Source organism: Haliotis cracherodii, unplaced genomic scaffold, assembly GCF_022045235.1.
Source record: "Haliotis cracherodii isolate W230 unplaced genomic scaffold, xgHalCrac1.p SCAF_4, whole genome shotgun sequence".
NCBI lineage: Eukaryota > Metazoa > Mollusca > Gastropoda > Lepetellida > Haliotidae > Haliotis > Haliotis cracherodii.
In genome coordinates, this window is record NW_027266297.1 from 6,243,262 (window position 1) to 6,387,440 (window position 144,179).

The following is a 144,179-nucleotide window of genomic DNA, read 5'->3' on the forward strand; positions in this document are numbered from 1 at the left end:
GTTAAACTGCGGCATTGTATCTCAGTGGGCAGGCACTATAAAATGGGCATTAATCCGGACTAGAACAAGCAGCCACACACACAAACTCTCTCTCTCTCTCTCTCTCTCTCTCTCTCTCTCTCTCTCTCTCTCTCTCTCTCTCTCTCTCACATATATTCTATGAAACCATTAATTACACTAACATTTCTATATTCTAATTTGTAATTGTTGTTTTTAATGCTGGATTTAGGTGCATACAGCTAGTTAGACTTGTCCATCTTTGTAACCTAAGTTGGTTTTGATCATTTAACATGTTTAAAATGCAGACATTCCACCTTCCTGTTCATGATGAAGAATAAATTATTTAGAATATAAACTTCATATCCTGCCTTGCAATGTTTGTGTTATTTACATCAGTTATGGTGAAATATCTGGTTATTTTCTCACACACACACACACACACACACACACACACACACACACACACACACACACACACACACACACACACATGCACGTCGCTATATAAGTGCAATAATCTTCGACGCGACGTTAAACTCCATTTCACCTCACCTGTTGTACTGACAGTATAAAGTGACTTGGTTAAAATTCACTATTCAATATTATTTTCAAATGTATTCTGTATTAAATAATATTGATATTTAGGTACTAACAAAAAAAATGAGTAATAACTGCTCTCTTTCTCTTTCTCTCTCTCAAAAGGTAAAATAGCTGTTAACATTATTCATATGCATGGATCACACAACATCTGTGATGACACAGGGTGTTCGCGAATATGGTAAGCATGTTCCGCTCCGGTAGCACCGCCACTCACAATTTGCATAATAAAGAAAAACATACTTGTTTGTTTCCTAACGCCGCACAGCAGTACTCCTTCATTACGACGACGGCCGGTAAATAATCGAGTCTGGAGAAGACAATTTAGTGATTGTCGACCAGTCAATCCAGCGACACGATACCGCGTTTACCGACTTCGTTGAAACTAAAAACGATAGTTTCTTCGATGTTGCAAATGTAGAATATCCCCGCTCCAGCATCCAAATATTCTCATCCTCATCAGCAAAAGCAACACGAACAGGCATATACGTGTTAAAATTTTATAAAATAGCAGCTCAGAAACATATCGTGTAATGACTTGTTCATATCCATAATACGCATGTAAGCCTCATAGTATGGATCGCGTTAGCTTAGGCTTCCTTTAGTTTATTAGCTTGCATATGTACCTAAAAGATTTAAAAACGCAGTTGGAACGTATTCTTTTACATATCGATTGTATAACATATACAAGTGAGTGAGTTTGGTTTTACGCCGCTTTTAGCAATATTCCAGCAATATCACGGCGGGGAGCACCTAAAATGGGCTTCACACATTGTACCCATGTTGGGAATCGAACTTCGGCGAGACGAGCAAACGCTTTAACCACTAGGCTACCCGACTGCCCCTAACATATACAAGGATACGCCACCAGTACATAGATCGACACTGCTGGCTCATGGGACTTGTTGACACTCTCAAAACAATTTAAAAAAGTCAGCAGTGGAAAGTCATGAGTTACTGTCGCATTAACTAACTACCAGTTTAAATATTCAACAAACACATAAATCACAGCAAAATGAAATTTTATCGAAATATCAGGATCGGATTTAAGATTAAAGATCTGGTTATTACTTACCGTTTTGATGAAACGTGAACATAGGATTAAAGATTAAATATTTATTTTATTACATACGATTAACAACAGCTTAACAACTGACTCAATATACATTACCCAACTTACATATATTTATACACAATCAAGTTAATGAAGGATATGAATTATAACGGTAAAATTGTCCGTCCAATACATGATTACACAATACCGTTAATTCTAGCGAAAGCGATTTTCTTCATTAAAGTTCATTCAAGTTTAACGTTAACAGTAATAATCCCGGTTAAACAAGTCCAAATTGTAAATAAACTCAAAATCTTATTTAAACAAGTCATTGCAAATACACTAAACTTCGTATCTTTAGAAACAGTTATTGTCTCTGCGTGTTTTAATGATACCGTGATGTTTAAGGTTGTGGTAGCTGGCTGTGTGGGGGATTTAGCAACACATTAACCTCATTATACATAATACATGACATTACGTGTGATTGTCTCGGAGAGGTTGCTGCAGTGTCAGCCACGATTGTACCGCTTCTGTGGCCGAAACAGCACAGAACCAACTTGTACGGTAGCCCTGAATTAATCTACTTCGTGAACCGCCTCAATTTAACGGCACACGTCAACGCCAGTTACGTAAGGCTCTATTTGCCCACGATGCGATGATGTTTACAGATACATAACGAGTTCAGAAATGCTTGCTCCTGAGAATACAAAATACCTGGGTGTACCGTATCAACCAGCCGCGTCTCCCACTCGCATATGTGCAAGGATGTTTCTTACATCTCCACAGGCAGTGTAATGGTTTTCTTGTTTACTGTTGAAAGTAATGTTTATCGATTTCCCACGAGCTAGTACTCTGATTGGAACGCGAAAAATCTCAGAGGGTTGTGTGTGTAGGTTGGTTGCCAGATCCCACCCCCTGTAGTCGAGAACTGTCAGTCATTACCTTCAGCCCGCCCTCTGCTGTCGGCGCTTTTGTACGCCCCGTCAAACACAGCTGCGCTCCGCCCTCGGGACACACCAACAAACGCCATGTGCTTGTCTTATCGCGCACGACGAGGGATTATCAGACCATAACACTACAGTCCAAGATCGCGATTATATCGGACTCTCCAATCAAATGTAATTCACTATGCGTGCCTCATAAGCGGCTTCGACGTTGCGCTCTGATGCTAAACTCACGTGTAAATTTATGCACGATCACGCCCGTTGCCAAGCCTTCGTATTGGTCGTTGTCGGCAGCGAGTAGCGATCAACTCCACCACGATCAGCTCAACTGCCATCCTTCAGTCAGTCGACTGCCGGCGTACAGAAAGACGCGAACTATATGCTATGGGGGTGTCTTCAGCGTTCTAGGAAGCAGTGGCCAATGCTGATGGATTTATACATGCTGTAACTGAGTATTCTTCACAAGCTTCTGAATCAGGAATCTTGTATTGCTCTCTCTGTGTCGGTATTCTGGTTTGGAGCTGTGTAAAGGAACCGAACGCTGTTGATGACAACGCGGGCTCTTCATTCACATTTAAGATAATTTCTGATTGTACTCGTGTATTGATACTGGAGTTTCTGGCTGTGACCGGCCTATGTCCGTCCTCTGTGCGATGGTGACACGGTGACGAGGGTAAGGAGTAACTCTACTATGGTATCCCTCTCAACGCAATCAGTCGGAATGGACGGCTTACTCAGGATTTTACTGTTATCATTCAACGTGTGGCTGTCAGTAGGTAAGTACCAAATGTAAACACTAGCCTAGAATACCAACATCATTACTGACCGACTGACATTGCGTTGATTAACAGGGATCTTGTTATTAGTACGACGTAGCGACAATGTGTTATAACCAGATTATAACTATTCTATAGGGAACTCAAGAACCGGGGTCGAGACATGTTTGATGGGAATCGTGGGGAATGGTTCGTCAGCCTTTGAAACTATTAAAGTCCGGAGACAGATCTGAGAGTCCTTTTTCTGGACCAGGAGACTAGAGTTGAGATTATTCTCCTATCCTGCTAATCTCAGTCCTCGCGGGACGTGTATTATAGCTCTGGCCGGCTTGATTCCTCCGTTCAATCAGGTCTCGCCACGGCTCGATGACTGTCCAAGGTTCCTGGTCGGTTCCAACGCTGCCGCCGTAAACTAAACGTGAGCAAATACCATTAGCAGTAGCACTACATGACCACACTACATGACACTCAGTCTCTGTGTGTGGTTCCCAGTCTCATCCGTCATGCACACTACAGTAATTCCTCCTGACCACTCCGGCTCTGTTCCCCAACCCTCAGAGACTTCGCTTCTCAATGCGCCTCTTTATTTCTAGCTCAAATTAACGCGGGAAATGAAAAATTAAGTAAGAATTTCCCTCCTCTAATTTGAACACAGGCCACAACGGGACTAACAAAAAGGATTAATAATAGGCTTGAAAAGACTGAAGAATATGGGTCTTAGTACACAGTGTTACACCGAAACTGGTAAGAGTGTAATGGGAGCTATTGGTTATTGATTCCGAGTCAATGACGGGTTACAGTATAAACCCCCGGTATTTCGACAGGCATGGTTCTTTATAACTGTTGCTTGGTTGGGTGACGAACATGATGTATAGGTATTCGATATCGTGGCTTTCTTGTAGCAAGCTGACGGGATCGACTCCCGGCTAGATTGATCTGTAGCCTTTTATTTGCCATCCTTCTAACTGCAGTCGAAAAGTAAATTCGTTTTTCTTTGTGTTTGATTCTGCTGACGGATCAGGGTTAAAGCAGACAACACCTTTGCGGTCGTTTATGTCAAATATGCCAGCTTTGTGACATTTGCCAAAGATGGAATCGCAATTGAATCGTATTGGTTAAATCCAGACAGTGTTTTGGTGTATTTTGATATTGTGATATGGTCGACAAACAAGACTCTTGATTTGAAAATGAAGTTTTGATATTTGATATTAATTGTTTAGTGGTCAGGCAGTCTGATACTTCTGTTCGTCGGGTAGGCGTGAAGTGTGCTTACCTGGCAGTGCGTTATTTAAACCAACTTCACCTCACCTAGGCATTGTGCATGTGACACTGTTCACATCCAATAAACTCCAGCGTTGTCACGATCGAGCTAAACTTACAACGGGTGGTATTACCTTTCTATCGGATTTGACACCCAGTCTATTCAGAGGTGTAAAGGACACTAGCCACGGGACAGGTGACCAGTGATTTGTGACAATACGTTTAGCAGCTGAACCTAGCGTGTCCCACCGCCGACCCTGCCCGTGAGGTCATGTTTACCAAACAGCCTCATGAGCCAGGCAGGGTCACCAATGATTCCTTCCTTTGTAGCCAGACAAGTCGTTTTCTCAGCAAACACTTCCAATTCACCCCTGTTTTTCATTTTCCTTTGTCTGCATTTCCGATAGGAACAAAACCCAATGTTGTCGATCTAAATGAAGCGGGAAACACAGTATTAACTGTCTGCGTGGACATTGCCTTGCTTGTCCCAAACCGTCAAGTTAGACAGAGGAAGAAGGCATTTCCATTGAAAGCTAATCCCCATACTGACAATTTGGCCGGTTGGGAAACACCGCGCGTTGAATGCTTACAATATGTTTGCTATTACTCAATGGCCAAACACTGCCACCATTCGAGTGTGTTTAATATGCAGCTAATTTCAAAGACTGGCAATTGTGGCGGAGTCTTAGAGGTGACAGTTGGCCAAGGCTAAGTATCTCACTGTCCTGTAAATTCACCTCCTAAATCAAGCTGGGAGAAATTCCCCCGCTAATTAAAAACTTAAATAGTGTGGCTCGGACTTGAATCAAGCCGCCGAGTTTGTAAAATACCCCATTGTGACGAGTGTTTAGGTTTATTAACGTCCAAATTCCACACCATTCTCGCTTGCCTATTAGGGAGCTATGTATTACGTCACACTCGGACTTCAAAGCGATGTTTACAACGTCAGTTGAAGTGTTGTTCCGAACAGCTGTAAACAGTTAAACAAATTTCAACATCTTACGTCATGGTCAGCGGGGTCCGGGAAGATTCAACGTGAAGAAACTATTGTTTATTATGCAATCGCTGATTAGAAAATCATTACAGATAATAATAATAATAATAATAATAATAATAATAATAATAATAATAAAATAATAATATACACTTGGCATTAACACAGTAAATGTACTTTCTGTTCTACCAACAGTATATTGAGTTATGGTGATTTTTAATCATACCGTCGTACCTATGAATACTTGTAGTGTTCAATCCCCATGAGTTTAAGAATCGTAGTGAAAAACTCATCTGATCAGGGTAATACTCGCCTGCCCCTTTACCCAATATGACAAATGTAAAAAGATTTGTCTTTGTTGGCGGAGAAGCGAGAGGGAGTCGTTACAACTCCGTTCTCCCACGTCTTGTCCGTTTGTCTGCTGTAATTGACTTTCAACACTACAATTTGTTTCATTGATATTTGACTAGAGATAGATGAAGCGCCTTGATAGGGGCATGATATATCGCCCCTAGGGGGACGGCGACTCCGCTAGCATATGTAGCTGGTCTGAACGGATTCTAATTTAGAGGCATTGTACGGGTCCGTTCTATAGGCGATGTGGCCTGTCAAATCGATCGATATCCTCAGTGGTCAACAGTTTTTCCTGCTACGCCGCTCTGCAGTTTACTGCAATTGATTCGGTAAAACCCAGCCGATATAACCGGCCATCACCACGGCAAATCGAGTTTTCCTGATGAGACGTAGAGAAAAGGTGTCAATTCGGTAGAGAACGCTCTGCCACATTGAACACCTGCCCAGTACCCTCGAACTGAGAATAATGTCGGAGAAAGATTATTAGAAAGGAGGACCATGTCCTTGTGGCATACAAGCTCCCTACACGGCAATAGGGGCCCCGCTCGGCTGCTGCTAATGTGCAGACTATCGATCTTCTGTTCACTCTGCTACACCTGAGCCTTTTTCAACTCCGCGCAGCGCGACAGCTTATTGTTAAACCTACAGATCTTTTTGAATCGGTTGTTGGGGAAATGTCATTTTTCACCGTTTGACCTTCTGTTTCTAAATAAATCGTGAATCATTTGTACATAAATACTTAAACCTGATGTTTAATAACAAGACTATGAATGTCTGTGGTCATAGATGTAACTGTGCACTTGTACCTTATATATTATTGACAAAGGATATTGAATCGTCGAAAAAAACAGGAAACTCTCTTCGAATGTTTTGACATTTATTAAAGGAGATGGGGTTTACAAATTATACCTATATGGAATATGTATGTAATATCTCCTCCGATGATAAAATCATGTGTTCATGAGAAACGTTTTCATAACATGCACGATCAGGGCAGGTAACACGTGGCACTCGAAGCTATTGAATTAATGCCATCGATAAAAATCCAAAATAATTTCATATCGCATTTCTTCTATGGAGGTAAGTTGTGAACAAATAGTTTCATTTCCCATTAAATATCGTAAATCATGTTACGCTTGTCAAACCTTGTGGTAATTCCTCAAAATAACACCACAAAAATAAATTTTATCTTTTTTTATTTCTGTGCTTTCTCTTTAGGAAAGATATAAACCTTGTCGCAGTCTGCATCCGTTTTAAATAATATTTCATTTTCCATCGTTATGATAATGTTCATAAATTATGAATTTCATGTTTTCTTGAAATATTTTATTCAAGAATTACGGCTTATATAAATGAAATTATCTTGCGAAGACGGATGTGCCGTGTGCAAATATTTGCCTAAGTAATATACAAAAACATCAAAATGTTTTTATCAATTAAGGAGATTTATTAGGTTTGTGTGAATCATTAGGGACCAAACATGCATTGCTTTCATATTTCTGAAAGCGTTGTTTAGTTCTGTAATGAACATTAATTTCTAAATTATTCACATATTAAGCGTGTTGTTTTGAAAAAAATTCGCAGCTATAATGCTGTGAATTTGCATTAACAAATAGTTTATCGAGCGACTTGATATTTGCATTGTTTTAATGATGAAATAATTCCCGTCGCAATGAAATATTGATTTTCCAAAACCCACACGCGAACAAGCATCTCCCCGACGTAAACACAGCGCAACCTCTCACAGATTTAACACTCCCACTCCGCTATGGGGCACAGTGGAGTTATAAAAGGGCGATAGCACTTGAAAAACAAATAACATTTTTTTGTATTTTAAATCTGTAGTGCGCTTGATATTCAGCAATTATGTATTACTGATGCATAGATTAGGCTGTAAATGGTTGCGTATCGTGTTTTTTTCGCTGGTTCGGTGTATAAGCCTCGCTTCGGTAAGCAGAGACCATCTCCTCATGATACCGTAACACGAAGCAATTGTTCCACGACGAGATGAACAGTGGCCTGTAATGGATCGTTCTCTCTTAATGTAGAATTAACAAAAGTAATGTTTTATTTTTGTTCTATAAAGAGAAATTAACTTACATCGTGGCGCTTAAGTCAATCTGAATCGAATTATGGACGTTCCACACAATAGCGTTTATAAATACAATGTTGTTTGTGCTAGTGTAAAAACTCGTAGTGGAAACGTGTTATCAGTTAAATATCTGAATTATTCAGTTATGAATCACAATGTCGTAATAATGTGAATAGTTACACGTAATAATAAGTATAACAATAACAGACGTGGTCATGTGTCTACAAAGGATGGTAAACTATGTCCGGTTGACCGTTGACCACACTGGTGGGGCGTGTTCCTACACATATAGATACTCGCTTTGTACACACACGAATAGAAAACTAGGTGTATTGTTAACACTCGATTATTTACAGACCGCCGTCATGTAGCTGGAATATTGCTGAGTGCGGCGTTAAACAACAAACCAAAACCAACCAACAAGTTGAAAGATAGGAACGTGTGCCTAACGCTACACTGTTACGAGATTCTTTAAATCTTGAACCATTACCGATTCTTCAAAAGACGAGTTATTACTGATAATATCCTTGCTAGTGGAGGGTTATTGAACTGGGTTATATGTCAAATGAAGTAAAATTGTCAGCAAGCAATGTATTAAGTCTCGCGCAATTGATTGGGAAATATTACAAATTTAGAATTATGTTGGTACGCCCGGCCAGCCTAGCTTTCAGATATTTGATTGATGTTAAAGGGATGTTACTTGTGCGTGTATCGGACCGGTTGGATTACTGGCACATACTCGTCAAACATCGGCTTGATCCTTTCAAGAATACTTGTATGCCGCGATGATATACGTTGTTTTATACCGCAGTCGGTTTAAATGATACTGACCACTCGATCCAACAAGTCGTCTCCTACGGCAGGATATAGTCTAGCATTTAATCCCAGAAATAAAGTCAACTTTTTTCAAAATATATATCTACAAAATAAAACCCAAATGGAGCCGAGAACAATGCTTAAATTCAGAATTGAAGCAACTTGATTTGCCAAATCATTCTAGAGTTGAGATTCCTTTTACATAATTGATCCCCTAGGGTCTGGGGGACGGGCTAGACAGGTTATACTATCCTGCGACCTACTCCCACCTTACCTGGCCCGGAGTCGTCGTTGTGATGATCTGTTTCTCTCACATTTCCACATATTTCACCTGTTTTAAGCTGTGAAGGCAGTTCAGTGATGGGGGAGTTTGTCACGTCGGCAATATTTCATCTATGTTGTGACTTTAGAAAGTAATGCATGTATGCATTCTAAAAACCTGACATCAAAGGACAGTAGAATTACTAGTCACGTATCACAGATTTGAACTTAAAACTAGTTTGAAAACAACACAAAGATCGGATTATTAAAACCCGACACGCTATGACATTCAGGCGGAAGAAACAAAGGAGCCCACCATACCACGTGCCATGGGGACATACAGAACCCCTGCTCCTGCATGGGACCCAGCACAAAATAATAAACAAATAATCCATAGTGGTAGATATAAAAATATTATATATGACGTGTTCTTACAATACCCTCTCAATAATGTCACAACACTTCAGCCCACATCGAGGACAGCCGAAAACAGAATACCATTTCCCAATCTACTGTTCTGTAATTCAGCGTTCTAGGTTATATAATATCATGTTAATATGCAGGGACGTACTGTTGAATAAAACAATTGTTGTATTCATATTGCGGTTTATTCCATTAGAAAATATTAGATTACGTGTGATCTTTTTTCCTATTGGGACATAACTAATGGTCTATTCGACTCAAACTCAAAGTAAATATTCACAACAATTGTTCATAATTCCTTTATTATTAGTTAGTTGAACATAGACCCATCTAAATCATATATTTCTCATATGTCATTCTAATAGTAATTGTTATCGAAGTCAATAGGCGTCTTGTTGTCATTTGTCAGTATTACATTCGTTGTATCTAGTACGTGATCAGTCTAATCTCTCTCACAATCCCCGAACCATATTATTTTACCCTTCCGCAGCCCCTAATGTAATGCTATAGCTCTAAATGAAGCAAGTCTAGATTTTCTACAATTTCTTAAACTCCCACCTCACTGGGACTCCTTTTCAATTTTAATATAGATTGTGCCTATCAAAATCATATAGTCTAGCCATTAGATGTGTGACTGGTACATGTAATAGTGTTAACAGAATATTGGTAGAGTTGTACAAGTATCTGAGGCAATAATTATTAGGTTAAATCATATTTTCTAGATTATAAAATGAGGATAGAATTACTATACACCCACGGACCTACCATTCAGTACAGCCTTGGAGCAAGGCTACAATATTGGCTGCATATGGAGTTCCAATTTATTTGCACATATTCAGCCCATCTGTGACAATGATCCTCTGTAGGTAATAATTACATGGCTAAGTCATTACATATAGTATTTCATAATTTACATTAGGTATGTACATATTTCTCTGCAGTGTTAAACGTATCAGAAACATGGGCATCCGACTGCCATCTCTCACAGCCACATGTGCAGAGCTAGATTAAAGTTTGTATAAACATAGTATAATCTACGGATATATATATATGTATGTATGTATGTATGTATGTATGTATGTATGTATGTATGTATGTATGTATGTATGTATGTATGTATGTAAAAAATCTACAGATATATATATATATATGTATGTATGTATGTATGTATGTATGTATGTATGTATGTATGTATGTAAAAAATCTACAGATATATATATATATATGTATGTATGTATGTATGTATGTATGTATGTATGTATGTATGTATGTATGTATGTATGTATGTATGTATGTATGTATGTAAAAATTAAATTGTCCAAACTGGGAAATGTACCATCAGTTCTTGTTTTATATTTATCTGTCGATCTATATGTTTTTTCATAATCAAAGAAATGAATCGTATGACACAAAGAGTGTATATTAATCATATTTCTTTTAATAAAATATATGCATCATTTTAGGAAGTATTACGTGAGTAAAACGATTAGAAAAAATCAACACTGGACAAGCTATTATTAACTATACCGAAATATCGTGGATAAATAATAAATTTGAGCCGAATCATTATCAATGCTTGTCAGTATAAATATTATTAATGCCATTGTTGCTCCAACATACAATTATACTCGACATGCATTATTTTGTTGGTGTTGAGGCATTTATCAAAACATTATATTTCTGTCAACGTTAAATTATCACGATTAATATAACAATCCAGTTTAAATATGCATTCATGCAATATTATCCTCGGTTGAAAACGACTACCGCACGAGGAGAGTTGGGCTTTGCCGAAATACTTCCCGTTTTTTCACAGTTCTGTGAAACTATTTAAATCTTAAAAAGCATGTTGAGTTTGGCGTCATCCGGCGACCTTGACAGATGTAATTTCACTGAGCGGGGAAAACGCATTTTTCTTCAATTCTCGCCACATCCACGAGAAAGTTCTCGCTGAGGTTGACGCACGCTTATGTAAAATGTATAGACGGTGGTTCAGTCACGAACCAGTTTTTCTATGGCTGAGCCTCTGTGGGCGATTATTGTAATATCTCACCATTTATTAACGTGAGAAGAATTTATAGGTTTTTTTTGTAAATATTTATATTGCGTTTGAAATGATTTGGATAACTAGATACATATCTTTAAATGAATACCCAATATCAGCTTGGATTCTTTATAACAATTAGTGTAAAGAAGGGGGTTATTACAATGAATATAGGGACGCTGGGATGGACAAGTGATATAGTGCAGTGCAGCGGAAGGCGGATGGATATGGCAGTAATCTGGTTGAAGGGACTGTGTAGTATTCCGCCCTCTAATGTCGCACTATGGGACTCAATACAAACTGGGACACGCATTAATCCATTCAGAAAGCGAGATGAGGGTGGAAGTCGTGATTTATTCATCAGACGCCCGATGTCATCCTAGTGACCAATTATTTCCCAGCTTCGCGTCCTCGTCTGCTCCGGCATGCTACAACATCCCCATCTTCATCACTAAACACCCGATGGTTGAAAATCCAACAACCGTTGCTTTATCGGTTTTAATATCTTTTGAGACTCGTGTTTTACTCGGCGTTTTATTCCCATGTGGTGGTTGAATGGATCGCTCTGGTACAATAGGACATTTGTGTGGGTATTACAAAGAGCATGTTTTCCATTTCGGTTTAATTAAACCCTTCTCTCATTCCGCTCAATGGCTCGTCGAGGGCCGGACTCTGATTGAAGGGTATTATGACGTATTAAAATATAAATATTGTTCACGTTATTTTGTAAAATAAATTAGAACATTAAGTGGTATATTTTTAAATAAATGCATATTTAATGTTTAGATAGTGGAGTGTAGAACGACCGGCGTTTGGCATGCTGTTCCTTCAACTTGATTTACCCGGAAATAACTCTTTCAACAAACCGGGATCATTTGAACTAGACAAATAAACACACAGATGTCTGAACCAAAGAACAGCACAGCGTAGATGCTATCTCAGAATAAACGTTGTTAATAAATGAGAATGTCAGTTTTATACAGGAGAGCCTTGTATTTCTTAACTGAAGGCTACAGACTGATAATTCTTTTGAAAAATGATATCTGAAACTAAGGTTCTACAGCTATGCGTTGTAGGCATATTTCAAATGTCACAGACGTACTGTTAGGGTGATTGTGGTTTGACTATTCTGGTACTATTCCGTTTTGAACTTCCTATCATTACGCTACTCCATATAGATTGATACATGTTTGTTTCAAGAATAATATAGTCTCGATTTAATGTTTGGTAAAATATTTCCAAGAACGCGAGTGGTTATATTACATGATCGCGTGAAGCGTTTGTGATTGTTTGTGAGCAGTTGTCAGGCAGTTAGTTCAAACATAGATCCTACAGTCAGTCTTACCTCGCCCAATAACCCACCCGCCCATCCGTCAAAGAAGCATGTGTGTTTGTTTGTTGACCTTTATCTTATACAGTCAAAACAAACACACTCTGTGGCCATTTCGAACTGATCTGAAAGAACCATTTTTGTTTGTTGTTGAGAATATATCTTGGTTTACACAGAATATCGCTCGCAGAACACCCATACAACAACACAACCACACGACTGGCCCACCCATGATTTGTTCCCATACCATCGTAGCCAGTGACCCGGCAACCCTACCCCACGCCATGACCACTGACTCCTCAACCCCACCCAACAAATGACCCGCCCCATGCCTTACCTCCCAAACATGCCAGTGACCCGGCAACGCTACCCCACGCCATGACCAATGACCCCTCAACCCCACCCAACAATTGACCCACCCCATGCCTTACCCCCCACACAAGCCAGTGACCCGGCAACCCTACCCCACGCCATGACTTGCCCAATTCATACCACTGATCATTCAACCCCACCCAACAAATGACCCGCCCCATGCCCTACCCCCCACACAAGCCAGTGAATCTACAACCCTACCCCACAAATGACCCACCCTTTAACTTACCCCACTTATGCCAGTGACCCTTCAACCCAACCCCACAAATGACCCACCCCATAACTTGCCCGCACACACACCAGTGACCCAACAACCCTGCCCCACAAATGCCCCACCCCATGTCTGGCCCCGGTCCCACTCAAACCAGTGACAACACTCGTGCAGCCGGCATCACCCGCACAACAATGACACATGTTCCTGTAGTTCGACAGAACATGTTCTTGTACCGCATGTAGCCGCGTTGCTTGGTTTCGAGGGGAACCTTCCATTAGACATTGACTTGTCTTTTTAAAGAATTTGGTGGGAAGATGTTTTTGCCCTCACCCCGGATCACGCGCTGAAACTTTCGCAGCTAGGAATCAATGTGTCTGCGTTCGCCAGCCTCCCTCTCTTACCCACAACTCCAGTCATTTGACAGCCAGATACGATTGGGTCGCGTTACTTTGAACACAAGATGCTTCGCACAGCCTGTTTCAACCCAATTTCTCGATTAAACTTTACCAGAAATATTTGTAACATGGAACAGGAATCTGCAATCATTAAAGATATAAGGCTTTTTGTAAAAAAGAAAAAGAAAATAGAATGCAATTGAATATCAATCAGTGTGATGCAACGGTTAACAATACAATCTCTTCCTTTGCCTTCGCTGCATAATTTGATCAATGCAGCTATACGTACGTATTGAGTCTTCTGTTAAGTGCAATGGAAAGTGTGAGGTTGGATGAGGGCCATATTTGGCCCATGAGATGCTACATAATTAAAGCACTGAGCAAAACTTATAGAATTTGTTTTGAAAGTTATCAGATATATTCAAATGAAAACAAGACTTTGTTTATTTCACTACATGTTCGGGACTTATGACACTTTTTTTACGCCTTTATTTCAAGTTAGAGGCCACAGGCCAATAGAACATAACATTACAGGAATACAATTCCTGATAATGTGACCTATACAATTTAATTGCATTAAATATGAATTTTGATAACTGTACAATAGTAGGTTTATGTTTAGAAGACACTAGATGCATAGGTGAGGACAAAGTGTGCAAAATAGGCTCATTTGAGGTTTTCATAAGGCGTTTTTCTGATATTTGATATAGAAATATAAAAGTTTCATAGAAAGGTAACATCACAGATATATGGTAAAATATTCTTCTAGGGACACAACCTTGGGAATATTTTAATTTGAAATGTTATAAGTTTGACTTTTATACACTCACCTTTTCGCGAACACCTAGTGTCATCACTATCAAAAACACATGCTGGTGATGTAGTCGGCACCGTTCAACCGACTCGGCTTTTAGATTTCTGTTGACTATTTTGTCGCTTTTTTCACTTATTTTAGCCATTTTGTTTTTGGACACCGTCCATTTTACATTTCCCTTGGTGCTAAAGGACCTTTATCCTACTTCGCCCTTTGTTCCAAAATGTTTAAGGATTTTTATGTTTGTTTATTAAAGTAAACAATCCATTTTAACTTTATTCATGGGAGTTTTTACACTGTTAAAACACAGACCTTTATGACATGTAATAAGTTAATTGAATATCCAGTTTAGAATAAATGGTTTGAAAATATTTACAATAATCGTTTAAACTGTAGTCCTTCCCTAACTCGATACAGAACCCTGTGCACGTCCGATGCACTCACACATCACTCGGTCGGATACTTGATTCAAGTTAAACCATATCTGGTTGTAGTTTAGCTTCGGACATGTTCCGGGTTATGGCTGGGAAATAAAAACAGGATTAGAACTAACTTTTGTTGTTGTTCGTTTGCTTGCACACCTTAGGAGGCCATGAACAGCAATTGAGATGGCTGCGTCCAAGGCTCGGCTTTGTTGACATATCGGGTAAATCCCCACAGTAATTAGCCGCCCTGCCATATGGATTTCAGGAAATATAATATTGCAGAAAATCCTGTTTAATCGTGTGTCTCAGCTTTGCATTGAGAAGGCGATGCGTTAGGGGGAGGCAGATGTGTTCGAGAGCGCTGAGGGTGGGGGAGACGGGATCTTCCTTTTGTCTTGCCCGGCTCAATGCAAGCCACAAAGGCTTGGCGTTAGCGCACGTGAGCTAGTATTCACGGAGGGTCTCGCGAGTGTGTGCAATCATCTCTAATCCTCAGTCGGTCACACTGGCCGGTTTTTGACGGATTTGCCATGAAATATTACCATGTCTTCAGCCCTCAAAGACAATCAAAGCCCCTTCGGTCTAGCAGGGGTTGTGAAGCTCCGTTGAGGAATTAACTTATTACTCTTTTATGCATGTTTCTGAAAATATTTGCCGAGCAGATTCCTTTCAATTAAACAATATCACCGCATGGGAATAACGAAGTGTTAATTAAATGAAAAATGTGTTTTAAATTTAGGAAAATTGCAAATAGGGAGACAAGGAAAGTCTGGATGTATTTCAGTAAGTTTACATGGTGAAATGGTGCTAACTGTTCAGCCTTGTGCTCAGAGCGATCCCTCCAGTAATGGTTGTGGACAGAGATGAACTGGTTCAGCTTGATGGAGCCCACGAGAGGCCCCTACTTTGATACTCCTTGATGGATTAGATTGGAGGACGTCATGGAAACACCAGACAAAGGCCCACATAAAAATCAAACACCATACCGTTGTTGTCATGCATATAATTTTATACATGTATATGTTTTCCATAAATACAGATATCCATAGACACGGATCCACGATTTAGAAAAATCCACACCAATCCACACCAAACCACACCAATCCACACCACACCAATCCACACCACACCACACCACACCACACCACACCACACCACACCAATCCACACCACACAACACCACACCACACCACACCACACCACACCAATCCACACCACACCACACCACACCAATCCACACCCCAGCCCACCACACCACACCACACCACACCACACCATTCCATACCACATCACACCACACCACACCACTGTTCTGGATCCCTATTGCATCTTCCCACTCAGACCTGTCTTCCCTCTAACAACCGTCCCGACTGACGCAGGAATGCCGCATCTTCTATTCTCATGTAAAGGATACAATTGTCCTCTTCACCGGTATCATTAATTCATCTTTTCCTAGTTATTGATGATAATCAATCTGCTGATCTCTAAAACCGCTATTTGACTTATCGTGTTTCATTTTGATTACTTATTGATTGGCGTACAACCTTTTTCCAACATGTCCAATACACGCACAACAGATTCGATACATATAGTTTGCAAGCGCCAGCCCCACTGACTGCGACTTAAAAGCGGAGTATGATCCCCATCCTGCTCTCCGACATGCCCACTGTGTGGACATAGCCTTCAGTGAAGCCTCCGCGGACTTTGTAAGTTGGAAATCAATAAGTAACATATTTTACAAGCATATCACTTACCATACAATAGCCCTATGTTCCCAGAACTATGATTTATTACCAGTTTAGACCGTTCATAGGATCTCCTAACTGGTAGCCGACTCTCTTGTATCCATCCATCTGTTACAGAAGAGCATGAAGAGGCTGCACCATTGCAAGCCACAGCTGGGCAGAATGGAATAGACTATTATTTCATGTATACACAGTATCATTCATTTTACAATTTCTGCTTAACTTGTTCTTGTAGAGTTGATGAATAGCTTAGCTTTGGTCATTGATTAACGATATGTCTGAGGCACGTGGCTTCATAATTAGAAGTACCCGAATCGGTATTCAGTCTCAAGCTTACTTTCAATACAATTTAGTATTTGATTTACAGCTTTCGGATAAATTTCGCTTTCTTGTTATTGCTGTAATCAATCATTGCGCATTTAACGAAAAGATCCCGGTTTCAGCCATAACTTTAAACAGTGTGTATTGTATGATACCCTGGAGGCCATTATTATTCCACGGGTACTTTTTTGCGGTTATTATTGGATTCATCAAGATTGAAATGTTATAGGTTCTCAAAGGCCGGTGTATTTGGGTCTCTGTTGGTAGCGATATCATTCATGTTATGATTGGATTAATACTGATCATGGAGGCGTTCTCATCGTTCTTCGTGTATTCAATGCTGACAGAACCATTCAATGTGCCTTTCTTCAGAGCTTCCTGCTTAATATGAGGTCATTCTAACCGTATTCAATATTATTGTGATATGAATGTAATTGCGTGACATCCTAAATTGAGACTGATGATGATAAATATCGGGTTATGCGTGGATGTTTTGCAAGAAGGATCTCCAGACGAGAGCAAGCCTGATTCTGGGTTTTTGTTCAACAATGTCACTTGAAACAAGATGCATGCCACTCAAGGGACGAGCCCGCATCGAAATTTGGGCATTCTCTATACCAATGTAATGTGAACAAATTCGACATTTTTCAAATCTAAACTAGAAGAGCCACAGATCCTAATAAGAGCATCCTTATTTTTTCGGTTACAGCGCACGGCAAAAGTCGCTGGCATGGCAAATTGATATTTGGTATTCTCCTGGCCCTTGAATTCTGAGGCAAAAACCCGCAATAACATTAATCCATTTTCCGTGTATTGTTGATGGCTACCACCTCCCCCCTCCCCACAATGCAAAGCACAGTGGGGAGTATGGCTTCGACCTGGGCTAAGATTGATGATGGCTTAGTACATTGCATTGTCCTAAGGCTTGGCTCTATTAGAAAGGTCGTCAGCGCACCGTCAGCCTTTACAATGGGTATCAACTTCTATGTCAAGGGAGCAACTTTATTCTGCGTCTTTGTGTGGCCAAGACTTTTTTCTGCTTGACAATTACGTGGCTCCCTAGCCGAGCAGAACGCTCTCTTGCAGCTATAGATTTTAATGAGGTTTTGCCTACACGATCGTTGCGATAATAGTTTCAATGGAGTCAAGAGTAGTTGTCACTGCAAACAAAATATTTAACCGGTAATGTTCCCGGGGGAGCTACTAAAGGATTTTAAATGTAATCAACGACTATAGATAGCCGCCCATTGGCCTCTCTGTCCAGTTTCATTTCTCACTGTTTGTCCAAGCCAAATGTGGTATTGACCGTACAGGAACGTGTCCTCCATCAGATATCGCCATCTCGACGTTTGTTCAGCAGCTGGTCTCCCGAAGGCACCGTTCTCACCTCGGGTTTATGGCGACAAGAGAACATCAGCGAGGGTAATCTTATGTCGGTGGTTCAGCGAAAGCAAATGCTGGTGGTCGAACACTGCGAACTTGCCCATGGGATCCTTGCAGAGTGATGATATTAAGATGGGGTCTACACGTATTCAAGTTTTGACAAACCGCTGACTTCAGGAATTGGACTTCGAGATAGTCTGTGCCTGGGTTTGCACCTCTGGGACAGAGACGTCAGATGTGACTGCCGTTGGGTCTTTGATATTCTGACAAAGAAGATCAGTTACTATTTAACTTTGATAAATTGCTTTTAACAAGTAATGAATCCCAGTGCGCTTGAGAAAAAATATCGAATCTTGGGCAATCGTGTGTACATCCTATTTGACACGTTGTGGATACAAAATTGGAGACACATTTTAGGGAAGATTTCAGAATATTCAGTTTCTTGTACAATACTATTGTCAATGCGCGTTTTCAGTTAGTGAAAGCGCCCAGATATTAGACACTGGAATCTGGTAACAATTGAGTAAAAAATTATATCTTATATTATATTATATCTATCTAAGCAAAGCATTGCGTGTGAAGTGGAGTGCGTGATCGTGTCCACGTGCGTGTGAAAAAATTTGACCCGAAATCAAAAAGATCTCGACTGAACTCACCGGACATATAACTGTTATCCCGGATAATTTCTGGACATGGTTCTAGTAATCAATACTTCATATCATCCCATACAAGCCGCCTTTAAGCTGAGCTATGACTATTATATACAGATCCAGCGGCAATACCACAGGAGATGATAATTATGTTCTAGTTAACTGCTTACAGAGTCTGTCTAATTCAGATAGATGACTGACATTTGATAGCAGTATTACAATCCCCCGGGGGAAAGCTATAGGTTTCAGAAGTGGGTAATCTATTTAGTGAGGGGATAGTTTGGAAATGACATTAACGGTCTGGAATTGACATTATATTTATTATTGAATGGAGACTGTTTAGATGAATTAACACGGTGGTGTGGATGTTGACATCGTTTATTTATGGAAATCCGTAAACAGGATTTGTTACAACCAGGAAATACAATACAATTAGTTCTTCCTGTATGAACATCAGTGTTAGGTCTCAAACTGAGGTTGTCAGGTTCGTCCAAAGATCAAACTGCCAGATTTCATGTAACTATAGGTTCATGCTTCATGCGTTTGCATGTAAAAATGTTTATCTAAACTTTAAATGAGTTTACACAGAAAATGTATAAAGAAACGAAAACGTATAAGAAACTATATTTTTACCCAAGACCAACACACCAAGTTTTTGAAAACGTGCTTTGTCCATATCCAGAAAAAAAGATTCAAGTTTTATAGAAAAATCGACAAACTTTTTATATAGGCTCTGGCCAATTTCAGACTGCTGAAAGGGCTGGTATGTGCCCGAAGTGCTTCAGAGTGGCACCGTCTAGACCTGAATGTTTGGTGCGTGGACCTCTTCGGATCCTGGAGATACAATCGCGTCCATTCAGGAATTGATTTCTGCTAGCACCCCGTCAGCTCCCCAGAACCTCTAGGCAGGATTCATTACCGGTCATAGCAAGACCTCTTGACGCGGCTCTGTTCGATTGCGAATAGAGAGTCACCTAGGTTCCATGAAAGAGCTATTCTCTCCCTAAATACAATAAAGTCACAATCAATCGAGGCTCGTCCAGCATAATATCTCGTCTTTCTCAAAATTAATTTACCAAGCAGAACTGTCTTGCCGGTAAATATGCCAGTCAGTGAAAGCTGGCGGCTCGCTTCAAAAGGTCTTCCGGTGTATTCTACCTGCGTTCTTTTTACTGATGCCCAAATTACGCTCTTTCTTTCCCCAGCTCCATTAATCCAAGCACGACCTTTCGCTCGCCAGGCAGAACTAATCGATAAAGACAACATCATAACGGCCTGATCATCGGCACATCGCCTTTAATTTGTGTTTAACAAGCTTGTAGAAGATTCAGCCTCTCCACGTTTGCCTGCTCGCTGTACTATTATAACCATCTCTACTGAGGCCATCCATCATCATGACACTAAGAAAAAGTCGTCAAGAATAACGAGAAATAAGTGGGGAAATTTCAACCTATTTCTCCTGCCGGAGCCCTAATCCTGGTTGTTGGCTCGTATAATGTGAAACGAATCTCCATCCTCTCAGTCAGCACTACACATGGCATGTTCCTTCTGCTTCTGAATCCTTCCCTCCCTTAATGATACCCTCTGCCCATCCTGCCCTCGGCGATTCATTTTCTTACATCTCAGGCCCTTCCTGTTCCAACTCTTCATCCACGATCCTCTCAGAGCCTAATTTAATCCCCAGTATACAGACATGTTCATATTGTATTGCGCTACCTTGCTCTCGTCGCCTAGCAATTTCGCTAACGAGTTGGGAAGAAACGTTTCAACAATTTGGAGTCAAGTGGTGTAAAAAGCCAATTTTGTCACTGTTCGCAACTTGGAATGAAATTGTTTAACGGTTCCTTCCATACCGCCCAGTCCACGTCCTCGTGCAATCAATACTGTTCAAATGGATACTGACCTCGTAATATGCGATTTTTTCGTAGTTTGATGAAATGTTCTACATGCGAATGGCCATAAAGACAGGTTGTGTTCGAGCAGGGAGTAATGGCTACTACCGGCGGTCGGGCACTTATGCTGGAAACATTGGTTCCAGCTCTTTTATCGACCACCATCCCTTTCTTTGCTTCCGCATCCCCGCGCGAGTTACAGGGTGTCGGACCCCCAGACAATCTGTACTGGACTAAAACACCAAATGAAATGGGAAGTGTGGCTTCTTAGTAGGCCATTACAAGGTAACAGAGAGTGTTGGAATGAAATTGCAGAACAGGCCACCAATATTTCACTTATTTCCTAACCTAGCACGACGGTCTAATTAACCGTCGTCGTGCAGGTTGATGTGGCCGGCACAGAGGGAGCCGTTGAGGAGATGACCCAGCTACAAGTGGTAGTTAGCCCGCTGTCTGTAATGAACCCCTCCATGTGATGGTTTTCCGGGCCATTGTAGGACCCTCTCCCTTCCCAGGCGATTCAGTCTTCCCGATGTCTGAATCTTTCCAGCGGCCCAGCTTCCGCCATCATGATGGCTTGTCTGAGACTTCTGCTTACACTGAGCTTCTTGAGAACCCCTTTAAAGCCAGACTGTGTTCAGTGCTGCTATGTCTACAGCGTCAACATTGCCACGCTATCAGGATAGTTGTAGCTGATCTTATGCTACAACATGCCATTCAGTTCGATGGCGAAGACTTCACAAACTTCCCTCTTATACCGATTGTGGTAAATAACAGTCCTTAAATGCCAGGAAGGAGATGCGGTTATTTAAATAAGCAGATGTCCATGGTGTATTTACGGACAATTAAGGAATGCTAAGGATTATCTTGTGTTCAAAGGTTGTAACATGTAACCCTTGTAACACCTTCAACCCAATGAAACATTCTAGAAACATGTTCAGAAAAATACATTCGACCCATTGAAACATGTAATAAACATGTTCAGAAAAAGAAATTTGTCCCATTGAATCGTGTAAGAAACCTGTTCAGCAAAAAAATATTCGACCCATTAAAACATTTTAGACAAATGTTCAGAAAAACATTTCGACCGCGTGAAACATTTAAAAAACATGAAGTAAGACGAGTTCTATGGATGACCAACTTCTTTATTACAATCAGGGCGACGTTTCGGTGTAGATCCTAACACCTCTATGAAGCAAGTGATAAAGGTGTTTGGATCTACACCGAAACGTCGCACTAATTGTAATAAAGAAGTTGTTCATCCATAGAACTCGTCTTATTCATCACACCAACTTCTAAATGCCACTGAAAGAAATTTAAGAAACATGTTCAGAAAAAACATTCGACCCATTGAAAGATTTAAGACAACTTATTTCGAAACACATTTAACAGATTGAGACTTATCAGAAACGTTTGACATAACGTACAGGATCTTTTGTAAGAAAGGTTTTGGAAACAGTTCTATCGAGAGAGCATGACATGCTTATTCTTTTCGCGAACACCAGGGACCCGTTCCACAAAGCGACTGCGGCGCTACGACGGTCGTAAGTCTATGTTAAAGTATGGGAGTTACGATCATCTTAGCGCTACGATCGCTTTGTGGAACAGGGTCTTGGTGTCATCACTTACTTTCAGTGATCCATTCATATAATTTTCATGTTGGTTTTTGCCTTTTATGCCCAGTGGAATCTATTTCGGGAAATAATCAAGACTAGTTATTCTGGCGTTGACGTTGTATCTAATGATAATAATTGCAAAACACGAATCAAATTTCAGAACTCAGATCATAAAGAAACAGATCGTTGAGACTTGTACAACCACAGGTACAGAAGAACATGATACATGTCAGTCTCAGTGGCAGAACCAAACGAAACGTGTAGAAAAACAAGCCAGAAAAGATCTTTGCCACACAGCTGCAAAAACACTGTCACGAGTTCAGTCCTTACATGACACCGTTTTTGGCATATTTTAAACTCCAAACACCGTCTATATATCCCCGTACACTGCCCCACGTAGGTTGGGGCTATCGCAGCTTACGACTCGGGTGCATTATTCAACATGACGTACATATTGCCCGTATACTCAGAACCATGTGTCTGTACTATTCGCGAGGTCTGTTATTCTCACTGACCGGATACAGAGGCGATAGACGTGTACCGTTTCAAAAGAAGCTGATCTGTGTTACAATCCATAAAACGTTGCAGGAACGTTGTAGATGTTCATTATACCCCAAATTACACCAGTAACTAATCTTACAAATAATATTATTTCATGAACTGATTGGTCTTTGTAAATGTAAAAGGTGTTTCTTGCATAGTGCAATGACCCTCTACTCGTCAGTATGGTGTGGTGTCATATCAACGAGAATCTCTTACTGATTATACAAAAAAGACAAAGCATCTGTGAAGACAAGAATTCTAAAAGTAAACTGAAAGAATGGACCCTTGGCACTCCAGATATGGTTACCAAAATTAAAATATGGATTGGTAGGCAATAATCACTCAATCGTTCACCTCCAATATTTTCCATGCCACTGCGTGTGTTCCAGTGTCTATATAACTGACCATCATTATCGATGAATCAATTGGGCGTTGTGTCGGTTCGAGTCATCTTCATCTTCAAGAATCATGATTAGTATTCTCCCCTAGTGTCAGTCCATCCCACCTCTGCCCCCATCCTGACACATGGACAGATGTATCTGTAGCTTGACCTACTGCAAGTGACGTCGTGACATCCCTTGAGACCTCGCTGACCATCAGACCGGACACTGAAGGCGTCAAAGCCCTAACACAATTCCACAAGATGTAACTGTCAGTATGATTTCATGTACGGAACGAAATTGAGTTAACGCCAGTCTTACGATTAATGATTTGTATGGATTATGGCTTCGACGCTTTGGTAATACTGTGGCGTCTTTTGCCCGATGTCTGAAGGGCCACCTGGCTGCATTGATTTTAGGGTCTATCTTGCCTCAAGCCATCACCCTTCCTGTCCAGATCTCCACACGACTGCTTCAGATGACCACTGCTAATGTCCACTTAAACAGAAGGCATGGCGCTAATAACAGTCTCGATATGACCATTACGGCCAGACAAGGCGACCAGTCCTTCACATTGCCAATTCTAGGCTTCTCTAAACCACTCAGCCATTTGCCTGCATCAAAGAGCGATTAGAGATCTTCCGACTAACATTAATTGCAGTAATATACCTTGTAATTACTATCGCTCTTGACGGCTTTATTGCAATCGATCAGAGGTTCATTTAAATCTCTCTTAAAGTATCGTTGCTTTCGTATATATCTTGTCATAACTACTTCCACAGTTGATGCAGATGCGATACATCAATTCAAAGAATAATGTACACCCTCTTAGATGACGTAAATGATTTGGGGATATTGGGGATGAATCCCGTTGATGTACGGAAGGCGATGGTTATTCCAACACATGACCAACGTTGCGGGTCTTTGATAAAATTGTATATATTGTCTATGAGGTATATTTCTTTCCAATATCATATTGAAATATGACTATATCTACTATTTGTGACAGGGTATCTAGTTTCGCGCGTTTGTTATCTCACTTTATGACTTTGTAATGAACATGGGAAATGTTCGCTGTACTAGTTGACATTTAGATTTAACATCGATCTGGTGTAAATCTGGCATTCTCTTCATTCTCTTTCCGCGCGGCGGAGAAGGGCTGCCCAGACACTAACACCAGGAAACATGATGGATTTGAATCACATTTAATCTGTGTTGCATATCTGCAAGGTCGTGATCACTGCGTAGTTCTATAAATAGATAGTGAATGATGGATTGTCTATGTGCCAACAACGTGAGGGGAGGGGGAGGAGGGTAGCTGGTGGGGACCACCCCAGCTTCGATTAATCTAATTGGATTCCACTGTACATAACGCTTCAGTAGTTTCGCCACGATTGCCCAGTAGATGCCTGTTTTGTTTCTGCCCACCCAGCGTTACCTTCCCGCATGGCCTCGACGTTCCTAGTGTCGTGTCTACACGATACATGCACTGCTACAGCTACGTAACAGTCTCCACCTTAACAAACCTGGTATAAATAGTAACTATTATGTTCCTTTCAAATAAAGCCTCTCTTAAATATAAATGGTTCAACAGAAGCACTGAGGTCACCGGTTCTCTTCGGTCGATAGTAACCTAGATAGCTCGGCCTTCTAAATCTTGCAGGAATGCCTACAATCTTTCCAATGGTCTTTTGTGTGCTCATCTAGCGCTCTGGAAAAAGGGGGTTGTGTCTTGTAGCAAAATACTTGCTGGCCTCTGAAGGTTAGGCTGGATTAAACAAGAGGAGAGTGTTTCAAAGTATATCGTATCCGTAGTGCTGGTAAATTATGGTCGCTCAGGCGAGAGAAGTGTATGTTCCGTTCTGCTGGTCGGAAGTAGAGCACTGGCTTTGATGGTGTCTTTGTTTTAGTGATACTTCAAAGTATCTGGATATAACACCGCAGCGCGGAGGCAAGGGACGCCAGTCGTTTCTATCGGTTGTTTTCCCTTGTTCAGTGAGTAGAGGACTGTGTACATGAGTGATGAGGATATACCGTGGGGAGATACTGTAAATAAACGTTCGGGGACGATACACTGGTGGGGTGCGAGAGAGGCAGGTTGGAGCGTTCATTGGGGTCGGGGGGGGAGAGAGAGAGGAAGAAACGTGATTTACGCAGGGTTTGAGGTAAGGAAGTGAAGTGTGGGAGGGTAGGTATGATTGATAGGGTATGAAGAGGGGTTGCGGAATGGGATATGAGTTGGATGGTTGTTTTTTTTAGAGTGGGCACTGGGAGGAAAGGACCGGGGGGGGGGGGGGGGGGGGGTGTAGAAAGGACGATGACTACGCTTTGGCGATGGTCGAGGGGAGGTGAACTGATTGGGGGTTAGTACTGAGGATTGGTTAGAGGGTGGAGATGGGTGTGCATGGTGGAGATGGGGGTTGGGTTCGGGGTGGGTAGACTGACAAGAGACTGTCTACAGTGGGAGCAAGTTATTGAGTATGTAAACGGGACAGATATCCGAATATATCAGAAAAAATTGTTTTTTATTTAACATATATTCCATTTCTTTGCAAAATATTATCAATCAAATTAGTAGACAGACGATAAGACGATATTAACTAATCAGTGATTCCTTCTACCGATTTCAGATAACACATGATAAGGCTTGTACATGTACATCTACCGTAAACCTCGTGTATTCGACATCAGAGTAAAAGCATTCTCGGTTAATCTTAATGTATCCTAAATTCCATTTAACTCTGACCAGCTTGTGGAAACAAGTGTATAGAAACCTCGCACCAAATCCATGCGTTCTTGTGAAGTAAGCTCCGTCCGCCATTTCCCTCCCAGCCCAACCACGACCCACTAAGAGAACTATCGACAAGGGGCGGATTTATGCAGTATTAAACCCGGTTCTTGGAAGAGATGCCGTCGGCTATAATCTTTGCGTTACTGGAACTCGAACTATGGCAGAAGATGACAGGAGTATAGATTATCCCTCATGTACCTATATCTTAGAACAAGCCTCTCCACTGTCCTCCTTGCTTGCCTCTGTTGTAAGCTATTGTGTCTATATTGATCCAACGCCTTTACGCAATGAAATCGAATTTCTCTACTCTTTAGGACATTGTTTTCAAGTTTAGACCTGATACCCAAGGCTTGGGTTATATTCATGCCTGCCTTGTTACATTTTCTTGTTTTAGCCATAGACCTAAAGTAGACCCAAAAGCCCAGCAAGTTGCGCACGGTACGAGCGCTGTGTGTTTTACCTAGGATCCAATCGATAGAGGCCACAATAATCACATCAAAGGCAGCCAAAGAAAGGCCGTTGTCGTTGCGCTCCAAGTACCACCAATATGGCGGATGTTGCCAGCCATCAACTGGAGATTTTTAAACAGTTAAACATTATCAGACCTCGGTGATTATTGATGTTGTGTGTCGTGGTAGGTGTTCGAGTCTAGGCAGGGTTGAGTGGCCTCGCCCAACTCTCAACCTATAGATAATTTACGCGGCTGAAACATGTGTGTTTACATCGAAAGCCTTGGTGACGAGCCAGTTGCTATGGTTACCAGATTGTAGGGGCATATCGACGAAGTTGTCTCTGCGCTCTTACAGGCATATTTGATGAATTTATGACATGGTGTTTACGTGTTGGGTTAACCATACCAATGATGTTCAGTGAATCTGACCTACAGCATTGGAGCTATATATCAACGTTTCAATGTCTACCTTCATTCTATAACAGAAACCTGATCAGTCAGGAATTCGAAATACGATGTTATAGTTAAATGAAATACATGATAGATAAAATGTTTCTCATGAGACATTTATGGAGTTTATTGACGTTTTTGCGATGAATGTAATATGAGCCCGGTAACTCGCTGTTCCCGATTTGCTTGTTTGGAATGGAAGAGAAAAGAATTGATCAGACTCGGCTGTTGCAAAACATATTTCTATCATATTCTTGATGTGTGGGGTCGGAAGTTTAAGGGCCGTTGTTCATATTATTGTGATTAGCAAGCTGTTGTCTAATAATGTTTATGCATTATGATTTGTGATACAGTTGATAGACGTGACCATATGTAATTGCATACGTTGTATTCTCCCCAGGGAGCTGAGTATAAAATCCATTGCCCACTGATCCAATGATCCGGCTAAAAATTGTGTATTGTTTCAGCATGCCTGTATGTGGTGGGGAAATATAGCGCAATATGAATTACCTATTATTATTATTATAAGTATTATTATTATTGTTGTTTTTATTAAAGTTGATTCATAACGGTATTACTGTACCATCGGTTTTTTCAAACCCTTCTAGTATGTTTGCATTAAATGTATAACTCCCTTGACCTCTCGTTATTGAATTACGTGAAAGAAAAGATCGCGAAAGCCAAATCATAGACTGTGTTATCATCTATTAAAAAACGAATGTCTAATTATACGCTATAGAAAAACCTCTGTGATGTGAACACGAAAGCTAGCAGAGAGCCATTTTGTCCTCTAAAGGCCATTCTGTCACATAAATGAATCCACCGTTGCATAATCAGGATCCTTAAGGCACTTTTTAGATTCAAAGAATAGCCACTTTTTTCTCGTTAATGTATTTTGTAACGCGTTTACCTTATAGTTGACAACACAAAGCCCCCCAGACCCGAATGTAATCAGAGTGGCGCTCTGGCAGTTGGGATGCCACACGTCGAAGAAGGGTCCAGCCTAGAATTAAGGCAATTTGCATTTCGTTACAAATTCCCATAATTTGTCCAACGCCAGTCTCCACAATTGTCAAATATGAAATTGACAATGGTATTGTCTTGCGACGTGCTCATTGTATTTCGTAGAGGGCGCGTGGTGTTAACCCTCCACCCCAGCTGGTTCCCTCTCCGAGCCCCCGGGCTGACGCGGATCGCCCTAGAGGCCTCATTTAGACATGCTACGAAGAATCCTAAATTTCCATTAATTAAATGATCAAATGCCGAGGTTTCTTTCAAATGAGAATCTCTGTCCGACCCAGGGGCAGGAAAGCTGTCTGTAGGGGGTAAGAAGTGTTGGGTGGTTCTTAAGAATCAGACTTGTCAGTAGAACGTTGTCAGTGGCGGCAGAAGAGTGGTGGTGACGGATGAAGGCTGCAAAACTAGACGATGGCTCACAATCCGTGTCTGGTCATCTGGTCATCTGTCATCGGCTACCGCTCCACGTGTTGTGGTCAGTCTGGCTTGCCCCGTCGATGGCATACAATGTGTGTAACTCCGTCTTTTGTGTGTCAAAGGCTGACACAGCCTTGTGGTACAGAATTTGTACATTTTTTGGGATTTCGGAATTCGCGTTCAGTAATAGTGCCCTTCTGTATAGCATATGTAACAAGATATCCTAGTCATAGTGATGTCATACCTTTATTTTTAGAACACCCGATCATCTATCAAAGTTTATGTGGAAATGTATTCTTTTATAAAGGGAAACTATGTTTTAAGAAGGGGAAACTATGCTTTAATAAGGGGAAACTATGCTTTAATAAGGGGAAACTATGCTTTAATAAGGGGAAACTATGCTTTAATAAGGGGAAACTATGCTTTAATAAGGGGAAACTATGCTTTAATAAGAGGAAAGGTATCGCATCACACCCTGTCATGTTAATTCCAGTAATGTACCTTGGTTTGGAGTCGGATTATTGTGTTATTGTGTTTAAATTGTGTTAATACAAATGTGTTATTGCACGTTATCATAGTGTGTAATATTGTGTCATTCCAATATGTGTGAATTATGCCATAATATTGAGTATAATGTTGTATAATATTGTGGCAGATGCTGGTCTCAGCTATTGGGTGCATTGTCACGTAATACCGTTGTTTTTCACTTGTCACTCGTGTAGCTTCGTGTATCGCTTGTAATACCATTGCTTGTATATTTTGTCATACCATTGCATTCTTGGACATTTCATAATTTCTGTTTCAATACTGTTTTTTACTATTGCGAGTGACAATGGTGCATGGTTTGGTTTGTTTGTTGTTTAACGCCGCAATTAGCAAAATTCCAACTATATGTCTGTAAAAAATCGAGTCTGGACCAGACGATCCAGCGATTGATATCACGAGTTGCGATCTACACGATGACATGCATCAATCAAGTCAGCGAGCCTGACCACCAGATCCCGTCAGTCGCCTCTTACAAGCAAGGGCAATTCTAACGGGTTTGTGACATACAATTGCATTGTGAATAACATCGTTTCATACCAGGATGCACCACAGTATATGAAGCTGTGCTCAGTACTGCGTATAATACCGCGTCACACCTTATTGTATGATAACACGTTACACAAGTGAGTGTCAATTTGCACTGCACAGTGATGTTTATTAAACCCTGCTGAAAGTTCACCGATGACATTTCAAACACCACGACAACCTCAGAACACACAACGTAAATGCACCACCCCGTCAGCGTGAAGAGATTATCACATGCCTCAACAAGAACATTGAATGTCATTTTGGCGAATGGTGTTATTCCAATAATTGTCTTTTTATATTTTGCGGCAAGTCTGCTAGGACGTAACCCCCCCCTCCCCACCCCCACCCTCACGCTATCCTCACGGGAATTATTAACCACTTATCTGCCCCTGTCGGAAACTGATACCCATAATGCAGCTGTACTCTCTACAGTCGACCATCAAAGAATCGCCGGAGTATAATTACTTTATTACGTGAAACCTTTGTATTTATTTACCAGCGTTTTGATTGATTGCTGAGCTTGTGTTGCTTAATCTGAATCAGCTCTCCTTTTTCCTACCATATTCGGTGGAAATACCAGGGGTCACATACCGTTATCCATTTTCAGTAATCACTGCCATTTCAATACCCCTCTCTCCCCACAATGATAACGGCTGCATAATACGGTAGATCCACATTAAAGATTAATCGGTAATTTGAGGCCATGGAGCCATTATTCTCCACCTAACTGAAATGAATGTGACTCTGTTTTCATATAGGCTCGCTGTCACGGACGGCAGGTGCCTGCCCTTGTGCTGTGGTGTTTTAGGAAATTGTGTCACTATTAACCTAACAATCATACTTAAGGAATGATGAATGGTTCTAGTCGTGAGAAGCTCATTCTCTTGCCAGCTGATAGTCTGTTTAATATCAGTGGAAACTAGGTCTGGGTTAGCTGGTCGAGGGTGTTGTGTTGGCATATGTAGGTCTAGGTTAGGTCTTGGTACCTTTGTGTCGGTACATTTAGGTCTAGGTTACCTAGGAGAGGTGGTTGTGTCGGTTAGCTAGGAGAGGTGGTTGTGTCGGTTAGCTAGGAGAGGTGGTTGTGTCGGTACATGTAGATCTAGGTTAGCTAGGAGAGGTCGTTGTGTCGGTATATGTAGAACTAGGTTAGCTGTTTCAGATGGTTGTGTCCTAGGTTAGCTAGGAGAGGCGGTTGTGTCGGTACATGTAGATCTAGGTTAGCTGTTTCAGATGATTGTGTCCGTACATGTAGATCTAGGTTAGCTAGGAGAGGTGGTTGTGTCGGTACATGTAGATCTAGGTTATCTAGGAGAGGTGGTTGTTTCGGTACATGTAGATCAAGGTTAGCTAGGAGAGGTGGTTTTGTTGGTACATGTAGATCTACGTTAGCTGTTTGAGATGGTTGTGTCGGTACATGTAGATCTACGTTAGCTGTTTGAGAATGTTGTGTCGGCATATGTAGGTCTAGGTTACCTAGGAGAGGTGGTTGTGTCGGCATATGTAGATCTAGGTTACCTAGGAGAGGTGGTTGTGTCGGCATATGTAGATCTAGGTTACCTAGGAGAGGTGGTTGTGTCGGTACATGTAGATCTAGGTTACCTAGGAGAGGTGGTTGTGTCGGTACATGTAGATCTACGTTAGCTGTTTGAGAATGTTGTGTCGGCATATGTAGGTCTAGGTTACCTAGGAGAGGTGGTTGTGTCGGCATATGTAGATCTAGGTTACCTAGGAGAGGTGGTTGTGTCGGCATATGTAGATCTAGGTTACCTAGGAGAGATGGTTGTGTCGGTACATGTAGATCTAGGTTAGCTAGGAGAGGTGGTTGTGTCGGTACATGTAGATCTAGGTTAGCTGTTTGAGATGGTTGTGTCAGTACATGTAGATCTAGGTTAGCTGTTTGAGATGGTTGTGTCGGTACATGTAGATCTAGGTTAGCTAGGAGTGGTGGTTGTGTCAGTACATGTAGATCAAGGTTAGCTAGGAGAGGTGGTTGTGTCGGTACATGTAGATCTAGGTTAGCTGTTTGAGATGGTTGTGTCAGTACATGTAGATCTAGGTTAGCTGTTTGAGATGGTTGTGTCGGTACATGTAGATCTAGGTTAGCTGTTTGAGATGGTTGTGTCGGTACATGTAGATCTAGGTTAGCTAGGAGTGGTGGTTGTGTCAGTACATGTAGATCTAGGTTAGCTAGGAGAGGTGGTTGTGTCAGTACATGTAGATCTAGGTTAGCTAGGAGAGGTGGTTGTGTCGGTACATGTAGATCTAGGTTAGCTAGGAGAGGTGGTTGTGTCGGTACATGTAGATCTAGGTTAGCTGTTTGAGATGGTTGTGTCAGTACATGTAGATCTAGGTTAGCTGTTTGAGATGGTTGTGTCGGTACATGTAGATCTAGGTTAGCTGTTTGAGATGGTTGTGTCAGTACATGTAGATCTAGGTTAGCTGTTTGAGATGGTTGTGTCGGTACATGTAGATCAAGGTTAGCTAGGAGTGGTGGTTGTGTCAGTACATGTAGATCAAGGTTAGCTAGGAGTGGTGGTTGTGTCAGTACATGTAGATCAAGGTTAGCTAGGAGAGGTGGTTGTGTCGGTACATGTAGATCTAGGTTAGCTGTTTGAGATGGTTGTGTCGGTACATGTAGATCTAGGTTAGCTGTTTGAGATGGTTGTGTCAGTACATGTAGATCTAGGTTAGCTGTTTGAGATGGTTGTGTCGGTACATGTAGATCTAGGTTAGCTGTTTGAGATGGTTGTGTCGGTACATGTAGATCTAGGTTAGCTAGGAGTGGTGGTTGTGTCAGTACATGTAGATCTAGGTTAGCTAGGAGTGGTGGTTGTGTCAGTACATGTAGATCTAGGTTAGCTAGGAGAGGTGGTTGTGTCAGTACATGTAGATCTAGGTTAGCTAGGAGAGGTGGTTGTGTCAGTACATGTAGATCTAGGTTAGCTAGGAGTGGTGGTTTTGTCAGTACATGTAGATCTAGGTTAGCTAGGAGAGGTGGTTGTGTCAGTACATGTAGATCTAGGTTAGCTGTTTGAGATGGTTGTGTCAGTACATGTAGATCTAGGTTAGCTAGGAGTGGTGGTTTTGTCAGTACATGTAGATCTAGGTTACCTAGGAGAGGTGGTTGTGTCAGTTAGCTAGGAGAGGTGGTTGTGTCGGTACATGTAGATCTAGGTTAGCTGTTTGAGATGGTTGTGTCAGTACATGTAGATCTAGGTTAGCTAGGAGTGGTGGTTTTGTCAGTACATGTAGATCTAGGTTACCTAGGAGAGGTGGTTGTGTCAGTACATGTAGATCTAGGTTAGCTAGGAGTGGTGGTTTTGTCAGTACATGTAGATCTAGGTTAGCTAGGAGAGGTGGTTGTGTCAGTACATGTAGATCAAGGTTAGCTAGGAGTGGTGGTTTTGTCAGTACATGTAGATCTAGGTTAGCTGTTTGAGGTGGTTTTGTCAGTACATGTAGATCTAGGTTAGCTGTTTGAGGTGGTTGTGTCGGTACATGTAGATCTAGGTTAGCTAGGAGAGGTGGTTTTGTCGGTACATGTAGATCTAGGTTACCTAGGAGAGGTGGTTGTGTTGGTACACGTAGATCTAGGTTAGCTGTTTGAGATTCCTCTCGCTGAAAGTCAAAAGGGGTTTTCCCGACTAAGACCAAGTCTACATATTGATTCTTCAGCTGACACAATATTCTTTGATGACTAATATTCAGAATTTACAATCGGTAGTCCGAATTTAAAGCCTTTGGTGCCAATTTGAAAATTATGTTTCATGATATTCCACAATAATCCATGTCTTTGAAAACCAATTTCGCGAACCACTTAAAACACTTAGATGGCACGAATACTTTGAGAGGGTCAAACAAACACCGCCTTATCATTGCTCTCTGCTCAGACACGTGCCTGCTGTTACGGTATTGCTTGTTCCTGCGTAACACTTGTACCCCGAGTTTCTGGTCTGCTGAGTGTATCGCTCCATCACACGCCGGCTGTGTTTTCATCTCACCCTCCCCTGTGTCTCCCCTGTTCGATCTCCCCCCTGTGTTCTTATCCCCCAGCTACAGAAGTCCCCGTGTCTCCGAGACGCGACACCAAGACCAGCCTTACGGAACGCGCTCGAAAACGACAGGATCAGCTTGCCTGGCGTTTCCTTCTTTCGTTTCGGCATTGTTGAGAATCCTTTAAATAAAATCGTCGTTTGGTACAAAGAATTTGCAGTGGAATGAATCATCTCTTCCATTGGATTTGATGTGAAAAATCTCACGTGCGTGTCGCGCGCTCTTTGTCTTGTCGCGAGCAGCTCAGAGGAGTGACATCAATTTGTGATAATCACGGTCCAATTTCCGCGAGTTGGAATTCAAGAGGCTTGATACGATAGACCAGCCGGAAAATAAAGCCTCAATTTTTGGCCAGAGGTATAAGAGCGACGAACCCGCGGACTTCTAGCAGCTGATTCCAAGACAGCATGTGTCAAAGACAATCCAGGAATACAGCACCAAGGGCTTGTCCCGATCACGTCTGACAGTAATACGTCGGGTATGATGTCAGCTGAGTGAGTCGACCTTGTGTAAATATGGCCGACTAGGTTTAACAGAGTTAACGTGGCAATCGGGAGGACTAAGAGTGGTGACAATGTTTAAAGTCTTGTTTTACAGCTGGGATGAGAATTACAAGTGTTGCAGGACTCAGTCTCGATTCATCCGATAACAGGATTACTTGGAGTATTCTTGAGATAGGACATATCCTAATTCTTAGAAATGAATATATGCCACTTCGTTGGAGACACATGATTAGTTTTTCCAGGTCATTATTTCACTCTTATGAATATTTATAGTTGGTCCTGGTAGGCTTTCCAGCTAATTTGTCGCCTACTTAACACCTCCTTATAAATGACAAGATTACCCCAGCTAGCCATTCATCAGTGACAGTGGAGAAAAGCCAGCTTGACTCATTAAATGATGCCCTGATCCGGGTAGCCATTGTTTCCATGTCACGTGACATCGTGGTCAACCGGAAGTCTGCCTGCCCCAAGTCAAACCACTGTTTCCGCTGTACGGTAGAGTCGACGGCAGCTCGGGACTCGGGCACGTGCGGCAGACAAATAGTACACAAAGGATTTGACACAGGAAATCTGTTTTACGAACATGGATTATAACTGGCAAAATATTGTCTTTTGGCAAATCATGAATACTGATTGACTTTAACAAATTTGGTCCTGTTTGTCCGGGAACCAATTACTGACATCTTAAAAAATCAATAAGGAATAACAAGACGATGTTTTTATTTCAAAAATATTTTCAGATTTAGCTTGACTTGGTGATTGTAACATGTATTATACATGAATAGATTTTGAATTTAGCACGTCTTGTTTGACAGGCTCTATTTACATACATCTTCAAATAAAGAAAAAGTACCAGAATAACAAATCGAGGATTTTGTTCAAAATTCAAGGTTGACGGGGTGTTTGTAACAAGTAATTGTATGGATACTAATTGACTTTAACTTCGTGATTGTCCGGGAACCAATTACTGACATCTTGTAAAAACAATACGTAGGAGAAAAAGAAAAAAGGAAGAAATTATTTAAAAACATTCAGAATATGAAGTTGATGAGTGTCACATATACGTGGTATGAGTGGTTGATATAAAGGCATTTTCACATCTTGGCGCCAGGCAACAAACGTACTTTTTTATGCAAATTGTGTGAGTGGTGGTCAGGACATACTTATTCTATTCGCGAACACCTGGTGTCATTATCGATTTTCAGTGAGCCATTCATATTATTTTCACCGCTGTTTTGCCTTTAACGCCCAATGTAATGCACTTCGGCCTATAATCGAGGCTGGTTACTCTCAGGCTTTGACGTTTTATATTTCCGATCTGCACCTGTGGGCGGTTAATAAGTAATCCCCTTCCTATGTTTGTTAAAGCTAACCTTGTTGTGGCCCCTGTACATATGGATGATTGATTGGGGAGGCCAACGCTGATTGCCCGTGAGTGTATGTGCACATCCTAACGTGGATCTAATCAGTTCGCAGCGGACCAGCAGGTGCAGGCTCCACACAGCGACGTCTGCTAACCTACCTCCTATTCTCTGACATAAAGCCATACTCCTCGGCACTGCTGTTCAATTATTCCATTATAGACTTCTATTCAGCGTATTTTCGTGTTATAGTCTCATACAAGTTGTTCTCACCAATTGGGTATGCATGTAAATGCTACATGGTCTATCGATCTGGCGCACGGCACAGGTCTCAGGTTGTGCTTCGATTGGCAAATTGCTGGATTGTTGTTGGAATTATTGCTGAAAACTAAAGAAAGCCAATATGCGATACACAATTATAATGTGTCTAACGGTTCTGTTCCATTTTATTGTAGCCGTTTAACCGATATCGGTTACAGTTTCTAGGACCAACATCGGCTGGATATTACAAGAGTAATCAATTTTGCTATTCATTGCAATATATCAAATTATTCCGTCTGGGGTCTCAGTGTGTACATGCATTCTTGAAATAAACATGCAATGGGTTATGTCTATTATTATATCACAAACATTGACTGATATAAAATTCAAACTGAATCTTTCACAGCGGGCATGAACTATTTTTCTATATTTTTCAATCTCAATGATTCAGAGCCTTGGATGATGACGTCACGACAAGGTGCGCGCTCTCTGCACGTGCCATAATTGATGTCGCTTTTAGAGCTGAGATTAAGACGAGATTCTTCAATGAAAATCAATGAATCCTGGCTATAGAACTGCCGCATTTCCAGAGCTCGTTTTCAGAGGCTCCAGAGGATATAGGTCGGGGATCTGCATGACAATAAAAACAGAGGCAAATAACAACAGAGACCCACAATCACGTACACCAATGTCCACATATTCATTATTCTACAATGAAGAATGGACTAAGAAATCTGACAAGGCCTAATTAGGGTCGTTGGCAACAAATCTGAAATCCCCTAGGGCTAGCTGATTATCGAGTGATGCTGGAGTAGGGGTTTGGATTGACGAGCAGGATCGATTTGAAAGCTTTGTGTCCATAGTCCCATCTGACACTGCTGCGCTTCTGCAACACCAGGAGGCTTTGCCCATCCTGCCCACCATGCCCATCTTGCCCCATCCGCTTCTTTATCTACTGTCAGTTCTCAATACACGTCAAACCTGTTTGATTAATTCATTGCCCTTAGTAAATGTTTCACGGGGTCTATGCCCTCGCTAACAATAGGACATGTATCCAATCAGCCAAATGTACCTACATCCCTGATGGAGGAGCTTCAGGAGCATCTTAGTTCCACATCTCTATTCTGCTTCACGGGCGATGTAGTCATGAAGCAGTCCTAGCTGTAAACACCGCTAGTGGGGGTGTAGTCACTGGGTCTACATCTCGTCTGTAATGGGCATTTTTATGATCATCCAATATCTCCGTCTATAGGGTCAGTGATGAAGAAGAGGAATCGTTTGATGTAAGGGGGTCAGTGGGAGAATATCTTCACACTCCATGGGTCTGATGTTTCAACAATCCAATCTGGCTGTGATGGTATGGGTTTAGCTTAAGGTCACATTATCAACGTCGCTCACGGAGCCAAGAACATGTCTTATTGGGATGAAGTGGCGAAGTTTAAAACTCCAAGCCATCACGGCTATAGACTATATAGTCTATGGAATCTTTTATTCCACAGTACATTTCTCTCCTCTAAACTTAAAACAAATAATTGCCTGATGTGGAGTAGCGCTGGCTAAACTTGCTTTAGTATATATATCTAGATTGGTTTTGTTTTTATAAAATATATACATATTCCACAGTCATGGGGTAGGACTATCACGGCTACTGCAATATATTTAACTGCATGAGAAGGCTATTTCTTCAATAACATTTGATTGTATTATGGATTTTATTCTGTTTATCATATGTAATTTAAGATTGTTGCATGTAACAACATAACATTTAATAAGTTTCGACATAAGAATATATATGTTACAACGTAAAATTTAATATGTAATAACATAAGATTATACATGTAACAACAAAATATCTAATATGTAACAACATACGATTATATACATAACAACATAAGATTGAATATGTAACACCCTGAGGTTGTTTATAGGTGGTGTTCTGTAACAACATAAACTATGATGTGATATGTAACAATGTACGCTGGTGATCTGTAGCAACATAAGAATGTCATATGTAACAGCTTAAGATGAGGATATATAACAACATAGAAGTGATATATAACAACATAAGATGGGGATATGTAACAACATAAGATGGAGATTTGTAACAAGATAAGATGGGGATATGTAACAACATAAGATGGGGATATGTAACAACATAAGATGGGGACATGTAACAACATAAGATGGGGATATGTAACAACATAAGATGGGGATATGTAACAACATAAGATGGGGATATGTAACAACATAAGATGGGGACATGTAACAACATAAGATGGGGATATGTAACAACATAAGATGGGGATATGTAACAACATAAGATGGGGATATGTAACAACATAAGATGAGGATATGTAACAACATAAGATGGGGATATGTAACAACATAAGATGGGATATGGAACAACATAAGATGGGGATATGTAACAACATAAGATGGGATATGGAACAACATAAGATGGGGATATGTAACAACATAAGATGGGATATGGAACAACATAAGATGGGGATATGTAACAACATAAGATGGTATATGTAACAACATAAGATGGGGATATGTAACAACATAAGATGGGATATGGAACAACATAAGATGGGGATATGTAACAACATAAGATGGAATATGTAACAACATAAGATGGGATATGTAACAACATAAGATGGGGATATGTAACAACATAAGATGGGGATATGTAACAACATAAGACAGGGATATGTAACAACATAAGATGGGATATGTAACAACATAAGACAGGGATATGTAACAACGTAAGATGGGGATATGTAACAACATAAGATGTGATATGTAACAGGATAGGATGGGGATATGTAACAGCATACATGTAATAGGTAGGAAGATAAGATAACATGTAACAACATGAGATGATATGTAACAACATAAGATGACATGTTACAACATAAGATGACATGTTACAACATAAGAGGTGACATGTAACAGCATAAGATGTGACATGTAACAACATAAGATATGCTCTGTAACAACAATAATATGATATGTAACAACATAAGATAGCATGTAACAACAAAAGATGTGACCTGTAACAGCATGAGATGTAATCTGTAACAGCATAAGATGTGATCTGTAACAGCATTAAATGTGATCTGTAACAGCATAAGATAATATCTGTAACAGCATAAAGTGTGATCTGTAACAGCATAAGATGTGATCTGTAACAACATAAGATGTGATCTGTAACAGCATAAGATGTTATCTGTAACAGCATAAAATGTGATCTGTAACAGCATAATATGTGATCTGTAACAACATAAGATGTGATCTGTAACAGCACAGGATTAACACAGCATTATTCCCACACATGGGACTCAGTGCTGCGCCATGTGTTCGCTGGCTTCCCTCCACACGTTACATTGTGACGTCACTCTCATTTCCACGTCTCTGCGGGATGTCGTACACACTTAGTGATGAAGGATAGGTTTAATTAACATTGATGGTAGACTGGACAAATGAAGAGATTAAGAAACAGATGAAGCGAAGGATTAGTTGTCTGTTTACGTTTTCCCTGAAAACACAACAGCGTTTATTCAGATCACGTTTGTAGGATAAACTTAATAATCATGAAAATATACAGTGATAAAGATAACCCTCCCCATCGCAATACCATTATCATTGTTTGTGTAAACTCTTTTAGGGTTCGTGCCCCTCGGAGAGTTGATCTCTCAAAGCAATTATCAAAGTGTCATGTGGTGTTAGCGAGTTGGTTAGGAAATTAACCTTCTCTCATCGTTAACAAAATGGACTTTTATATCCTGAAATGTTCATCATATTAATATTGTTGCCAGCTTTGCTGGTTAATGTGATCGTGCACGTTTGCAGAGATTCGGTATTACAAAGCCGAATAAATACTTGGTTCGTGTTCGATGTGCTTGGTTGTACAGCATACTGGGACAAGACCTTGATAATTGAGATCGTGCATGTCTAAATACATGATTTATTCACCAACATCAATGGATGACTGATTCGCGTTGCGCTTTTAACAGGCTACTGGTGGCTGTGTGGAGAAGAAATTAAGATTGGCGTAAAAGATGTGGACTCAGGTTTGGAAAGTAAAATTATTATTTTTTAATGTCGGATACCTTGCTCTCAAACTTTTATCTCTGGCAAATGAAACTTCAACATTATGGAGTCACGAAAAAACAAACTTTTATAGGCCTACCTTTCTATCCACCATAGAAGATGTCGGTGGTTACTCTACCCAGAACGTTTTTTGTGACTACCCTACTCTCTACCCCAGAACGTTTTTGTTAACTTCCCTACTCTCTAACCCAGAAGGTTTTGTTATAACTATCCTACTCTCTTCCCCAGAACGTTTTTGTGACTTCCTCACTCTCAACCCCAGAACATTTTGGGACTTCCCTAATCTGTAACCCAGAACGTTTTTTTTGTGACTACCCTACTCTCTACCCCAGAACACTGCTGTGACTACACTTCATCCAAGAATACAAATTCTCCTATCCTACTCTCTACGCCAGAACATATCTGTATCTATAACGACACATTTGCACATAATTGTAGTGCCTACGGAAACATGAATCACACTCTACACATACTCGGCGTGCTGTTTCCGAATGGCAAGGCCTGACGACACTGTGTTTTCATGCATGACGGAACATAACAGCGAATGTTTCTGACAGCCTGTCAGAACCAATCTTGACATTAATGGTCGCTGCGACTTGCAAAGGGATGTCCCAGGCATCAGTAACGTCATAGTGTGTGACGGCTTGCTGTCGCTGCCGTCCCGTCAACTGCAGGTGGGGCCCCCTGTCACGACCATAGTGTCGTAACGGTGTTGTGACAACTCTGTGACGTCCTTGTCAACGCCATAGTGCACATCGCCGCTGCCTCCCCGACCGGTGCTTCTGACAGGGCCGGGACAGCCCATGGTCCCCGATATCTCACGGCACCGTACCCCCCGGGACACTCCCCCAGAAACATCCCAGACTGTTCATGACATGCTTTTCTGATTTTTAATTACATTTTCTGATCTCTTCAGGGTTTCCCCAGGCCTGCGGGGCACTCTGTCGAACCCATTAAACGCAGCAACAATGGACAACGTTCGCCTAAATTTAATTGTTTAACGAAATGACATCTTACTGCTCGAAACACTCGGTGCATTGGGTGTGAGGCCAATAATGAAGTCTATGGGTTTGAACCCCCAGGTTGAAAGTGCAGATTTGATAACAGCCTGCCCACTAGTGGTGCCAGTTGTAGACGATAGGAACCCTTCGCGGCACAAAACCCGGCCAGACACAGCATCGCGGGGGGGCTCTAACTTAATCACCTTTTCCCTGGAAATAGCGCTGCTCCAGATAATTAAAATCTGATGCTTAATTTGAACGCAGTAAGAAACATTCCTCATCAATTCCCTAATTTGTACAACTCTCATTTACTGCATTACTTGCTGCAGAATCCGTACTATTAAATGACGTCACAGCGTCATTAAATGACGTCATAATCTATTCAGATAGCAGCTTGACTCTAATGTCGTACACGATTCCTCTATCACCTCGCGTCGGGGTGCTAATTGTTACAAATTAATATTTTTAACGCATATGTGTCCCGACTTTGTATTGAACCACTTCAAAGAGGTTCAATAATTTTATCAATTTTCACTTGATGATGAGATAGCCGCGCACTCGTTGATTCTGTCGTTTATCGGAAATGAACTCGGAATAATTAATTATCCAATTGCAGAATTCCAGTTATATGTCCTCCTACATTGTTTATAGTTATGCATTGATGTGGGCCATCTCATTCAGAATCATTAATTACCGCAGCCACACGGCGCATCTCTTCTCGGGCACAAACCAACAGATACATTAAGCGCTCGTTCCCAGTGCGTTCACATACCTGGGAAGCCATTTGAGGAAATTCCACAATTACCAAAGTGAATTGGAACGCCGCCTGACGAAGGTCTGCTTTGATGCTAAGAAGGGCTGCACGCAACTAGCGCCCAGTGGCATGCCGGGAGATTCCGGTGGGAGGGAATTGCGTGACACGGACAACTGGTTACACCATACAATTAGTACATGCTTCATAAAGATGCCCTTCTTATCAAATCAGTGACTGGACAGTTTGATTCAGTTCAATCTGTACCGTCTAGTTAGACGAAGGTCTCGCAACAAGTGTTAGCGCTGTTGCTGCTGCAGGCGCAGAGGGTTGCCCGGGGCAATGAGTATCATCACGGGAGACAGATTCGGCGCTGCGGTGGCTGGGCTGCGAATTGCCAATATACCAGCAGGGACGTAGTGTCTATCCCTCTCGCCATCATCATCGACAGTCTCGTGACACCACTGCCACTCAAACGACGGCGTGAGAACTGAGGTTTCATCATTGCTTGAAAGTTACTCGTCCAGAAAAATCCGTTTTGACATGTAATATTTTCATCTGATGCTTAATCCACGCTCCAATTCTAATGTATTTGCTTAGGTAAGGCTATATTTGTTGACTTTATCTGGCAACAGTAAGCGATGTCCATGTTTGTTCAGTGACGAAGAGCTGCTTGATGGAGGGATACGGGAGATAAATGGTGTATTAACTGTCAGCCTGTCAGTCGTGTTGGCTTTGCCTATTGAAGGAGAAGGGAGACCTTCACAGTGGTAATTCGGTGATGAAATACGCCATCGACTTCTGTTTGCTTCCCCGTGCGTGTAATAGCTGCTCAAACTGTGCAGGGTCGCCCCATCTCATCTACAACTACGGATTCGATGATATTGTCATTTAATGACACCGAGATAAATATCTTTCAATTATTGCATAGTGTGCTAGATACTCGTTATCGACGGCATGTCAGCGTACCGTACACAGACCACTGAAAGCGTTCACAGTGGAGTTGTGGCTTGTGTCTGTAGGGACGTCTGGTCTATATACCCTTTAAATCTATGTCCTCACTACCGAGAGACTCCTTTCAATCTTTGTAAGTGTGATGTCAGCCTATCGTAAACAACACTGAAAGGTACCTCATAGATTCCATCAGTTGATAATCTTGCCCCCTATGCCCTTGAAACCTATACCACCCTCACCACTTATCTTGTGTACAGTGTAACCTCGTTAGTCCGGACCGTAGTCATCGTAAAATCGTTCGCATTAACGAATCAGGTATAAGTCATACATGTGTATGTTTTTAAGGCTTGTCATAAGTGATCGTTCGAGGGGTTTCCGGATTAGCAGGGTCCGGTCAGACGAGGTTTCGCTGTATTTGGCACGTGGTGTCACGTGTTCCTGTATACAACGCATAGGTCACAAATCGGTTAAAGTTAAGCATCGTTGGTCGCAGAGGTACCCGGTAGGATGAAATGGTGACCGTTGCCCTTCTAGCGCCTCGTAGGCAACTTGGGTAATTTTATACTCCCCAGGGAGCTGAGAATGAAATCGAGGACACACTGATGCATTGACCGGGTTAATAATATCTTTACCATACACAAGTTCAAGATTAGTTGCTATAAGAATACTGTACTATAATCTCTATAATTATAGAACAACCGAACACGGCACTATTGGTATTTGTAAATGTCAAGTTTATGATAGAACAGAATACTATGTGGAGTCGACGATCTGTGTTAATTGCCTCCTTATGGCTTGACGGGAAATTGTACTCTATGACCCCGATAGAAGATACTGCACTTCACGTGAGCCACGGCGTGTGAATGTACACACACGGGAATGGCAACGTCAGGCCGCCATGTTGCGCGGCGAATTGAACTTGACATTTGAACCGGAAGTGTTTTCGAAGGTCGTTTTCTGTACGTTATTGTTTTAAAACATGTGCCTGTATGTTATTTTAAGCCAGCTGACGCAATATGCCATTTATGTGTAGACGGAATCTTTATTTTGTTCTGGATTCTGTTTTATTTTGGCTAGCTGTTATTTACGTTCTTGAGAATCTACATTCACGTGAAGAAGCAATCAAATGATAACACCCATCCCAGCAGCGTTAACGTCAAATATATAATTGAACACTGTAATAGCTTAAGATAATCACCAACACCGGAACGTCATCTGCCGCACACATGCAAAATGTCCTTTCTAACGCCCAGGGTCAGTGGGTATTCGCTTGTCTAACCGATGACCCGAGTTCGATGTCGGGGTTTGTGCGGAGCTAAGAATGGCCTTGCCTGCCCTAGTGAATTTTACTTAAAGCAGCGAAAAACCCCACTCACATACGTGATTATAACTGTCAATGAAATAGATTATAGGTCCCGCTTGAATACAAATTTACATGTTTGCCTGTTTGTGTCTTGACACGGACAACATTGTATTGGAACGTTTTTGTTTATAAGACAAACATGATACTATTGACATAAGACTAGACTAACATCTAGTCTCTGAAATGAACATAATTTACAGAAAAAAAAGTTGTTAAATTATTGTTATAAAATATAATAAAAAGGAGCTTAGAGACTTTCCTGATACTACAGTAATCTAGACTTGCCAGACTTGCATGGACTGTATTGGATATATTTGATTCAGGGTCTGTATGACAGACCAACATGAGTCATGAAACCTGGTTACATGGTCGCGTGACTTCTTTATTACATGAAGTGAGTGAGTAAGTAAGGTTTTACGCCGCTTTGAGCAATATTCCAGCAATATCACGGCCGGGGTTACCAGAAATGGGCTTCACACATTGTTCCCATATGGGGAATCAAACCCGGATTTTTGGCGTGACGAGCGAACACTTTAACCACGAGGCTACCCCATCGGCCCTTATAACAGGAAGTGGAGGGATCGGGCGTTCAGAATAACGTCATTTCTAGCAGATTACGTTTTTGATGAATTGAAATACCAAGGCATTTTCTCTAATCATCAAGTCCATATCGCGATTATCGGTTTCCCGTTTGAATTTCATTTACATAATAAGTGTCGTGTAGCTGTCTGAATTTTCTCGTAGAAAGAGCTTCATCGATGATCCCCAGTAATATGCTCTGCATAATTCCACAACAGAGTGGTCTTCGGAGTTAGGGCATGTTGTTTTTGTCCTATGATGCAACGCGTGTTTGTGGGTTGTCGACCACCTCTTTTTGACAACGCCCCAACACACACACGACCAAGTTGGGAACAATAGCCATATTCTTGAGTGATTAATTTCAGGCAAATTTAGCAACCCAAAGTCGATTATGGCCGGCCGCGAGTTTGAACTTGCCAAGATTTTCATTAACTCTCGCACAAAGACGAAAATATTAATGGTTTTGTCAAAAATGCCTCTCATTAAGCGATATATTTATTAGCAAATTCTGACCGCCATGGTTAAAAATAATTGCTTGGCTTTTAGCGAATTTCTTCTGATAACAAAAACACCAGCGCAGCGCTGAGAACCCCAAGTAATAGCCAATAGACTGGCTAGATGAAAGTGAGTTATGCCAAAGTTAATTAAGCCAAATCGTAGAGATGGTGGATACTATAATATCTGTATCTGCGATAGGTTACTGTCGGCCTTGCACATTATTTGATGAGAATCTGATCATGGACATCAGTTATGATGACTCACATGACCAGTGCTGTGACATGTCCTGGACGTGATTCTGGTCTGGTTCTGCCCTTCAGTGGATTAAGCCTTCTGTATGATCTGTATCCGGTGTCACCATCAACTTGTTACCATTGTCTAGCGGACACGGAGGCCCTTTACCGTCCACTACCGCCATGGATGTTTGGAATCTGATAAATGACAATCTGAAATATGAGGAACGGCAAACAGATGAGCCTTGTCATTAATCTTCGGTCGATCGTATGTTTCATCTGAACGGCTCGCGCCGAGCCGTATAGGCAATGAAACGGACTCTCGTTTGTTCAATGTGTGTGACGTGATTGACGGACAATGGGCAAACTATGTTATGATAGTTTTGATTAGTTGTGACGGAGCAATAACTACATTCATTTAGTCCGGAATGTCTGTAAATTCGACATGATCGTGTTGGGATATCAAAATACAGCTTATTATTGACACACACACACATGTTCACGAAACATCCATCAACAGCTTTGTAAACACGGACACAGAGATTCAACCGAAACCTATACCACAGGAAATGGCTTTCTGATTTAATCACAAGCACTTACGTCCACGCTGACAATCACGGTGAACGTTCGATACGGGGACTGACGTTGTCTTTAAAACAGATAGCACAGGCTCGCTCCGGCGGCATGGACGTTGTCTGCGGTTGTAGATTAATACTACCGTCATGCCTGTATGTAATTACCACTCAAAACGCTGTCAGATTACGCCAACAGGATTACATACATGTTCTACCCAAGACCTCCCAATTCATCACATCTTATCTCTCATGTTCCACACACTCCCGGGCGCACTGTAATTTATCAGTCTTGCAAATTTAATTCAGATAAGATAATATTTTGATAGTGGAATAGCGTTGCCAGGGATGCTTGTGGTAGTGGTTGCACGCACGCAACGAAACGCGGGGCAGGATCTGTGTCTATCCCAGAACACTGATTGATAGCCACATTGCGTTTAGCCTATATAAGATCCCTGTTTGCGATACGTCGCCGTCACGAGGTCACAGTATCAAGTATTGAATACCTCCCATCCCGTCGCCATTATTCTTTTGTGAAACATATAATTTAATTTTCAGATTGATAATTTATCGCGAGTTCAGATATTGATAGACATGTTGCGTTTAACCTGTATAAATTTCCGCTTGGGATATGTTCCGCCATGAGGTCAAAGTATAGAGTACTTGATACAACCCGATCTGCCGCCATTCTACCTTTATGTAAAATGTAATTCATATTTCAGGATGAATGAATTCTTTATTGGCATACTGATATGAAAAAAAATATTTAAAAGATTCATGTTTCCATTTCACATCCCCGAATATCTGTGATGGGTATTTACCATGTTGATTGTAATCATTATGAAATGTTTTGAACATTTGTAGATTTTATCTTTCACTAATTCAAACTATAATTCCACGTGCTTTTCGATCGTGTGCGACTTAAATGTCCACCATGGGGGGTTTTTTTTTAATATAATTAAAGCAGCAATGCTATCAAAACCTTTTATTATTATTTTTTCTGCTCGTCTCGGTGGTCCTGACATGGGGATTGACATGTATCATGTATATGTCTCAAAAATATGTTTCTTTATGATCTGTGAGCTTATATTTGGTTTCGTATCTTCCAGTATTAAAACATATACGTAAACCATAGAACAATCAGTCCTATTATCTGCCGAAACATATTCCATGTGGCGTTAAAGCCAAAGCAGTGATGAGAAGTATTGAAACTTCACTGGAAGTCAGCGGCGACACTGCGAACACACACATTTCCATCTGTGTACATGTGTCTTGAATGTGTGATCGACGTGGACATAACTAGCTACATGTCTAACACTTGTGTTGTCAATTTCAGCCTTCCACTGTACGTTCCCACCGGAGTGGCGTGGCACCTGGTACCAGAGTGGCGTGGCTCAAGGCAAGCTGCAGATCACCAAACACAGCATCTCACAACGAGGCCATTGCGTCAATAGCGTCGGCAATAAGTATCTACTTTTGGATAAGTAAGTAAAAGCTCACTAATAGATTCTCTCCTCAAGCTCTGTTTTCATCGTTATGGGAATCTCTTATACAGGCCATGCAACTCCCAAGAAAACTTAGCGTTATGGAAATTTCCCATACAAATCAAGAAATACAAATATCGGAACCTACCACTTTGTCAAGTCTAGATTTCGTGTCAGTTTCGGGTATTCTTTGTGCTCCTTTCTGTTATTTATTAAAACATAACAAAAAATGTTAACGTGATTATATTTCAGAGGACACATTGTTAGTCTATCTTAAAGTCTATCTTTTTTCCGGACATCTTCGATCGTTCCTGGATAGTTTTGAAACGGATCACTGGATTGTCGGATAAGTCGAATCCGGGTATATGACTTCAGGGGAATTAAAATCATTTCGTTTCCGAACAATCTACACTGTATGGCAGTGTCTTATCATAGATAACCAAACCGCCCAGTTAAACGAGGGTCCGGTATATGTAGTAGGAAGACAAAACCGTCAAGTTTTAACACGGATTTATTGTTTCTATGAAAACCAAACCGCTCAATTTAACGAGGGTCAAGTGTAAGAAGTAGGAAGACATGACATCCAGTTTAACGGGTGTCCAGTTTACCGGATGGAAGACCGAGTCGTCCAGTAATGCGAGGGTCTAGTTTACATAGAAGGACGAACAATTCGACCAAATGTAAAGAGGACGAAATGTTTAAGAAAGGGAGGTTCGGTCGTCCAGTTTAATGAGGGTCAAGAGTATGCGATCGGAGACGTTACATGACACGGGGCTTTCTGTGTCTGCGTGATACCGACTCGCATGTTAAAAACACAGACGTGTCAATGCGTCCTGGCGTCCCAATTCGGTGTTCTAATCTTAATAAGGTCATCTAGATTAGGGGGACATGTGATATGGTTCCTTTCAATGCATTGAAAGGCCCTTCAACATATTTCAACCAGCAGATTGGTATTTTCTCAGAAGCGTGTAAGATTTGTCATGTTTGTGTTTAAGCGGGTTAGTCGGTGCCGGCCTTCATCAGGTCTTCGTTACAAGGCGTTGAAAAATTGCAATTAATTTTATCTCTGAAAAATGTGTTTAATTAAATCCCCCTCAGTCAAGTGTGGTGTTCCTTGCCAGTGGGATTAAATAGTCCCAAGCGGTCTTACTCATTACCCTTTCTAAAGTGCGTTGGTTAGCACCCAAGTCGTTGGCACCAACTGCTAATACACCGTAATGGACAGTGAGTGTGTGTGCTCCGGTAATGACTTAACACTGATAACATTGACATGGGCCCAGGCCATTCCTCTACTCACCAAGAGGGGAGATGTCAAAACGTCATAACCAAAAAATTCACACAGTAAGAAAATTAATAGGATTAATCAAAAATGCAATAAAAGTGATATTTTAAAAAATGATATTTTACAAGAATATTGCTATGAAAATCGATATAAAAATTACATTTGAGATTTTGATACGACCCCTAAGATGTGGCTCCTTGCAAGGACGCACATCCCCGTCTTAAAATTAAAGATTGGTAATTTAACGTTAATTATGCACCTGGGGCCTGGCATTCGGCGTTGGCCGACTGGGGACCTTGTCGTCTGAGTTTCGGCGCCTCTGCACAAAGGATCTTCCTTCCTGACAATAACAGCAAGATGTTTTATTGTGGTTGGTGCACGGAGGGACCTTCATCATCTCAGCTCTATTTTCTGCATGGCTACTACACTCTTGTACAGAATTCCGACACAAAGATTTATAATTGTTGTCAGGCAGTAGAGGAAGACCTGACTCCAGGAATCTCGCCAGATATGCACAATGGTCTCTCCAAACCCGGATCTGTGAACAACCCAACATGCAATGAACGAGAAATTGGCCGAATTCCATTGTTTTTGTCGTATAAATTGCTATCTCTGTATCTTGAAGTCAGCTTGACGAGAACTAAGGGATGACGGTTTCCATTAATCAGAAGATAAGTTAAGGTCATGAGGTTGAGGTCAAGGTCAACGTGGTGCGTACGTTCATCACCCCGACAGAGTTCACCTTCAGCTACCCTATAACTGTCATCATGCTATAGTAACATGGTTCAGCGACAGACGTTAATTCTTAGTCCGCATCGGTGTTAAGTTATTTAGATAATTTATACACATACAAATACACACCCACCACCACCACGACCACCACACCAAACAACAAGAAACACACACACACAAACATCACACACAAACACACCCAGACACCACCACACCCATCCACATCACTCCACACCACTCCACACCACTCCACACCATCAACCCCATCACCCCCCCCCCCCCCCCCCCCCCCCTTCTCTCCTCTCCATACACACATTCACACACAGACACCACCACACCACGCCACACCACACCGCACCACATCACACAAGACCAGACAATCACACGGATACCACACACACACACCCCACACACACACACACACACACACACACACACACACACACACACACACACACACACACACACACACACACACACACACACACACACGTACTCGCTGATCACAGGGTCTAATGATTTCTCAATTAGATAATTCCTCTACATCTCCGCATATGATCGTATCTCCGAAGATTGCAATATCATCAGCAATGCTCGCTGTTGCCAATCAGGACAAATATTGAACAAAATATCTCCTGTCACCATGATGGCCGTGAGTCAGCCAGGTGCTTGGATGAATAATTAAACTAATAATCACACAGTCACGCATGCTGAGTTTCATTATATGTATCAATGTCTCTTTTGTTTCATATCATCTCCTACGCTGTTTACCGACACAGAATGACAAATCATTTCAGAAGCCACAATTGGCTATGCAGAGTTGCGCCCCTTAGACATGCCAGAACCCTATGATCATGGGTGCAATGGATCCTGTTCGCTTTGGTTATGTTACTAGGTTTGTCAGCATCACGTCTCATGGGTTTGACCGAAGTGGTATACATCTTAGTCCTGTATTACTTCGGGCTTTCCTCCCACATTAGCTGACACGTTGTGATATAACTGACATACTGTTGAAAGCGGCGTTAAACCAAACTCAATCACTGTACAGTACCGATAGCGTGGCCCTAATGCGCTGCAGGTCTCTGTGCAGAGACCACTCTTACACATAGTCATGGGGGTACGGTTGACCCAGTCGTGTAAAAATCGCTGTGTAGATTTGCGTCCCTTACTCGTACCAGGATCTGCTGAATGTATTCCGATTTTCTAGAATTATGAAACTTTGGTTCAGTATCAAAATCGTGCATTTCGGTAAAGTGATTAACAACATCGATGGACACAGTCTCAATCATCCCAAATATAGTGACACGCTATGAAATATTTTAGATACTGTTCTAAGCGGCATAAAACACAATTCACGCGTTTATAGTCTGTCGTCAGCCTTTAACAACAGACAGTTTCCGGTTTATCTTCATAACCCCATACGATGCTTCTTAATGGATGCGAACAATGATATCAGGTTTTTTTTAAACTGCTCTAATCATATTCTGTATTAGCCTGTTAGAAGTGCGGGCATACGACTCCTACATTATTTTGTCCCCTAACAATGTCGTGTTTCTTCTTAAGAGAAAACCATCTCAGATTGCCGGCTTTATGTTGTCACGAGCACACAATAGAAATAACAGTAAATTCTCCATCCATTTTTTTTATGTTTCATTATCCCATTTCGCCCAGCATGATAATATTTGGTCTCCGATATGGCACATTAGCATCATATAAAGACGAATCTGGGTCATAAATTTGCTATTTGCAAAAAAATATCGCTTTTGTTTTAATGATTTTCAGATGTCGTTTATTTAATCAATATCGACTGCGAAGCCTCATCACTATAACCAGGGCTAAAGAACGAACCAGGTCGTTTTGTCAAAAAGAGTATTAGCCGACTGCGTGTCAATCCATACACTTTCAGCCACGAGCACTAGGCATAAACTTGTATTTATATCGCGATATAACCTGATACATACGATGGAAAAGTTGCAGTGTAGATAACAAGTGTTCATGCCCAATTCGTACACATTATCTTCAAAAAACAGTGATTGAACTCTAGAAATGTTCCCAAATCATGACATAATTAATATTAGTAAGATAAAACTGGTTCTTTTATTAATATCCTGATAACAACAGGGCGACGATTATGAGAGGTAGCATGAGAGGTTCATTCGATTATAATCACATGATATTACTATGCTTCATGGTACATACGACGCTAATCATAAGTTATTCCTGTGATGTTCTTAGCAATCGATAAATGACCTAATTTTGTGCGTGCGTTAATAACTATAATCATAATAATACGTTATCTGCACTGTCTTTCTTGAACATGCCCACATCAATATCAGGACAGAAATTATCACTGACTTTGTTGCCTTACCGTGCGTGACGTCCGTGTTAACTATCTTCCTCATTAACGGAACAAACACAACAACCCTGTTTACCTACGAGATGTAATATTGATATCGAAAGAGGTGATAATTCCAGTAATGGCAACTTCTGTCAACAATCTTGCTCTGGTGCTATTTGCAGCCAGGGTTGAACAAGATTGTTTGACGGACGTATGGTTGTAACGTATTGTTCGGTTGTGATGTCACAGCGCGATGCACAATGCCCATTGAGCCCCAGGCTCTCATTATTTCTGTTTGTTCAATGTTGGTGTTTGTTAAATGTTTGTACATTACATGATTGCGTCGTTTTATTGATGTGGCTGTTTACAAGGTTTATTCTGAGGAATCTCACGCTATATTTGATTTTCCATTGATGATGGTCACTCTGACCTTTGGAGGGATTCACCCGCCGCTGTTGATTCAAGAGTTGCATTATCGTATTTTTACCCAAATTGGCTTGTCGCAACATGTTAATTTCAATTAACTTTACATCCCTCCTATTTGTTTATTTATTTTTTAAAAAGAAGTTGAAATTCTTGTTAACGTCACCCCCGGTAAACGTGAAACCTTGTAAATCCGGACGGGATTTTCCAAGTAAAATTGTCCGGAATAAAAAATGTCCAGATTAACAGATGTCCTGATTTTCGAGTAATAGGTCCACAATATTGTCCCTTTCATAACAGAAACACTTTTTTTTCAATGGCAAAATATCAAAAGGACGGTTGCTAGATATGCTTGACCGAATAAAGGGATTTCGCTGTATATTCATTCCGTCAGTACACACCGAGGTAAATCATGGAAACCTCTGACTTAATCAATGTTCTGGAAGTGTAAAGTAAGGTCACCTTAACCAACACTGGTTCCTGATATGTATAAGCAAATAACTATTCTAGAAGTACCGAGTTAACATGTGGGGTCTACTGTTCCAATGTAAATAATAGACCTCAGAGTACATGCAAAGATTGTAGGGCAGGTTGCTTATAGGTGCGTAAAATGCATTCAACCGAAAAGCAATTGGAAGCAGTCACACTAACATGGCTGGCAACAGGATGTCGGGAGAGGACTCAGTCGCACTCATTTGGCTAGCAACATGCTGGTACACTGACAAACACGGGCATGGCATCCAATACAAGCACACACTACATGCTGACGTCAGCAACAATTACAGGCATATAATGTATACTAGCGTCGGCATTCAATACAGATATGCAGTATGTGTTAATATCGGCATTCAATACAAGTATATAATACATGATAATATCGACATCCGACACCCGCGAAGATCCGGGGTAGAATAGGTATACAATGAATGATAATATCGGCATTCAATACAGGTATACAATGAATGATAATATCGGCATTCAATACAGGTATACAATGAATGATAATATCGGCATTCAATACAGGTATACAATGCATGATAATATCGGCATTCAATACAGGTATACAATGCATGATAATATCGGCATTCAATACAGGTATACAAAGCATGATAATATCGGCATTCAATACAGGTATACAATGCATGATAATATCGGCATTCAATACAGGTATACAATGCATGATAATATCGGCATTCAATACAGGTATACAATGCATGATAATATCGGCATTCAATACAGGTATACAATGCATGATAATATCGGCATTCAATACAGGTATACAATGCATGATAATATCGGCATTCAATACAGGTATACAATGCATGATAATATCGGCATTCAATACAGGTATACAATGCATGATAATATCGGCATTCAATACAGGTATACAATGCATGATACTCTCCGCATCCAATAACAAGGACGACCAATACCACAGAAAATGACAACTTGAGGATTAAAAACACCCTACAACAACGTCCATCCGCAATTCCTAAAATACCTCTACTCCTTTTACTTCCGAGAGTGTTTACAACCGTTATACTCAGGACAGGTGTCACAATACCAACATCGGTGCCCGTCTTCCCTGGCCCTAATGACGTGTATCCACCAGCAAACAAACCGTCTTCCTACCATGGTTCCTGGACCCCCGGCGTTCGTGGCCTCAAAGGGCCCTCCAATTACGGACCAGCGTATTTTGTCATGCATAATTTATATCCTCCATTATGTTGTTTAGCGAGTCCACGGACTAAATCGAACGGCAAAGCCATCCCTGTAAGTATTTCTTGAATAATTGAGAATGATCGTATGGCGGATTGGGAGTTTGTCCACGGTGCCCTGGAAGAATACATCATTGTCTCTGGGGACGGAGGTGATAAGTAGCCAAGACACCAGACAATTAGTAAAACATTAGCTACCATTAGGCCCGTTCCTTGGTTGGACAATAGAGGAAACTGATACGATTTTGTCACACTTTTACAAGCTAAATGACTCTCCTTCAGCTGGGAACGTTCTGGAAATTCTGGAAATATATCAGTTATTGGTATGACCTTTGAAGCAACTAGTTCCTGTAATGTGGAATATGCATATTGTATTAATCATGTTAAAAATGTCGAGATTAAATTCAAATGCCCTGCCACTGATTTGATCGTCAAGATGAACATGTGCGAGCTGCGATCATTTTGATTTGTTCCATTGAAAATATTTGATTCGGAAATTTAACATTTCATCAAAGTTTCAGGACCAAATTATCTTGGATAAAAAACAAAACATGCAGATTGGATATTTGTGATTATTATTTTTTGTCCTGGTTGTCGAAGAGAAGTTGCTTTAGGCTACGGCTTTCGAAGTACAAAAAGCGTAACATTTTTTTCTCAAGTTTTCAAAACAGCAAGTTTGATTCTATTTGATTTAAATCCCAAACAATAAATCTATTTCGACGGTTACGTGTGTTCATGAAAGTTTAAAGCAATGACAACGTCAAAGCTGACATGGCGTTTTGATTCAAATCCGAGGTGTTTATTTGTCGGTTCATCTTGTCTTAACTCGCTGTCACACAGGCCCACAATAGAAAGATGCATTATCCCCACTAAACATATTGATCTTATTGTCCCTTTTGAAGATATTTGTAGGCGTGTAACAATGACAAAGAAAGACATTGCCTTCCCCTGTTTTTAGACCTGCAAATTTAAACGTCAATATTCCCGTACAGCCTGCTATTTGATCAAACATGGCGGCCAGTGAAAGCATCTCGCGATATTTCCACTTGATATATGATCAGCTGGAAAAACGATGTTTGGGAAGGAAATTGCCAATGGACTTCTTTTAATAGGTTGCTTTTTTTGGTCTTTTAAAAATGAAACGCCGAGAGTCAAGATTGAAAATGAAGTCCATTTATCACCTTTGTGACCCTTCGAATGGTTTGATGTGTAGCTCAATAAATGCTATATGGCATTTGATGTGGCGTATGTTGACACAACTAGACATATATTAATAGGGTACAGATCGACGAATATATAGAGCAGGTCGTGCGTTAACCCTTTCACTGGATGCGCAAGCTGACCTACACGCCTAGACATACGGGCCTTCACACTAGATGACCCAGGGTGCATTGCGGTTAAAAGGAAGCCCGTATTTCCGCTACTTCAAACGTGATTTGGCTTGTGATATTTTCCTATGCTTCAGTAGTAGAATGGCTGGCTCCATAAACAGTAGGAGCGAATGATAAGCAGTATTTCATCATAAATACACACCTTAAGTGGCTATACAGTTTGATTTATTCTTACATAGCATGAGTTGTGATGCTTTGAATTCATATTTGAAATAATAAAATATATTTCTATGAAATACTGAAAAGCATAATTGGATTATTTAGTTGTAACCTTATTCAGTTTTCATGTCGCCTTGTTGGTATGACGGTAACCATGGAAAAATATATTCTCAACTATTTTAGGTTTCAAAATCTCAGATTTCTGGAGAGCTATGAAGAGAATTAACTTTATGGCGATCGTTGTAAATTCTGCTGTGTCACCTTACCAAAATGATCATGACGAATGCAGGAAGCTGTAGCATTAGCGAGCCTAGATGTCGCATTCCTTTCGTCATGCTGTCTTTTGTAATCTTGAACAAAGATGAATAGTGTGTCATTAAATGCCTTTGTTTGTACTGCATCAGACCAACACTTAGCTATAAAAAAATTTAAATAATTGTTGTTGTTTTTAACAATAATTTCATAATTCAGAGAACGTTGAGGCTCTTCTCCCGGTTCACATTTGCCGTAATCCATATGTGACATGTCGTAAAATGTGAATTAATGCCCTTCTTGTTTGGTATATCACGTTGTATCTCTGATGATTTACTATGATACTCAGCTGTGCTGCTTCATGATGGCGACAGAATAACTGAGACTATGTCGTTAAGTATATCCCGATATACGGCGCTTCGAACCTGCGCAGTGAACATAAACCATACTAGCAGACATATTGGATCGTGTGGATTCCAGCTTGCTGCATTACATTACATAAAAGGCTTGAATATCTATTATAGACATTATTGTTATTGAGACAAAGTGACCCAGGATCATGTTCCAAAGCCATCGTAGCGCTAAGACGATTGTAACTCCAATACTTTAAACATAATGACGGTGTCTTATGACAGTAGTGGCGCTACGATTGCTTCGTGAAGCTGGCCCTAAGAGTGCCTGGTGCGCGGAGTTGTGTCCCTTAGCTATGTCAGGATCGTGGTTTGGATCCCACATTCGACCTTGATATGAGATTTGGTTTGTCAGCACGTGCTCGTGGTGTTCACCAAAGTGGTACATGTCCTCCTACATTAATACACTTATAAGCCTTAAAACCACACCCATTCACCTGTATTGATATACGCACTGGTAGTCATCAAGCTCTCATTCCTGCCGCTGCTTTACCCCCAAAATGGAACTTATCTTTCCGTGCTATTTTTAGCGGTGGTTTTCTACTGAGTGATAGAACATTGGTGTCCTGAGCAAAAAGTAGTTCTATTGTGACGGTCATGTGTTACTTAAGATCTTCCAGCCTGTGTGTCTCGCTCGATGCCTTCCTCAATCTGGATGCCGAGTTATTTTCCTGACGATGTAAACAGAAAAGTAAACGCTGTGCGACAATTGCGGTCGCGCGGCACTTGGTGCACCTTCAGCTTTAAGATTAGGCAGTGATGTAGAATATTAAATTTCCTGGGGTGTAAAATAATTAATTGCAAATAATTTGATTGACTCGAAAATTTGTAACGCATGATAAAACAGCACATTTCGCCACTTTAAATCGTACATCGAAAGGGGGTATGTTTTAACACTGTATTTTTTCTCTTTTTCAGATCCAAGTCGTGTTTCGTCTGTCTTGTGTTCACACCTCAACATGACAATCTTCTGCAGTTTAAAGAAAGTGAGTTGTTTGTTTGTTTTGTATTTCGCAACTTGTTTACCGTTGCTCACCACTCCTCGCTTCTAAGACACACAGGAGGTATCTTTTATCACTGGAACTGACGTTTTAAAACACGGAAAATTACCTTAAATGATTCGTCACAAAGCATCTGCGTCACAGATTTCATGATATTAAGTTACAGCATTATATTTCTCATATAGAAAATAATATCTCTTATATAACGCGGCAATGATTAAGACATGGCATACGAACCTTATGATGGTGTATGCGTATCATTCTAGCATGAATTTGGAAATAACTCGATTCTGATTGGTCAATCTCAGGTGGTTAAAACACAATAACCCCCCTCTGATTGAAACAGCGTGACGTGAAGCACAGCAGATACAGGTTGTGAATGACGTAATACCTACTCTGTGAGCGCGGGAGTCGTGAAGGAGGCCATTTTTCTTGTCACGCTTATCGTTTGAAACCTAAACCTGATACTTCGTGTGTGCGACGATACGTTGGCGAGGTCGTTGTCGGTGCAGTCGTGATAGGGTAAATGTCTCTGTCACACGAGAAATGTTTTGTCATTTAGAATTTTGGACTTGCGAATTTGTTCCCTAACAGCTTCTTTGAGTGTGTTTGAAGAATGATGTACTTATTTCATCGCACGTTTCAACTCACAGGATGGGATGTGTATGTATGAGAATGGGTTGGCATTGGGTCGGTCGTGTGTGGTGGGGTGAGGTGGGGGGGGGGGGGGGGGGCGCATGATCTCCATGGTGGCATGCAATTTACTATCGAAATCTCCACTCAATAATAAGATCACAATGTTTTTGAAGGGGTCTAGGTGGCCGTTAAAAGGGGTGAAGGAGGTTGTTTGAAGGGGTAGATTTGGATGTGGGCTTTCGATGGTAAGAGGGATCTCTTGGCTGTAAATATCACACATGGATCCTGTCTCGACACCCGCTTAAACTCAACATTTTCACATAATGTCGGGCGGTAGGGTGGCCTAGTGTTAAAGCGTTCCCTCGTCACATCGCAGACCCGGGTTCGATTCCCACATGGGTACAATAAGTGAAGCCCATTTCTGGTGACCCCCGCCGAGATATTGATGGAATATTGCTAAAGGCGACTCGAAACCATACTCACTCACTCGCGTAATGTCCTAACAACTTATTTTACATGAATTCTACGATTATGGCAGCGGCAGCGGTCAAACTACCCAGTTAGTCATCAGACTAACGTATTATCTTAGACACTCGGTCGACCAATATCATTATTTATTTGTACATATTGTGACGAGATTAAATAAGTAAAGCGGCAAAGCGGGATAACTCATCTGTGCAGAAAGAGTATACACTGACGGGCAAAAGAAAGTATGCACTTAAAGATTGGATTTGACCAAAAATTACTGGGCTGGAAACTGTCGCCGAAACACTCCAAACGTAAGATCCTAAACCACAGCCATGATACCGTATCATCACCACTGAATAACCATTTCTAGTTTGTTTATTTCTTTGTTTTATTTGTTTATTTTAGCCACCATCGTTTTCCTGGAATTTTACGTTTTCGATTACACGAACCTTGTTAGGCTCACATCATGTTTCACATAGGCCAAATGAAATGTTAAACTGAACGAGACATATTTTCTTCTGGTAAAATAAAGTGCAGTTTATGTCTGAAATATGAACAGCTTTGCGATCATATCAATGGCGAGCCATTAAACCTCAAGACAAGACATGTACGAAAACCGATCCTAACTCTCTACTCAATACATTTTTATAAGTTATATGACGCAGCGCTGAGATATCACCAGTCTGTCTTCAGCGATCAGGTATCTCAGAGATCAGCTACTCTATGGTAACAATAGACTTGCACAAGTCTCTAAGGTAATAATTATGAGTTTAAATCATCAGTTCTAGATTATGTAATTAACAAGAACAAATATCCCTACAAGAGACTAGAGTTCTTAGACTGTCCAAATATCTAGACTTGCCTTTTAGGAGGAAAACACGACTACACTTACTGGTCATTTCTATCAATTTAGCCTTGGATCAAGGCTATGGAAACAACAGCAGGGCGAGTAGATGGATCATATAGAGATGTTCGCTGTTCAGTCACAAGGCTTTAGATCGCAGTGGAACTACTCAATAAGCTTTCGAAAGAAGTGGCATTTATAAATCATTAACATACACTATTAGATGGTCTATATGAGGGGTTGCCTCAATACTCACAAGTTAATTATTCAGTCATGCGTGTTCAACAGTTCGGCAGATAATTATGAAACAATGTGAGTAGACGTTTAATGTTCTTCCAGTTCTATAAATTATATATAGATTTTGTTTTCCGTGATAACAGAACTTCTTTCAATGTCGATGATACCTTAAACTGAAGTTTAATACTTCAGAACACAATTATTAGTTCGTGAAGTTATGAATTTATCATTAAGGTTTCATTTTATCACATATTGTTCAATAAATAATTTTAAAATTACATTTTATTTTAAAGTAAGACACTGTATACAAGGTCGCCATGTCGTTTAGTGAATCCTGTTGCTTGACACAGGCTAGTTGTGAGCCACTGTGGTACCATCTGAGAAGACCGCCTCCGTGGTCTAATGGTTAGAGCGTCCGCCCGGGAGAGCGGAAGGTCCGGGGTTCGATCACTAGCCGCGTCATACCAAAAGACGTTAAAAGATGGTACTTGTTGTTACCCTGTCTGGCGCTCGGCATTAAGGGGCTAAAACAAGGACTGGTCGGCTCGGAGTCAGTTACTGTGTCTGATTGGAGTATTCATGTTAAACTGCGGCATGGTATCTCAGTGTGCTAGCACTATAAATCGGCATCAGTCCGGACTAGTACAAACAGCCACACACACATACACGTGCATGCACGTCGCAATATAAGTGCAAAAATCTTGGACGCGACGTTAAACCCTATTTCACCTCACCTCACCATCTGAGACGAATGAAAGTTAGCGCCCCCCGTTTTAACCCTAAATGGTAGTGGTCTTGGAAATATGGCGACTTTTATCGCCTTGAGGTTCATGGTAGCTATGTGCATTAAAGGGAGAAAATCTACACGCGGGCCCTTGGTATACAACATGCCACCGGCACGGGGGGGTAACATCTTGAAATTATATCTTCAACGCTCATCGGAAAAATCGATCGAATTAAGCTTTTTTGCACAGGTCGTTTTTCTACAGACGGAGGTAAATTTGATTCGATTTTGGAAGAGAGTCTTAGAAAGTCGCTGCATTGACTGGCTGTGGCTGAGCTTGGTTAGGCCAGCACAATATAGGAGAGAAGGTCGTGTCGCGGTCTTTACGCTCATATCATGCAAGGCTTGTCTGGTGACGTTACGGAAATAGGAGCATCCTATTGAATGTGTGTGTTGCTGGTACGCCAGCCGCTTTCTCTAGTATTGAACTGTAAAAGACTTGGCTACAAGATGCTAGGTTTCAAAGAGTTATGGACAAATGGGTTTCCCCCATAAAAGGAATCACCACAATAGAAATTTGAACTTTGGCCTCAATTAGAACTAAATATAGTGGTCTATTTACATCGGGAGCAGTGCCGGAGGTGGGGGGGTATCTTGACGACAGTTGGTTTTCGATTGACGAAGTCATTTGGGTCGAAACACGCCCCTCGACAGAAGGTGGTTACGACTTAATGCCAGTGAAATCAATGAAAGACACTATAATGAAGACCATTAGTCATTTTGAACAGCACCTGGCCCATCGTCCCAAACCTGTTATTGGCAGACTTTGATTTGTGGAACACCAACGCTGTTGTTTATAAGTTCGTTTTTAGATCATCAGTTTGGAATAATTACGAGAAATATGATACTTGAACAAACCGATAAATGACAAGTGTTTAATGACTGTTATTGTTTTTCATGCTTCCAACCCACCTGTTGCTTGTGTTCATGTAAAGGTAATGCAGAGACCTTAGTCTATGGATAACGGTATGCATGTGGGACCTATCACGACATCCAATCCATGCCCCACGTGTTGTTTGGCCTTGGGTTGTTTTTACAGCTAGGAACCTCCTCTGTTTTCAGGGTAATTCCCGTGATAGAAGCTACCGACTAAATATGTAGAGAGGAGTAAGACATTTAACATTTAACAAAAAATATTACACCGGTTTGCGGCAGGGATTCGGGAAACATAATTCGGAGTTGGTTTCTTATCTGCCAGATCTCGCGAGATATCTATACAGCGACTTCCGGTACCACATCTGCTGTGTGCCGCTAGGGGGGCGTTCCATCTTACATCACGAGGAGTCATTATAACGGGTTTGAGGGGCGTCCGTTATATATACACGTAATTGTGTGCTCGAATCTGTCATTATAAACGATTTATGGTCCAATCTAAGGATAATGAGCGATCTGATGATTTTATGTTAGTTTCAGGCCTGAAGGAATATGTAGTGATGGTGAAAGGGCTGAAACCACGAGCCCTTATATCAGTCGGAGATGGTGGGGTGGGGGGGGGGGGGGGGGGGGGGGGGGGGGGGCATCTGTCGCAAACCATCATAGAGGTTTCTTCTCTTTTTGTGTACATCGAAATGTATAGTCCAGATTAACACTTAGTCTTTGAATCATTTCTTTATACCAATTGAAGTTTTTTTGCAAAATACCCTTTCCTCTTCTGCGGTGGAATCAAGGAAACTAGACTTGGTTTAGTTTGATCTAGACTTGACTAGGCTCTCAGTAAAAAATATATATATTACACGGTCATGGCGCTATGTATAGTCAGTCCCTGAAAGTTACATTACGGCTTATCACACACACACACACACACACACACACACGCACGCACGCACGCACGCACGCACGCACGCACGCACGCACGCACACTCACACACGCATTCAAATTTATACACCACACACTCACATTACGGCTTATCACACACACACACGCACGCACGCACGCACGCACATACACACTCACACACGCATTCAAATTTATACACCACACACTCACAAACACATCAAACACACGCATTCAAATTTATACACCACACACACTCACACACACATCAAACACACAGACACACACAAACACACACTCAAACACATGAACCACACACTCACACACGCATTCAAATTTATACACCACACACACTCACACACACATCAAACACACAGACACACACTCAAACACATGAACCACACACACACACGCATTCAAATTTATACTCCACACACACTCACACACACATCAAACACACATAAACACAGACACACACGCGTTGCTTTGGGCCTCTGTTTCCTAATGGCGATACTTCCTCGCTGGCAGACAGACGCAATGAGGAAAAGTATTGCAGGAACACGGAGTTGATAAAACAGCGCGACGGAGACCAGGAATCATGAGAAATGAGCACAAATGGCTGAAATATCTCACTTGCTCCAAGATTTATTGGCAAATATGTTAAAGACGAACACACAAATTGCCTATTTCTGTGGCGGTGGGGCTCGTGGATCCACCTAACATATGTTTACATGTTATATAACGTAACCTGTGCCATGTGGCCTCAAAGCAATGGGTAGTTAGGTGTCAGTGGTATTATAAATACTTTGGGAATCCAGTAGAATTTCAAAATGTTGTCATGAATAATTCAGATTGCTTTTGTAAATAGTCAACATAGGTTTTTGAATATTCCAGCAAGTGTTTCAGGATTTGGGTAACACGTTATCGTTCTGACAAGGGATATTATAGACGTGATTGATGATGACACGATAAACTGGTAGAAGTGCATACAGGATGCTTTTAATGGGGGAGGGGGTGGGCACTATATTTATTTTACCATCGATACCATTTACCATCAGCGTTTTATTAATTGTATGCCCCATTCCTTGGACCAGCATACAGCCCCACCCTAGTCTGTCTCACAGTCCCTGGGTGCCGTACAGCCCCACCCTAGTCTGTCTCACAGTCCCTCACAGTCCCTGGGTGCCGTACAGCCCCACCCTTCTCTGTCTCACAGTCCCTGGGTGTCGTACAGCCCCACCATCGTCTGTCTCACAGTCCCTGGGTGCCGTACAGCCCCACCCTAGTCTGTCTCACAGTCCCTGGGTGCCGTACAGCCCCACCCTAGTCTGTCTCACAGTCCCTGGGTGCCGTACAGCCCCACCCTAGTCTGTCTCACAGTCCCTGGGTGCCGTACAGCCCCACCCTACTCTGTCTTACAGTCCCTGGGTGCCGTACAGCCCAACCCTAGTCTGTCTCACAGTCCCTGGGTGCCGTACAGCCCCACCCTAGTCTGTCTCACAGTCCCTGGGTGCCGTACAGCCCAACCCTAGTCTGTCGCACAGTCCCTGGGTGCCGTACAGCCCCACCCTAGTATGGCTAGTATAGTCCCTGAGTGCCTTTGTACAAAACAATCTCAGCACTGCGACTGTCGTAAGGCTGTGTTAAGGTATGAGAGTTACGATCTCCTTAGTTGATTGGTAGGTTTGTTGTTTAACGCCGCACTCAGCAATATTCCAGCTTTGTGGCGGCTGTCTGTAAAAAATCGAGTCTGGACCAGACAATCCAGTAAGTGATATCATGAGCATCGATCCACTCAATTGGGATCGATGACATGCATCGACCAAGTCAGCGAGCCTGACCACCCGATCCCGTTAGTCGCCTTTTACGGCAAGCATGGGTTGCTGAAGAGCTATTCTACCCCGGCTCGTCACGGGTCTGATCACCTTAGTGCTGAGACCACTTTGTATAACGGCATCCTGAGCCATACAGCCCTACCCTAGTCTGTCTTACAGTCCCTCAGCCATTATATATTCCCTTCCACCCAGTCCTTGCCGTGATGCTACAGCCCTAAATGAAGCAAGTCTAGATTTCCACAGATTCAGATTCTGAAATTCCATTTCAATTTAAATGTAGTTGCTTTGTTTCTAATAATAATGATAATAAAAATAATATACAGCTTCCTAAAACGAGACAAGGATGTGGGACATAATCTTAATGTCAGTGTTGATTATGTTGATGGTTCTGTACTGCTGGACGGTACAGAAATGAGTGTCAACCAAGCGAAGTGCAATATCAAGTCGGCCCAGCCTCAAGGAGAGGCTATCTGAACGACCAATGCATCGAGTTTATGTGCAGTGTGTTGCAGAGTACTTCGCATGGATGAAGTCATCTGGCCCGAAATGTGAAACTGAAGGTTTTCTGTTTGCTGCTCGGGACCAGTCACTTCCCACTCGAAACCGTCAATGTGTGATTCTGCATCAAAATGTAAATATGAAATGCAGATTATGCAATGAATTTAAAGAGACTGCCCAACACATTGTCAGTGGATGCCCAGCTTTGGCACTAACACAGTATCTTAAACGACATGATGGTGTAGCTCGATCATTTTATTACCGTCTTCGCCATGCTTGTGGTTTTGACTCAGATGTCCACCCATGGTACGACCCGGAACATGTAGACCCGGAGTCATGGAAACTGATAAATACAATTTCTTTTGGATTATGCCCATTTACAGCCTCAGATGTATCCAGGCCAACAAACCTGATCTTGTCCTTTTTGATAAATAAAAAAAAAACATTTATATCATTGAATTTTCTGTCCCCTTAGACAGTAATGTGATTGACAAGATAGAGGAAAAACATAGCAAATATACGGACCTCACTTTCGAAATGTCACGCTTGCATCCCAAGTACCAAGTTGTCCGACTCCCCATTGTTCCCGGTCCTTGTCCTTAGGTTTGGTACCTTCCAATCTGTTGACTGACATTGGGAGAGTACCCGTGTTTGCTACCAGGAATACAGCCCTTCTGACAATCTGGGTAATGCAGAAGGCTGTAGTGTTGGGGAGTCTTCACATTCTCCGAAAAGTTCTGGATGGGTTTGACTAGGCAGCGCTTCCTGGGAGAAGTCCCATTCGCTGTCTGGGCTGCGTGTAGAGGGGGCAAGGGCCCTCAGCTGATGATGAGCCTAACCAGTCTGACTATGCCAGGATCACCCAAACCCTCTTTGCTGCATTTTTTATTTTATTCTGTAAATAATAATAATTCAATACTTTAGCTAGACAGTAGTTTGAAAACAAAGGAAAAGATCTGGATTAAGTATAAATCTAAAACGTCAATATTAGAGAATAATCAATCTCAAATATTTGAATTGAGTAGCACCCTGAAAGTAGGTGGATTTTTTAATGTAAATGGTAAAAATCGATATTGCTTTCATTCAAACATAATGAGATTATGTCCACTTATTTTACATATATCATATTATAAATATATCATAACGCAAATACAATTTAAGCAAACTTCATAGAGATTAAGCATGTTAAACTTGCACTTCTTTGAAACAGACAGTAACGCCTTTATAAGCGAACGCGCTGCTTGTCCCAATGATAACCATGCAGCCGTTAAGATTAACGTTATAGGAGCGCCAAGATGCATTATGTATCGTTGTGTTTTCATGATGTACGTGCAATAAGCGAAAGTGAGAGGTGGCTAGACGTTGTCAGGCCCACTTCTCCACATTATTGTTAAGGTCATGTTACATATTGGAGTAATAAGTCAATAACGAGCGATAAACACATAAGCGCCGTCACCGTCTGAGACCTCACAATGGCCGCTCTTACTTCACAGAGGGACGAACGCACCAGGAGCCCTTAGAGAATCGACCTTCACACATTAAATTTAAATTTTTAGGCTTGTGTGAAAAATGTCTTCATGTATTCAGATGAAGTGTGAAGAAATGGTTGAATAATTGACTGCTTTTGTCATATTATGGCTATATATCAGCTGTGTGGAGAAGTTCGTTACACAAAGCACCAGAGCGTCACGTTCGGTGATACGGACTCCTTGAACCATCCATAACAAAGAAGGCTCCGTATGGTTTAATACATCTGTGCGTTATACATGATATTGTTACGATGAATAATAGATGAATGAAAACAAGTTGTATTTGTTTCATCTGCATTATACGGAAAGTATACATGGAGAATAAAATAAAACAATAAAGATTTTGTTTTCTTTCATTATTTCGTCGTCATCTTCCCCCACGTCAGGCCAGATATGATATGTGTGGATCAAAAGAACATGTATTGTTTTTTAACGAATATTTAAAAATGATGCAGTCCAGCCTATAATTAATAGACAAAAGTTCAAATTAATAAGTTATCATAAAGTTTCATGTTTGAATTTTGGTACATCAATAATTAGATATTTTATTGCAAGAAATAACAAATAATACATTAGACAGATATTTTATTATATTTATTGAAATATTAAACTCCCATAGGTACTTGAAACAATATGCTCATTCCTGAGATTCACCCAGATACGTGATAACAAGTCATTATGCAAACGAATCTATGCTAATGCACTCTTTTTCAATATTCATAATGATAAACGGTAAAAGAATACTGACGTTTGATGCCGTATAACGGTGTGTGGGTCTCTGGTTTGATCACCTCAAGCAGATACCTTGCCATGTATTATTAATAACAATCTTGTAGTCCCTAAAGCTCAACGTGAATATCATGTACTGCAATATAGATATGTCAACATGCATGGTAAATGTTAATGGTTTGGTTGCATGAATAGTTGATATGATCAAAATAGTTAAAGTGTTTCATATTTCGGGAGGAAATGTTAACGTGTTTTGTATTATTCATACCGACAGTTATGTGAGAGCGAGGACGAAGATGTTAGTTGGAGTGCCGCGTATGACTGATAAGTAGTATTTTCTCATTAAGGGCCCTATGAGGGGCTAAACTTTCCCGAACGTGGGTTGTTGTCATTATTTATTTATCGATATAGTTGTTATTGATTAATTTGATACCTCTGGTACATGGTGTAAACATGACAGAATTTGACAGTATTGTTAATAATAAAATGATTGGTAACAATACTCTAATATGCTCATTATCGTATTTTTCTATTAAAACCGTTAGGTTGATTGAAAAGCTTTTTAACAATCGTACAGAATGAAGTTTGTTTGCACTTCAGTTCGGCCTAAAAATATATAAATATATAATGACTAACACCTCCCCCAACTCTCTCTCTCTCTCTCTCTCTCTCTCTCTCTCTCTCTCTCTCTCTCTCTCTCTCTCTCTCTCTCTCTTTCGAAACCCGACCATCGTATTCTGGAACGCCAAAGGGGCGCAACTCCGCACAACAAATTGGAGATACAATTAACAACGTGAAACAACAAATAAACATACAAAACACACACACACACACACACACACACACACACACACACACACACACACACACACACACACACACTCCAGCCTCACCCTTCATGCAACTATTTATTTTGGCAACGCATCATTATATCAAGGGAGTGCAACTCTTGATTCGTAGCAGCTAAATTAGCACTTTTTTCAAAGCCGGTCGGATTTCAAATTTGAGTCTGTGGGGATAACAAAATCCCCCTTTATTTAGGGTTGTAGTAAACACGCGGGCGTACTGACAATGAGAAACATGAAAATGAACCCCTGCTCTAATATGCTCCCCGCCATTGTCGAGTCTTATTGTCAGGCTCCGAGCAGAATCACTCAGTATCGCTGTACTTTGATACCCACTTTCTCTGGTAATAAATATTCTTTAAACACAAGAGACTCTCATCAGTTATATCTGAATGACAAAGGAAAGGGAATAAGAGATCAATTATTTACGTGAGCTGGCGAATGAGCTCCAACGTTTTGTCGCAAGCTCTTAAGCGCTCGACTTTGAATCTGATGTGAACCCGATACTGCATAGCCCTATCAGAGGGAACGCGGAGTTGTAATGCCCCGATCTTAGCGTCATTTCATACACATTTTACACAGGCAGTTTTTACATGAAGGATTATAACGCCAGATTGTATTGGAGGATTATAGTGCCATATTGTATTGAATAACCCCCACAACGAGACTCTCGCTAGCTGAATCATTTCACACAGTGATGATCGCGCATGTTGTCCCTCTTCAGTGATGTAGCTAAAAGGTCGGGAATATTTCTTTTCACACAGCATAAATAATAGTGGTATGTGAAAAGCTCTTATACTGTATTGTCTTACCGCTAATGTGTCATGTGGGAATCGACATAAAATAGGTCCAATAATCCTTGGTGTAGAGGGGATTTGTGAGCATGTATCTATGTCAACAAGTTAGAACTATTACAGATATATCACCGGGCATGTCATTTGCAACATTACAGATATATCACCGGGCATGTAGTCGGCAATATTACAGATATATCACTGGGCATGTAGTCAGCAATATTACAGATAAATCACCGGGCATGTAATCAGCAATATTATAGATATATTACTGGGCATGTAGTCAGCAATATTACAGGTATTTCATTGGGCATGTAGTCAGCAATACTACAGGTATTTCACTCGGCATGTAGTCAGCAATATTACAGATATATCACTCGACATGTAGTCAGCAATATTACAGGTATTTAATTGGGCATGTCGTCAGCAATATTACAGATATATCACTGGGCATGTAGTCAGCAATATTACAGATAAATCACCGGGCATGTAATCAGCAATATTATAGATATATCACTGGGCATGTAGTCATCAATATTACAGGTATTTCATTGGGCATGTAGTAAGCAATACTACAGGTATTTCACTCGGCATGTAGTCAGTAATATTACAGATATATCACTCGGCATGTAGTCAGCAATATAATAGGTATTTCACTGGGCATGTCGTCAGCAATATTACAGATATATCACCGGGCATGTAGTCAGCAATATTACAGATATGTCACCGGGCATGTAGTCAGCAATATTACAGATATATCACCGGGCATGTAGTCAGCAATATTACAGATATTTCACTGGGCATGTAGTCATCAATATTACAGGTATTTCACTGGGCATGTAGTCAGTAATATTACAGACATATCACTCGACATGTAGTCAGCAATATTGCAGGTATTTAATTGGGCATGTCGTCAGCAGTATTACAGATAAATAATCGGGCATGCCTGTAGTCAGCAATATTACATATAACCTATTACATTACAGTATCACAGTAGCATGCAGTCAGCAAGATTACAGCAATGTTCATATGTGCTAACTATCCCCTGCCAATGGGGTTTCATGCCTCACATTAGAGACTCCAGCTTCCCGGCTGCAGATCTCCACAGCCATCATGCCTCTTGCTGATCGGGAGGTTCACAACCCACAACCCCACTCCTACCAGTTTTTCCATGACAGGAATAAATTTCAATAATGCATATTCTGAACGCAACTGGTAGAGAATCGCACATATTATACGCCAGTTGTCTGTTACTGAACACGTATGGTAAATACCCTCAAATACAGAGCATTGACACATGAACTCCAGCAGAAAAACCTCTATGGAAATTGAATTTCAATCGTAAAGAAATTTACAGCGATAATTCTTTAGCATTGATCTTTTTCAGTCGTTGATAGAAAACCTGCATGACACGCATCGGCGTATGATAATTATTTAATGGCGTCTCTCACATGAAAGGGCCGAAATCTGTGATGTTTCTTCATCCTATGTAAAGTGATGGATGTAAAGCGAGAAATCTTTGCCTCCGGGGCCAACAATCACATTAGGGGTTTCCAACAAACAATCCACTGCTTGTGGTCGTGACAATAACTGTAGATACAGCGACACCGGAGATGCAATAAGCACATCAATTGTCTACCCGGGGAGGGGCCTTTCTCCCACTGCTAACCATCGGTAATCTATTTGACTTCATACGACAGGGCTCCGTGCTAACACCTCTTTCTCATGTCTCGTCACAACCGCAGTGTGCGGAGTTCTTGTAGGACTGGCGTTTTGCCTGATGTAATGAAACATTTGTTGCCGTTTTAGTCGTGTTTTGGTCGGGAAAAACTTGACGCTTGTTCCTGTACATGACAGCATTGCATTGCAGTGTTTTAGATAATAATTCATTTTGTATTTAAAGAAATATTTGGTGTAAATTATCTGTCTTGTATTATGAATGTAGGATTCGTGACTGCAGATATGTCTAATATACGTATTCATATATTTTGTCAGTACAATGACATACGTTTTGTACGACTGAACTTTTTTCTTGCATTGGGACTGGTCATGTGTGGGTAGGGGGTTGGGGATGAGGGTGGGGTGGATAATGGTCTTTAACTGTATCATCATCGTTTGCGGGCACACTCCCCATTTTAAGTAACATTTTTTCTTTTCGTCCCGAGCCCCACACATCAATTCACGGCACCCACCCACATCCACACCCACATCCACACCAACACCCACACCCCTACCCACATCCCCACACCCACACCCTTACCGACATCCACACCCACATCCACACCCACACCCCTACCCACACCCCCACACCCACCCACACCCCCACACCCACCCACACCCCCAGTACTAAATGACCAGACTCTAAATCAGTCTGTATGGGGGTGGTTGGATAGCCTAGTGGTTATTGTATCATTAAAAAATTGTAAAAAGCCGCAGTCTGCAATAGTCGGGTTACATCCCCTCATACTGTAAAGAAGTCTGGACAACCAAACCAGTGATTGATAGTATGAGCAACGTCCCACAGTGGACACAATCAGCTAAGTCCCGGAGCCAGATAGACCTCCTGATCGTCTATAGTCGCCGTCACCAGTCTGCCCTTCTCGAGCCAATTGGAAACCGGACCACCACAGATTAGAGTGTTCGAAGTGTTTAATGTGTGCTTTTGATCTTGCAGGTTACTGTACCAGAGACGACAAGCTCCCCAACGTCTGCGGCCGAATCACCGGGGACGACATTCTTCACACCATCGTAAAAGGTGAGTCACTTGTAGAGAACAGGGCATTTACATGGTAGAGAGTGGGGTCAATGTAAGCAAACACGTGTAATATGCCATAACGTTTGTTTATATTGTCTCCCCTACCTAAAGGTCGAGCGCAAGACGGAGTTACGCGTTGTGAGAATATATAAGCAGTATTTCATCTCTCCGAGACCGGCTGCAACTCTCATGTGTTTGAAAACACGCTTTGGATTACCTTCTTGGTCTAAGATGTGTTTCTTTTATATCAACTCGGGGTCTGTGGGCTTCCACAAACACGGACTTGTGCGTTGCCGCTCGGCTCCCTATTATCGTCGTATTTACATTATGACGAGAAGCAGACAGCCAGATTCTCATCTATTGTGCTGCCGTATCATGTAGTTCTGGCTGAGAACACGACTCGTTGTGGTTGTATTACACCCGTTCTGTCAGACATGACATTGTCTCTTGACCTCACCTTAGGAGAAGGAGGAGGAGCGGCGTGAATTCCGATAGACGCGGCGGAGCCCTGATACACGGGCTAAGGAGCAAGGGTGTTCTTTGATAGCGACCACTTGCAATTCACGGGATGTCTCTCGATGAGGCGAGGGTAGATAGCGAGTATTCTAACCCATTTATCCAGTCATTGTTCTGCGGAGCCCTCCCAGCATCTAAAGGCGTGGTACCAGGATTTGGCAACATCGATCACTTTTTACGCTTACCTCACTCGAGACAGTGTTGGGAGAATAGCTTACCATACGCTCCTCGCAGCGACGGCGGCATCAGTGCAAGGAGGACAAATGTTATGCCCATCTGGGACTCCACACAGTGCTTTCATGGTCCCAGATGCTCCAAGTCACCCTTTTTATCTTCTGTTCCAAGGAAACATAATTGCAATTGTATGACCTATTTAGAAGAAAAAGCTATTTACTTGTACATCACCGCAGCACAAATTACCTTAAAGTTTATGGTGATTTATTCAACAGACGTAGGAAACATCTATATTGTATATTATATGACTTAATATCTCGTTTAGCGTGCGTTTCTACTTAAGTGATCAAATATAGGTTTGTATATGAATTTCTGAGGTGACCAAAATGCGTGTTGGTCCAATTTCGTAGTCATTGGACATTACATTGCACCGTTTATTCAGATAGATATAGGCTTCATGAAATGCAGAAAAAATAAAAGGGAAAACTATTTATGAATCCTTGTTGATTCATTGGTCTGACAAGTAAAGTCATGTGTCACCCATCCATGAGGAGAGGTCATTGTTTTTGTGCAGTGTATCATTTCATAGACAATTGGTGTATAGAAAACAGTCCATCAATTCGTCAAGGAAATAATGCTTCTCCTTATGTTAATGGTATAACTGTTTCATCCGCGGTTTAGTAGCCTGGTGGTTAAAGCGTTCGCTCGTCACGCCGAAGATCCGGGTTCGATTCCCCACATGGGTATAATGTGTCACGAAAGCCCATTGGTGTCCCCCGACGTCAAATTGCTTGAATATTGCTAACAGCGGCGTAAAACTATACTCACTCTCTCGTGTTTCACCCAGCGCTCACTTTTATGTGACGTTTTAGAGAGATACATGGCTTTATAGTGGCATGATGATTAAGGAGGCACAGTGGACAATGCTATTACGTGCTTTAATGTGTATTGTTACGGGACATAACGACCCAGTGGTTCGGGGCGACTGAATTCGCTGTACAGTTTTACGTCCCTTGACATGCCAGGATGCCGTGATCGTGGTTCGAATCCCAGATGTGTCCTGGTTATATGGACATAGTGGCCCAGCGTCCAAGACGACAGAATTCGCTATGGGTTACGTCCCTTGACATACCAGGATACTATGATCGTGGATCGTATCCCAGATTTGCGCTGATTATTATCTTTGGTATGTCAGTATCATTCCCGTGCTCATGGGTCTCGCCAAAGAGATAAACATCTGAACCTTTCATGATTATTAATTTCACGTTAAGCTCACGCGACTGAAATTCTGTTGAAAGGGGGTAAGGTTAACCAAACTCACATAATATGTCGTAAGAGGCGACTAACAGAATCTGGTGGTCAGACTCGCCGACTTGGTATCCCAATTGCGTAGATCGATGCTCATGATATCAATCACTGAATTGGTTGGTCCAGACTCGATTATTTACAGACCGCCGTCATAAAGCTGGAATATTGCTGAGTGCGGCGTTAAACAACACACAAACAAACAATATGATATATATCGTTTAACCAAAATATTAACCTTTTTGAAAATACCCTTTCTTTTATTACAGTACCGAGCGTCCCCGTGGCCTGCCCCTTCCAGGGTCCGTACTCCTTCTCCTACAACAACCAAACCAACAGGGACTGTGACAGCCCTTCTTCCGAAATCCAAGAATGTGCGGATAGTTCAAAGTTCATCTTCAAGTATAAACGGTGCCAGCATACCCCGGAAACCCGCGATCAAGGTATGTGAAAGCTTACCATCCAGACCGACCGAAAGGTCATATTACGCGAACACAGAGTTAAAGCAGTGGTTTTAAAAGTATAGTACACACGCATGATCACGCTTGAGTCTAATCACGTTGACCTTTCGCGGCCAGCGCGACTAGGCCATTTTATTTAAAGTACTACGGCACCCCACCGGGAGAAATGGTTGTACTGGATGAAACTCGCTAGAGAAACCAAGATAAAACGATTTTCCCCATTATTCGCTTCTTAGTAAACTTTAATGGACTCAATACTATTGGCGTGGGAACAGACCTAGGATGTATGGGCGACATTTATCGTGGTTGCCAGCACCTAATAAGGCTCACGTCGAGCCTGGCGACGCTTAATCGCAGTCTTATAGTCCGCTTTTAGGGGGTAGTAGCGCCAATCTAGCTCAACCATGCATAAATAAAGGTTACACATCGCTTTGATGCAACCTGGCTTATACAGAAAATACACATTCTCAACCAGGTTCAATATTGACAAAATAAATTCGTATTTGTGGGCATTAGTGGAGGACGTATCTCGGAATAAAAATATATGATCTGGTATATAACACAAACACTTGTCCTCTTGACTTTTGAGGTTTTAGATAAAACAAATTCTTCAAAGGAAGCTCTTGTATAAACCTTTCAGAAAGGAAAAGCCATTAATGCATCCAAGGTAAAATACATCACATGACCTTCGTTTAGTTAACTTATCTGGTAAATGAATGTTATTTAAATTAATTCCTTCTGTGAGCAGCACTAAAACCTGCAAATAACGTACTTACTCCAAAACACGTATGTCCTAGTGCAAAAGTACTGTTAGACTAACATTTAGTCTCTGAAATCTTACATTACACAATATCCTTCTTGACGCTAAAAATTAAAAAAATTCCCTATGCTGATTTCAGATAGAGCTAGCTTGAGCTGGCTAGACTTGCTTTTGTATGCATTTCTTGATTATTACTTTTTCATAAAATAAATATATTCCACGGTCATGGTGCAGGACGAAAGCACTGTCAGTTTGCAGTGTTGCGTCCCTTAGCCTAGCCAGGATTCACTGATCATGATGTCGAATCTGATATTCGCCCTAATTGTTATCCTCGTTCTTTCAGCACCTTGGCTGTGCTAGTGTCATCCGATAAAGTTTTTAATTTTAGTTTTGTTCAAAATGAAACTGTCATGTCGCAGTTGCTTACAATAACGCCCAAAACGGGGGCAATTCTTACCCATTCATTCATCCACGCTTATTGTTCCATCATTTTTTTTAAAGATAGAAAAGATGGAAATTCAAATTAAAAACACAATTAGTGCAATACGCACAAAAAAATGTGTTTCCAGATTGGTGAATAAGACAACACATATCAACTAGTTCCTATCACAAAATACGCTTTTTTCAGACACAAAAAAACATACATTATGTTTTATTAGTCAGAATTACTCACATTCCACGGCAAAAAGTCGAGTCCTTAAACACACTGCAATATGTTTCCCAGTGATAACAGAGCATCGCTCGGCGACCTGGCACCATTTGGCATCAGTATCACAATAAGGCGCGCTGTGTATTCTCATGCAATAGAATTCTTAAATGCCAGCTCAATATATCACAGATGCCCAATATCGTGGCAATTGTTGCTTTTGAAATACCTGACAAGCTTTGTAATGGCCACTGCTTTAAATCTTCCACACTGTCAAAAATCCAATAATCGTTTATGAGGGAGGCTAGTTTATGGAGTGACTCACAATAGACTTAATGATGAGAAATATATTTGATAAGAATATTCTGTTTAATCAGTTTATTAATTTTGAAATACTATCCGAAAAGGCAGTTCTATTTCAGTTGATATTATCGCGTTTATAAAAGAGAATGTATTGATTTCAAGTAAGCAAAGTACAATATATCATTTTACTGTAGCAGCAAGTCTAAATGTCTGCATAATGGGTTTTTGATCGGTTGGTTGGTTGGTTGTTTCACGCCGCACTCAGCAATATTCGAGCTATATGACAGCGGTCTGTAAATAATCGAGTCTGAACCAGACATTCCAGTGATTGATATCTTGAGCATCGATCCACGCACTAGGGATCGATGACATGCATCAACCAAGTCAGCGAGCCTGACCACCCGTTAGTCGTCTCTTATGGCAAGCATGGGTTGCTGAAGACCTATCCTACCCCTGATCTTCACGGGTCTGGTGTATATGATGTTAGGGTCATTCATGACTTAATTTCCACCAATGGTTATCAATTTAAGATGAGTTCTTAGGCGGGGTATCATTGTTATTTGTTTGTTGTTTAACGCCGCACTCCCGCTATATCCCGCTAGTCGCCTCTTACGATAAGCATAGTCGCCTTTTACGGCAAGCATGGGTTGCTGAAGACCAGCTCTCACCCGTATCTTCACGGCGCGCGGTGTATTGGTTTTCTAATACAACTATTAGGAAATTAAGATTTGTCGTAAAGCCGTTACCAAATGATGATATAAACATGCTTGGTGTTTCAGATATGCAGTTCCAATGCCTAGCGACATGGTTCAACGGCGATTTCTTTCTGTATGGAATGTTTACTGGTTCTGGCTTAACGGAACATACACAGATGTACCGTTGCTTCGTACGTATTCTTCCGAAGAATTCCTCTCCACAAATTAGAAATACTTCCTGTAATTGGTGGGGCGATCTTCTCCCGTGCAGCACGTGCTCGGCATGATTTGTGTCGGCTGCTCGCCCCCGAGCAGACGACACCCCTTCTGGTTCTCCTGTCGAACGTTTGTTGGTAGTGCAGACATCGTTCTGAAGTTTATCTCAAGAGTGTTAAGAAACATTCCATTACTTTGTGGCCGTGCCTAATGATATAAGAGATTTACATTCCATATGTAAAGTTTACCTTGCCTGGTGACGGGATCTGGCCGCGAGCGGCCGCCATTCCAACTGGGAGCTATACCGACTTATCCAGTTAGAAGGTCTTTGATAGTTGTGTAATGCCTTCATCCAATTTCCCTTTCAATTAGCACCACTTGCAGTCCCCAGATTCGCCCTGTGCGGAGGGAAAGAGTGCAGCATCGCCAAGAGTCGTTACTGTATTACTTTTACCAGTCAGTTTTACTCGTTCATTCAGAAAATGAGACATGTTCCACAACTGCGTCGGTTGTTGATTGGGGACGAAAAAAACGCACTCCTTAATTCCGCGTTGCTCGACCACCGACCTCGTACTGTCGAGCTCATCGATTGCCTCTGCCTGGCTTTGAGAAGTTATCCTGAGGAGATCGCCCGCCAACTCAATTGTATTCATATCCCGTTTAGATCGTGTCCATTGTATATACTTCCTTCATCCGACTGGCCCGAGTTTGCGGTAGAACCAGAGCTAGGTTTATATAGGTGCGGATCTAAAAACAAACCTTGCGCGGGTCCTCTAGCTTCCCCCGAACTCTACGTCAGATAACATCTCCCGCTCATAATGTCATCAAACTCATGCTTACACGAAAAACATATCTTGAAATTCCTATTGGAGGTTTTGCTGAAGGAGCGGAGATGTATATGAGCCGTATCATACTTGTAACAGGAATTCGGGCACGATCCCCTTCTGTGCAGTTGCAGAAGTTCTTGTCTTCATTGGATCTAAAAAAGAAGTTGTCTTTGTTGTCATGGTGACCCGGGATACCATGTACTTCCACATTTGCTCATGGCTGCCTCGAGCGTTGTAAAAATATTAGGGTTAAATATCACAAAGTCATGAATAATTGTACTGAATGAATGTTTGCTGGAAAAAGTCAACAAGAAGAAGTATTTGACAACCAAATAAACAAATCATTAAGTGAACGAAAGAAAGCTATTGTCATCTACTATAATTCATTATTTTCATATAGTTGCACATATAGACGTGAAAGAAAACAGTTTATAAAACTAGTTGTTTTCGTGTTTAATGTTGATTTTTAATAAACGATTTTCGTAGATTCACTGACAATGTTATCTTACGTGATGTTTCTACATCTCTGCTTCAGATGTACAGTTTCTATGGGTCCCAGGGTCAGATGGCGATGTCGGCTGACCCCACGTGTCAAGGAATACAGAGCCCCAGGACGGGATACCTCACCATGTCTCTGTCCCGTGAGTATCCACCCCCATCCCCATCCCCATCCCCATCCCCACCCCCATTCCCACCCCCAACCCCCTACCACCACCAACAACATCCAACCACAGGAAGAAAAGCGATGATTTATTTCCCCCAAATACAATATATACAAGCTTTGAAAATAACATCTAAGGCTTGTATATGTTGAAAATCGCAGTCTAAACAATGTGTATGTTGTATATATCTAAGTCTATAGGAAGAGTATACAAAGGATATTTATCTTGGTACATCAGCACCTTTCGTCCTGTGCAAGAGACCAAACCTTTACATTTCAGTTGGGGGTTAAAACAAGACGCCAAAGCGTTTTCTTCAGCATTTACCGGAAAACGTTATGTGTTTAAGAACCTCTTCCTCCAGAAATTCAAATGGTCGGTCCCACATCTGCACTTGTATATCACAGGAATAAATAACACATATATCCACACATATATATATTACTCGAAAGAAGTTAAGGCCCACTCGATTCTTTCAAATAACTGTAAGTAATCTGTCATGGTAGATGTCATGTCATGGCAAGGCTGATTACCTATAGTAATATGAGTGAGTGAGTGAGTGAGTATGGTTTTAAGCCGCTTTTAGCAATATTGCAGCAATATCACGGCGGGGGACACCAGAAATTGGCTTCACACAGTATACCCATGTCGGGAATCGAACCCGGGTCTTCGTAGTGACGAGCGAACGCTTTAACCACTAGGCTACCCGACCGCCCCTATAGTAATATGAAAGGATCGGTAGGGGGGGGGGGGGGGGGGGGGGGGGGGGGGGGGGGGGCTTCACTTCTTTTAAGTTTGTTTGTTTTGTTTGTTTGGTGTTTAACGCCGCGCTAGCTATATTCCAGCTATATGAAGGCGGTCTGTAAATAATCGAGGCTGAACCAGACAATCCAGTGATTGACATCATGAGCATCGATACGAAGACGTGCATCAACCAAGTCAGCGAGTCTGACCACCCGATCCCGTTAGTCGCCTCTTACGACAAGCATAGACGCATTTTACGGCAAGCGTGGGTTGCTGAAGATCTATTCTACCCCGGATTTTCACGGGTCTCTTTTAAGTAGTATATCTGCGAGTACTGTCCCTCACGACCCCATCATCTTGTGATATGACTGAAACACTGCCAAAGACGTGAATTGTTTTTACTCACTCACTCACTCACCCATCCATTCTGTCTCAGGGGCTGTGAAATGGACACCACCTTCATGTTCCTTCAACGAGTTTCTGTCGGTGTCCCGAGAATGGCGAGATATTGCCGGCAAATTCCGGTTTGTGTTGGACGAGGATATTGAGCAGTTCCGCATCTTCAACGTTGGTGGACGAAGAGGTGACCGGTCGGCGCTGATGTCGGTGAGGTGCATGGGGATCGTGGAGGAAATACCCGACATCAGCGACAACACGGCGACGTGGCCGAGTCAGACATACAGCAAGGACTTTATTACCTACACAACAAATGATTCATGGTATGTATTCATTCTTCTTTTTCAACACAAACATTATGTAACCTGTCAACAATTTTTGGAATCCTAAGAAAATTTATGTTTTTGTTCTTACGGGAAATGGTTTTGGGTTCCATGGAGCGAAACAATATTTTCTCAGATTGCCGGAGCTACCATTTCCTTCCAAAGATAGAACATAGAAAATTAGGAGGCGGCTGTTGTTTCCTATATAAACAATGAGTTTGTGTAGCTGTGATCATTAGCGATGGGTAGCCGAGTGGTAACGGCGTTCGTTCGACCCGACGAAGACACACGTGTTCTATTCCCTGTGTACAATAAGCAAAGCCTTTACTGGTTCCCATGAGATTGTCAAATGCAGCTGAAAGCGGCGTAAACTGATACTCACTCTCGCTAATGTCCGTAACTATCATATATTCTGGGCATTAATAATAAAGGGACAGAAATGTGTCCTTTAAACCTATGATCGTGGGTTCGAATCCCCGATATTGTTTCTTGGTGCACAGCACCATACCCGTGCACGGTTTCACCGAAGTTGTAAACGTCTGAACCCTGCATCACTTAGGGTTTACCTCTCACGGTAAGCTGACACGCCGTGATGTAACTGGAATACGGTTCAACGCGGCATTAAACCCAACTCACTCACTCATTAATGATAAATTCATCTTATTCATTGTTGCCAATTGCAAACCAACTTACATTTTATTTGATCTTTAAACATGTTCACCATAATGTTAAAATGATATATCGTCTAAATAAGCACCAGCTGATATTTGTTTTACTGGAAAGTCAGCCATCAAATCTATAAATGCATTTTGTAATACACTGGATGAAGAATCTTTCCGTGACTCGATGCTTTGTTTTATCTGGGTATTTAAGTGTTGTGCTTCTGTGTCGAGGGTCTACTTAAATACTATGAAACAATATTATTCCAAACAAAAGACACTGCACCTTCGACGAAAGGTAAAATGTCAGGAACCCTTTTAACTACGTAAGTACACGTAGCGGAAGTCTTCTCAGCATAACGTGGAGCAGCACCAATGCTGCTTCCTGTAATCCTTCCTTGACTTTACCACAGCTGCTGCCCTTCGCGAAACATTCGTCATAGTTACTTAGAATAGCAAACCCTAATTGTCTGCGAGGACAATTCTATAATTGATCCTTCCTTTGAATGAAGTCACCACTAATATTTTCCTTGACTAATCCTGGCTCCAAGTGCCTGATGCTTGCACCTCTTGCCTTGTGTAGATGCTGCTTGGTTTCAATTGGGCAGAGTGAGGGAGACCGATTGCTTTGGTAGTTGCCAGTCAATACGAGACAGCAGTGCCGGCTAGGTATTGATACAAGCTAGAATGGTGGGCCTAGTGAACAAATGTGTCTTGGCTTTGACCTGTTTCAATCACTTGAAGCTCAATGGTTAAATATTAAGTAGTGTAACGTAGCTATGTCCATCTTCAAGTAGACGGCCTTCAACATGGGGTCGTACCAGGCGGCTTGGCTATCAGCGTCTTAGCCTTCGCTCTGACCAAAAAACTACTTAATTTACTTTATAGTGCTTGGAAGCGTTGCTGACCCAAGTGGGTTAAATTATTTAGTTGTTTTCACGCCAGTTTTCTTCAAGACCAGACGGGTGAAGAATAGAAAGAACTCTGCAAGTGTCCCAGAGTCTAAGAGTGGATCGGGAAAGGATGTTGGTGACAAAGTGACGAGGAATTATTCCTCCTTTGCCCCTGGAGCCTACTGTCTGGAGTCGCATTAGGCTCCACGGGGCCTTGAAGCCATCAGGGATGTAACAAGTCTGATGCGAGACAGATGGGAACTGAAATTATGGTCACCACCATCACATACTTTGACATCGTGTACAACCTGTTTGACTCTCATCCCAACCCTAATTTTTGTTTCTTGTTAAAAAAAGCACCCTGAAATATTCCAGCTGTATGATAACGGACTGGATCAGACAATCCTATTGATAAGGATCTACGATGTTTGATAATGAAGTCGCTATTGAAACTGCAACTCGAGAATTTAAAATTACATTATCTGTTTCATTTGGATTGTGGAGTTGTTCACACCACGTACGTACGATAGCCGTGCACGACAGGTTACGCACTTTACAGTACTCACATCCCGTGTTCAGATGCGTAGTAACACACATCCTCTAATATAACCGTGTTCACCGACGCACGCTACCAACATCTACGATAGCCGTGTTCACTTACGTACGCAACACGCATCCTCTGCGATACTCGTTCACCAATGTTCGACACAATCCGTTGATAGTCGGCACATTACACTTGACCCTTTAAGCAGGGATTTTTTATGAATATGAAAAGGTTGTATCGCTTTTATTTTAATATACCGAACCAATTAAAACTCGGTTTTCAAGGCGAGTTGATCAGTTTTTTCTAGCCTAACTGTATGCACGGCAGAGTGTAAAACGGACAGTTAAACTACCAATGCTCCCTTTGCTGACTGAATCGATACTGACTGGGAACACATCATTGTCAAGTCCCTCTCTTACACATTAGTATAATCATCACATATATGTGCTTATGCTGGAGGGTGTATCATTACGTAGGTGTTATAACAGCATTACCATCCTATACTCCCCCATTTAGGGGGCATGCTTCCTGTTTTTGAGGTGACCAAATTTCTCAGTTCCTTTATCCAAGACGTTTCGGTGTCAATGTACCTAACCGGAGGATATCTCCCTTCACTACGACATACTTCAGAAGGCACCGAGCAACCAATGAAGCTTGGCATATAGCCAGAAGGTGGTCCATAGCTTGCAGTTTCAATAACATTTACTTAAGGATTTTGTAAAAATCAATACCAATAAAAACCACACCGGCTGTGTATCTTTTTCCCTTCCTTGGGGCTTCAGCGTGGCTCAGTGGTGCCCATTGCGGGCACCATAGGTTTGGGGCCATTTGATTTTCAATCTCATCACGTCTGGCTTTTTTCTCGTGTTTCAGTGTGTCCAAGTACCAGTGTTTGAGGTTGAGGAAGAGGGGACCGGCCGTGGTGGAGCTGATGCTTGGTGAGTGGTCAATTACATTACGTCAGTGTATATACCAGCGTCTGAGACGCTTCCACTGGTGATGGTACACGGTTACATGCATTATGAACGCTGATCAATTTGCAATGTTTAAACTGCTGCGAAAAGTTTCCCAAAACTTTTTAAGATAAGTATTACTTGATACTGTACAGCGGTTTGAGATGGAGAGTTTCTGTGACACGTAGGGGGTACTCTAACTTTGTGTAACGTAGACACTGACGTGACGTCAAATGAAATCGTATTACGTCCTGATAATTATTGAATTCCAAGTTGACCATCTGTAACAGAAGTATTTAAATGGTTTTCTTTTAGGTTTACTGGAGAACTAGTGTGAATGGAAGGAAGCTTGTAATATGGATTGTTGAGGTAATTTTGTTTAGTTACATTATTAATCGGTTTTAGGTACGCCTGTGAACGACCAGGAACGTGCGTGTAACGAATGGAGCTTCGACAACGTCCACAAATACGTCATACTTCGTAAGTATAGAATTCAGTGACATCCTGTTATGATAAACGCATGTTTTTTATTGTAAATACGTTGTGCTACTGAAGTGTTAAATGAAACCATAAAAGGAGATGTATGCATGTTTCTGAATGCACATGTGTCATGCTGGTTATGTGTGAAGTGAATCTCTATGGCAATAAATGCATGCTTCTGATTGTGAAGTGCGTCACGAGTCCCAGTGGTGAGAGATGCATGATTGCGATAGCAAATACAACGCAACTCCTATTTCGTATAGTTATAGATGCACGTAGCATGTACGTGTAATAAGACCATACAGTGACAGACATTTCAGCCTTGCCTTGTGAGCAATCGAGAATGGTAACTTGAAACAACAGAGATCCATGCATCTGATAGACCAATGTGTGTGAGATGTATCTGAAACATGCATGCTCTATCGTAGTCGTCGTGATGTTTCCGACTCCGCTGACAGATCGCCCCAGTTGCTGCCGGCGATATGCCTCGACCATCCAGCCTTGATTACCATATGATACCCAGCTCGTTTCTAAGATGTTTCTCCGTGACGTTCATGTCGATGCTGGCTACAATTAAACCACTGTTATGTCAGATTAAATCTGCTCTGACATTACAGCACGTGTTTTAAATATCGACAATAGGGTTATCAAGGGTTTTCCTGGTTCATTTATATTAGTATCACTTATCCCAAAACGTGCCTTTCATGAGTCGTTAGTTTGTGCCTGGACACCGGAACTGGCGGCCATGTTGCCGAGAGAAGCCACGCAGACTGCAAAGGCAGGTCGAAACAAAAGCTCCATTCAGCTGCCCCCTTGATGAATTTGACATGTGTGTTCAAAAAGGAAACGGTTTTTCTCCAACTTGTGTGGTTCCAGAGGCAAAATCTAGCTTTGTACAAGCTGATCAATACTGCATCTCGTCCACCAGAGCGCCAATGAGAGGACTATTGTTCCTTCGCACGTGCGATGCGTGCCCGTTTGCGCTAATCCCTTCAACGTTTTTCAGATTTCTCTCTGCGATAGCCTAAGTCTTCCCCACTGTAAAACAAGTCGCGATCTCGCCCTGATGTAATCATTGTATCAAATATTGATCAGTCCGTGATTAAAGGTAGGGCGCTAGACTGAAGTAGTGACTGTCTTTATAGCGGGTCACCGTGTGCACACTTCGTTGATTGAAACACGGAGCTGGATGCTGGAGTAGCGGGCTAAAGTAATTGTTTCTAGCGCTAATTAGTCGTCAAGCCATTGCATTACAACACGGTTGAACGGAGGGGAATGTGGGCACCTCCACATTTAGGCCAGCACTTAGAAACGATATTTCCATCAGTTCTGAAACGGCGAGGGAACAAATCTGTTTCTAATCATTAGGCCCATTTCATTTGGAATACGAGTTTGCAAAACATGCTTTCAACATACTCAAATAATTGAAACTGTGCGACGCCTTTCTCTCTGTGTTCGTTGGAGTGTAAGGAGAGAGTATGGTCTTGCCAAGTCTGTTTTGTGTCCGGTGCGGTGATCGAAAAAAGGACAGAGTCCACATATTTTTATTTTGGCTTTAGGAAAGCACGCGCCCTTCGTGGAAAATCGGCGTTAATCAATGACCAAAACCTTTCAGCTCTGTTTTGGCAAGGGTTGTTTATCATCGAACCCCGACGAGAATTAATGTTCTCGCTATCAACCATTGGTTTGGAAAACACTTAGCTATGTTCTGGCAGAGCTAGTGTAGCATATTGCCCTGACGACGTGAATTGATGCCCTCGCTATCAACCGCTGGTTTGGGTACCCTCGCTATCAGACATTGGTTTGGAAAACTCATAGCTGTAAGCTCCTCGTACCTCGTGGACAGGAATCAGTGTTCACCTTGGTGTGTCATTTAAGGTAACCTACGCCTACGTCGTTAATGCGTATGACCCAGTGACTGTCCTAACCCTGCAATGTGTGTAGATTGATATATGTGTAACTGCTCTTGCTCTCCACAGCCATGGAATCTCGAGTGGTGCCATGCCCACTTCCTGGAAGCTATTCGTACGTGGACAAAATGTCCGACTGTCGAGGAGAGATCGAGATAGGATGTTCGGAACCGACAATAATGGCCATCAAAGCTTCCTGCCCTTCTGGACACCACACGGGTGAGTTTAGTGATAAATATAACATAAGAAACTGACCATTTAATAGTTAAAGGTGGGTGGGAGTGGGGGGATTTGAAAGGAAAAGAATATTTATTTTCTCGGTCACTACTTAAAAAAAAACGATAGTCATAAGAAATCTCTGCTGAAGTCACTGTCTATTGTACGATTCTGACCACACCAATAAGCATGTGTTTATAAATTACTAAATAATGTCGTCAGCAGGTGTTTTTGCGAAAAGATGAGCATATCCTGCTCCACCGGTGGAGCCCGTCACAAACACATGCAAGGGCAAGTCCATTGTACACCTAAAAAAAGACAAAATTGCCCAGGACATCACTGATGCGTCAAATTTGGAATTGTCTCGCACATACCACAAGACGTTTGGAAAGCATTATCGAATGTGATGACGCTCTTTGAAATCTTTGAAATCATACTCGAATGTGCCTTCAATGTTGTGAAATGTAGACACCAAAGACATACATTTGTTATCCCCGAGAGGATAAACCTAACATTTCGAGCGAAACATTTTTTAAGTAAAACCTCAGGCGAAATTATTTTTCAACTATTTTCTGAAATAAATCATGTGTTTCCTATGTAAATTGCTCGAGTCTAAAAAATGAGAAAAAAATGAAGGAAAGGTCCATCCAATGCAAACACCGTATGGTCATCAGTTTGCTATGATAATGTGATGTATTAGAAGCAGAAGTTTGACTTCCTCCACGTGAAAATAAATCACAAAATGCATCAATTATAAAACCATAATTTCAGCCGGTAGAGCGTTATGTTTGTATATTGCGGTAATGAAGAGGCCCTGGTAGACAATCTGGGCTCACTGGTAGGGCATGTTAGTGCAAAATAGTGATTTGTTATATTGAAGGCATCTGCTAGAATTAGATTTAGCCGAAAACAATTACTCCACCTTTCATGTTAAGTCCTCGACGGTCATTACAAACATTAGTGCAAACGCACAATTTTACCATGTTTTACAGAAAAAACAAATAGCGTGTTTCATAAACGATGATTAGTCGTTTTCATCGTCTGTTAGTTGTAATTGATTTTGGGGTTTTTCATTTTCAAAACGGTTGTCTTGTTTTATGATGTATGGAATCACTGTTGGGTATTTCTTCACTTCCAAATGGTTGTTGAAAGGTTATGAAGTCACGACTGAGGAAAGAAAGTCCCAATCCCATTGGATACCCCGGTGCTCTGGCATTGATGCAATACTGCAGTGGAAACAATTTGTCAGAAACACAACTTTATTTGTAAACAAATTGCTTAGCATGAACCATTTCAACGAAAGATTTTTGCTAATTCCCTGGGAATTAATTAACTTGACATATTCAGCGCTGAATTCGCCACACTGGGATTACTCAGACCTGTTTTAGTTAACAAGAACTATGTTTTAGAGTGAGGCTAATTTCCTCCAGATTAACTGTCATGTACCGTTATGTTCGCTATTGGTCGACAAGGCCGCGTTGCCACCATAACAGGCTATTTAGCAATCAACATAAGAAACTCCACAACTCAATTTCTCGTATTTTGCGGAAGATCTGAAACGAAGATCAATCAAAACTCACACTTTTTCCCGAAAATTTTCATTGTGTCACAATGGAATTCAATTGGACTTTATTTCTATGTTTGAAATGTTTTTTCATGGTGTGGTTGTCACCATCAATTGAGTGGAAGCTGTACAAATATTTTCATAGGAGATTTTTTTGTAGGAGTGAAATCACTTTGGACACGGCAGTTTGCGTGACATTTCTGCATTTTGCATGTATTTATAAAGCATCTCTCAATTATACATTTATGAACGCGTCTTGCTTTGCAGAATGAATTCTTAAATATTGTATACTGTCAGTTTGGAGACAGAAATGCGATTGCTGGTGGAAATTGACACAGTTTTTAAGCAAATTTGCATAACCTTTTCAATTTTTTTCTTTGAAGCCGACAGGTATACCAATTATACTGTTCTCAGCATAGTTCATTTATTATTATTATTATTATTATTATTATTATTATTATTATTTCAGTGGAGCTCTTCCAGTGCAACCAGAACTGGACGGAGCATCCGACTGGTGCCCAGTACATCATTACAAGCAAGCCGGGCGACACCATCCAAAAGGTGTCCGACTGTCTGGTGGGTAGTTGTCACGGGTTCTCCTCCTTGTTTGTTGGTCCCACCTCGATCATTTTACCATTTCGTTAATGACAAATGACACAAACTGCCTTTTCAGCAAAGGCCCACCCGGCTTCGTGTCAAGGGGATAAGGGAGATAACTCACCAACATGCATACCACTAGATATTACATCATTACGATTCCACTGAAGTAGAAAGAAATTATTCCAAATGACCGATGAACTGCACTTGCATGTGATCAACACGCTTGCACTTAAACCAAGACTGACCAAAAGCTGAACAAGAAGGTCGATTCCCTTCCAAATGCATAGATGGAAGAAACAGACACCATTTGGTTGTTGTTATGCGATAAAAAGCAGCCACCGTTTAATACTTTGGTTGCTTGATTTATAATATGTATGTTGATAGAGAGTGACAACAAACAATCTTGTATCCACATCCTCATATATACACACGTTCAACCTAATTCTCCATAGCTGGGTTTATTGCTGCGTGAAAGACTTTAATTATACGCTAATGTCTTCGAGGAAGATGCCTTGAAATATGACTGTAGATTTATGAGCTCTTAATGCCTAACATTGATAGATTCTTCCAGCATGGAGACGCTTGGGTGTGTGGAAGGGCACTGCTAGGAACAGACAGTGGCAATGATGTATTGCATCTGTATCATGGTGAAATAATACTGTCTTTGGCCAAATGTTTATCATGGTAGTTTAGATAAGGGGCCGTCAGTTTGATAATGGGGGTTGGGTGGAGATATTCCGGGTTGTTTTTAAAACAAATCATCTGTTCCCAAAAATGCTAGAAACATATACGAGGGCTCTTTTAGGCCATTGAATCTGCATACTTCAGGATGAGGTGCAAAACATTGATAAATCATTGTGAAAGTTGTCACATTTGTTCAAAGAAATTACATTAAGGTTTTTTTTTCATTTTTCATTTCAACACGTGCATGTTATGCACCAAAACAACACTTGATGTATAATTCAAGTTACAATTTGCCAAAAAGCAAGATTTAACGTATTTTCAAGAAGTTTTTTTATATATTGGAACATTAGCAAGTATTTTATCCAAACTGATTTTCCTAAGAGATTTAGATAAGGACAGTACAAAATTATATCAAACAAAGATAATTAGGTCACGGGCTGGCTCGTTGTTATATTTGTTCTTGTAGTTGAAACAATTTGCCTTTGCCACTCGTTTCAGCCATATTTAAACGTGAATTTGAATACAAATTTATACCATATTTTCAGTTGACATTTTCGTTTGGGCCAAAATGTTTGGTTATGTAAATCAGGACGATTTACGTTGGACTGGCAGCGTCCAGATGAACGGTAGTGGTGTGCTACATCGAAGAACACGTGTTGTACAGGTGTGCTTGTCTTGTCTGCAGGTGTACAAGGAGAGCATAGACGGGTTCGAGCTGGTTGCGGAGGAGGAGTGTGGAGGGGGTAATCTTCGAATGATGAAGAAGCCAATCGGCGTCATCATACAACCTTCCCGACGTGAGTTATAGCATCTATTTAACAATGGCCTGTCACTTCCTCCCTTGTAATACCTTCCTTATTACCCTTAAACTAATACCGTGAATACCTTTCCTATATAACCTGGTATACCTTTCCCAAATCATTGGAATACCTTCTCAAAATATTCCAGGGTTTGCTTTCCAAATACGTTTAATTGTATTCTAATATGGATATACCGTTACAGTATCCTTGGAATATCTGCTCCGAATATAGTTGTCATATAGTCCCCAACTACCATTGGAATTACTTCCCTAAATGATATGGACTGCAATCTGCAAATTCCATTGGGATACCTTCCCAAATATCCTTAAACTAATGACGTATATATCTTCCATAAATACACTTGTATTTTTTTACCAAATACATTAGAATACCGTTTGAAATTATTTCCCAATGCCCTTGTGGTTGTATTCGAATATGACCTGGACATACCAAACCAAAGTAGCCTTGTTATACCTGCTCCGAATACAATCGTCCCCTAATACCCTTAGACCGCCTTCCCCAAATAGATCCACAAATACCATTGGGATACCTTCTGGAATACCCTTGGACAACATTTCCTAAATTCCCATGGAATTCTTATAAATCTTAGGAATAGCTTTTACCAATCCCCTGGGAATACATTCCCCGAAAAGCCTTGTTCTACAGTCATTCAATAAGGTTTGATTCGATCTCTGAATCCTCTCCCTTGGAATACCTATCCCCTAAACTTTGAACTACAATCATTAAATACCCCTTGGATACCTTCTCAAATACCCTCGGACGATTTGGCCTGCATTTTAACATCATGGTCCAGATGGATTTTATTCATCAAATAATATGCATCCAACATATTTACTCTTACGTTTTCGGGATAACAGTCTATTACGGCAGTTGCTGTTATATTTGAATCCTTCTTCAACACATTGTTGTTATAAATACCATTTCAATTGAGAACCTATAAAACACGCTCTATCGTTCATATTTCAAGTAGGTCACCATGACCCGCTTTTATTGATTTTCATTCTCTCCACTCTACCTGAGTCATAAAATTTGACAAATTCAACTTATGTAATCTAAATTTAGACTGCACTACGCGTTCTGTGGAAGTCCACGGATTTCGGTGAGTTTGTTTGCAATTCGACCTGTTCGCAGTTAGGGCCGGCAGTTGGTTTGCATTACAAGTAATTTCTCGTTTTAGCTCATGGTTGAAGTTTGAAATCGCCCTTGAAACAGGATTCCAAAGATACTGAAATTCAGAAAGCACAAGGATCAATTTATATTTCAATTAATTTGCATTAACAATGCTTGGGAGCAGATCTCGTGTATCGCTGGAATGAAAGTGTAGGCCATTAAGATATTCCAGGAAGTGTGTGCGTTCGTGATTGTACAACTCTATCTCAGCTTCTATCAAGCATTAGCAGTTTATAAGTTCGAGATCTTCTGACAATAAAGCTGTTTATGTCGATGTTTTAAGAACCTTTATTAAAATTTCTTTCCCCCTTGTGGATCCGGATTGTTATAGGTCCGTCGTGTTCTCTTGCTTGTCGTGTCATCATCGTTCTCCATGTTACTCAATGTCAATCACAGGCTAGTCAGGCAGCCTATATACAGGCTGATATAGCAGGAATATTGCTGATGTGTCATAAAACAACAAACATAACTGAGATTAGCGTGATTATAATTGAGATATGATAATGTCAATGGAATTCATTTTTGGGCCTTTAGGTTTTGTTTGTTTGTTGTTTAACGCCACACTCAGCAAAATTCCAGCTGTATGACGGCGGTCTGTAAATAATCGAGTCTGGACAAGACAATCCAGTGGTTGACGTCATGAACATCGATGCACGCAATTGGGATACGATAACATGTATTAACCAAGTCAGCTAGCTTGACCACCCGATCATGTTAGTCGCCTCTTAGGACAAGCATAGTCGCCTCTTACTGCAAGTATTGGTGGCTGAAGATCCAGGCTAGTCGTCAGAGGTGACTATGCTTGTCATAAGATAGTCACACTACGATAGCGCAAGTCCAGGAACAGCCAAACCAAGGGTTGTTCGTGTGAGCAATCAGAATTAGGAACTATACATTCTAGTAGGACACTGAGACCAACCTATCCACTTTTGATTCCCATGAGAATAAGGTTTGAAGAAACGTCCTTAAACAGATCGGAGTTTTCTGTCTTTCTAATAACGTCGATGTTATCATTTTTCAGAAGCCTGTAAAACTCCCGATCGGAGGGTACAGCCCCAGCCGAGTACGAACCCCCATACCAGGGCGGAGGGGGAGGGACACACTCATGACGTGAGGGGGGGTCGAGACAACCGAGGATATAGTGACAATAACCATAATACTATCCCCCAGCTGGATAAGAAAGACATCACAATCATAAACACAGGCACAAGGCGGACCTGTTCACTGTGTGTAACTCTACTCTGTGTGCTTGTGACACTGTTGTCATCGCTAAGGTGACATGACCGTCAAGGACCATGACATCATGACATCATGACATTGTGCTCAAGAGGCCCTCCAAGGTCCCTACTCGGGGCACTTGCTGGGTGATCGTTGTCAGAAATCTGTTTCAACATTCCTATCGAGCGAACAGATATGTGATATTATCCGTTTTGTATTCATGTCATAAAGATTATACTGAATCGGGCACTGGCAATCCCACAACGAAAGAAGTGATTCCACATCTGGACGTTGCTCAAGGCGTAGCGCGACCTTCTAGGATAGAGGCGTGCTTTTGTAAAAGGGTACAAACACTGTCCTGTTGGAATCACAAGAAAATAGACACAAGTTCAGTCTGAAGCAACTACCCAAATGCTTTATGATGTGTGTGAGAAAGAAGTCTGCATTGGATTTCAGTGAGCAAACATTCATTATGGCTAACGTCATAAACAAACGTCTTAAATAAACGTCATAACCAGTACGATAGTACAGATGAGCGTTTCTACAAGAATGAAAGTTGCTGTGTTGGGCGATCGCCATATTGGCTATACATAATTATGTTTAAGAGGAACTTATGTGCAGACGTGTATCATATTATTACCCAGACAATAACTAGCCCAGGGGACTACCGAGCCAATCTTGGTGCGCATGCGCCGGGTGTAAATGACGTCACGTGTTTCCGCTTCTCATTCACCCAGCACGCACATTCGGTTAGAGGAAGCTGTTATTACAAATGGCAAGTTGGTGTTGAGTATTTCTTTGTTACAGCTGTCTCTTCACGCAGAAGGATTCGTTTCGGCACGCTGCTACAATGACTGCATACTATTCTGAGAGAATCGGACATATCCCCAGACGATCCAAGTGCTCTTTCATCATCATCATCATCATCACCATCATCCTAATCATCATCATCACCATCATCTTTATCATGACGTCATTTTAAGATGCCAATTTCATTATGACGGCTATATGCGAGTTGAGATATGATATCGATACTGTTTGGTGTTTGTGATGCAGAGGAATAGTATATAGATCTGGACAACACGGCTGTTCGCAGTGTACGTGTTTCCAAAGACGTTGTTAATGGTTGAATATTTATTTGTTATAGTTACATGTGTTTTTTTCAAAAGAGTATTCACGGTGACTGGATACCACAAACACTTACTATGTATATGAATGACTAACGAGACACGGTGTTTTGAATGAATGGATATCAACTATTTTGCTATGTATACACTCTGCCAAATTAGGAACATACAATCATACAATCATTTGTTTCCTGCGCCATGGCGCTATTTTCTTGTATATCACTCCGCGACAGAGCCTATTATGGTGTAGAGCTGTGATTAGTCACTTCCTACAATCGTCCGAGATGCGCATGTTTCACCCGGGCTCCAAATGGATCCCATCTGGATCCACCTCGGCTCCACTCCCGGGCGATAACGACACTGTGTACGTGCCTTCCCCATTTCATCAGCTATAAATCGTGTGTCCGTGCGTCCGACCTTCACCTTGAACAACGGGGTCTGACCTTGGTCAGACAATTCAGTTTTTCTTCGATGTCATGTCCAACAAAAGGGCACAGGGTTTCCTGCTTTTACCAAAGCAAATTTCATTAATCTCCATCGTGGCCATGTTTATTTGGTGGATAATCATTGATTTTGTCATGTTTATTGTTAATATTGAACACATGTTTATATGACGTAATATTCAGTGATTTAGTAATTAACTTGTTTGCTATGGAATTGGTTATTTCAATTATTTATCCTGCAGTGTATGTGATCAATATACAATCTTGCAAGATGAAAATAATATTACACCACCCACAATGAAATTGATATATTTGCTTGTAATTCTGTCTATTTTACGGCCAATATATTGCAAACAATTCTACTTAATATTACTTATTTACATTAAAAGAACTTTTAGAAATTGTTAAATTCTTTAAAATGAAGAATATACTTGTTGCGAACGTTTAAATACGTATCCGTTTCTGCCACATTCAAAATTATTCAACACATTCATCAACAGTGTTAAGACTAAACTATTTTTGTTTTTGTTAAACCCGTATCGGGTCACACTTGATTAATGTCGGCCTGTCGGTTCTCTACCTGGATGCTCTCCCTTTGTTGAAGGTCACCCAGTGTAGGGGCAGACAACTCTGGTGTAGGTGTTTGGTTCTGTGGCCCTTGTCTGTCGGTTGTGCTTTGCTGGTTCGAACCTGGCAGTGTATACACACACGTGATTTGATGCTGTACGTATCGATAATGTACACAGAGTTTTTAATCTGCTGTAAGATACTGGATCAGTTTTGTAAAATCATGGACGAAATTATGTACAGTGGATGTATAAAGTATATCTCGCAATAAAATATGTATAAAATATGACTTATCGTTGCTTTTATATATGTACATTATCTATGTAAAATATATCTTACAGTTATTATATATTTTTTCAATTCTAAACAGATAAAACAATTACATTTAGAAAGTAGGACATTGTCTCTTCTGAAATGCTAGTTTATCATGTAATATAATGATAACAGTGTTATCTCTGCAGCCAACCTATCCGATCAATTTGGTATCACGATCAGATTAGATTCCGAACGAGATCACCAGGCAGGAACTAAATTTAACCTCCAAACATCGATTCAATGTCTGCTTTTTTCAATAAACTATTGACGAAGGATGCCAATAAGTTTACATATGGATTTTCCGATGTGTGGCGCATTATGTCGACAAACATGACTGCCATAACATTTGGCACTATGTGACACTTTATTCAAATGGGGTTTCTAAAGTTACTTCTGAACATTATTTTAAGTATGACATCATAGATAAAGACATTTACCCTCGTGTGTTTACGTGTCGTAAATATCAAATATTAGGAATAGAAAATATATATCTCCAATTTTTTATTTATGCAATTTTTATTCCTGGTATATGACATTCATGATACGGAAACACACTCAACTAATAACCTCTATATACCTGAACCTCGTTATGCTGGACGTTACCGTTCCTAGTAAAATCGTCCGGAAAAACACCTTAATTACCAACTAACGAAGTAGTAACATTCTGTACAAGTTCTTAACAGTGGGGGCGGTCGGATAGCCTAGCGTTCGCTCGTCACGCCGAAGACCCGGGTTCGATTCCCGACATGGGTACAATGTGTGAAGCCCATTACTGGTGTCCCCCGCCGTGATATTGCTGGAATATTGCTAAAAGCGGCGTAAAACCATACTCACTCACTCACTCTTAACAGTGATTGTCCATAAAGGCGGGGGTCCACATTAACGGGGTCAAAACTAAGAGTAATATGTGTATATTTGGGAAGTCGTCTTGTCTATCGACACCAAGCGAAAGTTGAATGTTTGTATTAGCCATCCGGAAAAGGGAAGATTCCGTATTAACGGGGTCCAGACTAACAGAGGTTCTTGTTTAATCATGGTTGGTCGTGTTCTTTCTGATAACTAATCCCGGGGAAGAAAGTTTAATATTCAAATTTTATCATCAATTTTGCATGCTAAGTAAGGAAATATTATCTACGACATAAACTGTGCCTGTAATTTGAAGATAAAACGTCCATGGCACTCCCCGAGGCGACATTCTGATGTTGGCGGACTTGGCTGTACATCTTGTACCGCGATAAAAAGTAATCGATAACCGGCTATGCCATCCACTGTTACAGCAGGTGCCGTATGTTAGGCGATGAGGCAGTTCACATCGAGGTATTGAGCGTTCCGAAAAGTGGTCGACTTCAACATTTGTTTTATGCAGCATGGTGCATTGTCTTCTGTGTAGTGTGTTGAGTATAATAGCGTTACTGCAGCCGTTCTGGCCCTGCCTGCAATTCCCCTCCTAGATCTACAGCGTGTAATTCGGTTCCAGGTGTTTGGATGTGAGAATGAAAACTTACTTCAAAAGGACGTGGTCAAAGGAGTCGCCACCCGCAGTGTTGCTCCCCTTAGATGTCAGGATCCGCTGATGACTGCTCTGAATCCCAGGTCCGCTGTCTGTCAGCATCCTCAATGGATTTCCCAGAGATGTAATAGTCCTGCATCACTTCAGCTAGACTAACGCTTAGTCTTTGATATTTTATAAATTTGATAGAAACAAACAACTTCATGTGAGTTGAATGAGCCCCGTGAGAACCTGTGTAAAATATAGACTTGCTTCATTTAGGGGTATAGCGAAAGAGTGAGGGATTTGCTGAAGGGGACATAATAAGGTTAGGGGAGTGTGAGATAGACTACGCTTCAGACTGTCCTTGTCCGTTTGATGGGTGGACTAGGGGGAAGAGTGTTCGCTCGTGACGCCACAAGTGGTGATCGATTAGTGTGTGGATTGCCAGTTTGTGTGTTCCTTATTGTGATATTGTACAAAAACACCAAACACACGCACGCGATTAGCGTATACAAACAATATGGATTTTGTATCGTCTTTGAGGAGTGACTCGGGGTGGTTCCGTTGTCTAAACTGGTGTAACACGTCTGTATGCATGCAGAATATTGGATGTGGAAACAGCCTATGATGACAGGTACATGGATGGAGTTAAGAAATCACCCCATATAAATGAGGTCCCATCCTCAGTTGTATAGGGCATTGTATCTCCATCTCGCTGTGCGGAGTTGCGTTCCTTTGGCGTCCCAGAATCCGATGGTCGTGTTTCAGTCCAGATGTGTACTGATTATGTTCCTTGGTATATATGTCAGAGAGAGAGAGACAGAGAGAGAGAGAGAGAGAGAGAGAGAGAGAGAGAGAGAGAGAGAGAGAGAGAGAGAGAGAGAGAGAGAGAGAGATTAATCAACTCAGACACAGCCTTGTATGCTAATTCCTATCCCTTAAATGTGTGTCAACTTGTACATGTCCGGACTGAGCCGGTTCTATAGTGCTAGCCCACTGAGATACCATGCCAGTTTGACATGAATACCCAACCCAGACACAGCATACTGACTCCGAGCCGACTCATCCTTGTCTTATCCCCTTAATTTCGAGCGCTAGGCAGGGTAACAACAAGCATCATTTTTTAACTTTCTTTTACCCATCCGCTCCCTGGGCAGACACTAAACTACTGATGCGGCCCGCCAATTTCAAAGATAAATAAACGCTTCGGTGCCTTCTCACAAGAATATTTTTGGGAATAGATATCTAATTTTGAACTTTTGAGTCGGGTGAACGTACCGACATTGATGTTCAGCACATCTGCTTTAGACTGGGAAGCATCACGTTCCAGTTCCCCGTAGCGTACAAACATTAAAGAATGTATTAAAAACAAACAAATATTGATTTTAAAAACGAATTAACCTCCTGGGTAGAATGTTTTAGAGAACTGTCAATAAGGCCATGAGAACTTCAAAACATCCTCTTCATGCTATAATGTTTTAGAATTACAAAAAAGGCTTTTAAATGTTCGTCGTATAGCAGTAATACATTCAATCTAAAAGTCTGCACTCAAAATATCCTCGGCTCCTCGATCTTAATTCTAGACAGCTCCTACCCTTGTACTCAGCTGAACCCTCGTATGGATGCCTTACTGATAAGCCTAGATGTTGTGTAAGGTATATTCCCAGTGCCATTTAAGTAAATAGCCTGTTTGCTCAACAGCTGATGACTGGGTAAATAATGAAACGAATAGCATAGACTGCACAATGTGGATATATTTGCTCAGTATTCTTCAATACTGTCCGTGTGCGACCTTTTAACATTGCTATTAACAACTAGGTTTAAATGGGCCGAGGCGGTTTTCTCGATAGATTGCGATTGCGGAAGTAATTTTCCAAATGAATAGAATTAAACAGCGCCAAGTACCAGAACACTGACTCTCATTAGCCGCAGATAGAATGTCGTATACATTTCAGCTTTACGGTACTTAATTATAACATTGTTTTTTAGGAGAGTATCTTGGATTGGGTAGCATCATGTCGGAAATGGACTGATGGCGAAACCCATTCAGGTTGCCGTCACACGTTGATTTCCACATGGCTATGATTTGTTAAATCTATTCTTGTTTTAATTAAGGTGTAAAATCTAACCCTCACTTACTCCACGCTCACTTCGGATAATCTACACGCCTGGTCGCTTGCATCCATTAACACATGCCTTCCTCCTGAACATGTCACGTGTTTCGTCAAGGGAGATAATTAGCATAATCTGCTGGCACGACAATAAGATGGCGTCACGCTTGTTCCCGCTTTGTCAGTGTGCTGTATTAAACAGAACTTTTAACACCCTCATTACTCGAGGGACGGGCATTTATGCGTGCTAAATCTGTGAATGATTCCCCGCAATATGTCGAAGGGCTATTTCCTAAGCACCAGAAAGGAACAAAGGGAGTGATTCATAGAATTACAACAACTGCTCTTTCCTACTTCAATAAACTCAATCCATTATCTGTAGGACTAATCAAGCTGTATCGTCACCTAGCCATGAAACTAGCTCGGCCGTAACGCGGAGAATCCCGGTCTCTTTAGCAAGCCCCCCATCAATCCCCCCCCCCCCCCCCCCCCCTCCACCTCCTCAAGCACTGCTCAGTTGAACGCCCCAATCTCCACTCAACATCAAACAGGGCAGTTGGATGTAATATTACAGGGTATGGCTGCTAATTGTCGTGCTCAGTTGTGTGACGGTGAGATTTTCTGCCTGATTGTTATCTTAACCGTTGAACCTTCACGTGTGTGATGAACTGCGCAACTCAATTATGCAACGTATAGAATGAACCAGTCGAGCATTAAAGTAAATCGTGCACATGGGTAAAACTGACGTTTTAGCTTAAATGAGAGACGGGGAACTTGCATGGGTCGGTAACTAATATGAATTCACGACCGGAACGATCGTCTCAAGTTTGTTATTATCTTTCGAATCAAGATATAGAGATATGGAGATTCCTGATCAAATCATGGAGATTCCTGATCAAATCATAGAGAATCAGGATCAGGCCGTAGAGATTCCGGATCAGACCATGGAGGTTCAGGATCAAACCATATAGATTCAGGATCAAACCGTAACCGTTCCGGATCAGGCCATTTCTATTCCTGATCAAACCATGGGGGCTCAGCATCAGACCGTGGAGATTCCGGATAAAACCGTAGAGGTTCAGGATCAAACCGTAGAGTTCAGGATCAAACCGTGGAGGTTCAGGATCAAACCGTGGAGGTTCAGGATTAGACCATGGAGGTTCAGGATCAAACCGTGGAGGTTCAGGATCAAACCGTGGAGTTCAGGATCAAACCGTGGAGGTTCAGGATCAAACCTCGGAGGTTCAGGATCAGACCATGGAGGTTCAGGATCGAACCGTGGAGGTTCAGGATCAAACCGAGGAGGTTCAGGATCGAACCATAGAGGTTCGGGATCAAACCGTATAGATCCAGGATCAAACAGTTACCGTTCCGGATCAGGCCATTTCTATTCCTGATCAAACCATGGAGGCTCAGCATCAGACCGTGGAGATTCCAGATAAAACCGTAGAGGTTCAGGATAAAACCGTAGAGGTTCAGGATCAGACCATGGAGGTTCAGGATCAAACCGTGGAGGTTCAGGATCAAACTGTAGAGGTTATGGATCAAACCGTGGAGGTTCAGGATCAAACCGTGGAGGTTCAGGATCAGACCGTGGAGGTTCAGGATCAAACTGTAGAGGTTCAGGATCGAACCGTAGAGTTCAGGATCAAACCGTGGAGGTTCAGGATCAAACCGTATAGATTCAGGGTCAGACCATGAAGGTTCAGGATCAAACGGTGGAGGTTCAGGATCAAACTGTGGAGGTTCAGGATCAGACCATGGAGGTTTAGGATCAAACTGTAGAGGTTCAGGATCAAACCGTAGAGGTTCAGGATCAAACCGTATAGATCAAGGACCAAACCATATAGGTTCGGGATCAAACCGTATAGATTCAGGGTCAGACCATGAAGGTTCAGGATCAAACCGTGGAGGTTCAGGATCAAACCGTGGAGGTTCAGGATCAGACCATGGAGGTTTAGGATCAAACCGTGGAGGTTAAGGATCAAACAGTAGAGGTTCAGGATCAAACCGTAGAGGTTCACGATTAGGCCGTAGAGGTTACAGATCAGACTGTGGAGATTCTGGATCAGACCATGGAGGTTCAGGTTCAAACCGTATAGATTCAGGATCAAAATGTAACCATTCCGGATCAGACCATGGCTATTCCTGATCAAACCATGAAGGCTCAGCATCAGACCGTGGAGATTCCGGATAAAGGCGAAGAATCAGGATCAAACCCTAGAGGTTCAGGATCAAACCGTATAGATTCAGGATCAGACCGTAGAGGTTCAGGATCAGGCAGTAGTGGTTCCGGATAAAACCGTGGAGATAAATCAATTGAATTCAAGATCAAACCTTGGAGATTCAGGATCAAACCATGGAGATTCAGGATCAAACTGTGGATATTCCGGATAAAATCTTGGAGATTCCGAATAAAACCGTGGAGATTCCGAAAAAAACCTTGGAGAATCAGGATCAAACCGTGCAGATTCCGGATCAAACCGTAGAGGACCGTGAAGATTCGGGGTAGAATCGGTCTTCAGCAACCCATGCTTACCGTAAGAGGCGACTATGCTTTTCGAAAAAAGCGACTTACGGGATCGGGTGGTCAGGCTCGCTGACTTGGTTGATGCATGTCATTGATCCGAATTGCGTGGATCGATGCTTATGATGTCAATCACTGGATTGTCTTGTCCAGACTTGATTATTTACAGACCACCGTCATATAGCTGGAAATATTGCCGAGTGCGGTGTTAAACAACAAACAAACAAACAAACCAATCAAAACGTAGAGATTCCGGATCAAGATATATATCCTAAGAATAAGCCCGTTGTAAAAGCCGACGAAACTGGTGGCTGGGTGGACAAAACGTGTGGTGTGGCTGTCTGTGTCCCATCGAAACCCATGACCAGGATTCATTGTTGCTCATTTTATCAACCACTGGTTTGTCAGGACCATACTCGATTATCATTACGCCCTACACGGATACAATGTGTGAAGCCTATTGCTAGTGTCCCCACGCCGTGATATTGCCGGCGTCTCTGGCTGTGATATTGCTCGTGTACCCTGTCGTGATATTGCCGGTGCCCCACGCCGTTATATTGCTCGTGTCCCCTGTCGTGATATTGCCGGTGTCACCTGTCGTGATATTGCTTGGATATTGCTAAGGAAGGCGTAAAACCCAACCCATTACTTGGAATTGTGCTCATATCGGCATAAAACAATACTCACTCACCCACTCCCCATATGGAACAAAGTCTGACGAAAGTTCATTCACTTCTATGACCTGTGAGCTTGACATGTTTCAGTTTGCAAAACGATATTAATCATGATAAACATAAACACGCAACGCACATGCCACGGATGCTTGTGCCGTCCAAAAAACAATTCTGGCATGATAAACTAATCTTCTCAATTGCTTAGCAAAAACTCGTAATGTAAACATGTTTTAACGTGTAATGTCCCGAGATACACATGGCATATTCCTATCAAATGTTGAACACTACACTGCCGAAACATTACGGAACGTGGCGTATTATGGGTTGGTTTCCAAACTGACATCTGTTGTCGTAAACATGACGTGTTCAGGTAAATGCCTGTTCATTCAATAGGCTGTCGGAATCGTATACAAACATGAATGCTTCTGCTACGTCGACGTTAACGTAACGCAACTCGCTCGTTATGTTTGCATATCATCTGTTCCGCGGAGGACTGTGTTTACACGCGACTGATGGATATCCGATGTCAGGTGATCAATTTAGATCAATTAGAACTGCCAGCAATTCGTGCAGGTAGGATTACCTGTCCCCTTACTGCCACGACGGCAGGTAAATACGCCGTCCACGCAACGACTCCGTCAAGTAGAACGCAACGTTCTGGGGGGCAACTTTCTCCTCAGCGTTAAGGACAACTGAGTAGGATGGTCGGAATTTCCAACACTGAGTGGCTAGGATCTCACAGCGACCGGGCGATGCATTCGTTAATATGAATATCTGTTTGATCAAAGCCCATATTAAGTGTTACGGCAATCGTATAGACATCCTGTACAGAAAGACCGAGACAGAAAAATGTTAATCTTTTCCGTTTTATCTTAAATGGTGGCTATGAGTCAGCGTATTCGTAAGAACACTACAGTCGTTTGGGGTTCCCCTGGTGCACGACCTTTGTATGAATATGTTTTATTCATGGTTTAAGAGTCTTTTCCCAGTATGGCGTACTCTTTAACAGAACGAGATAATACAAAATACCTTTGGTGTTGGTAGCACCGGACTTTGTTGTACGTGCACACGGTAAACCCCACAGCTTCAGAGACATTCGCGTTTAAACACGATATGAGGGGGAAACCAGTAATTTGCATGAGAAGGGTGAGTCAAACCAAATTTCGAAATAAATTGAAAGCACTAAAGAGATTTCATGGGGATATAGAAAACATTTTTAATAATTTAGTTTTATGTATGGAATAGATGGTACCCGGGTTTATTATTGTTAACGTTGTCAAATTTAGATTGGTCTTGTTTCCTGAATGGCTATTACGTGATGTTTATTTCAGGACTTGCTTCGGAAAGTGTTTTCACAAACTCGGTGTCACGATTTTACGAATTCAATCTGTGCAAGGAATTAAAGGACTATCCAGATGAAATCCTGCTCGGCTATATTTAGTCCGTAGTAAGTGGCAGAGCACGAAGGAGGTATGTGTGGCGTTTGACTGTTAGATGGATACCGCAACTGTCATTAGGAACATAAATCACCCCAACTAGACGAGGCGTCGGACTTTTTCCGCTCAGTGGAGGGACAGGATGGATTCGTGGAGGGAAATGATGGGTTTTCGCTTTGGCAAATGAGTGAGTGAGTTGGATTTTACGCCGCCTTTAGCAATATTCCAGCCACATCACAGCAGGGGACAACATAAATTGGCTTTGGTAAATGAACACAAGGTATCGGGGATGTAGATGTATCAAAAGTACAATGAAATTGAATCCTGGTTTGTCTGCATCTCGTCAACCTAGACACCCTACAGTCCGGCAATTGATGCTAATAAAATGTACGGAAGCGCTTAGCTGACATGTTTGGGAAGAATGTCTTAATCACTTTGGTCGTTTAAGGCCTCGCTCAGCAATAGTCCATCAGGGGTTAATGTTATGACCGTTGGGGTTCCCAGATCCGAAATCAACGAAATCAACGAGCCAGACCATCAAATCAACAAGATCGCCTCTCACGAGACCGCCTCCGTGGTGTAGTGGTAGAGCGTCCGCCCGGAGAGGGGAAGGTCCGGGGTTCGATTCCAAGCCGCGTCATACCAAACGACGTTAAAAAATGGTACTTGTTGTTACCCTGTCTGGCGCTCGATATTAAGTGGCTAAGACAAGGACTGGTCGGCTCGGAGTCAGTATTCTGTGTCTGAATTGGGCATTCATGTTAAACTGCGGCATGGTATCTCAGTGGACCAGCACTATAAATTGGCATCAGTCAGGACACACACACACACACACACACACACACACACACACACACACACACACACACACACACACACACGTGCATGCTCGTCGACATAAAAGTGCAATAATCTTGGACGCGACATTAACCCACATTTTACTTCATCTCACCTCGTTTGAAGAGTAAATTGTTTAAAAACTGATTTCTTTACGACTCTATATTTTTTATCATTCTGTAAACATGTTGGATACAATTATTAAACAACAATAAAGACATATCCCATTTGACCTTTACTAATTAGGGGTATCTGGTGTCCAGTCAAGTTAATGTACCACCCAGCCTATCCGGAGTGCCCGATTTGAGAACCTTAAGTGACAGATTGCTTGGAGATGTTGTGATACGAATAGTATTCGATATGTCAAAGGTAAAAACAGGGCGCACGGGGGGCCCAGTCGTCTTAGGCGCCGCGATTCGCTGTGCAGATTTGCGTCCCTAAGGCACGCCAGAAACCTATGATTGTGGGTTCGAATCCCGTTCACCCCGATTATGTTTCTAGGTTTGTCAGCACCATTTCCGTGCTTGTGGGCTTTCCTCCCACATTAAGTTGACACGCCATGATATAACTGGAATACCGTTAAAGGCGGCGTTAAACCCAACTCACACTCTCACTAAAGGTAAAAACCCTTAGGGCCACATTGCGTATCTCATTGGGCTAGCACTATAAATCGGTATCAGTCCGATATACGATATTTGCCCCCAAAGCATTGTGAATGGAAATTAATTAAAATGTAATTTTATCCTCGTGCTTTCTGAGATTAACATCATTGGATATGATGACACGCCATCACTGAGCCTGACCAACAGCATCAATTCGGTAGCCTCTTACGACAAATACTAGAGAGCTAGGATTTACTTTTAACCCAAGGCCCTGTTCCACAAAGTGATCATAGCGCCACGATTGTCGTACGTCTATGTTAAAGTATTGGAGTTAGACCGTGTTAGTCCTAAGACTGCAGTGTGGAACGGGCCCTGGTCCCGACCTGGGCCCACTTGCACAAAACGATCTTAGCGCTAAGACTATTGTAAGCCTATGTTAAACTATGGGAGTTAAGATCATCTTAGCGCTAAGATCGCTTTGTGCAAGTTGGCCCTGGTCTGGAGTTTGTAATCGACTGTCTGCATCTCGTCAGTGTGGATCAATGACATCACATGTGATGCGTTCTTGAGCGTCGGTTCACGCAACATAACAGTATGTTCCTTTGTGCATCGAGCCAATCTAATATCTCTTAAATATGAGTAATTATTCATATATTAACCAACATGTATGGTATTCGCGTTTCTTTTGTCGGCGAGTATGTATCGAAACGTTTCCTGACATGTAAGTCGAATCTTAGTGTCCATTTAAACCTGGCCTAAATGTACGTTTAAATACCGCAGCAGATTAACATAAACGAGAAACTGCTTTAGGGTTAGGTCAGGTTTAAACACGAGGGAAAAAGCTAGGCCACAATTTCAGTATACATGTGTATTGTGGATTTAGGTATGACGTCACACCGACTAATTCGGTACACGTATATAAAACTCCTAAATTCTACCCGCAATTGCGATAACCCAGTTTAAGCAGAAACCAAGCCTGTGATTCAGTCGCTGTTTTACAGTTACTGGGATAAGGAAGTTTGTTTTCAGAATGGAATTGAACTAGCTAGGAGCTTGAGTGTATACATTGTATCTATGGCCCGTGCATGTATCGTTTGTACTACTTAAAGATTCCACTTACTAAAAACACCGGCTAAACGGTGCACATATTATTACTGTTAATCGGTATACGGCATATATCTTAAATGAATATAAAATAATCCTTTGACCATTAATTGGGGTGGGGAGGGGGTGCTTGAAATGGGGTGTAATGTCGCGTTTTAGATTATTACAATTCTGTAGCGACGTGCATGCACGTGTGTGTGGCTGCTTGTACTAGTCCGGACAAATACAATTTTTATTGTGCTAGCCCACTGAGATACCATGCTGTAGTTCAACATGAATACCCCACTCAGACACAGTCTACTGACTCCTAGCTGACCAGTCCATGTTTTAACACTTAATGCCGAGCTCCAAGCCAGAAATCTATTATCGTGAGTTCGAATCCCGGTCCGACCTGATTGTGTTTCGAGGTTGTCATGTACAAATACTTATAAATTTGACCGCTTATCTCGGAATTCGAGATAACAAAGTGCACAGCGTTTTTTTCGAACCTTGTACTCGTTTCCAACTTTGACTTTACTACAGAATTTTGTACCTCACAGTCATTATCTGGCGTGTCTGAGGGACGCAACTGTGCAAAGCGAATTGTGGCGGTTTAGACGACTGCACCCCCAACCCCCCACCCCTCCCCCACACCCCACCCCACCCCTCGCCGACTAGTATCAGAATAGAATGGTGAGGGGAGGTGAAATGGGGTTTAACGTCGCGTCCAATATCATTTGCACTTTTATTAATGATATATACGTGTGTGTGTGCGTGCGTGTGTGCGTGCGTGCGTGCGTGCGTGCGTGCGTGCGTGCGTGCGTGCGTGCGTGCGTGCGTGCGTGCGTGCGTGCGTGCGTGTGTCGCAGTTTAATATGAATACCCTACTCGGGCAAGTATACGCACTCCGAGCCGGCCAGTCCTTATTTCAGCCTCTTAATATCCAGCGCCAGGCAGGGTAACAACAAGTACCATCTTTTAACGTCTTTTGTATGACGCGGCCGGGCAACAGAAAGGAGATATAGCACACATGATAATCGAGGATGCATTTTTAAACGGTCAGATTTCCTTAAAGGTCATTTGAGCCACCAAGCTGAGATGTAACCCGAACCTTGTAATAAATAATACAGCTTGATGTAAAAAAAAAGAGCACAAAAGCTACACGATCACAGGTGCTTCTCAGGCTCCATTCATATAGGAGACAGAAACATGACGAGTTTTATAGCTGACCACGTGACCCTATCGGGTTGCTCTTCTCGTATATGACCACGTGATAATGTATCGGATACAGCAATGATCAAAGTGCGACGAACTCTTCTGGTCTAATTCCACTGTCTTTCACATCATCAACAGCTTCATCTGTACTACAGTAGTATCGGCGTGAACACATCTGCTAATCAGGAAATTGGTGTGATGCGGTGATGATGTTGCCGTCGTCGTGGGGGACGGCTCAATACAAGTCACCTATTATCTACCAAACAGAATCAAATAACCTTCCGCATCCAGATGTACGCTCCCACAGCCACGTGAAACTGAAGCTTCCCAAGCAGCAACATACCTTCTAAAGTTGTCCTTCCAGAAAGAATTACGAGAAGCGTCCCGTCGGCATGGATGTCAATCAATATGCTTGTTGTCACTCAAATTATCAATATACATACAAGCAATCATGGAAAATCAACAGATAGAGCGGTTTTGGGGACCAATTCCTATTTTCCATTATTAATCATATCTAATACATCAATATGGCGAAGGTCGGTGTCTCCAGTAGTTACCATGCGTCCCATACCCAGGTAATTCCCTGATCGGAAAGGCTTAGAATTACATCCTATCTAACAAGAAACGTATAAATAAATAGATCCGCAATATCTACTAATAGTTTATATGTGCTACTCAATACACAAAGATGCCAAAGCAGAGTCTAGACACAGCTAGGCTTCCCAATCGGTTTAGGAAAGATTTGGGGTCTCCGGGGGGTAACAAAAGTAGATTTCTACATAATAGCCCAAGAACTGAAGCCCTGATTGGCATCAACACACAGCATGGAGACATCAAGAGGGCCGAGATGTGTGGATGGATTGCCTGCTGTCTCACTATACCTTAAAGCTACATGTGTTTCATAAGTGCACAAGTGTTACGCGTCTATGAGTTGAACGTCCAAATTGCAACAGGAACACCCTTACGCTGTCTTCAGGATAACGGTTCCAGAATATGATTCTACAAACGTATTCATCAACGGTACAGACACATAAAAAAACATAACCCTTTGGCATCGTCAAAACCAGAGAGCTAAGCTTACCAGACTTGTATAGATTATATTTACATCGTATTTTGCTCGATCAAATCGCTGACAAAAATGGATAAAAGAAAAACTTTCAACCCAAACCAGGAATATATCATTTTTTCAAATTTCATTTGTTTTTTTTCTATACAAACAAAATCGAAAGCAATTCAAAACAACGTAAAGGGGCACGAGTGGCCCCGTCGTCTAATGCGTCGCAATTTCAGAAAGCTACGAACGTGGGTTCAAATCCCAGATTCGCCATAATTTTTTTCTGCGTTTGTCAGCACCATGGTCATGGGTTTCACAAAAAAACTTGCATCACGTCGGACTTTCTTCCCACATCCAGCTGGCATATGTGGCATCACTGAAATACCGTTTTCCAAACTCGCACACTCACCCGAAGCAGTCCGATACGATCCAAGTCAATCCAATTTAATTCAAAGCCCTCCACATTTGGATCCATCCGTATTCTTGAAAAAGAATTTAATCGACTCCTGGACATTTTTATCAAGCGTTCGCTCCAAACACGAACAGTTGCAGTGAGCGATAATTCTATGTTCTTCGCAAAGCATTGATGCAGAGCTTTTTCTCCCGTTGACCGTTTTCCAGAGAAAACAATCCCCGTTGACCCTTTGCCACATGTGTTTCTAAGTTGCCCACAATGAATCAAGAGGGGACGGGTCATGACAATACCACTTCTTATGCCACCCTTTTTATCAGTCCGATCTTCCGATTCTATCATGTAAAAGCGTTTTGGATGTAAGATAAAAAAACAAAAGAAACTTTTCACAACGTTTGTCCTGCCTATATATAGCGAAGTGAAACAAAAAATAAACTTTTTTACGTTTTATCCTACCTATACGTCGATATGAAATAAAAAATAAAACCTTTTACATTTTGCCCAATTTATCTCTGTATATACACACTGTGAAGGCCTAACTTCACAAGATGGAATCTACCCTTGAAACATGGCGACATTCCCTTTTCGCGAACACCTGGTTTCACCACTGATTTCCAGTAATCCGTTCATATAATTTTCACCACTACTTTGTCTTTTACGCCCAAAGGAATCTGTTTCGGAGGATAAAAAGACTGGTTAGTCTCTGGCGTTGATGCTATATATTTATTTCATAATATGTCTGAAGATTTGGCATTGCTTGTGAACTAACTATTACGCTTGACTCTAGTTCATCTGAGGCAACTGAGAGTTTCTCGCCACATGGCATCAAGACCGAAAAAGCTTTAACCATACTCTTTGAGTTCTTGAAGCTTGATCTAGATGGGTCATCGATCTCATAACTGATAGATGGAGAACATTAAGGAGATATACATAATATGTTTTCAATGTAGTGCTCGGTTACCGATACATTTAACCGCGCTAAATTGAATTTGGAACTGAAATCGCAGCATGAGGTTTCAAATGTTAAATTTAGAATGACCTTTAGCTGTCCAATCCCTTATCACCCCAACATCATATGTTATTGTCTATGCGCATTTAAAAAAAAATATGGCTTCTTTTGAAAAAAATACCGAAACTAAAATCCCCTGTATCATTTCCAAGTATATATTGTCACATTTTCATACTGCTGAAACCGTAATGAAGGTAACAGTAACTTAAACCTGCGCTTCCCCCACAATCTGAACCTTTCCTTCGTTAACACCACATTGTCTCTTCCCTCCAAATATGGACCCTAGCTTCTTCTTCTGGGTATATTGAGGTCACTGACTGGCGTGGATCGTCTTCCTCTGTGCATATTGAGGCCACTGACAGGCGTGGATCCTCTTTCTTCGTGCACATTGAGGATCTTCTTTCTCTCTGCATATTGAGGCCACTGACAAGCGTGGATCCTCTTCCTGTGTGCATATTGAGGCTACTGACAAGCGTGGATGTTTTTTCCTCTGTACATATTGAGGCCACTGACAAGCGTGGGTCCTCTTACTCTGTGCAAATTGAGGCCACTGACAAGCGTGGGTCCTCTTACTCTGTGCAAATTGAGGCCACTGGCAAGCGTAGATCTTCTTTCTTCGTGCATATTGAGGCCACTGACAGGCGTGGATATTTTTCTCTGTACACTTTGAGGTCGCTGACAGACGTGGAGGTTCTTCCTCTGTACACATTGAGGTCACTGACAGACGCGGTTCGTCTTCCTCCCTGCATATTGAGGTCGCTGACATGTGTGGAGTTTCTTCTTGTGGGAATATTGAGGTCACTGACAGCTTTGAGCTTCTTTTTCCGTCCCTACTGAGGTCACTAACAGGCGCGGATCTTCTTACTCTGTGCATATTGAGGTCATTGACAGCTTTGAGCTTCTTTCTGTGTACACATTGAGGTCACTGACAGACGCAGATCGTCTTCCTCCATTCATATTGAGGTCGCTGACATGTGTGGAGTTTCTCCTTGTGGGAATAATGAGGTCACTAACAGCTTTGAGCTTCTTTCTCCGTGCCTACCGAGGTTACTGACAGGCATGGATCTTCTTCCTCTGTACATAATGAGGCCACTGACAGACGCTAAGCTTCTTCCTCTGAAGACGTCCAGGTCACTGACGCGTGTAGTTTCTTCCCCTGTCAATATTCAGACCACAGACGTGAATACTTATACACAAATACGAAGTGTAACTTTTTGTGAGGAGACCCTCATTAACGTAAAGGTTATCAGCGCCCCTAAGGCACACAGCAGAAATAGCTTCAATGAGCCGAGAGGACATACTTACGAGACGGTGGATTCAATCATTATGTCGTAATGCCCTCCTACGTTTACTGTCAATATCCTCAAAAATATATTCTTCCATTCTTTCTGTACCATGCCTTCCCACACACATCCCCGCACCTATCTGTTGTCCTATCTGTTGTCCTATCTGTTGTCCTATCTGTTGTCCTATCTGTTGTCCTATCTGTTGTCCTATCTGGTGTCCTATCTGTTGTCCTATCTGTTGTCCTATCTGTTGTACTATCTGTTGTCCTGTCTGTTGTCCTATCTGTTGTCCTATCTGTTGTCCTATCTGTTGTCCTATCTGGTGTCCTATCTGTTGTCCTATCTGCTATCTGTTGTCCTATCTGTTGTCCTATCTGTTGTCCTATCTGTTGTCCTATCTGTTGTCCTGTCTGTTGTCCTATCTGTTGTCCTATCTGTTGTACTATCTGTTGTCCTATCTGTTGTCCTATCTGTTGTCCTGTCTGTTGTCCTATCTGTTGTCCTATCTGGTGTCCTATCTGTTGTCCTATCTGTTGTCCTATCTGTTGTACTATCTGTTGTCCTATCTGTTGTCCTATCTGTTGTCCTATCTGTTGTCCTATCTGTTGTCCTATCTGCTATCTGTTGTCCTATCTGTTGTCCTATCTGTTGTCCTATCTGGTGTCCTATCTGTTGTCCTATCTGTTGTCCTATCTGTTGTACTATCTGTTGTCCTATCTGTTGTCCTATCTGTTGTCCTATCTGTTGTCCTATCTGTTGTCCTATCTGTTGTCCTATCTGTTGTCCTGTCTGTTGTCCTATCTGTTGTCCTATCTGGTGTCCTATCTGTTGTCCTATCTGTTGTCCTATCTGTTGTCCTATCTGTTGTCCTATCTGTTGTCCTATCTGTTGTCCTATCTGTTGTCCTATCTGCTATCTGTTGTCCTATCTGTTGTCCTATCTGTTGTCCTATCTGGTGTCCTATCTGTTGTCCTATCTGTTGTCCTATCTGTTGTCCTATCTGTTGTACTATCTGTTGTCCTATCTGTTGTCCTATCTGTTGTCCTATCTGCTATCTGTTGTCCTATCTGTTGTCCTATCTGTTGTCCTATCTGCTATCTGTTGTCCTATCTGTTGTCCTATCTGTTGTCCTATCTGTTGTCCTATCTGTTGTCCTATCTGTTATCCTATCTGTTGTCCTATCTGTTGTCCTATCTGCTATCTGTTGTCCTATCTGTTGTCCTGTCTGTTGTCCTATCTGTTGTCCTATCTGTTGTCCTATCTGTTGTCCTATCTGTTGTCCTATCTCCACAGGCTTAAAGAACCAATCTCTCACTTGTATCTGATATCTACACCCGCCTCCCCCCACCCCACCCCCCACCCCACACCCCACCCCACACCCCACCCCCAACCACCCCACACCCCCACACCCCCCACCCCCCACACACACACACCCCGCCTGCCTATGTCTGAATTTTATCAGATCTCTACACCCGCTTCCCACACCACCCCTACCTTTATCTGGGCTTTATCTCATATCCACACCCGCTTCCCACCCCACGCCAACCTATACTTAAATTGTATCTCACATCCACACCCGCTTCCCTTACCACGCCAACCTATATCTTAATTTTATCTGATCTCTACACCCGCTTCCCACACCACGCCAACCTCTACCTGCCTGGTATCTGATCTCTACACCCACTTCCCAACGTATTCCACCCCAACCTTTACCTGGTATCTGATCTCTACACCCACCTCCCAACGTATTCCACACCAGCCTTTACCTGGTATCTGATCTCTACACCCACCTCCCAACGTATTCCACACCAGCCTTTACCTGGTATCTGATCTCTACACCCACTTCCCAACGTATTCCACACCAACCTTTACCTGGTATCTGATCTCTACACCCACTTCCCAACGTATTCCACACCAGCCTTTACCTGGTATCTGATCTCTACACCCACCTCCAAACGTATTCCACACCAACCTTTACCTGGGATCTGATCTCTACACCCACCTCCAAACGTATTCCACCCCATCCTTCACCTGGGATCTGATCTCTACACCCACCTCCAAACGTATTCCACCCCAACCTTCACCTGGGATCTGATCTCTACACCCACCTCCAAACGTATTCCACCCCAACCTTTACCTGCCTGGTATCTGATCTCTACACCCACTTCCCAACGTATTCCACCCCAACCTTCACCTGGTATCTGATCTCTACACCCACTTCCCAACGTATTCCACCCCAACCTTTACCTGGTATCTGATCTCTACACCCACCTCCAAACGTATTCCACCCCAACCTTTACCTGCCTGGTATCTGATCTCTACACCCGCTCCCCCCCCCCCCCCCCCCCCCCCCCCCGTATTCCACCCCAACCTTCACCTGGTATCTGATCTCTACACCCACTTCCCAACGTATTCCACCCCAACCTTCACCTGCCTGGTACCTGATCTCTAGACCCACTTCCCAACGTATTCCACCCCAACCTTTACCTGCCTGCGATCTGATCTCTACACCCACTTCCCAACATATTCCACTCCATTCCCCACCGTTACTCAGATGCTGTCTTATTTCTATACCCGCTTCAAATACAACCCCAGTTTTGCCTTGCTCGAATCTGGTCTTCGCCCCTTGTCCGCTTCCTTTACCTCCACATATATAATCTCTATACCTGTTCACCCCCATCCCAATCTGTATCAAGGTGATATCTGATCTCCACACTATACCCTTTTCCCAGGCACTCCACATCCCGAATTAAGATCTCTGTACTCGTTTCTACATCAACCCACCTTTATCTGATAACTGGTCACCATACCCGTTCCCCACCCCACCCTATCCTTGTCTTCAGTACAACACCCATCTGCATGAATCTAACGGTACTCTGCAAGCCTCTTGTGTTTTCTCGCGAGACAACAGCTGGACCCGAGAGCTACTGACCTGTGGGAAGACTTGACGAAGGACGCTTGTAAAATTTAATAATTCAGCAGCAATTTGGAATATTTGGTGACTTTGGTTGGTCGCCCATTAGTGATACACCTCTATGGAAAGTCTGGCGGGCAAGGCGTGGTGAGATGCTAATGGGCTTCAGGGTGATAAGCCTACTAAAACGAATAAACCGATACAAAGAAGCGTCAGAACAGCGTGCTGATTGTGCACGGGTTCATACGTGCAACAGTCGCAGGTACAAGTGATGACGATATGTGACGATTAAGTGTGTATGGTGTTTAACGCCGCAGTCATACTATTCAAGCTATATGATGCTGGCCTGTGAATACTTCAGTCTGAACCAGTCACTCCAGAGAAAAATCATACAATGTTTTTATAAATCAGTATTTTTTAGGCAGATGACGACATAAGGACCAACTTTCATGTCGATGAAGGGTGGGGTATAATAATTGAAAAACAAATTGATAACTTCCTGCCTCATGTCTTAAGGGGCATTCACAAGGTACAACTAGTTGTATACAATTTGTTGCATGCAACACACTGCATCGTCTGAACGGGCAAGTCGGTCCAACTTTTGACGCATGCAACTTGTTGGACGTGAGTTGTACGGAATAGGACATGCTCTATTTTCATGCGACAAGTTGTACGTACGCAGCCAATCAAAACGCGTATGAAAATCACGTGACATTTACACGTCAATTTGTAAACAAAAATGGCGACTCCGATTCACGTCGGTAAGTTCTGCTTTTCGGTATCCTAAGTGTCACCACTCAATAAACGACCGATGAAAAGTAGGTACCGCTGTCCCAAATTATATATTTTGACATTTGCATCGGTCTAATTCTCCAGGTTAAACTGTTTATAATGTTATTTGAAACGACAGGCTATGTGACTGTATACTGTAGTGTAGACCAAGGTGAGATTAGGTCCATATACGTTTCTAAAATTTAAAATACATCATATACACAAATAAACGTCACAGTTTTAGATTCTGAGGGGAATTATCTATTATGTGATGCCATTAACAACTATGTTAGGCAAAGCATATGTATCACTAATGACATCTGAAAATAGTGTACAGCGGAAATATTGCCATTCGCATTTTACCAATTCACTGTTCTAAATGTGATTATTTATTTAAATAAGGTATAGCTACATGATAATTTCAATTAAAAAAACATTGGGTTTCGTTTCTGCTCTTTGTCAAAACACCAATCATCATTCCAAAAAGACTCCAATAATCCTATATTCGTTTTCGAAACAAAAACTCTGGACCGAACCGCCATGTTGATAGCGTTGGGCAGTCATGGTTCTTTTCGCGTTTGACGAGATGCCTATCACATCACATGTATTTCACACTCAGCTACGATACATACATTCCTGAATTCATCATACCATTAAGAATCAAATGACATTTTGTCTAAGTCACCAATACAAACGGTTCAAATGAAATCAACCGCAATATTCAAGTGTGAAACCAAACCCTGTGCTCTTCTCATTGAAAAAAATGTAAACAAAGCAAACTTCTAGTTTTACTTAACATTTTCTACTATTCCGAGAGATTTAGTCGTCAATTTCTTGCCTACTTTAGCTCGGATTATTACGAATATGCAATTGTAATATGCAAATTGAGGAATAAATAATTAGAGTATAGATACTTTTTTGGAAAAGTCAACAGAAATCGTTCCACGTGACGCCATGATATTGACGCAAAATCACACACACTGACGACGGTATTGGTCTGCCTGCCCACATAGTATCAAGGCGAGAATGGAAACATAAAAACAAACAGAACTTGTTGATTTCAGATTGATTCTGATTACTTAACTTACATGACTTATTTATGTATGTATGTGATCCCAGCATCACGGTAAAACCTACTCCAAACATTCCGCGTACTGCTATCAGTGAACTCGCTACGTTATGACGGGAGGTTACCGGTAGTGATGTCATATTAGTATACGTCAACATCAACATCGTTGTACATATTTGTTATTTCCTTTGAGGTGCGGGTGAACTACCACACAAAGCATTCAGTTCATGAAGTAGTTTACTGTTTCAATCTTCAATTATAATTTGAATATCTCTTCAATATCTTTTCACCCAGTAAAATAATGCACTGCTGCAAAATGGGTACATGTATGCAGTACTGTTACTAATATAATCTAAAATGCCATAGAATTTATGAAACTCATAATAATCAGCTGTTTTTTATCACAGAAATTGACATTCATCGTGTTATTCTTCCTAAAAGATGCCTGGTGAATGTATCACACTGCAGCATATACATATTTCCTTTGGAGAATTGTGAAATATTCATTGTGGCAAATTTATATAGATAGGTTAAATAAAACATGCCCTTCATTTCTTAAATTAAAGTAAATGTACACCTGAAGGAAATTCGTCACGTTATATTTTTTATGAATGTATAACTCATGCGTGGACAACTATTTGTTTTACATTTGGATTTTATCGTCTAATTGGCGGAACATTGACAGCTAAGGCTTTTTGTCAGAGATCTCGCGAGACCCGAGTTGTATGCAACTCGCCGCCGTGTGAATGCCGAGTTGTATACAACTTCAGTTTGTGCAACTAATTGCATACAACAAGTTGTATACAACTAGTTGTACCGTGTGAATGCCAGTTTACAGAGGGTTCTGAAATTAGTTGTGCCAAGATATTATTGTCGCTTCCACTACTACCCACACCCCCTTCTCACCCGTACCCCAGAATAATAAAACATTTGTGTTTATTTCTTATGAAAGGTTGTTTGTCTCCATCGCATGAATGTCATACAAATTGTCCCCAATTTGTGTTTTAAGTTGTGTCGCCGAATTTAATAAGATCAATAGATCATGTAGTTATTATGTGTTACATATACCCGTATAACTAAAACGTCAGAAAGTATTATAAAGTCTATACTTGAAAACTGGATGTGATCAAACGCTATCTAAATGTTACTTGGCTGAAAACAGTCTCCTAAAGACTTAAGGTCCAAAACACAACGATGATACCCTTATCAAATACATCACTATCGAATAACAATTTCTTGTTTGTTTCATTTTCGCTACCATCAAACATGGGTGTATGCTTTCTTTTGGCCCGTTGTTTATTTTGCTTTCATGTGTAAAGATGGCACCGTTTCTCAAAGTGATCTGAGGGTTAAATCGTTCATTGGTTTAAGGACAGCTGTTGCACTAGGATCGCTCATTAACACAAGGCTCTGTTGGTCATTTCCGTCCAAGGTCACAGGGGCGGTCGGGTAGCCTAGTGGTTAAAGCGTTCGCTCGTCATATCGAAGACCCGGGTTCGATTCCCGACATGGGTACAATGTGTGAAGCCCATTTCTGGTGTCCCCCGCCGTGATATTGCTGGAATATTGCTAAAAGCGGCGTAAAACCATACTCACTCACTCACTCCAAGGTCACAACATGATTTGACCGTGAACTTACACAAAACATTTCCCTCGAACCCGCTGCCCGTACCGTTAATCTTCACAATTTCAGTCAAATGAACCCTAGTGAGTTGTTTTTACGTTGACCCATTCCAGTCCTGTATTTAAACCAATCACAAAACATTACTCTCTCAGACCACGTTCCAGACATAACAGAAAAACACCAAACTGTTCCTGGCTTACTTACCACGGTATGCAGCTAATAGGTACATGATTGCCTATACATTCTACAGAGATCACCCCCGCGGCAGGTGCACACATGTGGGGGTGGTATGGCGACTGCATACACATGGGGGTTAGGAAAATAAACTCTGTGGGTAGTTGGTGCGGGCGTGGAGGGACAAAGGGGGTGAGGTATGCTGTATGGCGTTGCCGGAGACGGAACAAAATATGAAAGCTGCACATGTTTGACATTAATTCTCATACATGTGTACAACACACGTATTTATTTTACATTTATTTTCCACGAATTTATAACCGGATGTTAATTACATCGCTATGCTTTTATTATCATTTTTTCAATATGTGTTTGTAACCTGACACTGTGGGACGTTGTGTTTAAAGCGCAGTTGGAGGTCGTGATATCAACGCTGTGACCGCTCATCTGATTTTTTCACTTTAACCCCATCCTTTCGCTTCATTGTTGTGAGTTCATTAATAAATATCTTTCAAAACGTCTGATTACTATATCAGTGAGCGCTAATGTACAATTCCTGAGCTGACAGGCTATTGATCTGTTTAATGTAAACAATTTCTGTTTTAGAATCGTGCTCGGTTGTGTTAGGAACAGATAAGTCAGAAACATAATTGTACAATGATCTGTCGCTGCGTGATAATGTGGCTTTAATGTTCGATTCACGCACTCATATCACACCAGGTGAATATCTTTGGAAAACCATCCCGTATCAAATAAAACATTTTCCAATCCGCCAGTTGCTTGTTGACAATATTCAGCGCTTATTTCCAAGTGTACCAAAAAAATTGTCATTAATCCTAACTGAATCCTCGCTGATTAGAGATATCGATTCATATGTTGAATATAGTCTAATATTGATTGAAGCGTAATTCAGTGCCGATGTTGGGGACATTACTCAATTTAGAAAACAAGGCCCAGGAGAAAACAGAAAGTGAGTTTTCATCTTCACCACTTTACAGCCCGCTGTACGTTATCAGAAAAAGTCATATGAGGACACGGTTTACGACGGGCAATCAGAGACTGGGTGTTTTTGTCAGCTGGTTTTATACAGGATCTGGAGAGCTTTCCTACGTTAAAAAACTAATGCTGGGCTTTTCCTATTAGATGACTCCTAAATACCGTTCCTCGGCTGGTACTAATACGTGTAATATTCCGGGATTTAGACTTTCACATTCAGAACCTGAAGAAAATATCTTTGCCCATATGTTGATTGTGTCCGTGTATCTGGAAACTGTGAATGAAAACTAGCGCCATTGCCTTGTAGCTCTCATGGGTCTGCAATCAACAGCTTAGAGTGTCAACAAGAACAGAGTCAGTGAGTATGGTTTTACGCCGTTTTTGGCAATATTCCATCAATATCACGGCGGGGGACACCAGAAATGGGCTTCACACATTATACCCATGTTGGAATTCGAACTCGGGTCTTAAGGGTGACGAGAAAATACTTTAACCACCAGGCTACCCCACCGCCCCAACAAAGAACAGAACTTGAAGTTAGTTTTGAATCTTAGGACTAAACCATAATAATAAAAAATAATGATTTCAAACACAATTTATAACCATAAGGAAGAATACATGTTCCCGAATCTCGGTGTGGCAATTTCGGAAGAAAAGAGGTAAGGCGATATGAAATGGGGCTTAAAGTAAAGACAACAAAGCAGCTTTGTAGATTGTAATACTTTCGGACATACTTAATCACAAATGCTTGACCAAAATTTAATTTGTAAAACGGAAATAGTGTAAAACAGACGATGAGAAAAAACGTCCGGCGAAAATTTCCTCCAAACGAAAAAATTCACGACTGAAGGGATTCCTCTTACAGGGGTCAAAACCTTTTCCCGGTGTTGGAAGCGCTGCGCAATTTCAACGATCATGACGACTGGTTCGATGCCTGCTTCCGCCTCGGACTTTTTAACACATTACGGCGCTTTTTCTCTCTGCTCATCCATTTGATTACCGTGTCCACAACTTATGTCACCTTGTTCCTTATTGGTAATAACACTGACGCTGCCCTCAGTTGTTTTGTTCAGGGGATACATACTGTGAGGAAGACGACTGAAGGCATCTGGTGGTTTAGTACACAAACGGGTCGTAAGTAATAAAACACTAGTTGCCGATTGTTAATTGTTATTTAAATTATTCACAATGCCAGAATTAAAGGTCAATTGACACATTCAACAATGTATGCAATGTTGTTATTTTTTCGCGATGAACAGAAATAGCAGAAACAGTATATATATCATGTATTACCGCTGCGTTAGAAGCTTTAGGCCGCGCCCGTGATAGGTTTGTTTTGGAAACCGAGTACGGAGCGTGTCATTTCAGCACTTTCTCTTTGACATTTAAATACTTTCTACGAATATTATGATTTTTTCTCTCTCGGAAATTGACTAAATGCATCTCGAAAAATTGAAATAGGTAACAAAATCGCAATATCGTTTTCACTTAAATGTCCCTTTAAAGTCGCGTTCAAACTTAGTACACTTATATTTTTGTGTGTATGTGTGAGTGTGTGCGCGTACATACGTGCGTGCGTGTGTGTGTGTGTGGTGTTGGGGGAGGGGTGGCTGCTTGTACTCGTCCGCACTAATGCCGGTTTAATAGTGCTAGCTCACTGTGATAACATGCCGCAGTTTTACATGAATACTCCACACTTAGATTTGTTTATTTAAAAATTAATAAGGTTTTGTACAAAAAATGATCGATTAATAACATGCATTTTCGATATCGCTGTCGTGGCCAGCTGAGCTACAGAACAAAAGCCATGTTTGATTTGTAAATGTTTACTATTGATTTTTTCTTTCAATGCGACGTTTCGTTACCAACCGTAATACGTTTACCTGTTTGCTAGACTTACAGTAGTCTAGCATCTGTACCGATGAAATAGGTGCTTTGAAATAGCAACACAGTAGTTGACGTTTATTAGTAACGGTACTCGCGTCTGTGCCGAACATCAGTGTGACATTATTGCTAACGGTACTAACATCTGAATTGAAACCTCGTGCTGACCTAAACAAATAGTTGACATTCATTGATAAAGGTACCAGCATCCGTATTGAAACCTCGCGCTGAAATATACAAACAGTTGACATTCATTGATAAAGGTACCAGCATCCGTATTGAAACCTCGTGCTGAACTAAACAAATAGTTGACATTCATTGATAAAGGTACCAGCATCTGTATTGAAACCTCGCGCTGAAATATACAAATAGTTGACATTCATTGATAATGGTACCAGCATCCGTATTGAAACCTCGCGCTGAAATATACAAATAGTTGACATTCATTGATAAAGGTACTAGCATCTGTATTGAAACCTCGTGCTGAAATATACAAATAGTTGACATTCATTGATATAGGTACCAGCATCTGTATTGAAACCTCGCGCTGAAATATACAAATAGTTGACATTCATTGATAAAGGTACCAGCATCTGTATTGAAACCTCGTGCTGAAATATACAAATAGTTGACATTCATTGATAAAGGTACCAGCATCTGTATTGAAACCTCGCGCTGAAATATACAAATAGTTGACATTCATTGATAAAGGTACCAGCATCCGTATTGAAACCTCGTGCTGAACAAAACAAATAGTTGACATTCATCGATAAAGGTACCAGCATCTGTATTGAAACCTCGCGCTGAAATATACAAAAAGTTGACATTCATTGATAAAGGTACCAGCATCCGTATTGAAACCTCGTGCTGAACTAAACAAATAGTTGACATTCATTGATAAAGGTACCAGCATCTGTATTGAAACCTCGCGCTGAAATATACAAATAGTTGACATTCATTGATAAAGGTACCAGCATCTGTATTGAAACCTCGTGCTGAACTAAACAAATAGTTGACATTCATTGATAAAGGTACTAGCATCTGTATTGAAACCTCGTGCTGAACTAAACAAATAGTTGACATTCATTGATAAAGGTACCAGCATCCGTATTGAAACCTCGCGCTGAAATATACAAATAGTTGACATTCATTGATAAAGGTACCAGCATCTGTATTGAAACCTCGTGCTGAAATATACAAATAGTTGACATTCATTGATAAAGGTACCAGCATCCGTATTGAAACCTCGTGATGAAATATACAAATAGTTGACATTCATTGATAAAGGTACCAGCATCCGTATTGAAACCCCACGCTGAAATATACAAATAGTTGACATTCATTGATAAAGGTACCAGCATCTGTATTGAAACCTCGCGCTGAAATATACAAACAGTTGACATTCATTGATAAAGGTACCAGCATCTGTATTGAAACCTCGTGCTGAACTAAACAAATAGTTGACATTCATTGATAAAGGTACTAGCATCTGTATTGAAACCTCGTGCTGAAATATACAAATAGTTGACATTCATTGATAAAGGTACCAGCATCCGTATTGAAACCTCGCGCTGAAATATACAAATAGTTGACATTCATTGATAAAGGTACCAGCATCTGTATTGAAACCTCGTGCTGAAATATACAAATAGTTGACATTCATTGATAAAGGTACCAGCATCCGTATTGAAACCTCGTGCTTAGATATACAAATAGTTGACATTCATTGATAAAGGTACTAGCATCTGTATTGAAACACCACGCTGAAATATACAAATAGTTGACATTCATTGATAAAGGTACCAGCATCCGTATTGAAACCTCGTGCTGAAATATACAAATAGTTGACATTCATTGATAAAGGTACTAGCATCTGTATTGAAACCTCGTGCTGAACTAAACAAATAGTTGACATTCATTGATAAAGGTACCAGCATCTGTATTGAAACCTCGCGCTGAAATATACAAATAGTTGACATTCATTGATAAAGGTACTAGCATCTGTATTGAAACACCACGCTGAAATATACAAATAGTTGACATTCATTGATAAAGGTACCAGCATCCGTATTGAAACCTCGCGCTGAAATATACAAATAGTTGACATTCATTGATAAAGGTACTAGCATCTGTATTGAAACCTCGTGCTGAACTAAACAAATAGTTGACATTCATTGATAAAGGTACCAGCATCTGTATTGAAACCTCGTGCTGAACTAAACAAATAGTTGACATTCATTGATAAAGGTACCAGCATCTGTATTGAAACCTCGTGCTGAACTATACAAATAGTTGACATTCATTGATAAAGGTACTAGCATCTGTATTGAAACCTCGCGCTGAAATATACAAATAGTTGACATTCATTGATAAAGGTACTAGCATCCGTATTGAAACCTCGCGCTGAAATAAACAAGTAGTTGACATTCATTGATAAAGGTACCAGCATCCGTATTGAAATCTCGCGTTGAAATAATCAAATACCTCACATTTATTGATAAAGGTACTAGGAAGCGTACGGAAAATCCGTATCAAATCAATCAATCAATCAATCAATCAATCAATCAATCAATCAATCAATCAATCAATCAATCAATCAATCAATCAATCAACCAACCAATCAATCAATCAATGAATGTGGTAATAAGGCCTCAGGCCCACGTACAGATATATACAATTTAGTTTGACAAAAAGTGCTGCATGAAATAATATTTACAGGGAAGAAGAACGAAGACAGCTGGTAGCATCTTTAATATAATTGGCTAAGTTCTCAAGACAGTTTACATCAGAGGAGTTTAACATTCTATGTCTTTAGGATTATTATCAGTAATAAATATGAGAAATATTTTGAGCGAATATCTTCATAAATAGGGCAAACAAGAATAAAATTAATTTCATTTTCAACTGCCCTTAACTTGCACGATGTATAAAACGGAAGCGTATTATCGATGCCTTCCCTCCTTCCTGTATTATGCATAATTCCCAGTTCTCCAATGCGTAAAAGGGTAAGCATACGCCGTTTTTTTAATAATATATTTAATAGATACGGCTCAAGTGAAAATTATTTCTTAAATAATGAATACAGTTCTAATTTCGAGCATCCAGACACTTCAGAATACCATGTTTGTGCATGACAGTCCTTAACCCTCAGTATAAACTCACTTATAAAATATTCAGGATCACCAGCACCTTGAACTTCCCACACATGTCCAAAGCCATGAGAATATAACATATTCTTAATAGCAGAAACCCATGTCTTCCTACCAACGGCGTCAAACCAAACTAACATATCGTAACACTTTAACTTTTACTCGTAACTCGTAACTTTTTGGAAATGGAATAGTTAACATCAATTGATATTAAAACTAAGCTATTCGCCCCTGTATTGAAACAACGCACTGAAATGGTTGATATATAATGATATTCTGTTCTGTACCAAAACGACCTAATGAAAGAATACCAAAGGTAGTTTCAACATACGCTGATGGAAAAAAATAAGGGGACAATGAAAAATATAGGAAAGAAGATTGAACTTTACTTGAAAAGGATGAGTAAACAGACCAATCTGGCTTAATCAAATACCGCTCCTTGTTACATAATTACATTTGTGCAGGCATAACAACTTTAAGGTCAAGAAACAATGCATATTATGTACTATTAGTAAGAAGACCACTCATGTTACAGTGACTGTCACATTCTTATAAGCATATTAATAAGTTTATATTCATACATAATGTACAAATCTACCACAGTTATTATTTTCTATGAAGTCAAGGACAGATGTAAGTATGGTGTTGTCGACATCTCGTATTAAATTCCTGTCACCGTACAATACAGTTTTCAGATCAAACCCCTTTGTGTAGTAGTTCATGGTGCTTCTAATGTTACCATAAGTAGGACAAGTGAAAAAGAGGTGAAGTGGGGACTCCAAATAAGAACTGCACTGACACACTACAATATTTGAAATATGCCTTTCAATTTATGACTATTAAGATCACTACATCAAGAAGCATTCATTGCCTTTTAAACCCAGTGTGAGGGCTAGAATGCTTAACATCACCAAGAACAGATTCCAGATACGGATAGCAGCTGGGAGAAAGGACTTACTGAGGAGCGAAGTCTTGCAAAATACATCTTGTAACTGTATACTATTTCTTAAATTGTAATGGTCTACATCTATGAGGCGCGAGATGAGATTATACAGAGCATAGTTTAATATAAACATAGTTTCTTGATTTATCTTACTTCCTTGAGAGGCTTTAGACCAGTTTCTTTATCTTGTTTATTGTGTTTCACATGTGTTGCATCACATATTGTTTTCGTATTGTTTTTTAAGAGTAATTCCTGTTCTGTGTATAATTAATCCATATATAGGAGTTTTAATCGAGTACAATCAAAATGAAAATAACTTTATTGTTTCCAGCGTTGTCCGGGTCTGGCGGTATTTTTAACCCCTCAACAGTTAATAGGACTTGCTTTCTTAACAGTGTGACTGATATGGTTCCTATTGGGCATCTTCTTGTTATACTACTCCTAAATGTTTATGCGAGTCAACCTCACCTATATTCTTTCCTTTCATTGACAAATAACACAGTTGAAATCGATATTCTTTATGTCTTCGACATTAAAAAGTTAGAACGCGAATACTTGACACTTTTTATGGAAAACAAATCCTATATTCCTTGGAACGTTTCAGGGCTACTTCTTGCTCCTTCATCTGGTGAATGATGGGTAAGCGTTGGGGCATATACCACGACGGCAAACCGTTTGAACTTGATGAGTAAATAAAAAGACCTACCACTTTATGGATAACAACTTCTGGTTTATTGCATTTAGCGACGTTTCGATGGAGATTCCTACACCGTTTATAACGAAGAGTACTTTGACATCGTTGTGACTTTGTTTCTTTCTGTTTATGACGTGTACACAGGGACGTAAGGACATGTGACGCCATCGTTACATTGGCGGCTTTACAATGATATTCGCTATACCTATATAACTGATATACAGGGCGTTAGCTATTTGAAGATGGGCACATTTAAATGAGATTATTATTTTTTTTTAATTATTATTTTATATTATCTTGTGTGTGTATCTAGAATATATATATATACATATATATATATATATATATATATATATATATATATATATATATATATATATATATATATATATATATTTACATTCACACGCACGCACGCAAACACACACATAAACACGCACGCGCACACACGCACACACACGGTAGGACTAATGTACAACGATGACAATATAAAGAGGAAGTCATTGGGACAAAAGCCAGTTAAGGTCGATGAAGGTGTAGTGATCGGTGAGGGGGGGGATGGGTGTGGTAACAAACAGCAGACTATGGTAACAATATAACAATAATGCCATCAATAATCCCATTTACGGTTAATGGTAGTAATAAAAGGACAGTAGAGTACACGCTGTGAAAAGTAGACGCCATGGTCTCTGTTAATGGCTGGCTTCTTTCTTTGGATTCCAGTAGTATCCTGAAGTTTCCTCTTTTCACAGTGATTGATGTTGGTAAGGAGTATTGTGGTTTGCCAGGAAATATGGCGGTCAAGACGTTTGATGAGGCCTTCTGAATGCACAGATTTCATGTCAGATTTGGCAACATAGGCCTCGTGTTCCTTTATTCTGGTGGCTATGAGGCGTGAAGACTCTCCAATATATTTGTCTCCACAGTTGCATGTGGCACACGTGGACACATTCTTATATATATAAATGTAACGGAAACCTTGTGAAGACAAAACCGCAATAAACACACAATATATTCACGTTTTCTTGCAAATAGATATTCTTATATATATGGTTTCTGTTACTACTTTGAGCATTCGTGTATTTGATTCATGGGTGGCCCAAGGGTCATCCAAGGGCGCAGCATATTGCTGTGCAGAGTTGCGCCCCTTGGGCGTGCACGAATCCTATGATCATTGGTTCGATCCACATATTCGCCCGGACGTTTATGGGTATGCCAGCACCACGCATGCTCGTGTGGCAAGCATCAGTTTGGACTGACCCGCCGTGATAGACGCGAGATACCGTTAAGTGGCGTTAAACCAAACTCACTCACTTTTACGAATGCAACTGTTTCATAATAGAAGGTATATTTTTTTTAATGTATTTGTCTTAAATTGTCTTTTCCCATATGTATACCAGGATGGTGATTTTTAAACCGTATTGACAAATCGCAGTCATGTATGATGGCTTACATATGAGCTTTCTTCCTGTTTTGCTGTAAAATATTTATGGGGAAAGAACTGTTAGACTTGACGTAAACACATGTGCTACGTTTGTTGTTTTTTGGCTATAACCAAACTTATTTACTTTCAACCAAAAAGTCTTGGTTCCAGCCGCAAATAGTTAAGGTTCGACCTTCAGAATGTGTGTTCGCGACTCAATGTAACTGTTTCCAGTACATCATTTTAAATGCAAGTAATGTTGCATTACAAAACCATGAAAAAAATCACAAGAACATATCTAGATTTGTTCATTACAAAAAGTAGTTCCGTGCTTTAGTGTCGCTGGTGCGAATCACACGTCGGGTAATAACCACTGCTACAAACATTTCTCTGAACACACAATGCCAGTTAGAAAGTGGTCAAATGTAACAAATGTTATATTTGGGATAACACTTTCTTCGTAAAGTATAGATTCTCGTACTTTGGGGGGGGGGGGGGGGGGGTTAAGAAAGTGTTATCCCAAATGTAACACTTGTAACATTTCTCAGGTTGTAAAACTGTGGTCAGAAACATTAAGGTCAATAAAACGCCAGATATAATACAAAACGTCTCATAATCATGACTGAATTAAATGAAAGGGCGACGACATGACACTTAAGGTTGGAGATAGTGCTCTATTGCGCCAACATAATATGTTGGTAACAGTTTATTAAGTACACCTACGAAAACCACGAACTGAACATGTTTAGAATTGTGTTTAAAAACTAAACAAATATAAATATATATCTTTATTTTTAATAACCAAAACTAGCATGTTGGTAAAGTCTTCTAGACATTCAGGTGATGTAGTTGTTCTGTCATGGCGAAGATCTGGTAAATAGCCAATAGAATTACAACAAAAGAGCAACATAAACACCATGGGATTCCAAGCTGAAACATGGCGTAGACAGTAAATAGCCAATAGAATTACTACAGTAGAAGAACATCAACACCAAGGGCTTCGAGGTTGAAACATGTCAGTTCAGATACTTAACTCGCCACAATCCTTGACGCTTGCATGCTGCTGTATTTATCAAAACCAAAGTGAAATCCAACAGTCAGAGAATACAGTATGTAATATGTCATAAATTTGGATTGGAAGATATTATTTAAAAATGACAATGTGTTTGATCTCTTAAAAACTTATTCAGATTTGTAAATGATATCACACAATTATGTTTTTCTCTGTTTATCAATGTTTCATTGTTCGGTTGACAAGCGAAAGAGGGGTAGCACGCCACTGTTCAGTGTAAGCCCCACTTTTTGGTCAACATGTTCAAATTTCTCACCACGTTCATTTTAATATGAATATTTTAAATTAAACATTACTAAATTGCTTTAAAGCCATTCACAATGCCAATGGCAAATGGTTAATCACTGGACGGCAATTTAACATGTCTATGGAATATGTTCAATGGATACATCTCTTGAAAGTAATTTAATGTGTCAATGATCAATGTTATGTTGATCCTCCGATTGAAGGAAATCCAAGATGGCAATGAGTGATGTTCCATAGATACATTGTTTAAAGACAATTCGTATTATTCATAACCACTGTTATGGCGCAAAGGTCACCAGATACATACAGTAAACTACGGTTATAACGAACACGCTTATAACGAACTGACGGATATAACGAACTACTTGTTTAGTCCCGACTATTTGCTGTAGTGAAAGCTATATATATGCTTATAACGAATTACAGTTATAACGAACTAAAATTGGTAGTCCCTTCGAGTTCGTTATAACCGTAGTTTCTTCACTATGCATGTCAAGTCAGCCATGCAGCAAACTTTTTCATCAGACCAAGAGTTCAACGAACCAGTACTTGTAACGGAATGTAGTTTGTGGTTCCCACAGAATATACAGCCCCCATACATATGCATTTCGTGCTGTAGCAAGACCAGTGGATATTGAGAGTGACCACTGTGACAAATGGCTCGGATAATCGGAGATGCCACGTGGTCACTTGGGAGCCAAAAAATACCGTTACGAAGTTTCTCTCTTGCCAATTGACGGTGCCCCGGGACAGAGAATGTAGATAGATGATCCCAGTCCGTATCATTACATGTCATCAGTTATCTCTTGAAGGCTGAACGCTGGTGCCACAGCAGCACTTGGCCTGATAACCACAGATGAAGGAACTGGCGTCTCCAAGATGTATATCAGTGTTTGCTGGAATCACTCGATCTTTTATAGCCGTGGGAAAGCTATTGTCTAGAATCGATTCATGAGATATGTAGTGATTTGATGGATAGGTTGGGTCGCACTGCTACAGTTAAATCCATCTAGTCGGCAAAGTGTATCGAATCTGGAACAAGCTAACCGGTTGTCGACAGCATGAGCGTCTATATACTCTTTCAGAAATGATAGACCTATGGGTGAGTGAGTGAGTTGGGTTTGACGCCGATTTGAACAGTATTCCAGTTATATTGCGGCGCGTCAGCTTAATGTGGGAGTAAAGTCCGCAGTCAATCACTTGATTGTCAGGTCCACACTCGATCAGTTCAAAACGCCGTCATGTAGCTGGAATATTGCTGAGTGGGGCGTTAAACAACAAACGATCAAGCAAACAAACCCCACCCCGTACACCCTATACCACCCCACAGAGCCCACCCCAGACACACAGTCAGGATATGAGAAAGGTCAAATAAGATATCTGAGTGTAAGACGATCGATGAAACTGTCCTCAAATTCACAAATATAATTCTGAAGACTTCGTCTTAAACTTTGAAAATACACCAGATGACTTTACTAGACACATTCTCGAAAGTGAATTTAAATTGAGTCAAACGCAGTGCACTGTGTTGCTAAATGCAATCGGTGATCTTTAAACATGACACCACGACGGCCAACCATCTGTTAACTGCATTATAATCAAATCCGAACATGCAGCGTCCACAAAAATAAAACATTCCCATAAACGCTTTCAATGTGAAGCTGTTCGGTTTGGTACCCACCGGAAGATGGTGGCGACACAAATGTCATTTCAGATGCGAGAAACACTTGCAAGTTCAGTCATGTGTGCTGTCATCGCTATCGTCATAACTTTCTCTAAACGCTTCATCACGAGGATGTGGATTTAAACCAAATTATTATCACTAAAGAAATTTAAAAGGACGAAATGAAAGCCGAGCCATGTGAAAATTAAGACGATTGTCGCATTTAACATCTAGAGCTCTGTCACATTTTATTCTTTAAAAATGTTGAGGTTCAACTGAACAAGATGACTCTTCTCCTTGTGGTTCAAACTAAAAGAGACCATCATATAAGGGGTATCAGGTTACTAACCTTAAAATGGTCTTAGAATTATGAAAACAAATGCATATTCATAAAACCAATAAATCAGCTTAATCGTATGAGATCAAAGCCAATCTGTGTATAAAACATAGTATATTTCATATCGATCTTAATAGTAATATACATAATATGGCAGGATCAAGGCTTGGGGGCCTCAGATTCATTTCAACAGTAAATAGAACAGGCGGATAATGACAGACTTGTCTTTCTGCGTTTAGTTTGTACGGTGCTAATACTTGCCTAAACAGCAGGGCCCATCACACTGGCATCGCTGAACAGTCTATTGTAAGTTGAAATACTGTTATTGGTGTCTGAAAGAGGGGTTATTTTAATGCGATTCCTTTATTCGAAGAAGATGATGTATTGATGAAGATATAACTTCTGCTATATACAGATCTAGTGTCTAGAATTACCCGAATTTCCCTCTCTGGTTTCGGTAGTATGTTTCTATTGCTACACATTTTTTAACTCAAAGAAATCTCGGCGACTCTTTATTGTGATCAGTGGCACTGTGACCTAGTGTTTTTTGTTTGCTTTTTTCTTTTGGTTGTTGCTTTGTTGTTGTTCTTTTTGTTTTGGTTTTGATTTTTATGTACGTTGCACTCAGCAGTATTACAGCTACATGACGGCGGTCTGTAAGTAAACGAGTCTGGACCCGACAAACCAGTGATTGATATCATGAGCATCGATCCACGCTGCCGAGGTACGATGACACACAATAAAACAAGTTCCATTGAGTGACCACCTAGTTCAATCAGGATATATCTTGGTATGGTTTTTTGTGTCTACTGCGCATCTCGAAATGTCGTTTATCGGGTCCTTTAACGACACTGAACGACATATACTGATGGAAATGAATAAGGGACACTTAGTTTGAGCCATAGAAAGATGATATACTGTCATGGGTTCCCAACCCTGTCTACCAAATACGCTTTGGAAACAATGCACACAAACACATCTCAATATTTGATTCCGACATGTGTTGAATTTGTATGCGCTATGTCAATTGTACTGACAGTCAAACTTCTTCCCCTATATTTTTCCTTATTTTTGAAGAGCTTAGAGCTAAAAGGGTCCAAAATGCACTTTGGCCCTTCTAGCATATTTTGGCATAAATAACATCTATGAGTTCTTATCAACCTGTAGAAAAAGATTTTCATTGATGCGTTTTTGAAATATAGCTACTTAACATTCTGTTAAAGAGCCAAAGTCACGCTACAAAAGGGCCAAAGTAAATTGCTAGATTTTGTCCCTTTTTGCTCTCATTTCCGTGTGTGGTTGAGACTGGTTGCCTGAGAGAGATTTCAACTATTTCAACAAAGTTAGCATTATTTTAAATAATTTAAAAGTACTTTAATAGTATGTGTTAGTAACTTCAGTAGTAAATTCTCAATCTCACATGTTAAATCCCATGCAAATACCTAAGGATAAAAAAGGCTAAAATACAGACATTGGCCCTTTCCACACAAATCAAAAACGTAAGTTTAGTTCCTTTTTTGAATGTTTTTCATAACAACATTAATATCTCTGCTGTCAGAATGCATTAATGTCCAGGAATTTATCGGTAAAAAAAGTTCATTATCATGCATATGGTTATTGTTTTCATCACTTTTCTCAAAACAGACTCCACGTGACATTGGCCCTTTTAGCTCTGAACTCATTTGCTTCCATCAGTATATTAACGTTCCTCTCCAAAATGAAAAGATTCAGCCGAAAATCATAGACTGAAAGTTCTAAAGTCAATTGTGCGTTAAATATCGGACAGAAAGTGAATTACTGTGTGACTTCATCGAGTAAATGTCGCTGCACGTCTGAAATTGGGAAATACTCAGACATGCTTTAATCCATGCACCTAACGCAATATAATACACACTAACTTCCTTCCTTTTCAATGTGAGGCTATGTTTAATCATGTAGATGTTAGAAATACTTATTGGAAAAGTTTAACGTTTTAAATACAGATCAGCGGCCATCTTTAAGTTGTCTCTTTACTATAACATAGGTTTCTGGGGAGCAATTCTATCCCAGAATGTCATATGTTATTGAACAGTCCAAAAGACCTACCTAATAAAACTGATGGGAATGTTTAATCATATCATCTGAATTAGAAGTTGAATCTGAAATTGAATCATGAATGTAAAGAAACACGTTTTTTCGCGTTAAGTGTTACATTGCGTGATTGAATGAATCCACAGAGCATCATCTTATAGAAAGCAAGCTCCGTGATACTGGTTCCGTGGTCTGAGCAGCTGATTGGGTGTCATATCACCAATGTCAATGCCTAGAAGAAAAGTAAGAAAATTGTATTAGAATTAAATTTTCGGCACAGCCAAGCATCAACAATACTCATTCCTTTTCCAACAATTCTAATTTCCGGCTAATATTTCGAGGCTTCATTTAAGCGTGATGTCTTCTTTGTGACGACTCAAGGTTTTTAGCTTGTTGTCTTGAAACTCTGACCATGATGATTTGCTACCCCGAGAGATAAGCCAGAACAAAGGGCCCATTTCCCTGCTTATCTGGTAGAAGGGGAAAGAAATGGTAGTCACGAACACGACATAGTATTGGGAAGAGAAACAGTCTTCCGGGATCTGATACAGGCCATTATTCCCGGATATTTAATAAAGCCACTGTTTGCGCTATGGAAACGTCAAGGCCACACCGCCAGTCACGATAGACCTCGTGGCGTTGCTTACATTAGCTGCCATAAAGTATGAGTGACATCGGTTATATTAGAGGTTACATGCAGTATAATGTTACATACGGTAAGAAATCTTGGCTTTGAAATATTCTGTGTAACATGACGATCATATCTAAATAACCGTTCATACAACTTCACGTCGAGATTTGAAGACTTGAATCTCATCCCTCTCTCGCATTACATCCACACGCATCTCTTGATTAAATCCTAAATTAGATGTACAATATTCTGATAAATGTCATACTTTTTGTGTTTTTTGTATCAGCTTTTGTGTTCTTGAAAACATTTTAAGCAGCTAAAGATTACAGTCCACAAAAAAACGATTCCGTGTTTTATAGTTTCTGCAATGTCATCTAACCAATGAGCGTTCTCGAAGGCTTTGGTGGCGTCATTTGAGTCTTGGACTAGTAAAAACGAACGACTTTGACCTTTTAAAAATATTTGTTCGTTATTAATCCTCGTTGGAAAGAGTTTAAATGCCGTTGTACAAGGCATCCACTTTGATCTGTACGGTGTGACAATGAAAGCGAGTTTCCGAGTAATGGCTGTTCAGTATTTTCGTTTGTTTGAGCAGTACCGAGCAAAATGTGTGAACAATTTAAAACGAGGCCAATATGCGAGTTGGTGTGAAACATTCCACTGGCGCTGTTGATCAGTTATATTACTGCATTTGAATAGTAGGATTATCAGGGAGCTATACGGGAATGTTTACAGCTCTTATAACTATATAAACCATTGCTAAGCATCAAGATACTGTCATAGTGTCTACTCCAATTACAGCAGCTGATCTTTTAGCGTCTGCGCATGCGCATTGGACTGACAAGAGATGAAGTTAGGATTGTGGGTAATGAACCGTTGAGGATGAAGCCCAGCCATAAGGATTAGTTCGGATTATTGACTATTTCACATCTCCTATGTCTTAGTGTATCTACCCCTGGGCGTGAGATAGTGCTGTTGGCAATTTCAAAACTGTTCTATCTCCACACAATCCGGCGTCGGTCTGCCCGGAGAAACAACTTACGCCGAAGTATCCAATATCTGCGAATGTCTCTACCCGTCTTTAATCTACGTCTGTCTGAACCTTCTAACATCATTTGATGTCCCTTGCTTCAATGTCAACTCGTAATGATAAAATAACTGTACACAATTTGCCCTTGTCTTACTTTCATCAGTGTAACTACCAGAAAAAACAAAGAAATAATTGATGTTAATTTATTTTGTGTCGTGAAGCTGTCATGTTTGATTTAAGATACTGTGTTGCCATGGGGATTGACGTTATAGATCTGTGGAAGATGAAAGCCGACAAAATTTGATTGTATGTTTTTGTTATTAAAAACTTACCGGTAGACCAGTTGACAACGACAGGCCGTAACAGACTGTCGACACACGCCCTACCCAGTACTGACGTGAAGCAATGGATCATGTCGGGCCATCACACCTTAATAGAATTATGTGGCCGTTTTGACACCGTGAGACTAAAAAGAGAAACTGTGTTAAAGGGTTTTGGAAGTTTTGAGGGGATTTTTCATCTTGGGAAAGAACGATTTGGGCTACACTGGCGACAAGATGGTGACACCATTTGGATCAAAGTTCTCGCCGTAACGCCACCTAGCGGCGAGATTGTGACGTCACCAAAAGTGACTGGCCAGTGTCGTTTGAGGTAATCAGCTGTGGACCCTCTAGCCAGAGGTAAATGACATTTACTCGGGGCAGATGGAATAATGTATACAATTTATATGCAAATATAGCGTCTGATAGCCAGATGGGCGCAAACACTATCACGGCCGATGAAACAAAATTGTCACCATTCGACAACAAGTCAATAATTGCGTGTACGCGCGGTAGAGATACATTTGGATTCTAAAGTGAGTTTTATCTTTGTAAATTAGCTGTCGATCGGAAGGTCAAACGAAAGCAAATGAATGAATGGAATTGTGGGAGAGTGGTTTCAGCGTCAGGTGATGGTGCTTCCATCTAGCGGGAATCGAGGGAGCAGTGGTAGCAGATGACTATTGTCAAAGCTGTCTCCGTCGTTGCCAGTACGACGGACACAAACGCCGCATCACCTTGTAGCACTCTGGATCATCAGCATCTGTCTAATGACTTGTAAATGTAATCCCCTGATGCGTTGATGGAGGTGGGGATCCACATGCTCTTCAGGATGGATGACCTCGTTCCGGTAAATTCCTGCTACCTCTTCTGGTAGTTTTACAACTGCCCTTAACGTTGCCTTAGCCCTTTACTCGTATCTTTACAATATTGTGCATTTAATATTAATTTTATGGTACCTTTATATATTGACTTGAGTATTGACTTGTTAATACAAGCGACAAAACCATTTCCATATTCATGGTACTGGTACCTTTCCTAAAGAAGAGTCGATTGTACGATTCCGACTATATCATAAGCAAGTGTTTATGAATCACTGTTTAATAGTGAGGGTGCCTGGTGTTCGAAAGCGAGAGATTATCCCGCTCCGCCGGTGGTACCTGGTAAAAATGCATGCAAAGACAAGTCAATTGTTCACCTGAAAAGGAACCACGGTAACATATGGTACAAGTCAAAATAGTACCCATGCAAGGACCTTTGGGGCGGAGGGTGCGAGGTAGGGAGACGAGAGCAAGAAATTGTTTCCTGGAGAGACGTTGGCACTGGAAACGGTATCGCCCGAATAAGATTAAAAACACTCACAGTGACACGGAGAATATAGATCACATCACTTAGCCATCACGTGATGCAAAACAGACACCGACACTTTTTAATATACTTTGAGGGTTCAACTATGCCAGGGGCAAATGATGGACATATTGGAATTATTCGTCATTCCAGGCTCACTGTACATGGTTGGAAACAATGTCGTACAAAACAAAAGCTCACAATAAACAATGTAATTGAGCGCCAAGTTCAGTGTTCAGTGTCAAGTTGATCAAGCAGTTATGACAGTCGTCTTTGACGGCGCTTTGTTCTTGGTAACTTGTCAAATAATCATATAATTACGAGCAAAACAAGTCTCACCCTCGTCGTGAACATGTCCAGCAGAGTAACAACAGCAGTCGGCTTGAATACAAAACCCCGCTCATATACGTTCAAAGGATTGCGATAACGCTTAGAACATGTACAATCCTCTCCTGACCGTACTGGCCTATGTCATTTTAAATTTATTTATTAAAAGCTGGTATATCACAACAAAGACAAGTAGCACCACTACGCAAGTGGGATGAAGACCTTTACCGTTACTTGTGGCTTTACTGTACCTATATTTGTGGTTTTACTGGTATCCTTAATAGTGGCTTTACTGTACCTTTACTTGTGGGTTTACAGGTACCTTTATTTGTCGCTTTACAGGTATCTTTATTTGTGGTTTTACTGGTACACCTCCTAGTGGCTTTACAGGTACTAGTGGCTTTACTGGTACGTTTATTTGTGGCTTTACAGGTACCTTTACTTGTGGATTTACTGGTACCTTTACTAGTGGCTTTACTGGTACTTTTGCCTGTGGCTTTACTGGTACCTTTATTTGTGGCTTTACAGGTAACTTTTCTTGGGGTTTTACTAGTACCTTTGCTAGTACCTTTTTACAAGTGGCTTTATTGGTACCTTTACCATTTGCTTCACTGATACCTTTACACGTGGCTTTATTGGTACGTTTACTACCTTTTTAGCGCATCATAACAAATTTTTTCACTCATAGAAAACACACTGATGTGTTTTTTTAGTCCTAAAGTGTTGCTACAGTCCTCAGTTCTCAGTATTGCTACAGTTCTCAGTTTTGCTACAGTCCTCAGTTCTCAGTGTTGCTACGGTCCTCAGTTCTCAGTGTTGCTACAGTCCTCAGTTCTCAGTGTTGCTATAGTCCTCAGTTCTCAGTGTTGCTACTGTCCTCAGTTCTCAGTGTTGCTACAGTCCTCAGTTCTCAGTGTTGCTACATACAGTCTTAGATCTAATCTATGACTCTCTGCCTCCACACTGCATGGTCAGCTAGAAATAACTGTCAGACAAATGTATCTCTTTGTATTGATTCACATTTTACCTTCGCATAACGGTATACTTCAGTGTTAGATTTCTTGGTAAGAGAAAATGAAGCTGATACGCATGTTGCTATTTTCGGTGTTACTAATGTTATTTTGGACTTCTGTAATTTGACTTGGATAGCATGGAACAGTTTTGCCCCAGGCTCGGAACGACAAAGAAATCTTATATTTAATGTTGAAACATATATGTCATCGCGGAGAATGGTTATCATGGGAACCTGCAACAGATGAGGAGGACTTGGGGGGACGGAGAAGAAATTTTCCCTCGATTTTATATCAATTGATTATACTGTGAAAACTCGTTAGGCTGGATCTCGTTATTCGGCTTGAGCCTTTGAATTAAAGGCTCATTACTATGTTATATCATTCGTTAATCAGGTCATTTCAGACGAGTTTCCAGGACACGGTGCTGTCCGGATAAAAGGGGTTCCGCTGTATATGATATAACTTGTGGCATAGATTCGTCTCAGAGTAACGGTATCTAGAGAATCTGTAGATGCTGTTAAAAGCCACACTCAGCAATATTCCCGCTGTAAATAATCGAGTCTAGACAAGACAATCCAGTGATTGCCATCATGAACATCGATCCAAACAATTGGAATACGATGACACGCATCAACCAAGTCACCAAGCCGGACCACCCGATCCCGTTAGTCGCCTTTTACGACAAGCATGGGTTGATGAAGACCAATTCTAATCCGGATCTTCATGGGTCTACTCTAGTCTGAACTAGGGAAACTAGTGATTAATATCATGGGCAACGATACGGGGCACGATAACACGCCATCTACCAAGTCATTCACTGCATCAACTGACCACTGTACCCACTGACCAGGGGACAGTGGGTAGCCGTGGTTAAAGTGTTCGCAACCCGGTCAAGTCCATTTCGAGTGTCCCTCACCGAGATGTTGCTTTAATAACGATCCTTCCTACGAAAGCCTTTTTATCTTTCAAAATATTTATAATTAATTTAAAGGCGGTTGACTCATTTTTGGCATTTCTTTCATCATATTTCTTATTAGTAATCATATTCAGAAAATATTTATACCCGGGTAACAACTAGCAACATAGAGTCAGTACAACGGTTAAGGTTTGTTTCAAAACAAGATATATACACATATATACAGTTCCTACACCCTATTCTTTTCCCTCCCCCAGCCCTACCTATAATGTTATAGCTTCAAATGAAGCAAAACTAGATTTCCCACCGGTTCAGGTTCTGAATACCCTATCTCATTGGGACCCCTTTTAAATTTAAATGTAGTTGCTTGTTTTTATCAAAAGAATATATTTTCAGAAACGTGTGTGTCCTTTCTGTCAATATGTGACATGCGCATGTGTCGGGGGACTGCACGCATGACAACTTCATCTTGAATGATGTTGAACATTAGATCAATCGTTAAGCTTCTCTTCAGAGTATACTTACAAAGCCTAAAACGCTTGATCGTGTGTTTACCTAAAAATGATAATATAAATGTTATTATTATAAATAAAATGTATAAAATGTCATTGTTAAACATGATATAATATGTGTAAGAATGGAAGTTCACAGCCAATGATAACATACCAAAAACCAATAGCTCTTTCTGAATACGCCCATCACTAGTTAGTAAAAATAATGATTCAGGTGTCATTCGTTGTTTGAAGAGGCCACCACCGTGGAGAGCGGAAGGTCTGGGGTTCGATCCTCGGCCGCGTCATACCAAAAGATGGTACTTGTTGTTACGCTGTCTGGTGTACAGCATTAAGGAGCTAAACCAAGGTCAGTATACTGTGTCTGAATTGGGTTTTCATGTTAAACTGCGGCATGGCATCTTATTGGACCACCACTATAGATCGGCATCAGTCAGGACTCTCTCTCTCTCACACACACACACACACACACACACACACACACACACACACACACACACACACACACACACACACACACACACGCACGCGCGCGCGCACGCACGCACACACGCTTACACACACATACATACGAATACACACACACACACACACACACAAACGAATACACACACACACACACACATACGTGCATGAACGTCTCAAAACAATTGCAATAATCTTGGACGCGACATTAACCCACATTTTACCTCACCTCACCTCACCTCACCTCACCTCACCTCACCTCACCTCACCTCACCTTACCTCACCTCGTTTGAAGAGTAAATTGTTTAAAAACTGATTTCTTTACGACTCTATAATGTCCATCTGCAAACATGTTGGATACAATTATAAAATGAAGACATATCCCATTTGACCTTTACTAATTATGGGTATCTGGTGTCCAGTCAAGTTAATGTACCACCCAACCTATCCGAAGTGCCCGATTTGAGAACCTTAAGTGACAGATTGCTTGGAGATGTTGTGATACGAATAGTATTCGATATGTCAAAGGTAAAAGCCCTCAGGGTCACATCACCATATAATGTTGTCCCTGAAACTTGTGACGGTATATTATCTCAGTATCTCAAACAACCTTCAAGTGGTATAGTCTAGAATAGGATCAATCAGGTTCTCATTTCAGTATAACGGGCATTAGAACATAACAACGAGAACACAATTGTTTTCAAGGTTTTTTTAGGTGTACATTTGACTTCAATCTGTATTTGCATGTGTTCCTTGCGGCTAATCACCGGTGGGGCAGGATGCGCTCACCCCGAGCAACCGATGTCATCACTATTTGATAGTGGTTCATAAACACATCCTTTATAGTATAGTCGGAATCGTACAATGGATTTTATTTACAGTACATACATAGTGTTTTCATATTACAAGAGGCACTTGTTTTAGTTTGAACAATGGCTATAACACTTAAATAAAGTGACCGCCTCCGTGTTCCTGGGTTCGATCCCCGGCCGCGTCATACCAAAAGACGTTTAAAGATGGTACTTGTTGTTAACCTGTCTGGCGCTCGGCATTAAGGGGCTAAAACAAGGACTGGTCGGCTCGGAGTCAGTATACTGTTTCTGAGTGGGGTATTCATGTTGAACTGAGGCATGGTATCTCAGTGGGCTAGCACTATAAATCGGTATCAGTCCGGACTAGTACAAGCAGACACACACACACACACACACACACACGTACATGCACGTCGCTATATAAGTGCAATAATCTTGGACGCGACGTTAAACCCAATTTCACCTCACCTCACCTCACCTCAATAAAGTTATTGATAAACTGCATTAATTTAGCACTATACCACAAGTGTATGTCGATGGTGATTTGACAATCATGGTCAATGTGAACAGATGTGACCTGTGCTTTTAATCGCTGATCATATTAATCATACTGAAACTAAGTAATGGCATTTAAATTGCATCTCCAAAAAAATGAACAGCTTTCATAAATATCTAATACGGCTGACAAGGCAAATGGCAAGTGTGTATACTATGTTTCAAGGTTTTAGCTTGGATGCATTGAAACTTAAGACCAACTCAGTCGATGTGACTCAACTAGTGCTGCAGCTTCTATATTTCTGGTGCTTCTGAGTTTTATGAGATGAGGATGGGGCACAGCAGTTACTGTTGTAGCCCCAGAAATGGCGGCGCCCAAGCAAGGCGATCTGATGGATAATCAAGATCTATATTGTAATAAAATGGGTCATCAAATCACGTTAGCACCTTGATTAAAAACATGAAAAGATTTGAAAAATATTTGATGATGAGTTGCCGGCACACATACTTTGCAAATTCTGTAATCGACCAAAATCTGCACAGCAGTTTACGAACCGGATGTTTATTTTGTTACGCGATTTTGATGGGACTATGCATAGACTCGTTAATCCAGCCAAAATATTACTCCATAGTTCCAGCCTAGTTCGGCAAGGGTGGAAATAGGACTTTTAAAATCAGTCAACTCACTTGCCTCGGGCAAATGGGATAATATAAATCATTAAGCCCACGAACATAGGTTTTTGACTCGTCTCAGAGACTCTGCACAGTGATTCTCTGTGCCTGAGACGACTGGACCACCCGCGTCGACAGCAGTGCATGATATGACACGAAGGTACTATAGACGTGGGCGTATATTTAAGGATATATCAATACCATCTTCACAGTGATTTACTGTTGTCGGCTTAACGCGACACACGATGCATGTACAATGTATTCATACATTCAATTCCGTGAGTCTAATCACATTATAAGATGACACGGACCCGATAATAGTAAGTCGATCCGTCAAGGGTAAGACGTGATATATTCGCATCGGATCTAGATGGGATGTGTAGGTGCAAATTCTATTCATGACTATTGGCTTTTTCTATCAGTAACGTCCTACCTGTCAATGGTCGTATGTCAGATTCGCGAGACACAGTACAGAGTTGGCACCGCCAGTCAAGATACGGAGCCAGGACGTTGGCCTCGTGTATCTTGCAATCAGCTTTATATTGACGTAAGCTTTGACACAGCGAGATATACTATCAAAATTATTGCTACAGTCAGTTAAGCAATTTTTTATTTTTATTTCATGATTATCAATTACATCGTAAATAGACGGGCAAAAGAAAGTATACACCCAGGTTTGGAACAAACAAGAAATGGTTATTCGATGGTGACGTAAAACTTTAAGCACACCAAAATATATTTCATTATTGTTTGGTCCCAATATTTGTAACAGTCATGAAAGATATAATTACGGGAAGAATTGTTTTCTCGAGATGATGGAATCAGTCATGCGTGACGAAAGCTCACGTGTTATACATGGTATACCCTCGAGTATCTCTAAAAGCAGTATATCCAAACGTTAAAATTACTTTCTTAAGCTCGGTTTTAAACAGTTATTCGTTGACATTGTGTGTCCATGACACGAAGGTGATTATCAAACGCCACAAGTAGCAAATATGCATAACGCAGGAGTGTCTTGTAATGCCATTGGTCGGAATTTGGGGTATCATCACACTGTCGTAAGCCGTTGAGTCGAGAAACATACCCAGTCTTACTTGTATATGATGTAAATATGACGTGTACATGCTCTATATATGACGTGTACAAGTTGTATTAATGACGTGTACATGTTGTATGTCTCACTTGTACATGATGTATGTATGACGTGTACAAGTTGTATAAATGACATGTAGATGTTGTATGTCTCACTTGTACATGCTGTATAAAGACGTGTACAAGTTGTATAAATAACATGTAGATGTTGTATGTCTCACTTGTACATGCTGTATAAATGACGTGTACAAGTTGTATAAATAACATGTAGATGTTGTATGTCTCACTTGTACATGCTGTATAAATGACGTGTACAAGTTGTATATATGACGTGTACATGTTGTATGTCTTACTTGTACATGCTGTATGTATGACGTGTACAAGTTGTATATATGACGTGTAAATGATATATGTACGACTTGTATACATGCTGTATGTATGACGTGTACAAGTTGTATATATGACGTGTAGATGTTGTATGTCTCACTTGTACATGCTGTATAAATGACGTGTACAAGTTGTATATATGACGTGTAAATGATATATGTATGACTTGTATACATGCTGTATGTATGACGTGTACAAGTTGTATATATGACGTGTAGATGTTGTATGTCTCACTTGTACATGCTGTATAAATGACGTGTACAAGTTGTATATATGACGTGTAAATGATATATGTATGATTTGTATACATGCTGTATGTATGACGTGTACAAGTTGTATAAATGACATGTAGATGTTGTATGTCTCACTTGTACATGCTGTATAAATGACGTGTACAAGTTGTATATATGACGTGTAGATGTTGTATGTCTCACTTGTACATGCTGTATAAATGACGTGTACAAGTTGTATATAGGACGTGTAAATGATATATGTATGACTTGTATACATGCTGTATGTATGACGTGTACAAGTTGTATAAATGACATGTAGATGTTGTATGTCTCACCTGTACATGCTGTATAAATGACGTGTACAAGTTGTATAAATAACATGTAGATGTTGTATGTCTCACTTGTACATGCTGTATAAATGACGTGTACAAGTTGTATAAATAACATGTAGATGTTGTATGTCTCACTTGTACATGCTGTATAAATGACGTGTACAAGTTGTATAAATAACATGTAGATGTTGTATGTCTCACTTGTACATGCTGTATATATGACGTGTACAAGTTGTATAAATGACATGTAGATGTTGTATGTCTCACTTGTACATGCTGTATAAATGACGTGTACAAGTTGTATATTGACGTGTAAATGATATATGTATGACTTGTATACATGCTGTATGTATGACGTGTACAAGTTGTATATATGACATGTAGATGTTGTATGTCTCACTTGTACATGCTGTATGTATGACGTGTACAAGTTGTATATATGACGTGTAAATGATATATGTATGACTTGTATACATGCTGTATGTATGACGTGTACAAGTTGTATATATGACGTGTAGATGTTGTATGTCTCACTTGTACATGCTGTATAAATGACGTGTACAAGTTGTATATATGACGTGTAAATGATATATGTATGACTTGTATACATGCTGTATGTATGACGTGTACAAGTTGTATATATGACGTGTAGATGTTGTATGTCTCACCTGTACATGTTGTATAAATGATGTGTACAAGTTGTATAAATGACGTGTAAATGATGTATGTATGACGTGTATACATGATGTATATATGACGTGTACATGTTGTATATATGACGTGTACATGTTGTATATATGGCATGTACATGTTGTAGATGTGATGTGTACATGTTGTATATATGACGTGTACATCATGTATGTATGACGTGTACATGCTGCATATATGACGTGTACATGTATATGTGATGTGTATCTGTTGCATATATGACGTGTACATGATGTTTTTATAGCATGCATGTGCCCCTATTAATAGGCACAGGCAGTATATTTAATAACGCATCATTCGCTTTCTAATAGAATGTCACACATATACACCGAGTCACCGTACTCCATATTCCAAACAAAGAAACATGCATCCAGGCTAGATGAAACTATCCATGTCTGAAAACCCTGGAACGGGAAATCAAGCGTAATATTATATTACACCAAGGGACTTGCACCAAATCCACGATCTGACATCCGTCGCCATCTAAACTCTTGTCATATGGAAAGAAGCGCAGCATCACATACGGCCTCAATCAGACAGCCTCCGAATCCCCCACAGTAGGAATCAGCGTACACTTACCCCAATCACTTCTCCTCATCCAGCACGCTGCCTCCCCGGAATCATCTACTGGGATGCCACCGTGTGCTTAATGCAATTACATCACATGATAAAACCCAAAATAATCACATTCGATATTGAATTTCATATAGATGAAATATACAGTATCGTTTGAGGGCTATTTCTAGAACAGAGATGAAAAGGTTTCACGGTATAAACCCTATTTCTGAGCATAGTTCATTTTACATCATTTCTCAATTATTTGGAGAGAAAGAAAAAGGGCTATTAATCAGATCGATCGCTGTGCTTGCACTGCTCGGAGACAATCGGGAGTGTCCATGAAAAGCCAGGACCCCTTGTGTAGGTGAACCAAGAATAATAATAGACCGAAGAAGCCTCGGTCAGGACTCAAGTAGGACTGGCGGTATGCCCTAGATCCAGCGGTCGTGATGTTTCAAGAAACAGTCTGCGGAACAAGGCTATCACCACGATTCTCCCATCATGGAAGCAAAAAGGCAGTTCTGACGAAGAAGCTGATTACAGAGCAAGAACTGATGTTGGGAGTTTGATGTATAGATTAAAGCCTCTTGCCATCCATTCAGTGATTTCGTGTCAGGTGTGCTTCAAGACGGGCAGCCAACTCCGCGAACTGCTTACACAATGATATTGAGGCACTCCCGGTCGTCATTACCATGCTAATTGATCGTTACCAAGGTCGTAAATCATCATCTAGTTTGACATGCAAATTTGTGTGTTTTTAAATTTACTTAATTAAAAGAGGTAGGTTGATCTTGTTAAAGCCGCATGTCTCTAAAAAGAAGTTCTGGTGGTATCAAAATCTCCAATTGACTTATAACAGAAGTTCACGTCTGTGTGTACTTATTCTGCCATAGGAGGATAAAACGAAACATGATTATTCAGATCCTTGCGCATGGTACCCTGTTCAGAGCATATTTCAATCACATGAAAGTCCAAGAGTTAATCAAATTATTGAATGAAAGGCTGAAATGTTAGTAGGAAAACTCTTTATTTCTTCGTAAAGGCTTAATGAAATCATAGCTGTACCCAATCAGCGGCAAATTAGGCGTTAAATGAGGTAGAGCGAGAGCGCTTCCACTCCAGTATTTTGCAATGATGAAATGCACACTGGAAGTAATTTCTAAATTGCGTGTTCTACAGAAAACCTCGGGTAACGAGAATTTGAAGATGCACGCGAGATTCTGCGATTTAATCCAATTTCTTGTCTTAATTCTCCAGCACCGTTTCTCAGGTTTCACTGCAGCACAGGAAGTACAGCTGACGAAACGCGACACCTGGCGGAACAAGGGAGATAATCAGAGGTAGGTGTAGTGGATAAGTAATACACAGTTATTTATAAATGTTTTCCTCCCGTGCGTAACCAGACACATTAATAAATGTTTTGTAACACATGTGGTGTCGATACACGACCTTGTATTATTATGTTGGTTACAAATGTTTTGAAAAATAGAAACTGTTGTCCATAAATACGTGAGTGCCACCTGTGGTGAATGAAAGTGAAGCCTGCATTATGACAACTGAACCGGGACGACCTGTCGTAATAACTTTATGACAGCTATAGCAATGGCCTGTAGTCAGCAATCATACAGTTATATCAATTGCCTGTAGTAAGCAATAATACCGCTACATCAATGGCCTGTAGTCAGCAATAATACTGCTACATCAATGGCCTGTAGTCAACAGTTATTCCGCTACATCAATGGCCTGTAGTCGGCAATAATACCGCTACATCAATGGCCTGTAGTCAGCAATAATACCGCTTCATCAATGGCTTGTAGTCAGCAATAATACCGCTACATCAATGACCTGTAGTCAGCAATAATACCGCTACATCAATGGCCTGTAGTCAGCAAAAATACTGCTACATCAATGGCCTGTAGTCAGCAATAACATCGCTACATCAATGGCCTGTAGTCAGCTATAATATGCAGCTTATCACTGGGCCTGTAGTCAGCTATAATACAGCTTACCACCGGGCCTGTAGTCAGCAATAACATCGCTACATCAATGGCCAGTAGTCACCTTTAATACCGCTTATCACTGGGCCTTTAGTCAGCCATGATACAGCTTATCACTGGGCCTGTAGTCGGCAATAATACCGCTAAACCAATCACCTGTAGTCGGCAATAATAAAGCTTATAACTAAGACTGTGGTCAGCCATAATACAGCTTATCACTGGGCCTATAGTCAGTTATAATACCGCTTATCACTGGGCCCGTAGTCGGCAATAATACAGCTTATCACTGGGCCGGTAGTCAGCCATAATACAGCT

The 144,179-nt window shown here is 41.0% G+C and overlaps 1 protein-coding gene across 1 annotated transcript; it reads left to right on the plus strand.

Annotated features, from left to right (window-relative positions):
- The first annotated feature begins 2,713 nt into the window (after nucleotides 1-2,713).
- LOC139479718 (uncharacterized) lies at nucleotides 2,714-93,195 on the plus strand. The gene is made up of 14 exons (XM_071262569.1): nucleotides 2,714-3,371; nucleotides 47,480-47,627; nucleotides 57,251-57,318; nucleotides 70,981-71,061; nucleotides 73,326-73,499; nucleotides 76,006-76,112; nucleotides 77,500-77,605; nucleotides 78,804-79,086; nucleotides 82,056-82,120; nucleotides 82,541-82,615; nucleotides 84,595-84,744; nucleotides 86,775-86,881; nucleotides 88,275-88,386; nucleotides 90,602-93,195. The coding sequence occupies exons 1-14, from the start codon at nucleotides 3,287-3,289 to the stop codon at nucleotides 90,856-90,858; spliced, it is 1,818 nt and encodes a 605-aa protein (XP_071118670.1). The 5' UTR covers nucleotides 2,714-3,286; the 3' UTR covers nucleotides 90,859-93,195.
- The last annotated feature ends 50,984 nt before the right edge of the window (nucleotides 93,196-144,179 follow it).

Coding starts and splice junctions, on each gene's coding strand:
- LOC139479718 (XM_071262569.1), top strand. CDS start 3,287: ATGGTATCCCTCTCAACGCAATCAGTCGGAATGGACGGCTTACTCAGG. Junction 82,121..82,540: donor CGTGGTGGAGCTGATGCTTG/GTGAGTGGTCAA, acceptor AATCGGTTTTAG/GTACGCCTGTGAACGACCAG. Junction 82,616..84,594: donor CCACAAATACGTCATACTTC/GTAAGTATAGAA, acceptor TGCTCTCCACAG/CCATGGAATCTCGAGTGGTG.